Raw genomic sequence first — 140,397 nt, forward strand, 5'->3', positions numbered from 1 at the left:
ATTCATGACCACATTATACAAACATAAGCAAAACTTTCCTCAGATTTACTCTTCCTGTCCACAATTATAAGGAAGGGGTGTATCAGTGGACAAACTGTTCTAATATAACAAAACATGGTTTTAATAGCATTAACTCATGGGTAAGTATTTCAGGTCACAGTGATCATTTTAGACTGCTTCACGCATTTCAAGCAAAGACACCCATTTCCACCTGGATCATGTTTTTCCTGTGATGTTTGAAGGGGAGACATGCAAAATATATATGGAGCCTTGGATAATCCTGGTATCTCAATGTGTTTCTTAGTGCAGAGATGTGTGAAGATGTGACAGATTTTGGGCATTATTATACAGGAAAGGAGCAAAAAAGCTCAGAACATCTGTTGGCTTCTGTTCCTCCATATTGGTATAATGTTCAAGGCTGCTTTGAAGTGCAATACTGTCCTCAGAGGCTGCTCACACATTCAGATTGTGCAAGTCAATCACTAATTGGTAGGTGTCATATACATATATGTGAATATATGTGACCTTTGTGTCTGCAAAACAATAAATGACCTATCCTAGGAAATATGTTGTCATACTGGACCCTACCTGGCTTATTAGCCTTCCGTAGGGCCTGTAAAACGGAGCTGTTCCACCAGGCTTTTAGCTGAGGCTGTGGGCGTCTATTCTTGATCTGGTTGGCCTCCCCGGCCAGCACTGTCATCTGTGCTAGGAAATGGAATAAAAACTGCCATCCCTATGAGATATCATGATGTGAGATGGCTAGGCTGGGCAATATGTGATGTCATAGTAATCTTAGTGCTGTTGAGTTGTCTGTTTTAAAATGTTTTTATTGTATTTTATTGTTTTATTATATGTTGTACTCTGCCCTGAGCCCTATGGGGAATGGGCGGAATAGAAATTTACTTAAATAAATAAATAAAATACTTATTGAATTATATATTACTAATCTGAAACATTATGGATACGAGAAATATAAATAAATGCTACAAGGCAAGGGAAGAGGGATCTCAAAAGGCACCAGACTTATTACAAAGAGATTGAGTACTGCTGAGTACTCAAGATAACCACATACAGTGCTCACCTCTAACACTGGGGTAGTAACAGGAAGTACCTTGTCAACTTTTTCAATGCATATTTACGGCTATATTGATCTTACTTTTGGTTTGTCGTTAGGGAATAACATACATGTAAGAACAAAAGAAAAGCTGGCTGCATCAGACAAGCAGCCCAGCTAGTTCAGCAACTTGTTTCACACCAGTTTTCCGGAGGACCAAACAGGACACAAAGCAGAGACCACTAATGCCTTCCTCAGACTTGCCTCTTAGCACTGGGATTCAGAATATGAAGGTTCCCTTTAGTCACCAAGCCACTGATGAACCTATTGTCCATCTTGTCCACTTTTATAGCCAGCTATGCTCATAGCACTTCACTGGCAATGAATCACATAATTACTATTTGAATAAAGAAGTATTTCCTTTTGGCTGCCCTGTGCCTATTGTCCCTTGACTTCATTGGGTGTCCTGAGGTGTGTTATGTGCCATCAACTAACGACTTGGGACTCACTAATTTCCTTCTCTCCACTTCCCGTCGTTTTAAAAGCCTCCACCATGCCCCTGACCTTCTTTCCCCCCTAAACTAGACTCTGCAGCTTTTCGTAATAGGAAACTTGCTCCAGCCCTTGATCATCGTGGTTGCCCTCCTCTGTCTCCTCTCCCCACCCCCACATTCATTGCGTAGTGATTTGGAACAATCACTGCACACAGTACAGGTCTGAAGTCTTGCATATCACTTATTTTGCCGTATGCTGCCAGAGTTCTCAGCCTGAGGAGAGAAGTGGTCTGTCTGTCCTTCCAACAGTTGCCTGGAATCGCTAGTGCCGCTGCCGGATAAAAAAGTTTAAAAGTTTTTGGAGCCACGTGAGTTCCGAGAGCGCTACCTGGCGGGCAAGACCCTGGCTATAGAGCCTGTAGCTCCACACCAAGCCTCAGGACTAGAACGCCCCAGCAGTTACCAAGTCCGACACTATTCCCGTCCGCTCTGCGACACTCCTGCCCCACCGCGGTTGAGGAAGCCTGAGCACCGGCGACCTATCCTGGCTTGGGGAAGTCCTCTAGGGCGGCCCATCTCCCCAAAGCGAGGAGCGCTCTCTTTTCAGAGGACGAAGTAAGTCAACTCTAAGTGGGTTCCCGTAGTTGCCTCCCCTCCCCCGGCGGCACCCGAGGCGTCCGCTTGCACTGTTTACAGTTGCTGTAGCTACGACCAGAGTAGCTCAGCGTCTGATTCTTCGGGCTGCTGGAGGGATTTCGCTGTTTCTTTCAATTCAAGGCAGGTTTAAAGATCCCCAGCCCTCCCGAGTCAAGCTCATAGTTTTGGAAACGGCGTAAGTGGGGATCGCTCTACTGCTTCCAAGCTCAATGCACGCATCTCCAGAAGAACTGCACGACTTTTTAATGGAGTGCTCGCATCGCACATTGCATTTAGGCACGAAGGCTAATAATGTTGTGGTTCAACCCTTTTACGGTCTAACTTGTTTGCTGGTGAAAGTGAATCACAGGCTTTTAAGAACATATGAGCCTTGCAATATCTAGTATCTAATCACAAACTGAAATGCTACGTGTGAAAGCCAGTGGTTCTTCGCCCAAACAGGCTCTTGGGGCACCAAAGGGGTCGGAACGCCAGGACCGGATCCAATGTAGTGAACTCCAGAGATACCCCTCCGGGGTTCACGACTTTGCCCCCTGCTGGCGGTGGCTCGGTCCATGTGGGGAGGCGTGCACCTGGAAGACAGGTGCAGACCGAGGTGTTAGCCTCCCAGACTCATCATAGTCCTGATTGGGGGGGAGGCGGAGGCGGGGAATTCCAAGGGCTCCGGACCTTGCCTGCATCTCCGGGGACTGAGGTGTGCCTTCCGTATCCACGGAACTCAGTTACCTGCGGACACAGCAACACTGTTGGAGGTCGAGAAGGTGCCAGAGCCACGCCCACACACACCATCCTCTTTGCTGTGCCCATGCTACGCTCTCTTCTGCAGCCAGTGCTGCGGTACAGGCAGTTGCGGGGCGGGGAGCGGGCAATCTTGTTTTTAAGACTCATCCATCCCATTTGGCGTCGAGGAGGCAAGCTCTAGAGCCTCTCCAGTTTGACTCCTGCTGGGTGTTGTATTGTGGTGGTGGGGAAATACATGCACACCTCTCAGACAAGTGCCACCTGGTTTCAAGACCCCAAAATGGGAGATGAAAAGGACATGAGCATTGCAAATCTGTGCTTGTAATTGCCTGGTGCTTCCTCTAGAGCTCACTGACTTGCTCCCTGTTAACCGGTGGTGCTGTAAAGAGGGTGACACAAAATCACCAGCATTGAGCTACCCAGGTCCACAATGGAGGCATGGCCCCTAAATCAAGGCTGGCAAGCTTGAGAGACTTTAAAGCACTTAAGACAAACAAAAATGGTGTTATGTATGTATATGTGGGTTATGTAACATCTGCTGTGCTGTTCTCTGACTATAATATTTTTCTGGTTCTTCTGACAGATAGAACTTCACCCTTTGACACAACAAAAGCTTATCCCATTAACCCAAAATGGAGGACCTTAAGATCATTTTTAAAGTTCCTTCCTTGTAGTCAGCTGCTCTCATTGTATAGTCTTAATAACGATTGTGAGAGGGGAGAAATGGAAGCCGATCCTTTAAAAAACAAAGACTGTGTATCTCAGTGGGTTGCTGAGGCTCCACCAGGATGCACTTTGGCTTCTGCTAGCAAAACTGACAACAAAGTGGACTCCTCTTTAGATCTGAACTGGGCAAACAGCAAAAATAGAGCCTTCTGTGAACAGTTTACATCCCTGCACACCTCTGCAAACAGCAATATTCTGGGAGGAGACATTGCCTTATCAGGTAACATGGTTCACTCACAAACCTTTCAGGAAACAAAGCCACTCAATGACTTGGCTACCTCTGATCGTCTTCCTCATGTACTGCCAACAAATCACACTGGAGTATTTCCTGCCTCTCCAAATAATGAATTTTTGGGAATTTCATGTCCTTCTACTGCTGCTTCTCCTCCTTTGGTATCTCAGGAAGCCATGTTCGTTCAAAACAGGGAACGGGTGAGTTTGTACTCCTCTTTAGATAACTTGCACTTACTGTGATTTAACACTTCCAATGAGCATAACATCAAGCATTGTTATAGCTGACAAAATACCTTCTATGTATAACAGATGGGTTGTAAAGGTAAATACTACAGAGCAAAGTATAATTCATTTATGTCTGATGTCGAAGCAGCGTCCAATGGCTTGGTTAATATGGCCATGCTTTGAAAATCTGGCCTCATGGTCTGATCACATACATGTCAGATTACAGTAATTTTCTGTGTGTGGCTGATGTCTTGGAAAACTGTACGGAAACTTTAGCTGGTCTAAAGTACAGTAGCCAAGTTACTATTAACTATGAAAAAGGAGCTGGATGTGAATGGTCAAGATATTGGACCATTTATAGTAGCATGAAACTTGCTTAGTATTACTGCAGATTCAAGGAAGGGAGGAAATTTCTGCTGATTTTCTTTAACAGCCTCACACTAGCCCAAGGTCACCCCACAAGTTTCATGGCAGAGTGGAGATTTAAACTTGTGTTTCTCAGACACTAACTGTTACACCTCAACTACACTATATCACACAGGCCCCTGTGAATTTCAGCAGGAATTAGTCTTGTTTAGATATTGCTGGACGAGACATATTACTATATTGTTGTTTCTGTTTTCAGAATCCAGTGCAGCAGGAACAGCTATTGATACGCCAGATGGAGCACCTGCAGAGGATGGTAACTGAGCAGCAGAAAATAATTTCATTCTATAGCCCAGGTATTATGATAATTTCCTCTGTAGAGCTTAATGCTTATATTTGTGCCAACTGCTTGCATTATTTCAGCTGCATTTACAGGGAAAGCTCTGAAGGCTCTAAAATGGCCACAGATGCTTGGGCCATCTTGACTCAGAGTGACAAATTCTGAAAAAAACAGAAAGTATCAGGAAAATTCCAGAACTTAGGACTGATTTAATGAGACAGTGTGGTTAGGTGGCTGTTTTTGTTAATAGTATTTTAATTTTCTATGCAAAACAATTCTAGTGTCATGATGAGACATCTCATTAATCCTGTTTCCTAGCTGCTTCTAAATTTAAAAGGTAATTTGAAGATTCTGTAGAGCTGCTATCAAGTGGGAATATCTCAGAAATATATAGGTGTGCCCACAGATGCCATGCGATTGTTGCACTGGATTATGGCCAGCATAGATGAGAGTAGTGTTTAGTTTACTATTGGTATATTAGCTATTTTCGGGCTAAGTGTGGAATTTCTGCACATTGCCACACTCATGTTACCAATTTGTATGTTCTTGCAGGCTTTTCAGTCTCCCATGCTATTTCTCCCCATCTGCTTGCTACAATGCCATCTCTTCCAAGAGTCCCACTCCCTGGTGCCTTATTTCCTGCCCAGCACCCTTTGAAGAATGCTTTACCAGTTCAGAATCATGGCTGTTCACCAGTCACCCCATTAGTCATGAAACATACTTCAGAGCAATGTCCCAGAGGAACCTCAGTGACTGGCAGCTATTCAGAAGCTTCAAGGGAACACCTTGAATCTCAGGCTATAGGTAAGAACCTTGGTATCAGTCATTTTGTGAAGTGGATTGGTTAAGGACAAAACACATCTGATGATGATTATAATTTTTGTTTCAATCTTTTCAAAGTTTTAAATGAAGTACTTTGCTTTTCTAATTGAGGCTATGGCAGACCTTGTTTTGACTAATGCAATAGGAAAAGGTTAGGGTGAAGTGTGGAACAGGAAGTACAAGTGTATTGTACCACTCTTCCCCTGGCTTCTATATATCATCCAAAACAGAATTCTTTATATAGAATTTACATTGACACCATTCATGTAATAAAAATAGTAACTTCTATGGTACATTTTAAGTTAAAGGGTGAAGTACAGAATATGTGGATTTTCAGGAAACGTAGGTTAGATTCTCTTGTGAGCTCATTTCCAAACCAGCTGGGAAAATACCTTTGGAACTATGGGGAAAATATATAAAGGTTATCCATATTTTTCAAATGAGTTAATTTTTTTCTTACTGGAAATGAACTGCACATTCTATCTTTGTTTGATAGTTTGTTCTCATGGGATAAAGACAAAATCTTTAAAATGGGGAGGGATGGTGGCTCAGTGGTAGAGCATCTGCTTGGTAAGCAGAAGGTCCCACGTTCAATCCCCGGCGTATCCAACTAAAAAGGGTCCAGGCAAATAGGTGTGAAAAACCTCAGCTTGAGACCCTGGAGAGCTGCTGCCAGTGTGAGTAGACAATACTGACTTTGATGGACCGAGGGTCTGATTCAGTATAAGGCAGTTTCGTATGTTCAATCTGAATAGCCATTTTTGCAAACAAACACTGACATGAGTGGGAAAAGAAAACCAGTCTGGCTTGAAAATGCAAATCAGAGTGAAGTCTTAGGCACACTTAGTTGGAAGTGAGGGCCAACAGCCAATAAAACATGCTTATGGTGCTTAAGTAAAGTCTCTGATTATGAACATATGGTGCAGGAAGGTGAAATTAGATTTTAGGAGAACTGAAACTGTCACTGCTGTGTTTTCTTCTTGCATCTCCCGTAAAGCAAGTAGTATAACCAAAGATGTGATGTAACAAAACCACATTTTATTTTCCCCATTGTACTTTGTTTTCTTCTAGATTCCAGGAGAGGGTTGTAAATGAATGCCAGTGGTCATTTACAACATGGTAATGGAACCTCCATAATATTAAATTTAATTTAACCGGCTAAAATATATTTGAGATACCATCATAAGTTTTATTTGTGTGTGTTCTTTTTTTTAAAAAAACACCCTGACACTAATCATTATGCAAATTGGAACAAACATGGAACCATTATCTCAAAGACTTGAGTCCTTCACAAAAAAATCTTACCAGACAAAAAGCTGAGGAAGAAAAAAATTGTGGCAAAAGTAATGATGAGCTAAGTTATAGGTAGTGTGTTTCTGTTGCTATTAAATGGTCATGTTTTTAAATCCAAGAAAGGAAGATGAAGTTGTATGGAAAAGAGATTCTATTTTTAAGATAACATTAACAGGATTGTTCGCAGAAACATTTGTGTGGTTCTTTTCTAATACATGAAAATGTTCCTGGGATTGTAATGTCAGCTGCACCCTCTCTGAGGTAGAAAACTCCTTTGTTGTTTCCTTCTCTGCTGATGTTTAGAGGCATCTGTATGTTTGTTGCTGCAGTTATTAATTTTATGCATCCCTTTAAGCGTCTTGCCTTGAAACCTTGCCAGCTATTGAAGAAGAGCAGGAGGAACAACAAATTGATGGAGACATAGCCTTTGGAATAAACACAAAGACTAGAAAAGTGGATGACAGGTGAGGAAAAAAAGAAAACATCAAAGTTTAGCTGAAGAATAAATATAATTATACTTATTTTGTTTGATTTATTTACATTATTTATAGTCCACCTTTCTCACAGGGACTCAAGGTGGATTACAGTCAGTACAATTGAAGAAATGGGACAGTCAGTAACAATGCAGTAAGATTTTCAAAGTCTGGAACCACCAGAAAGCACTGAAGTATATGACCCAGTACAGAAATTACATAAATAGGATCTTACTTACGATAAACTATACAAAGCAGTATAGACCACAGTCCCAAATCATCTACCCAAGCAAATTTGTAAAAGCATTTTGTGCAATGCAACTGTATTACTTGTGCAGAAAAACTGTTCAGGTTCATTGTTTGCAGAAAACCAAGAGATAGGAGCTTTCCTTATACCCTTGGGCAAACTGTTCCACAAGGCAGGAGCCACAATGGAGAAAGCACACGTATAGACAATTGTTGATTTTTTTGTCCCCTTGAGCTGTCATGGTGGAACATTGGGAGAGAGGTGCTCCTGCAAATAAGAGGGGCCAAGGCCATGGAGGCTTCGTATGTGATAGCCACTACCCTAAATTGAGCACAATAAGAGAGGGGCAGCCTATTGATTGAAAATGTGGTGGAACATTTGTATTTTTTTAAGCATATGATGCATGTATATCCTTTTTTTCTCTTTTTTTGTATTTCTGTTCTGTTGTTCTCCTTTCCATAAAGAGGCCAATGCATGCATAAAGGTGTTGCAGTTCATCTTCAGCACCTGGTAGATTTTGCTAATGGTCACTCAAGCAGGCCTTGGATTCAGCAGGAGCTCACAGGAGCACAGTTCCTGAACCTTTCTGAGGGTTCCATATCCTCCTTCCCACCTTGCCCATTTAATAGCAGGTGCAGCTGCATAACAATCTCTGGATGAGCTCCACCACCTATTTTTCTACAAAATGACCCCTGCACCCAAGTAAGGATTGTGACTGAGCCATGTTTTAAAAGCATTAATGTCTCTTGTATGTAAAAGCCCAAGTAAGTGTCATAAGAAAGAACAGCAAATTAGATATAGCAGTTGGCAAAGTGGGGAAAAGCAGGACTGGTTGATAAAAGAAATGCAAGATGCTCATTATCAATATGTTACCACTCTCTTCTTAAAACTTTTTTTAAATTCTGATCTCTGGGTTTTATTTTTATTTTTTTAAATAAAAACTTGATGGTAACTTTATAAGATTTAACTGTAATGAACTGTAAAAGTAAATGATGGTCACATATTTTATTCAAAACTGCCTTCTTTTGCTTAGACCTTTCAGCCCTGAAACTGGTGTGAGTCAGAAAATGTCTGACAAGTTTGTTGAGAAACAACTTAAAGTAAATTCACAAAGAACAGAGAAGAAACAGAAGGTACCATACTGTACACTGCGCTAATAAAACAATCCACTCTGAATAATAGTTTTTAGAGATACACAAACCACTATTCTGTGCAAAACTGACTGTTTTTGCTTGATTTACACTGTCAGTACGTGTCATTGTCCAGCCGTATCTATGGAACCAGTAGTAATTTCTCTGCTGAGAAATGGCTGAGAAGCTGAATGCATTTTTTGCCTCCGTCTTCACTGTGGAAGACGAGAAGTGTTTGCCTGCTCCAGAACCACTAATTTTGGAAGGGGTGTTGAAAGACCTGAGTCAGCTTGAGGTGACAAATGAGGAGGTCCTACAACTGATAGACGAATTAAAAACTAATAAGTCACCAGGTCTGGATGGCATACATCGAAGAGTTTTGAAAGAACTCAAAGTTGAACTTGTGGATCTTCTGTTAAAAATATGTAATCTTTCATTGATATTTGCCTCTGTTCCTGAGGACTGGAAGGTAGCAAATGTCACCCCCATCTTTAAAAAGGGTTCCAGAGGAAATTACAGGCCAGTCAGTCTGACTTCAATACCGGGAAAGTTGGTAGAAACCATTATCAAGGACAGAATGAGTAGGCACATTGATGAACACGGGTTATTGAGGAAGACTCAGCATGGGTTCTGTAAGGGAAGATCTTTTCTTTGAGGGGGTGAACAAACGTGGTCAAAGGAGACCCAATAGATGTTCTTTACCTTGACTTCCAGAAAGCTTTTGATAAAGTTCCTCATCAAAGGCTCCTTAGAAAGCTCAAGAGTCATGGAGTAAAAGGACAGGTCCTCTTGTAGATCAAAAACTGGCTAATTAATAAGAAGCAGAGAATGACTATAAGTGGGCAGTCTTCGCAGTGGAGGACGGTAAGCAGTGGCGTGCCACAGGGCTCAGTACTGGGTCCCATGCTCTTTAACTTGTTCATAAATGATTTGGAGTTGGGAGTGAGCAGTGAAGTGGCCAAGTTTTCAGATGACACTAAATTGTTCAGGGTGGTGAGAACCAGAGAGGATTGTGAGGCACTCCAAAGGGATCTGTTGAGGCTGGGTGAGTGGGCGTCAACATGGCAGATGAGGTTTAATGTGGCCAAGTGCAAAGTAATGCACATTGGGGCCAAGAAACCCAGCTACAAATACAAGTTGATGGGTTGTGAACCGGCAGAGACTGACCAAGAGAGAGATCTTGGGGTCGTGGTAGATAACTCACTGAAAATGTCAAGACAGTGTGCGATTGCAATAAAAAAGGCCAACACCATGCTGGGAATTATTAGGAAGGGAATTTAAAACAAATCAGCCAGTATCAAATTGATGGTGCGGTCTCATTTGGAATACTGTGTGCAATTCTGGTCACCGCACCTCAAAAAGGATATTATAGCATTGGAAAAAGTCCAGAAAAGGGCAACTCAAATGATTAAAAGGTTGGAACACTTTCCCTATGAAGAAAGGTTAAAACGCTTGGGGCTCTTTAGCTTGGAGAAACATCGACTGCAGGGTGCCATGATAGAGGTTTACAAGATAATGCATGGGATGGAGAAAGTAGAGAAAGAAGTACTTTTCTCCCTTTCTCACAATACAAGAACTCGTGGGCATTCGATGAAATTGCTGAGCAGTCAGGTTAAAACAGATAAAAGGAAGTACTTCTTCACCCAAAGGGTGATTAACATGTGGAATTCACTGCCAAAGGAGGTGGTGGCAGCTACAAGCATAGCTTCAAGAGGGGGTTAGATATTAGCTACAGTGTGTATATATGTGTGTGTGTGTGTATAATTTTTTTGGCCACTGTGTGACACAGAATGTTGGACTGGATGGGCCATTGGCCTGATCCAACATGGATTCTCTTATATTCTTATGCTCCTTTCATTCTGTACTAAGATTCCATTTCAAAGATCTTCCACCTCTGTTCCTAGCAAATTTTGTTCAAGCATTTAATGGATATCTCCAAATTATTTGCCTTGGGAGACAAAAAGGTAAAGAAAATTGCCCATTTGTCTTCTATAGTTGTCTCCATTGCAAATAGGAATTAAAGTAAATTAATGCTCAATCACTCAACATTAACTAACCTTTCTGGAGAAATATCACTTGGAAGAACATACTAAATTGATAGCAGAAGCTCCAGTGGTGACTGCACAATATGTGTGTTAAAATTACAGTCACTCCTTTTAATTGCATTTGTTTCTTTTCAGGAGTTTTTATCACTTTCCTTTTGCAATTGGCAAATAAAAGGAAAAGAATGAATACCCTGTAGATATTTTTGTTTGAGACAGTCATATGCTCCCCACCTAAAATCAGTTTTGTTGCTGGCTTTAACAGTTTATGAATAATTTAGGGCTGCCATTCTCTAGGTGGGGGCTGGAGACTCCCAGAATTACAACTGTTATCTAGCTGGTAGAGATCACACACCCCAGGAGAATATGGCTGGTTTGGAGGGTGGAGTTTATAGAATTATATGCCCCCTGAAGTCCCTCCTATCTCCAAATCCCACCCATCCTAGGATTCAACCCCAAATCTCCAGGAATTTCCTAACCCAGAGTTGGCAACCATACATTGCAGCCCATGACTTGCACTCAAATGAGAACTACATAGGGTCTGATCCAAAATGTGTACAGGGGTCTCTTCTCGTATTAGAGGAGAAATGCTTAATGTCTTCAATGCTGCATTCCTAAGTACATGTGAGATATTTTACTTTATCAGAAAGAATGGCAAGACGCTTGGCACATCAGGTTTTGGATAATAATCTAATGTAGATGTGATACTTAAAGGGTATAGGGGAAAATACAAGTTAAAGTCAAAGGCAGTTTGAAGTCAGGAACTGAATTAGTTTCTTTAGAAAGTTTTGGAATTCCTACCTGGCTTATGTATCATTTCATTACTTTTAGAACTCCTGTGAGACTAAAGTGGCTGCTCAGAAGCTATTCCTGAAACATAACGGAGGCATGGAAAGGCTTCGGAAAAATAAAGAGAACCCTGGCAAACAGCAAGCCAATCCTCTCAGAAGAGTCAGCTTTGATTGCCAGAATCCCTTTGCATGGCGTGCCCACTGTGACACTGAAAAAATATTGGGAAAACACCCACAACTAAAAAGGCAGGTCAGTAGTCCTACAATGCTACTCATGGATGACAAAAATACAAATTATATCACTTCCAAGGATGTAAAATGTCAATTTAATAGTCTGGAGCAAAGACCAGAAGAAAGAGAAGGAAGCAGTAACACTGGTGGTTATGAAGGTGAAGAAATGGTAAACAAAAAAGAGCCTGATGTACGATCTCTAATGAACTGCACGGAATGTCTCCAGGAATGTCATGAACAAATAAATGAAATCAAGGCAAAAGAAAATGATAAAACTGATATGTCATGTCTTTGTTCCCAAGACCATATAGATGGAGATAACAGTAGATCCGTAGACACTAAAGTTACTGTGTGGCATAAGGAGAATTTGGAGGACAGTGAATCACAGGTAGCAGGTTGGCCCACAGAAGCTTCACGGAATACCTCTGAGGTCTTGAACCTGAAAGAAAATCAAACTGATCTTGTTAATCAGAACTCCAGGCTCCAAATTGTTCAAACTGTGAATGACAGAAGTGCAGAGATCAAAATAGAAAGTGGCCCTGCATTTAAGAAGGTCAGTGACCAAATAGTAAAAGTTACATCTACAGCCATAATGGCTAATTCTCAGAGGAAGCAACATCACGGTGCAGGTGCTGCTGGCAGATGGAGAAGAAGTCCCCCTTCTAATGATTCAGTCTTCACATCTACTGATAGTGATGATGAACCCAAGTCTCATTGGTCTCAGTACCCTGTAAGGCCCAACACCCACAGAGCAACTAACACAGGTCAAAACTTGGATCTTTCTGATGGTGACTATGCTACTGATGAGCCCAGTGGACCTGAAGATAGAAAATACCCTGCCAAGAAGTCTGAAGTTCAAGAGTTAGCAGGTCAACAGGAAGCCTCCCTCATCACAGGAAGCAGTGGTGATCCTAGTGCTGGAGTTGGCAGCCTGAAAGGTAGAAAGATTCACTCTCCTCTTAGGAAGTCTCCCTTCCATTCCTCAAAAACTGCAAAGGATGGAAGAGAACCTGAGACATGGAGGAAAGGCAGTGCCAGCCACAGTACAGAATGCAGTTTGCAGCCCCTTTCTTTGACAAGGGATCTTATGGCTAGCCTCTTCCCCGCTTTCAAGACCAAAGCAAGTGTAGAAGATGAGAAAGCTGCACTAGGTGAGTTACATTACATCAATGGTAAATTTTCCTTTTATTTATATACTAGCAGTAAAACATGTCGTAGGAAGAAATAAAATGGGCCCTAGAAAAATATTGTGTGTGCATGTGTGATGAATATGTAGGTTGCAGGAAGGAAGGAAGGTAGACAAACAATTAAAGAAAATGAGAGAGACCGAGAAAGAATGGTAGGAAAAAGATGGAGAGAAAGAAAAATGAAAGGAAGGAAAGTAGGCAGAGGATGAAATAAAAAGACAGAAAGGCATACAGAGAAAGAATGAGAGAAAGAACAGAAGAGGTAAAAAGGGGTAGAAGAGTGAGAAAAAGAAAAATGAGAAGGAAGATAGACAGAATGAAAGAAAAAGACAGAAAGACAGAGAGAGACAGAATGGAAGGAAAAAATTAAGGAAGGAAGAGTTATGGAAAAATTGGGGAGAAAGGAGTGAAAGAAAGGAAAAAAGGAAGGAAGACAGAGAAACAAAAATGACAGGAAAACAAACAGGCATGCAGGAAAGTAGGCAGCCATTAGAAGCCTCCCTTTCACCCCCTCTCACTTGCTGCCAGGGGGAGAGTGAAAGAGAGCCTTCCAATGGGAAAGGGAGCTTTCCAGTGGCTCCCCACCTCTTAAAGCAAGCAGCTTGTGGCTGTAAGACGCAGGGAGCCATTGCAAACCTCCCTTTTGCTCCCTCCTGCTTGCAGATGGCAGGAAAGTGAAAGGGAGTCAATTCCATCTCATGGGCCCGTTGGACAGATTGGAATCCATTCTATACTATGAGCCCATTTGACAGAATGGACTGCATTGTATCCTATGAGCCCATAGGACAGAATGGAATCCATTCCATCCTTTGGGCACATAGGATACAATGGTGTCCATTCTGTCAAATGGGCTCATAGTATAGAATGGATTCCAATCTGTCCAGTGGGCCCATAGAACAGAATAGTTCATTCTATCATATGAGTCCACTGTAGCCTAATTTGAATAGAAAGAGTGAAGAGTATTCGCAGGTGGAAAGGGAGCTTGATACAGTCTGTTTATCTGCTGCTGTTGGCCCCTCCCTGCTGTGAATGAACATTCCTTTTGTGTCACTGAAGAGAAGTAACTTCTGTTTGTCTCATGAACATGTATCTCACAGTTTATTGTTTGTGTCACTGCTTGCTTCGCGGCAGTGCTGTTTGTGGCGGCAGGGGTGGAGGGATGGACTGTCCTGGACTTCTTACAGCAGTCCCTGAGGAGAGGCAGTAGTGATCAATAAGCTCCCAGAGAACCTATCAGCAGAGAACTGTCTCTCTCAGAGGTCAGTGGCCATTTGGTGGGGTTCTTGCCTAACGGGGCTGGTGGTGGGTGTGGGAGAGCAGAATTAGCCAATGGCATGCCAGAGATAGAGTGTGAGCCAATCCTGCATGGCCCACATACAACTAATGAAAATCCTCAGATTTGCCACCATGGTGGGGCTTTTATTATCTAATCATACATTCCACAAGCGGTAATTAATGTTCTTGTCACAGTTTGATCTTTGAAGGAAAGATGGAACTCCTGCAGACTCTCATTCCATCTCATACTGACCTCTGTTAGAAGTTAATACCTTGTCCATCCACCTCAGAGTCTCTTGATAACACTTGATAACATTATTCCTAATCTTCCTTATTCAGTAAGTCCCTAGTATCTGCTAATTTGGGCTATCATTATGACATTTTTAGTCAGTGTAAAAAATGTTTGAGATATGCTCTTGGTAGCCAATTTAAAGGGAGATATATCTAAATATCCTTTTTTTTTTTAGTTTTCTCTAGTTTATATTGCATACACAGAATCAGACCATAAGAAGTATAAAGATGTCAGGGAAAGTTGTCAGAATCTAATTAATAACAGTTTTATTCCAAACACTCCAGTTAAAATATGTCAACAAATTCCCCTAATTCATATCATGAGCCCATGGTAATGGGTTACCCACTGGTTGTTTACACAGAAACACTCTTAAAGGTTCCAAAACAATATACAGCTTCCTTACACAGGAATTCCATACAAAGCTCATTCTCAGTTCAAAGTCCTTAAAATTATCTCTAATAATAATGAGGAATGAATCCAAATGAATGAATAGAAAGCCTGTCCATGCTGTCTGGTGTACTACGTTTTGATGTCTTTGTCAAGATTTGTTAGATCAAATAGCACCTTCCATTGTTTTATGATATTGTTTTATATGTTTTTATCTACGATGTACTTTATATTTTTATGTGACGGCTTATTAATACTGGTCTTTATGACATTTCAATGTGAGCCGCCCTGAGCCTGCTTCGGCAGGGAGGGCAGGATCTAAGTCGAACTAATTAAAAAAAAATAAAAAATAAGATTGTCAGCTTTTAAATGGAACCCATAAATCCTGCCAGTTACACAAAGGGTAACAGCTCACTCTCTCCTTCCAGCTGGTACAAAATGCAGCACCTCACCTGCTGACTGTGACACCTATGCAGGCAAATATTCAGCCAGTGCTCTACCAGTTGCACTGGTTACCAATTGAGTACCAGATCCACTTCAAGGTGCTGGTATTAACCTTTAAAGCCCTGAGTAGCCTGGGATCAGCACATCTAAGGGACCGTCTCTCTCCATATACCCCCCGGAGAGCCTTGCACTCTACTGATCAACACCTACTGGTTATCCCTGGCCCAAAGGACATCCACTTAGCCTGAACCAGGGCCAGGCCTTTTCTGGTGGAACAGGCTCCCATCTGAGATCAGGGCCATGCAAAACTTATTGCAGTTCTGCAGGGCCTGTAAAACAGAGCTGTTCCACCAGGCTTTTGGCTGAGGTGTGGACACCCGCGTATTTGGCCTCCCTACATAGAAACTGCCCTGACCATCTGCCACATGTGGAGTCCTGATATGACATGAGTTGGTATGACTCCTGTACCATCTGCCCAGGTTATGGGGGGATTCTGAATTATTATATTTATTTTGTCATCTTTTAATAGTTTAATTGTCTGACCTGTTTTTAATTATTGTGTATTGGTTTTTAATGTTCATACAACTTGATGTTACCTGCCCTGAGCCCACTTTCGGAAGGATGAGATATAAATTAAATAAATAAACTGAGCACTTTGTAATTACATGTATATAGATAGAGAAATTTATTGTCATTGTTCTCAAAAAAGAAAATGAGAGCAACGAAATGAGGTGCTCTTTCACAAACATACCAACACATCAACACCCACAAAAGGACATATACATAGACCATTTAAATGCATCTAAAAACACATAACCATTCATAACCCTGCATTTAGCTTAACCACGGCACTTGGATAGAAGCTGTCCTTGAATCTATTTGTCTTTGCCTTCAACACTCTATATCGCCTACCTGACGGTAAAATCTCAAATAGCAAGTGGCCCGGATGTGAAGGGTCCCTTAAGATCATTTGTATCTTCCTTCTACATCCCATATCATACAGATCCACCAATGAGGGGAGAGAACATCCACAAATCTTCTGTGCTTTCACCATCACTCTTTGGAGCACCCTTCTCTCTGCTTCCGTGCAGCTCCCAAACCACACACAGAGGCAATAAGATAAAATGCTCTCAATGGAACTACGATAAAAGGCAACCAGCAGACTCCCTGACAGTTGTTGTGATCTTAAGAGTCTTAAATAGTATAGTCGTTGCTGGGCCTTTTTCTCTAGAGCTAAAGTATTTGCTCCCCATGTTAGATCCTGTTTCATAGTAATTCCCAAAAACTTCCATTCTGTCACCTGTTCTACCATAACCCCATCAATAGACAACGGCAGAATGTCCAGACTACTCTTCCTATAATCCACTATAATTTCCTTCGTCTTATTTACATTAAAAATAAGATTATTTGCTTTACTCCAGAGGGACAGCTGATGAACTTCCCTCCTATACGCAGATTCATCATTCTCAGAGATGAGCCCCACTAACATTGTATCATCTGCATACTTAATGATTTTATTGCTCAGACTACTAGAAACACAATCAGACGTGTAAATAGTGAAAAGAAGTGGACTCAAGACACATCCCTGGGGAGTGCCAGTGTTTAAGATCTTCACGGAAGAAATATATCCGTCCATTTTAACCCTTTGTGAACGACCTGATAAAAAGTTCAAAATCCACTCTCATATAGAGTCCGACAGCTTCAAATCCTTAAGCTTAAACAACAATCTATGGGGTGATATTGTATTAAAAGCAGAGCTAAAATCCACAAACAACATTCTAACATACGTCCCCCTTTTATCCAAATGCGATAAGGCAGTATAAAGGACAGTATTAACAGCATCCTCAGTAGATCTATTTTTCCTGTAAGCAAACTGATGTTCGTCGAAGGTAACAGGAAGGCAGGAAATAATATGGTTAGTACTGTATAAATAATATGGTTAGTACTGTACTAACATAGTACTGTACTATGTGGCAGTGAATTCCACATGATATTATTAGCTAATTTTACCACCACTTTTTCATACAGTGACTACAAAAGGACTAATCACAAGTTATTAACATGACATATATTTTTAGAGCAAGTTAAAGAAAGACCCTCTGACAAGTTGGAGGAATGGCAAGGAGATGTTCAAGTACAGCACCAAGAAACCTCTCTCCTAGCTCAGATGAAAGAAGAACAAGCAAAAGCAATGGCTTTTCTCAGGTAACGAGGAACCCCTACATTTATGAGATAAGTAACAATAACAACAATAATGTACTGAAGTTTTATTTTTAGCACTGATATTGATATTATGCAGTTGAGCCCAGTACCTACCACATGACCCTGGTTTTCAGATATTCCTGATTTTCTCCAAACACTTGATTTCCTCCACATGTTACACTCTCTCTCTTTAATCACTACTTATTTTCTGTTCCAATAGAAGACAAATAAACCAGCTTGAGGTCACTCAGCCCCAAACATTACATTATCTGGAAGAAGGCAAGAGTGAGGAAGCAGTGGAACCACAGAAAAAAAATGAAGGGTGTAAGAAACACCTAGTTAAAGAGGAGAGAGAATCAGCAGAAATAAAAGTAAGTTGTATTCTGTGCAGTAACAATGTCAAAGGTCTTGATTTAATATTTCAAATGAGTGTGTAGAGCTGGTAGCCAAACAAGAACCATTTATTTATTACTGTTCCTGTATCCTTGGAAGTGTGCTATTAAAACCAGTAGTACTTATTACCAGGAATTTGGGACTGGGGTGTAGAACACAGATTTGGTGGATGAATATACATGGATACATGGAGCTGTCATATGTGGAATCAAACCATTGGTCTATCAAGGTCAGTAATATCTACTTTGACTGACAGTGACTCTTCTGTGACATTTATGCAGGCACATATTCAGCCAGTGCTCTACCAGTTGCACTGGTTACCAATTGAGTACCAGATAGTGGTCTTTCATATAACCCCATACTTGTTGTGAATGTATATATAGAATGTTCCATTATATCACCCAGTTTGTTGTGGTACCTTGGTGTGCATATGTATACATGTGGAGTGAATGGGTGTAGCGGTAAGGATAAGTGGCCATTATGAGCAAAATGCAGTTATGGGAAAATTTTCTTTTAACACTGGGAAGAGAGGGGTAGTTCTACGTATATCTATGCTGCATTTCAAGAGGCATAAGGATGGTGGCTGATGATTAATCCAATTATTATGTCAGGGGAGATTTCCCGGACATAGTGGTTAAGTGTGTGGACTCTTATCTGGGAGAACCAGGTTTGATTCCCCACTCCTCCACTTGCGCCTGCTGGGATGACCTTGGGTCAGCTATAGCTCTGGCAGAGGTTGTCCTTGAAAGGGCAGCTGCTGTGAGAGTCCTCTCAGCCCCACCCACCTCACAGGGTGTCTGTTGTGTGGGAGGGAGATAAAGGAGATTGTGAGCTTCTCTGAGACTCTTGAGTGGAGGGTGGAATATAAATCCAATGTCATTTTCGTCTTCTTCTTGCAGTCAGATTGGCACATGTTTCTCCTCTCTTTTCTATCCTTGTCTCTTCTGCCAGTTACAGTTACAGAGAGGCAGTCCATCAATAGTCTTTAGTGCCAGGAGCAGTGCTTGCCATTGCATTCCAGTTCCCAGACCTGTCAGCTCCTCTACCCAAATATCTTTTACTTGTGTCCTGACCTTGATTCTTTTAAGAATTCCCCAAACCGAAATGCTCCTCATAGCTCAGGTAGTGTTTGGCAAAGTTATTTTTCTCCTACTCCCTTTTCCATAGGCATGCCCATTCCCTCAACTATTGTGCAGAGGGTTCAGAAGACTGTTGGTGGTACACAACAGAAGAGGTTTGTATGTTCCTTGCTTTCAAGCAGGTGCAGTTCTCTTCCCTTGGAAATGTCTGCTTCAGCCAAGTCCTTGCCACAATTCTTATAAGGCTAAGTATTAACTGATGGCTCTTAGAAGTGCAGCTGGATATATATTAGATCCCAAGGAGTTTCTAATAGGAAATTTACAAGGGGCTAACTGAGAAAGAGGAGAGGTCTTGTGATTATCTCTGTTTTTTTGCAAATTTCTTGTGGTTTTTCTTGCACACCTGTCTTTTTCATAACAGATGCTAAGGCAACAAATATCAGGGCTACAGGAGGAGATTAGGAGAAATGAGTCTCACTGGCATGCTGCCCATGGTGAGCTGAGAAGTCAAGTGGAGGCTCTGACCAAACAGAACCTGCAGCTTCAAGATGAGCTCAGAGTTTCCAAGCATCAGAGGATGGAGGCCAAAAGAAGACAAGAACCTCTGGTTTCTATTGAAAGAGAAGCTGAAGTGCTGGTACTTTAACCTGACCTGTTGCTTTTAAAAATTTTTTCCTCTGTGCTCCTCCTTCCCAATGCCTGCTTTAGATGGACTGTAGCTTGTCTTCAATGCAGCCAATTAAAAGATCTGCTGATGGGAAGGATTACTGTTTCAAACCGTTGCTTCCTAGGTCAGGGATTGTGTTTGGATGAATGGAGGGTAGCTCAACCATTTGTGAGGAAGGGCTGAAATCACCTTTAGCAGATCCACTTTCAAGGAGTCACTGAAACCTGCTTTAAGGAAAAGCAGGTTGGATCCCTTCATCATTAGTGGTGTGCTAACCTTTATTTGCTCTTCTCAGAAAAATTCACCCATCCTTTTCCCAGAAAGAATGCAAATGCACTCTTAATTTTCTTGTTTAAAATTAATGTACATAGATTAGTTGCTGGTTCTATTGCATGTGAAATATTTTGTGTTAGTTGATACATTGCATGTACAACACAAATGGAAAATTCATGTCAATGATATTGAGGAGGTCTCCTATGTTAATACTTAAGGGTCTGGTTTGACCAGAGATTAATTTGGTCAGTGCAAGCTGCTCACATTAAAAGAATTGGTTACAGTGGCATCAAATATTATTTGTAATTTCTATAATTCAACTGGGGCTCAAAATATCCTGGCCTCCATCAAACTGTTCAACACCAAGATGGCAGTGCAAAGTTTATATGAGGCTGGAATCCGGATTGATAAAACAGGGGAATCCTTCAATTCAGTTCTTAAATTCCTATGTTCCATCTGTGGAACTCCAAATTGTGTAGTGGGGATAGCCCTCTGAACTGAATTGGTACAACCGTCTCTTGAAGGTTAGGCTTGGTTGAAGGCTTTCCTCTACAAAGTTAATATTATACACTTTGACATCCAGGAGGGCTACCTCTGCTTTGACAGGGAGGATTTTTATGTTTCCCTCTGGTATAAATTTGTTGAGCAATGATTACAGTGCCTTTCATTCAGTTACCAGTAGGGTTGCCAAGTCCAACCCCAGAAATATCTGGGGACTTTGGGGGTGGAGCCAGGAGACACTGGGGTGGAGCTAGGGGGAGGGGGGAAACGGCGCCGGGAAGTGTGGCGAGCCGCCCCGCAGCTGCCACCTCTTCTCCGCTCACCGTGGCTGCTCCTCTGAGATGGGCTCAGCCTGAGCCCATCTCGGAGGAGCAGCCATGGTGAGCGGAGAAGAGGTGGCAGCGGCGCGGCTGCCTCTTCTCCGCTCGCCGTGGCTGCTCCTCCGAGATGGGCTCAGCCTGAGCCCATCTCGGAGGAGCAGCCACGGCAAGCCCTAGAAGGGCCCGGATTTGCGGCTCGCCATGCTCCTGGCCTGCCTCGCCCTCCCCTGCGCTGCTGCCACCTCTTGTCTGCTCCTCCGAGATGGGCTCAGCCTGGGCCCATCTCGGAGGAGCAACTGTGGTGGGCGGGGAGGGGGCGGCAGCGGTGCGGCGCGGCGGCCTCGCCCGCTATCCGGCGCCGTTTCCCCCCTCTCCCCCCGCTTCCATTTTTTGGGGAGCGGGGGAAGAGGGTGGAAATCCTGGGGTCCCCCGCCAGGGCGGGAGGGTTGGGAAGCCTAGTTACCAGATAGGAAGTCATAAGAATGATTAGGAAATGTCTACTGAATTATGATTATAACAGTCTGTAGAGAACAAAATATTTGTTCTACTAAGTTTGTTGTATTTTTTCACCTGGAGAGCGCCTCTATTTCTGTTCTTATTTGACTCTTCCTCATTATAGGCATGCATTTATGTTGATGTGCCTTAATTCCCTACCATCTAGAGCAGGGGTGTCAAACTCATTTGTTAGGAGGACTGGATCTGACACAAATGGGACTTTGTTGGGCCAGGCCATGAGTGTCATAAAATATAATGGCAGGTAGTGGAGATATAAACTTTATAATGGACAGAGACAAACACAATTAAAGATATTATTTTTTAAAATTTAAAATACAAATGCTTAAAATGCTTCTAATATTTTGTTTAAGTTGGAAAGGTGGAGTAATAGTGGGATTTGATAGTGCAATTTTAAAAATAAAACATCAAGAAAACAATGAAATGGCATTGCAAGCTTCTCCCTACCCCCACCCTCAGTCTGTTCAACGGCTTTCCAGTATAATATCCCCTCTTTGGCTGTGGGTTCCCATATTAGAGTACTCACTAGATTAGATCCATTCAGCAGAGGTAAGCTGGCTGAAAGCATCACCCCTTTGTTTACAAGGACACAACTCCAGAAAGCATGAGTTTCAGTTGGCTATAGGAACACTGAAAAGGTAACCACTCCATTTAAAACCATTGCAGATCACAGACAAAGCTGCAAGGAAAACATGGAATGGACTTAAAATCTACCCCACATTTTCCTTGCAGCAGCTAGCAAAGAAAGGCAGGAAGAGCCAGGGAACTGAGACTCAGTCTGGGAGCTTCAAAGGGTACTTTAAAGGTTCTTTGAAGTACCCTTTGAAGCTCCCAGGCTGAGTCTTAGTTCCCCACTGAAACTGACTCAGCCTCAGATCTTCAAAGAGCCTGGGAACTGCAAGAGACTCAGCCTTGGAGCTTCAAAGGGTAAGGACAGGAGGGGGGAGAAAAGAGCTCGCAGGCCTGATAAAAGCCCTGGGCAGGTTAGTTCTGGCCTGCGGGATGGATGTTTGATACCCTGATCTAGAGTTTTGCAAGGGCTCCGCTGTTTCTAATATAAAATTTCAATCATTTAAAATGCAAACAAGATGGTATCTTACACCAAGTCAGTTACAGAAAATAAAAATTATAACCCAAATTGTTACAAAAATTGTGGTCACCAGGCAGACTTTTCCCACTGTTGGTGGACCTATGAATTAATACAATTGTACTGGAAAGATACTGTTGAACAAATTAAGCAAATAATAAACTTTGAGTTACCTTTAATATGAGAACTGTTCCTTCTTAATTTCTAGAAGCAACCTTTAAAGGGTAAAATAAAATGAAATTAATATCAATATTGTTAACTATAGCCAGAATTACATTGGCAGCTATGAGGAAAATAAGAAAATACTCAAAATCAAGCAATGGCAAGCTTGACTTTGGGACTACTTTATTATGAGTAAAATTTCAGGTAGAGTTAATTATACTAAAGCAAATAATTCCACCATGAAATTTGCTGAAGTTTGGTTTCCTGTAATTCAGTATATAAGTGCAAAAGGTATACTTTCCAAGAACACATTGTATCAAGATACGTTATTTATTTTTTTTAACAGACATCTGGTATATTTGTAGATAACCATCAAATATGAAAACGTCATTTTGGTGACTGCCCACATTTATGTTATTTTGTATATTATTAAATTTCATAAATTAAAAAATAGGGTTTTGCAAGGGAGGTATCATAAGATGCCATAATATGACAGAGTATACAACTGTGGTGCAGATAGTGTAAACACTCTGTATCATGTGACCTTTGAATGCAATTTTTCCTGAGCCTAGAAATCTTTTAATTCTTCCATTGCTCTAAAATATAGATCACATTACCTATTTTGTGAGATATAGTAACAATTACTCTTTAGCTGCAAAATTTTATGCATTTGTGATAGAATTTTGCAGGTGTTCAAATGGTGTCTACTTTTTCTACATTTCAGTAATTTGCTTAAAACAAATAAGTTAAGAAGCAGTATTTATTTATTTATTTATTTTATTTGTATCCCGCTCTCCCCACCGATGCAGGCTGAGGGTGGCTCACAGCATAAAAACACCACAATAGTTAAAACAATACATATTATAAATCATACATTCTATAAAATTGTTCATTCAATAATTAAAACAATCAACATTTAGTTGGGTGCTAAAATCTAGATGTTATATATTATTCAATTTTTCAGTGGCAACGGTATTCCTTCTACGATGTAGGCTCATGTTAATTAAAAGCCAGCTGGAAGAGAATGGTTTTGCAGGCCTTGCGGAATTGGACAAGGTTCCGCAAGGCCCACACTTCCTCTGGCAGTTGATTCCATCAGTGGGGGACTGTGATCAAGAAGGCCCTTTCCCTGGTGGCTTTTAGTTTGGCCTCTTTTGACCCGGGGATTACCAATAGATTTTGAGAACCAGATCGCAGTATCCTCTGGGGAGAGACGGTCCCTAAGGTAGGCAGACCCTCGGCCATATAGAGCTTTAAAGGTAATAACCAGCACCTTGTAACGAATCCAGTATACTATTGGCAGCCAGTGCAGTTCCTGCAGTCCCGGCTGTATGTGCTCCCACTTGGGAGCCCCAATAACAGCCTGGCTACTGTGTTCTGCACTAGCTGCAGTTTCCGGGTTTGGCACAGGGGCAGCCCCATGTAGAGGGCATTACAGTAGCCCAACCTCAAGGTGACCGTTGCATGGATCACTATTGCCAGGTCGTCGCACCAGTATGTGGTGGAGAGAGAAAATTGCAATTTTCTCATCAGGTTTTGGCAGCTGTTTAAGAAGAGACATCACCCACAATATGCTTAAAGAGAGACCATCTTGAGGTAACCATAAGAGCTGGATCAATGTGCATGTAGGTAGGAAAATACCACTGGATGTACTGGTCACTAGGAATGAGAATATACAAGCAGCACACGAGAGCACAAGTGCTTCTGGTGCTGGACTTGGGAATGCTTCTAGTGATGGACATGGGAAACCTAGGTTCAAATTCACAATGTGAAAATACAACAGCATTTTATTTTCTGGCAGTAATCTCCTGATGCCAACACAAGTTTTCATGATTTTCTAGGCAACAAGAAGTTCACTTAAAAGGTCTGAATCATTGAAATCTACATCAGGAACACACAGAGAGAAGAGCCCACCTAAAACTCTTCATACCCAAAATGTGACACCTACAGGTTGGAGGAGACTTAATCAGCCACCCTTTGAAGTAATTTAGAGTCTCTGAATAGTCTTGCTTATGCTTATTTAATGTTTATTAATCTTCCCAAGATACCCATGCCATATGTGTCCTGCAGCCTGGATTCAAGAAGTTTATGGCATAGGCAGGGCTTTTTTTTGAGCAGGAACGCACAGGAATGCAGTTCTGGCTGGCTACGTGTCAGTGTGTGTGTGGCTTAATATGCAAATGAGCTCTTGCTAGGCTTTTCCAGCTAAAAGCTCTATGCAAAACAATGGTGATCTCAGGGGGTGTGGCCAAATATGCAAATAAGTTCCTGCTGGGTTTTTGCTACAAAAAAAGCCCTGGGGAAAGTTCAAAAGGAAGAAGCTTACTAGCATGCCTGAACAGAACACAAGGGGGTCCTGAGAGCTGACTGAGATATTAAAACAAGAGCCAACAAAACTCAAGTGACTAATTTTTACACTTTCATTGCTAAGGAGCTAAACACACAATATGCTGTTTCTGGATCTTTCTTCAGGCAAAAACATATATGTGCTTGGAGTTCCCAGTTGAAATTTAGGTTTTCTGACACATGGGGGCAGACTAGGATTATATCTGCAGTGCATTGGAAGAAGAGTCTTAAACCTTTGCCACTGTTTGCCCAGCTGGGGGCACTTTGCAGCTAGTCATCAGTATATGTAAGTTTCCCCAATGTAGAAAATAATGGTTCCCCAGGGCCATTTTTATTACTCAGCTAATAAAATCTTTTGTCCCTGAAGTTCCATAGTCTGAGGTGTAGCCAGCTAAAGAGCACACATTTAGTCAAATAAATACCATTTTAGCTAAATGGTTGACAGGAAGTAAGTTTGAGAGTTGCATTCTGGGGACAAACAAATGCCATTTAGTACATTAAACAGTGGTTCCCATGTCCTTATTTGATTTCCCATTTGCTGCCCCTGCAGATGATTATTCTTTTATATGCTTGCCATTGTTTATTTCAAAAATTTTATGTCAGGAAAATAGTATTGCGAGGTGGAAGGCTTAACCCCCTCTCCTTTCATGCCATAGCCCTGATCTTGAATTTACCCCCTTGTGCCTGTGAATATGTTTCAACAGAACACATCTGCTTGGCAGGACCCAGGGCCAACTGGGAGATGGACCTTGGTAAAGTATATTGTGAACCTAGAACCAAAGAGGATAGTGAAGGGATAGGAAGGTAAAGAAAGAAGTACTCTTCTCAGACCCATAGCTACGGGGGGCCCGGAGGGGCTCGGCCTCTCTATTGAAACCTCCCTTCCCTCTGTAGGGCCCCTCCACTGGGAGGGAGAGAAAGCGCACGAGAGAGAAAGAGCGCAGCCTCACGTTTGAAGCCCACCTCCATTTGTCTCAGTAATACCCTGCAGGCTCAGCAGCAGGTGGTGAGCCTCCCTCATTCCAGTGCCCTGCTGTGCTCTGGGGCTCGCTGCCACTTCCCCAGTGCTGCCACCACACCCCAGCCCAGCCTTGTCCTCCTCCTCCCCCTGATACTCAGCACTGGAGTGGCAACGGCTGAGTGGCCAAGGAGTTTGGGTGCTCTGCTACCTTGTCCCCTCCAATAGAGCTGCCAGCTGCTGCTGCCACCACCACTCTTTTCCTGGCCAGCAGTGTAGCAGTTCTAAGCTGAGCTCTTGTCACTTTGGTGCTGCGGCAGCAGCCAAACTGAACCTGAGGCTGGAACGGGAACAACCCCAGCCACTGAGGTGAGCAAAGTGACAGAGCTCTTCAGGGCACTGCAGCTGCCTCTGGACTCCAACATCTCCCCCCACCCACTGAGCAAGTGAGCGTGACTTTCTCGGGGACCACAGGCAGGAGGAAAGGTCAGCTGCAGAGAGAGAGCATAAAAGAGAGAGCTGGAGCCGGGCGGTTGGCTGCTGGAAGAAGCAGCCAAGCCCCATGCCCCCCCCCCCCAAATTTCATCCCCTGGGCCCCCCCCCCCAAATTTCTGGCTACAGGCCCGACTCTTCTCTCTTTCTCGCAATACAAGAACTTGCGGGCACTCAGTGAAATTGCTGAGCAGTTGGGTTAGAATGGATAAAGGAAGTACTTCTTCAGCCAAAGAGTGATTAACACATGGAATTCACTGCCACAGGAGGTGGTGGCAGCTACAAGTATAGATGGCTTCAAGAGGGGATTGGAGAAACATATGGAGCAGAGGTCCATCAGTGGCTATTAGCTACAAGGTATAGATGGAACTCTGTCTTGGACAGTGATGTTCTGTATTCTTGGTGCTTGTGGGGGGCAACAGTGGAGGGCTTCTAGTGTCCTGGCCCCACTGGTGGACCTTCTTATGGCACCTGGGTTTTTTTGGTCACTGTGTGACAGAGTGTTGGACTGGGTGGGCCATTGGCTTGATCGAACATGGCTTCTCATATGTTTTTAGGATGATTGCTCTGGGGATTGGTGCAAGATGTAGCCAGAACTTATATATCTTCCCCACATAAATTGTTCTGTAGATGGAGAGGGGGAAGAGGGAGAGAGAGATGATGCAAGATGTAGAACTTATCTTTCCCACATAAATTGTCCTGAAGATAGAGATAGAGATGGAGAGGGAAAGGGAAAGGGGGGTGGGGAGAGAGAGAGAGGTCTGAATCAGGACTGATAAATGTGTTACAAAGTCTCCCCCTTTCTCTTCATTGTTGCTTAGTGGAGATTGGGTACCCAGTAGTACATGTTCACATCCACCATTTCCTTTGTTGATTATTTTGTGCCTTAAACACTGCATAAACTTTTTGAGAGTCAAGGCAATCTTAGTGAAACCGCCAGACGTCTTGGGGCTTTGGTGTTAGAGGTCTGCCTTTTATTTCCTAAACTGTTAATGTTGTCTGTATAATGGAATACACTTGAGACAGGGTATCAAGAGCAATACATTTATTTGGATGAAGGATACAAATCCCTTTCTGTCTAACTGTTCAGACACTCTAATGGAGTAAGAGAACTACATCTTCTTTTTAATTTTCCCCTTTTGTTGCAGGCAATACCTCATTTGTCTCAAAATCAGCAAAGGAGTCATGGAAGAAAACCAGTAACTGAATTTTCCCTGAGTGGAATTAAAGACATTAATTCATCTTCATATATAAAAGGTAAAATATGTTGGAATAGCTAACTAGAGAGCAAAGTTCATCTTTTCCTTTTGCTTAGGCACATCACTTTGGCTGATTAATGACAGAAACAATATATTGGGTATCAAAAACAGGCCTTGAATAATCTGTGCTATAATATGCAGAGTTACAGACACTAATTGTTTATTATATATATGTTAAATCTCCATAGGTACATACTCTTCAGGTAGTTCAGAAGAAGCAGCTCTTTTAAATACCCAGAATGATGACATGTTAAGCTCTGAATCTTGGAGTATTGAGGAAATACAGGTAGGTTTATACATAAATATGAAGCAGCAACTCTTAAGTGGGGTGGGTGGGGGAGCATGATAGAAAGCTGAGACCAAGAAAGCCTCTTGGACCAAAAGGGGAAACATGGTCTAACATTTAAAATTTCCAGTAAAAACAGTAGTGTGATTTTTTTATAGTTGGTTCCTCTGTTTGTTTTGTTGGTATAGTTAAAATATTTGTATCCTGCTTCCCCCTACCCTCAAAGGTTCATACTGATACACAAAAGTGTGTCTAATAGTATCCAGACCATAATAGTAAAAATGTGAATTAAAAATCCTGGTAAGATTAACAACAACACCTAACTCACCCTAAAAGAGCCCATCCTATACTACACTCCATTTTTTAAAGCATATGGCTTACGAAATTTCTCTTTGCTTTCTAATATTTTCACAGGTGAAAGAGAATGTTAACCTTAACAATGTTCATAGGACTACGAAGTCCATTGAACAAGTGAGCTCTGCAGCTAACTCTAGGAGAAATAGCACAACTCCCAGTGGTAGGAAAACACCTGCAGAAAGTCCTTCTGTGTTTGAGAATGATGAAACAAAGGTTTGGTTTCCTAATGTTATGTCTGTCCTTCTACCTCTCTGTTTCAGTAGTGTTTTCAGTCATTCAACCATGTGCTGAAATAAGTTGCATTTCTATTAGTTTGGTGATGTTCTTACCTCTAGATCTGGTATGGCACTGTGACAGGAAACCTTTCCTTCTTCTGCCATCTTAGATATCATTTATTTTGTTTTCATTTATTTTGTATATTTCATTTGTTATGGCAAAACAACTGGAAAGAGAGTGCAGATATTTTTAAAGATGTTAAAGAAATAACAAATATACCCTATCTTGTTCTAAAATAAACCATTTCATTCTTTGTCATTCATTTAGATTTTGTAAGAGATGCCACTTGTAACCAAAAAGTATATGTAAACAAATATATTTAATATATGTTTGTAGAATTCCTCTCCAAAATCAATATTGTCTAGAAGGGCACCACTATATATGGAAAGTAAGAAGGATGAGAATGTGAAAGAAAAAATAGAATATCCAGATGGAAAGGTAACATAATTTTAGATAAATATAAAACTGGAAAAGCAGTAACCTGGATTATGTAACATGTGGACATAAGTAAAAGGATCCACTGAGAGCCAAAACAGAGTCTGACTTCTTGTTACATTAAAGCAACTGGGGTGGTGTGGGTATAGGCAGGGCTTTTTTTGTAGCAGGAACTCCCTAGCATATTGGGCCACACACCCCTGATGTAGCCAGTCCTCCAAGAGCTTACAGGGCTTTACAGTAAGCTCCAGGAAAACTGGCTACATCAGGGGTGTGTGGCCTAATATGCAAAGGAGCTCCTGCTACAAAAAAAGCCCTGGGTATAGGCGCTCTTGTTTAGCTCTTTTCCCCATACTTTCCCCCTGAATTTAACCCTGGCTTTTGATCTTTTACCACAAACTAGCCAGTTTTCCTGCTATTATCATACAACCTTTAGAACTTGGTACATTAAAAAAAAAACCCCTAACAGTTGAACCTCAGAATGCCAAATTCTGTGCTTGTTGTTACCCAGTTACATAGCTACATAACAACAAAACATCTGCAATGACCCAAGATCTGACAGACTTTTTGGCATTAGACACAGAAGTATATATTATTCTGGGAGTCATGAAGTGCTTATTTAACAATCATATCACTTGACACTTAGTGATAGTAAGGCAAGCTATTGTTGGTGAGGCAAGCTACAGTGTACCGAATCCACTTCAAAGTGTTGGTATTGACCTTTAAAGCCCTATATGGCCAAGAACCTGTCTATCTAAGGGACCATCTTTCCCTATATATACCCCAGAGAGCACTGCGTTCAGGAAGTCAACATCGGTTATCCATCCCCGGACCAAGGGAGGCCAGATTATGCTCTACACAGGCAAGAACCTTCTCTGTGGCAGCCCCTAATCTATGGAATGCACTCCCAGAGGCCACGAGAGCCCTGCGGGATCTCGCAAAATTCCACAGGGCCTGTAAAACTGACCTTTTCCGGCAGGCCTACGGTAATTAATGCGTGAGGAGCTTCCACCATTATGTTGCTGAATACAACCATCTATCTATAAGATGCCTAATAGAGAAATAAAGATAATTAAGAGCCAAAACGAAGCTGGACTGCCTATGTAAGAAATTTTATAGCACCATTTTTAAGTTTTAAATTATAAATTGTTTATATGTGTTTGATTTTATGATCATAAGGTATTGTTACTGTTGTATTATGACTGTGAGCCGCCCAGAGTCCATATGTGGAGTGGGCAGCATATAAATTTAACGTAAATAAATAAAAAAATAAATTTTCATGAAAAGGATTTAAAACCACTGAATGAATTCATATCAGTATGGTGTTATTTAGAAACCTGGGATTTTTCTGCATGTTCCCAATTGGTTTTGCCCCATACTATTATGATTTACTCCCTAATTTCTGGTTGTATATTTCTGCACTGAGTTTTTACTTCTTTTTTTGTCTCCCCCCACACCCCTGGTAACCTTGCCAATTCCCAGGGTTCTGCTTTTCCAGGCTCCTTCCCGCTCCCAGTCAGCTGGCCGGCGGGAGGAAGCCCCATCTCCACAGCCCCCCATGTGCCTTTCCACCTCCAGAGGCTTCAGACTCCACTTGGAAAGGCTTCCTCTTGGGATGGTGTGTGTGTCTTTTAGGTTGAGTGGGGACAGGGGGAGGAGGCAGAACAACATGGCTGCTCCCAGTGGCTGTGACCCTTCGTTGGTTTCACAATCTTTTCAGAGGTCGTTTGCATAGGAAAGGTAAACTTGAACCTTTGGTTGCTCTGTGTTACTTTGAAGAAGTTGGAAGTTCAGCAACTTGTGAGTAGAGATGCCAATCCCACTTCGGAGTTGTCAGAAACTGGGAGGTGGGGAGTGAAATGTCTGCTGGGCACTTCATTATTCCCTATGGAGATCGATTCTCATAGGGTATAATAGAGAATTGATCTGAGGGTATCTGGGGCTCTGGAGGGGCTGTTTTTGAGGTAGAGGCACCAAATTTTCAGCATAGCATCTGATGACTCTCCTCAAAATGTTCTTCAAGTTTCAACATAATTGTATCAGGGGGTCCAATTCCATGAGCCCCAAAAGAAGGTGCCCCTATCCTTCATTATTTCTAATGCATTCTAATGCATTTAAAAGGTGTGCAGTTCCTTTAAATGTGATGGCCAGAACTCCCTTTGGAGTTCAGTTGTGCTTGTCATGACTTTGCTTGTCTCCACCCCCAAAGACCCCAGATATTTCTTGAATTGGACTTGGCAACCCTAACCCCAGGTCTTTTAAAACTTATTTCACCCTGTTATGGAAGCTGATTTAGAGTTGCTTTTTTCCTCATGTGTAATGTTTCTGTCTGTTTTCTTTGTCCTGCTCACTCCCACCCTCTTCCAACCCGTTTTTTGATGCTTGGATTGTTACAATTGTCAAACCATTCCATCTACTTCCCCCAAAGACAAATGATATATCGACATACCATTGTAATGATAATGATAGGTTAAGGCAGATTTTCTGAATTCCCAGCTTCCATTTAAAAAAAAAAATTGTCTTTTTCCATACATCTCTTATGCCTTTTCTTATATTTCTGCAAGGGGGGGAGATGAAGATTTCATTTTAAAATGAAAAATGGGAATTCAAAGAACCGGCTAAACCTATACGTACAATGGTCTATCAGTATTTTAGTGCTTTTTAAAAAATGTAACCATGATGTCAATATAAGCATGCACAAAAGGATAAAGGGAGGGGTGACAGCACCCTCCTTTGAAAATCCTGATTATTTAAGGCACATGTAGAAGAAAATAAACTGACTCACAGCTGTGAAAATCCAAACGACAATCACATGCAGAGGAATCCTGCCCTAACTAATTGCAGATCTACTCCCAAGAAAATCAGGAGTAAGTCAAGCATGTGGAAAAGCCCACAAGCTAGACAGTCAATATTGACAGTACTTATTTTCATGGGTTTTCATACGAATGGTTGTTCTGTTGTGAGCTCTGATGTCTAAGCTTTTAGTTATTCAATCAAAAGAGAACCTCTGTGGCATCACGGCAACTAATCCAATGGTAACCAACCAGAATGATTATAACACCACCACTTTCCAAAACCCATTCTAATATTATAAAATATCTGGCTAATCAGTCACTTGCATCAGGACTGGCAGAATTTACTGAGCCTAGTTTTCAGACTTCCAAAGTAAGATAGTCTAGATATTAGTTATATGGAAGAAACTACATAATAAAATTTATTTATAATAAAATATACTGACCGGCATCTGGTTCTATCCATAACCACTTTCAGGACCAAAGTTCACATTATGTGGGAGATCCAGCTATGAAAGCTCTTTTTAAAAAAGGTATTGGCACTCTATTATATGGTAATGCTAATTCAGCATGCCTGATAACTGCAGTCCAAACAGGAGAGCTACCACTTGGATACTGTCTTAACTAGATGCTGTTCTGGAGTGCTAGACAGCTGGTTTCATGTGCTACACTCATCAGCTGCAGAAAATGTTCACCCGGATGTGTTCCCCATCTGCTCGTTGAGAGGTCTTGGATGATTTCCCAGGAGCTCTCCTTGTGAAATGAAGCTAACTTCTTTTTGGAGCTGGCATGCATGCAAGGGGGTCACGTGATGTGAAAATAAAACTGCTGCAAACATATGTTCCTGCCATATGGCAATTCATCAAAGCGCAATTTGGGGTCTTCCACAGAGACTTGGAAGCCTCCAGGGGAGGTGCAGATTATGCTGACTTGTGGGATAGAATTTTTAATGTAATTTGTGCCAGTCACAGATCTTAAATCAGCATAAGTGAGTGGCAGCAGGATGTCCCTTTTCTTGGAAGCGTTTAAAATACATCGTATGGCTGCTATTTGCGCATTATTTGAAAAGTTGTGATTTCCCCGTCCCCCTTAGGGCACTAACTCCCCCTTTCTTGCCTATTTGATCTTTGTCCTGAAAAATATGTATAGAAATGGGCCAGGTATAATTGTACACAAACATAATGACTTTAGTTTTGAACAGTGGCCTTGGCTTACACTGAGTCTAGAATTCCATTATCCCTTGAAGGGTCTGGAGTGCCTATCTTGCAAGTGAGTCTGCTTGCAAGTCAGCACTCTTTAAAAATGGCAGTCTGGAATACCTACCTGCAATTAAATTCAGTACTTCTGTCCTGACCATTGTACACTTGCATTGCAGATGTGCACACAGCAGCACAAGAATGAAGAAGGATAGCACAAGCATAATAAGTTTAAAAAAAAAATACTGATCTACTGTGGGGCTTCCCTGCCATAGCAGGGCTTCAGAAGGCAAATCCTGTGTCTTTTATCCTGTGGGGTGCCCTAAATCCACAGGATTAACACCCATCCCCCCAGAGTCTACCTCAGCACTCGCCTTTGGAACAAGTACCATGTAAGGAGCAGCCATCCACTTACCCTGGCATATTGCTTCAACCAGGGTTCAGAGTCTTATCCATTGTTCCCTCATATCAGAATCTAGGTAGCATGCCCACTCTTGCAACAATTGCCTTTTGAAAAGCATTGGCCATTGCCACTTTCAAGGCCCAAGAAAGTGTTACCAGGAAACCTCAGGCTGTGATCACCCCCCCCCCCCCAATAATGCACTTTCAATGCACTTTCCAACCAGATTTTACTGTGTGGACTGGCAAAATCCAGTTGGAAAGTGCATTGAAAGTGGATTGGAAGTGCATTATTTATTGTGTGAGATCGCAGTCTTAGTAGCCTCTGCAAAAAGCTGTCCTTTCGCTAAATCTTCGGCACTCTCCATGGACTCTGCCCACTCCCAAGCACTATTTATGTGCTGTAACTGCAACAGTGTCATCTTAAATCAGAGGTGGGGAACCTTTTTTCTGCCAAGGGTCATATGGATATTTATAACATCATTCGCGGGCCACAAAATTTATCAACTTAAAAAACAGTGCTCCGTTGAGGGAGAATGATTCAGGCCGGCAAAATTAATGCAAATAATTGTTTTTCTATTTGAAGTCATGTGGGGGGAGCCTAATATGGCGCGCACACACATACACACCTGGCCCACTGTCCTAGGCAAATGCATAGGTCCAGAGCTTTTTTGTAGAAAAAGCCCAACAGGAACTCAGTAGCATATTAGACCACATCCCCTAATATTAGCATATTAGGCCACACCATCTGGGATAATCAAGTGCAAACTGAACTATGACAGTAACTTTTCCAGGCCCTGCAGCAATTCTGGCTGGCCAGCCAAGCCCCAGGGAGACTGCCGCACAGTACATCTGGGCCCTGTGATCCCTGCCTGGCCCTGGGGAGGCTGCTGCACATCGCGGCTGGGCCCCACGATCCTCGCTGGCCAGCCAGGCTCCAGAAAGGTTTGGTCCAGCAATCCCCGAGGGCCACACCAAGTGACCTCAAGGGCTGTATATGGCCCTTGGGACGGAGGTTCCCCACCCCGTCTTAAATCCAAGTACACTGGTTTTAGGTTACCCCTAGAAGGGCATGTCTGCACTTCATTTAAACAGGTTTGACAGTTGTTCTTTCTCCATAAGGAAGACTGGAAACAATTGTTGTATGAGGAGAACTAGGGATCTCTAAAAAAGAATTCTCAGCATCCTCACCAAATCCTAATTCCCATAGTTCTTTTGAGGACAATTATATTACCATGGCAGTTAAAACAGTTGACATAATAGATTCAAATAACTATATTCATAAGTTATCTTAGGATAAATGGAATTAGAATCAATTTGAATTGAAACACTCCAGTTTAAATGTTTTGTAACTGCAGGCTGTGTATATGTGTGTGTGTGTACTCTCGCATACACATTTTGCCTTTGTTTTAAAGGTGGAGCAGCTGTTCTCTGATGGACGCAGAATTATGACTTTTCGCAATGGCACGAAAAAGGAGATCAGTGCTGATAAAATGACCACTGTTCTTACTTTTTTCAATGGAGACATTAAGAAGATCCTGCCAGATCAGAGAGTGGTTTGTGCATCTGTTTCGTTTTTGCTTTGTAGAGGACTTTAAACAGCATTGGACCTGGAAACATCTGTCATTTGTGTAGTGTAGACAAGGAGACAATTGGGCTTATGCTTCAGGGGGAAACACTGTATCAGCTCTTGTTCTGAGGCAGACTTATACATGCCTTGAGATTTTATTAGGAGTAGCTTTTTAGCTCATTCTTCCCAAGTCATTCATTAATTTTCTCTTGGTTTTCATCCCCTTCCTTACATTAGGTATAAAAGTTCATCATCGTAGCTAAAAATTTGCTTTTTGGGGCAAAAAGTGAAATCCTTAGGAGAGAAAGTGTGTGTTAGTGGGCAAGGAGGAAGAGAAATAGCATGATATGGCTTCACTGGATAGCATTTGGGCCCCTGTGGGACATAGGCTTTGGTAGGTGCCCAGTGATCCCAACCCCTGACACTGACCCTGCTTACGCATTTCCCCGTTTCCATATTAGTGGTGCAAACATTGGCATTTTCACACATGGCACTAAAAAAAACATTTGATCCACAATCGTATTATTTGTACCATATGTGAATGTTAAGTTGGGGTAGGAAGAAAAAAAGAATAAAACGAAGGAATGAACTATGAATATCTTGAGGGCAGGGTAGGACACAGTTATATACTACCTGAGAAATTAAGTTACATTATTGCCAAATGCAGGTTTTACCTTGACAATGCAGATTGATAAACGCATGACTATTTACCTGATGAGTGAGAAGTCAGCAGCATGAAACACTGCTAGGCAACTGTATTCTCCTTGTTCAGTATTTTGCTATTTCAGAGGTTCTTATTTCCATGTGACAAGCAACAAGAAAAGGAACTGTGTCACAAATGTAATTGAAAAGACATAGACCGATTTCCTACTGACCTTATGCCGCTCTCACATTCCTCTTCTCAGCGGGACTTCCTTCCAATTTCACACTATCTGCCCCGGGGCTGCAGCTAGCATTGGCTTTTCACGAAAAAGCCAATGTTAGCTGCAGCCCTGGAGCAGATAGTGTAAAATTGGAGTGTGAAATTGGAAGGAAGCCCCGCTGAGAAGAGGAACGCGAGAGCGGCGTAAGGTGAGTGGGAAATTGGTCGTACTCTTATGACAGAATTTTATATCCAAGGTGCCTTTTAACACTCAAGAAATCTTCATATTCTCCCCTGCAGATTTACTATTATGCAAATGCCCAGACGACTCACATCACTTATCCAAATGGCATGGAGGTGCTACAGTTTCCTAATCACCAGATTGGTATGTGATGAACTTTTAAAAACTTTACAATTAACTTTAAAAAAAACATTTTCCCCCAAATATATCTCATGGATTTATATAGCCTAACAGTTGTTGAATCTTAAAAACTGCTCCCCCCCCCCCCCAAAAAAAAATTGCATATATTTTCATCAGAATAGAAGCAACAAATAAAGGAACTGGCATATTTCCATCCTTGTATAGGAAGGGAAAGCAGTATGATATAGTCCAGTCACATCAGATCTCAGAAGCTAAGAAGGATGGTCACTTGGCAGGGAGACCACTAAGGAAGGTTGTGCAGAGGCAGGCAATGGCAAACCACCTCTGACTCTCCCTTGCCTTGAAAGCCAATTGCTGGAATTGTCATAAATTAGCTATGACTAGAAGGCACTTTAATCACATACATCCTTGTTTAAGACATTTTACACACTGCATACTGAAGCAGTGTCACATAGTGGATAATTTGGGTTCTTTGTTCAAAATCTCTATTTATAAGATGATTTTTATTTCTGCTGAAGTATACAATTTTTAAAAAAAATGTTTAGATCTTTAACAACACTGTATTCAGGAAAGCTTGTGACTAGAATATCAGATCTAAATCAAGGAGTTTATGTCTGCAGTCCAGAGTACATTTAGGACTATTTCAGATGTCAAAATTCCAACATGGGAGGTACTTGTAGGTTGGAAATAGTATGTAATCTGAGTGTAGACTGTTGGAAGGAATGGGCTGTGCAGTTTCACTTAAATACTAACACAGACTTTGAAGTCTCATGGGAGGGCAACAGAGAATTAGTACAGGAATAGATAGGTTGTGTGACTTTTCCTTTGTCTGTTCTTGTTGTTGTCTCTCCATTATGCAGAATGCCATTTTCAGGGGTTCCTTCCTTCCTTCCTTCCTTCCTTCCTTCCTTCCTTCCTTCCTTCCTTCCTTCCTTCCTTCCTTCCTTCCTTCCTTCCTTCCTTCCTTCCTTCCTTCCTTCCTTCCTTCCTTCCTTCCTTCCTTCCTTCCTTCCTTCCTTCCTCCCTCCCTCCCTCCCTCCCTCCCTTCCTCCCTCCCTTCCTCTCAATTCTCTTCTCATTCTCTCTTCCTTTGTCCACTTTGAGGACTAGACATGCTTTCTACAGTCTCCGACCCTTTCTTCATTTGTGTTTACCATGGCTCTTTCCTTGCACCTCCATTGCTTTAAAAATTGCTTCTATATTCATTTGCACACTCACCTCACTCTGCCATCAGATTTTTTAATTCCTTCCACATTCTTTTACAAGCATTCTGCTGTCACTCCACTATATTTACATAGTTTCAGAGTGATTTTTTAAAGGAGTATTTCCCTCTCCTCCTTTTAATTCGCTTTCAAGCCTTTAAAAGCAGACACATTTCCTCAGACTTTTCCTCTCCCCTCCACTCCGGCCAGTTGGTCTCTCCTTATTGGTCAGTTTTGCACTAGGCATATCTTTTGAAATAGGAGATTAGGAAATTAATTGCCTTTGTCTGACTAGTTTGCATTAATAGCAAGGTTCTTGGTTTGATTCCCCACTTGGGTGATTTTGTTTTTGAGGGAAAAAAAGGTTTCCTTTTAAATTGACTGAGTTACCTCTAAGCTGCAGAGTCTTGTGAGCAAAAATTCTACTTTGTGAGCTACTGGCATTAAAGTTTTGGGCTACTGGTATTAAAGTTTTGTGCTACTGCATAAATTATTGTGCTCTGGGGTCATCTTTCTTGAGCTAAGGCAAAAATATGTGAGCTGGAGGCTAAAAATCTGTGAGCTAGCTCATGTTAACTCAGCTTCGAGGGAACACTGACTCTGACTACAAATATTTTAAACATGTGGACAATGCTGTGGAACCTGCTCTGGGGCAGCAGCCTCCTGTTTGTTTTTAAGTCTGGTCCATCTCAACAACTGGTCTTCTCCTTTTTGTCATCTCCTTTCCAAATAACAATGAGAGGGGACTCAGGCTGCAATAGAAATCTGAGAGAGAGAGAAAAGGATGCAGAATGCAGGCACAACATGTGAGATAAACTCCAACCTACTCAATTTCAGTGAAAATCAGAAGTAAGCCATGTATGCAGAAAGGGCCTCTCTCCATCAGAAGCCTTTACTCTTCCTTTCATGGTATTCTCTCACAATAAAGAACTTCTGTTTCTTTTCTAAGTAACAAGCCTAAGTGTGAACTTATTCCTCAAGCAATTAGACTATACAGAGTCGGAAGGCATGACCACCCATACTTCTAAGGACTGTGTTCTTTTTCTCAGAAAAGCACCATCCAAATGGTACCAAGGAAATTATGTTTCCTGACCAGACTATTAAACGACTGTATGATGGAGGTCTTGAAGAAACTGTTTTCCCTGATGGGACAGTTGTCAAAGTAGAAAAGTGAGTAATGTAAAAATATGAATCAAGCATCAGGTAAGGAGCACTATTTGACAATCACTGACCTTGACATGAATGATTCAGGTTAGCTTAGTCCCACCAGATCTTGGAAGCTAAACATAATCAGCCCTGGTTAGTACTTGGGTAGGAGAACACCAAGGTAAATCTGGCGATGTTACACAGAGATAGGCAATGACAAACAACCTCTGTTCATCCCTTGCCTCAAAAACCCTAGAGGGTTGCCATGTCAGCTGCAATTTGACAGCATGGGTCACTAGCCATGGTTAGTGCCAGACTAGCTGTCTAATCTGGAAGTGCCAAAAGTCTTTTTTATGGACCAGGACGTTTTTTTAAGCAGGAACACACAGGAATGCAGTTCCGGTTGGCTTGGTGTCAGGGGTGTGGCCTAATATGAAAATGAGTTCCTGCTGGGCTTTTTCTACAAAAAGCCCTGTGTGAAATAGTGGTGATGTTAGGGGGTATGGCCTAATATGCAATTGAGTTCCTGCTGGGATATTTCTACCCCCAAAAAAGTTGTGTTATGGACTATCTGTTGTGGTCAATCCACTCTATTTCATTATTTTATGTGTTTTTCCAAGTATTTCAGACCTGATTTGACTCTTAAAATTACCATATTATGCAATATACGTCCCATATGACACTGACATGCCTATCTTGCCTGGATGAAGAAGTAGAGTGCCACTTTCTTTTGTTTCTATCAGTGCAATACAGGACTTTGTGTTTTATGTTAAGGAGTTTGTGTTTTATGTTAAGTGATTGTTGGTAATGCGCAACAACAGATGTTAAACAGTCACCAAACTCAATGTTTGTGGTGACAGATCAAGATGGGTAGCCATGTTAGTCTGTCTGTAGCAGTAGAAAAGAGCAAGGAGAGAGTAAAAGAAAAGGCAGTAGAAAAGACAAAGAGTTCAGTAGTACCATAAAGACTAGCAACATTTGTGGCAGGGTCAGTGCTGGCCTGTGGGTGCGTAGCTCCCCATGCAGGTTCCTTGCCCCCCCCCCCCGTGGCTGCCCTCCCCCTGCCACAGCCGCCCTCCTGTTGTTTGTGGCGCTGCAAGGCAGTGCCACACTCCATCATCCCCCCCCGCTAAGGCTGATCCTTACCACCCTCCCTCCTTCCCTTCGCAGCGCTGCTTTGCAGTGCCATGCTCCATCGCCTCCCCCCCAGGCTGATCCTTACCACCCCCTTACCACCGCCTCCCTCCCTCCCTTTGCGGCACTGCAAGCCAGCACTGCGCTCCATCCACCCCCCCGCCACCGAACCAAGGTTGGTCCTTACCAGCTTAGATGCGGCTGGCGCGGCTTCTAATCCTTCAAAGGGCCCGCGGGAGGAGAGTTCGCTTCCCCTTCTTCCTGGAACCGGAAGTGAGGGGGAGCAAACACTCTGCTCACGGGCCCTTCAAAGGATTAGAAGCCGTGCCAGCTGCATTGAAGCTGGTAAGGACCAGCCTCGGCTGGGGGAGGGGGTGCGGAGCACGGTGCTGGCTTCCAGAACCACAAAGGGAGGGAGGGAGGAGGGTGGTGGGGCAGCTGTGGCAGCAGCAGTGGGGGGGAGAAGGAGGCAGGCAAACTAGGCATTTGCCATGGGCACGGGGGGGGGGGAGCCCAATTCGGTACCCCCACCTCCTGGCACCCTAGGCAACAACCTAGTTTGCTTAGTGGGCGAGCCAGCCCTGGGCAGGGTATAAACTTTTGTGGGTCACTGCTCACTTCTTCAAACGCATGAAAACTTATACCTTGCCACAGATTTTTGTCTATAAGGTGCTACTGAACTCTTGTTCTTTTTTGTGCAAACAAGTTATGTAATCTTAAGCAGCAAATTCCCTTTTCTTTGTCGAATGGCTCACAGGTGACCTGTTTGATGCAGTAGAGAAAAGCAGCTGCTAAAGCCAGGCAATAGTCTGTATATTTGTCTTTATTATGACAACATTTGCTAATACCTGCTTCAAATTATAAATTGTTCTTAGACCTTATAGTTTCAAAGTGCCTTTTTCAAGCATTCAAATCTAGGCAGTCCCAAAAACAGAATAGAGTGCTGTCTTAATGCAATGGCTTATGTGTAAAAAGCCTGCTTGTGGGGAGGACGAGATAGAAATCAAAAATTATTTATTTATTTATTTACTTATTTATTTCTCAGATTTATATCCTGCCCTCCCTGCCGAAGCAGGCTCAGGGCGGCTCACAACAGTCAATAATAAATAATAAAGTACTTATTTATGGGAACTTTGTCAGCACGAATGAAGATCCTGTGGGTTTCACTACTTTGAGGCTTCATGGTTCATATATTGCTCTACAGGAACGGAGCTAAAACCATCTTGTTCAGTAATGGACAAAAGGAGATTCAAACGGCACAGTTCAAGAGAAGGGAGTACCCTGATGGCACTGTAAAGACTGTGTATGCTAATGGCAATCAGGAAATGAAGTATTCTTCTGGACAGGTTTGAATCAAAGATGAGAAGGGGAATCTCATCCTTGATTAAAAGTGACCAATGTAATCTTCTTCATTTATGCATGTATTTACATCATTCAAAATAGTTCCTGTCTGAGATGTGCTGTTGTCATTACACTGTGGGTGACTGTGTTTTAAATGCAAGTTTTCTTTCTCTGATGTTCTGTTCCCCCTGCAAAAAAAATGGTGAATCAGATGTTTGGCAATGAAGAGAAATTGTTGTTGTTCAGTCGCACAGTCGAGTCTGACTTTTTGTGACCCCATGGACAAAGTCACATCAGGCCCTCCTGTCTTTCACCATCCTCCGAAGTCTGCTCAGATTCGTGTTTGTTACGTCAGTAATGCTGTCCAGCCATCTCATCTTTTGCCGTCCCCTTCTTCTTTTGCCTTCTGTCTTTCCCAGCATAAGGATCTTCTCCAGTGAGTGCTCCCTTCTCATTTGGTGGCCAAAGTATTTGAGCTTCAGCTTCAGCATCTTACCTTCCAGGAAACAGTCAGTCCCTTAAGACTGATACTGGAAGATAAATACACTTTTTTATGTTTAATTGAGTGGAAGAGAAATGGGCTGAACAAGTTGATGTACAAAGTTAAGGAGGCCCATTCACACTGTAATAGTTTTCTTAAGACTTGGCATTCTCTGCTTTTGTGAGTGGGTATCTAAACCCCATCTGCAAGGGATATATGATCTCAGTGCACATATACTGTCTTCTAATACCCTGTTTCCCCGAAAATAAGACCTATCCAAAAAATAAGCCCTAGCACGATTTCTATGCATTTGTTAAATATAAGCCCTACCCCGATAATAAGACCTAGTGATGGGCATGGCTATGCAGCGTATCTGCATAGCTAAGCCATGCATTTCAGCGCGGAGAGGTAAGGAAAACTGAAATACCTTTTATCTGCTACAACTCCTTTCTCCGAGCCGTTCGCACTTCCGTGAGCAGCAACCACATAACTCCTTTCTCCTAGCCGTTTGCGCATGCGTGGGTGTGCGTGTGGTAACTGCGGTCGCAGGCATCCTATTGCGCACGCACGAATGGCTAGGGGAAAGGAGTTCACACACCACTAGCACCAGCCCCACTGTATTTGAATAAATGTAGGTTGTTGTATTATACTTAATAAAAATAAGACATCCCCTGAAAATAAGCCCTAGTGTGTCTTTTTGAGAAAAAATAAATATAAGACAGTGTCTTATTTTCGGGGAAACACGGCAGAGGGCAATTTTATTTCTTAAGAGATATTAAAAGAATTAACAAAAGACTGAATAAACCTATATCTAGACTATAACAATTTATTTACTTATGTAACACTCAAACAATACCTTCTTTTCAAAATCTGAACTCTTACACACATGCAGAGAGGAACTGATCCATCTTAATGCGCCTTCACTTTAAATTGGTTCTTCTGACACTTTAAATTTTTCTATACCGGTATATCTTCAAAAGTTCATATGCTATTGATTAGCCTTGTCCAGTCAGCTTCCTTCTGACTTAGTCTCTCAGTTTCAGCTCTTCCTGTGTGTTAGTTCACTGGGTTTTAGTTCTTGGCTGCATAGTCCCCTGTCTAGGGTGTTCCTTCTTCCCAACCAACCCTCCAACTGACCCTACCTCTCAGACCATTTCTGCAGTACGGTCTTTCTTCTTTTTACCGGCAAGTTGAATTTCCATCTGATGCTTCTTCAACTTTGTGGCACTCCTTCGCAATAGGCTTTAACCTCCGTAGTGACCAGAGCCTCTTAGCAGCTCATATTATCCTCCTTTGCCATTCCTTATCTAAAATTCACCACATCTTATTCTTTATTTTGTTTCTTGGATGCTTGATCTAAAGCTGCTACTAGGTCTGCCTTTGCTTGACATTATAAAATCTCTTCCACTTTTACAAGAGTTGAGTGTAATCCCCCATGGCAAAAATCCATACTTTCTTTTGTTCAAATGGTCTTACAATTAGGAAGTATGCCCTAATGTTGAAACCATCTTCATGGGTTACAATTAGAACCAATAGTTTCTTCTCTCAGGGCCTAATTATCTGTTGAATAGAAATTTGTACAAGAGACTCCCAACACAGTCCCCCCCCCCCCCCAAAGAGAAAGGCAAGAACCTGGAGTGTAGAGGCATTGTATGCATGCTGTTTTTCTGCCTGCTGTTTCTCCACTCTCTAATTCACAACCCCCCAATGTGGCTTTTCTCCCTGCAGGGTTCCAATGCATATTTATGAAAGCAAACATGAGGAGAACTCTGAGGAGACAGCAGCTGCTGGGAGGCAGGGTAAAAAATATGATTTGACACAGAAATGGGTAGGGTGGAATTAGGGATGCCAGCCTCCAGGTAGGACCTGGGTATCCCTTGGAATTACAGCTCATCTCCAGTCTACAGAGAGCAGTTCTGTTGTATAAAATGGATACTTTGGAGGGTGGATTCTGTGTCATTGTACTCCACTGAGGTCCCTCGGTCTCCTCCATCCCTAAATTTTCAGGAGAATCTGGCAACCCTACCTACCATTTCCCACAGTGGCCAGAGGGAATTAGGCAACTCTAGATAGGATAAGGATTATTTTACAGTTGTAGTACTTTGATACTTGGGCTCCTATTGTGGGAATGTGTCGTGGAGAATAGGTCTGCCAAAAAGAAAGGCAAGAGGAGGGAATTTGGAGTGCAGAGGCAGTGTGTGTGTGTGCTGTTTTTCTGCTGTTAGTCATATAGCATATCCCGATTAAGAAGCAATATATTTCTGAAAGGTAGATAGTACAGTGGGGTGCATATGTGTGTGTGGCAATGCTTTAGCATTCATATCCATCCTTGTGAGTTCCTTGAAGCCATTTGACCAGCCATTGTTGATATTGGAATGCTGGATTAGATGGGCCTGTGCTCTAATCCAGCAGGGTTTCTGATTTTGGTTGTACGGGTTTGGGCAGGAGCATGTCTAACAAATTTAAAAATAGTATCCCCCATTCTATCTTCAGTGCCTGACAGTTGGAAGCAAGGAGAAAAAAATGTAACCCCCCCCCCCCAACCCATCCCACTGGATGTGCCCAAAAATTTGGGCATATCTATAATAGCATTTTGGCTCCTTTTATTTATTTATTTATTATTTAGACTTTATGGCCACCCTTCCTTGCGAACAGGGAATATGAAGGTCCCAGGAAAAAAAATACCAAGTATATGGTCTTTCCAGCTGCTAAGAAGTTTGATAATAGTGCTTAAGAATTGGAAAACTTTGCAGTTGCTTGCTTAATGATACCTAAAAATCTTCTACTGGTTTTTAAAGATTTGAGTAGGGTGCCTGAGTAATTGAAATATTTTTATTTGACCAAGGAGTGTTGCTATAAAAATCAAAATTATTATTTTTTCTCAATCCAGTAAACTTCCCCTAGAAGCCCAAGTGCCTTCTTCCCAGGTAGCTTCATGACTAAAAGAAAAGTGTTTGAGACATTCAGATCCATGCAGAGGTTGTGCTACAAGCTTAGGCAGATCTGAGCATCCTTGGGCCTCACTAGCATAAGGTGGGGGAGGAGAGATACAAGAAGCCAATATTTCATTGTTGTAATTTAGACTCTAAAATGGAATACATATGTTGTAAATGAAAAAAATAGATATATAATACCATTTTGTCTGTTTGGTATTGATAACAGACTCAATTTTGTATTCAAACTTGTATGTGCATTCATTAATTTAAGTGTATTAAGGTAAATAGACTGATTTATGTCTGGCCATGCAGTAATTTTAGTGTGGTCAATGTAGAAGACTTTGTCATCTCAGGAAAATGTCCTGAATGATATTACAGAATGGTACAGTGTTGTGAACGTGTGGGCATTGGTTATTTGATAAAGCCTATGGAGAAACATGGCTTTTCTTCAAGCTAGTCAGGCTGTTAGAAGAGGTTTTTGTACTGATATTGTGAGCCCATAGACATTTCTCAAGCCTGCCTACATCCCAGAAGCATCAGAGTGCTGTGCTGAGAATTTTGTCTGACAAGGACTTAAGAACATAAGAACATAAGAGAAGCCATGTTAGATCAGGCCAATGGCCCATCCAGTCCAACATTCTGTGTCACACAGCGGCCAAATATATATATATATATATATATATATATATATATATATATATATATATATATATACACACACACACTGTGGCTAATAGCCACTGATGGACCTCTGCTCCATATTTTTATCTAACCCCTTCTTGAAGGTGGCTATGCTTGTGGACGCCACCACCTCCTGTGGCAGTGAATTCCACATGTTAATCATCCTTTGGGTGAAGAAGTACTTCCTTTTATCCGTTTTAACCTGTCTGCTCAGCAATTTCATCGAATGCCCACGAGTTCTTGTATTGTGAGAAAGGGAGAAAAGTACTTCTTTCTCTACTTTCTCCATCCCATGCATTATCTTGTAAACTTCTATCATGTCACCCCTCAGTCGACGTTTCTCCAAGCTAAAGAGCCCTAAGCGTTTCAACCTTTCTTCATAGGGAAGGTGTTCCAGCCCTTTAATCATTTTAGTTGCCCTTTTCTGAACTTTCTCCAATGCTATAATATCCTTTTTGAGGTGCGGCGACCAGAACTGCACACAGTACTCCAAATGAGACCGCACCATCGATTTATACAGAGGCATTATGATACTGGCTGATTTGTTTTCAATTCCCTTCCTAATAATTCCCAGCATGGCGTTGGCCTTTTTTATTGCAAACGCACACTGTCTTGACATTTTCAGTGAATTATCTACCATGACCCCAAGATCTCTCTCTTGGTCTGTCTCTGCCAGTTCACACCCCATCAACTTGTATTTGTAGCTGGGATTCTTGGCCCCAATGTGCATTACTTTGCACTTGGCCACATTGAACCGCATCTGCCACGTTGACGCCCACTCACCCAGCCTCAACAGATCCCTTTGGAGTTCCTCACAATCCTCTCTGGTTCTCACCACCCTGAACAATTTAGTGTCATCCGCAAATTTGGCCACTTCACTGCTCACTCACTCCACTGCTCACTCCTTGTTTTTCATTACATTCTGTTCATCCATAATCTCATCCATAATGAGATTCCCATTCTCAGACAAAGGGTATGAAGAGTTACTCCTCAGTCCCACTCTTTGCAGTCAATTTGGAACACATACTGTTGTTCCAGCTTCTTGGTTGGCCTCTCTCCTCTCTGCTTCATGGACCTGTCTTTCCCCAACTGGACAGTTTCATTCACCATGCAGCTTCATTGCTGCTGGAACACCCCAAACCCTCTCCAGGAGCAAGCTCGTATGTTTTGATTTCCCCCTTTTTACTTTTATTCCCCAAGAAAGTAGGCGGTTTTTCTAGGAAAAGGTTTTGTGTTGCATCTATCACTGCATTTTTTTCCCTTTCTGTTAAGTCCTTTTGCTCTGCAGATTGCTTAATTTAATTTGATCTCTTTCCAGTTTATTATACTAAAAATTCTATTTAGGATGCTTATTACCCCCTGCTCTTCTGAATGTTGATCTGAATTTGGATCTTGGTAAACACAGACTGGATCCCAAGTATTTAAATACCCAAAACACATGTGTGCTCCATGCTAGTAAAGACACCTTTGCAAATTATGGCCCTGCTGGGTAGACCTATTTGAGTAACAGATTTTCATTCCATACATTTTCTATGACAAATTTCCCATTTTTGTTTTGTTTCTTTTATGGTTTTCAACATAATTTTATATGCCAGTTTAAACCATTTATATGTCAATTGTGCATTATAATCCATTTATGCAATATATATATTTTACATTGTTTATATACAATTGACACAAAACCAGGCATTGATTTTAATTGCAATATTTCTATTTAATTTTCTTAAAATATGATCTTGGGGGGGGGGTGGAGTTGTACTGCAGTTTTGGCCTGAGTGTGAAGAAGCCATGTAAGAAACTTCAGCTTTCAAATCAAATCAGAGCTGTCACTAAATTATGTAATGCTCAGTGATTTGCCTGTACAGAAAAACTCCAAGTTACCACATGGAAGAGAATTTAGACATATGCTGCTGCACATGTGGTGCTTCCCTTAAAAAACTGGCTAGTACTACTGATTCTCTTTCTCTTGTCATAATTCAACTATTGGGAAACAGATTTTACTTCTAAATGTCATATGTATATAGATGTGGAATTTGTAAATGCATATTATTGTCAATAATATGAATAAGATATGTTTTAGGTGTTCCATTAAAACTGTCTAAATGAATTTTAAAGTATTTTTTGCATTATTGTTGGAGGGGCTTATTTTCCCACTGCATTTGAGCTTCTCCAGAGCATGAGGAATAAAAAACGGTAAAGGTAGTCCCCTGTGCAAGCACCAGTTGTTTCCAACTCTGGGGTGACATCGCATCACGATGTTTTCACGGCAGACTTTTTATGGGATGGTTAGCCATTGCCTTCCCCAGTCATCTACACTTTACCCCCAGCAACTCATTTTACCGACCTCAGAAGGATGGAAGGCTGAGTCATAGTTGAGGAACAGGCCTATTCAAAAGTCAGTCCATTGTATGGGGCTGGATTCTAAATCAGCTTGCAGCAGCCCAGCAGTGATTTCACTTCTCCCAAACTGTATTTATTAGACATAAACATTTATTTGAAAAAAAAAAAAGAGGTAGGACTCCTAATATCCTTTGGGTAACAAAATGAACTTAACACATCTGTGCTATGCTTATATTGCTTTCTTAAATGACCATTCTTAACAGACTTATAAATAGGGATGGTCATGAACTGGGAAGATCCAGTTTGGTTTGCTTTGTGGTTTGCGGCATGCCCAGTTTGCAAACCACAAACTATCACAAACATAATAGCCAAACAAACTGGTTCAGTTCATGAGGTTTGCAGTATGGAGACCCCTCCCCCCAGCATGGTAGAGACACCAAATTTGCAGAGATCACTGGCTGATTCTCTTCTACCTGCCCTACAAGTTTGGTGTGTGTTGAATTTATAAGCTTCAAGTTAAGCCACCCCAAAGAAAGTGCCCCCAGGAAAGTACTTTTTGGGGAAATGACAGATGAGATGTAGGTTCAGGAGGTCCAGAGAATACATCCTGTGCAAGCTAGAGACACCAAACATGCAGAGAATCTCTGGCTGACTTTCGTCTACCTGTCCTCCAAGTCTGGTGAGGATTGGATTCATGGGGTCCAAGTTATGATCCCTCAAAGAAGGTGCCCCCATCCTCCTGTTTCCAAATGAGAAAAAAACAGCAAAAATGCAAGGGCAATAGAAGCCCAGCAGAACAGAATCAAAGTCCTAGGTAATCTCTACAGTAGAAACTGAAGGTGGGGGACATTTTTGCAAGCCCAGCAAAACCAGTGCCACTGTAGCTGTGCAAGCTCAACAGGACTAAGGTCAGACCAGAGAATATCTGCAGCAGAAACTGAAAGAGGGCATTTCTGCAAGCCCAGCAGAAATAATGCAGAAGAACCCAGTGACAATATGGAGATTCAAGCCCAATCACAATCCAAGGAAGGGGGGCATTTTTGCAAGCCCAGCAGAACCCAGTGCCACTGACATTGCAAGCATAAAAGTACTGACCTCAAAGCACAGAGTCACAAATCCAAGCAAGGAGGTGGGATGTTGCAATCTCTTTTGCATACCACAAACCCCAAGAAAATGAGAAGTGGACAGAAAGGAATGCTGCAAAGCCACAGGGGAAAACCTCTTGAAACTGACGTGACTAGTTTGAAACTGACAACAGAGTTTCAAAGGCTGGAAAATACCACCCCCTGTTGCTTTGAAGTTTGGTAAACATTCTGTTTGAGTGGAGACAGTGTGTCTGAAAATGTATCCATTCAATAACCAACATGAACTGCTAGAAAATTCATGGAAAGTTTGTGCTGGTTGACCAGCCATGATCTTCACTTCATAAACTGCGAACCAGCCAAAATTCATCATAAACTTTAGTTCATGAGCTGGTTTATGCCCATCCCTATTTAAAAAATTCTATTAGCTGGATAGCCACCTGAAGGGTTGGGTTTGTAAAACATCCAGGTTTCTGGAGATGCCTTTTGTAAGACACAAAAATAAATAAATGGTTAGTGCTTTGCACTAGACCCATGTTCAGATCTCTGCCTAGTCAAAAAGCTTACCAGATGACTTTGGGCCAGTCCGTGTCTCTCTCCTCCCTTGCAGGATTTTATTCAAGGAAATATAGCTATGGCATGGAGTTGCATGTGATGAAGAGACACTTAAAAAAAATGTAACTTTTAATACACTAAGCTAATATTTTATTTAATTTCCTGTGCTCTGGTTGCAATTCTTTGTGCATTAATTTGTGTATTTCTTGAATTATGCTTTTGACATTTATTCCATCCTTAGATGCTTCAAGTGCAGCCTCATTGAAAGGAAATATAAGGACAAAGTCTCCCACCCGAGGGAATGGTCTCCTGTCTTTATCTGAGAGAAAATATGGAGGGACAGACGGTTTATGGTTATATAGCTCAGGTGAACTGAACCAGTAGGCCGACTGAACAGGTTCACACAGTGAATTGCTAGTTCTTAATGTTTGTTTGCTTTTGTATTGTGACTTTGATTGCAGTAGTGTTTTTGGTGTGTTCATCCTTTCACGCAACTGAGAGGTTAACGTTTTCTTGGGATAAGCACAGCCTGTTCTACCAAATATTGAGGCTCCTTTATTAATCTGCAAGAGAGATGAGCATGGGGATGTAGCTGCAGACTTGCTTCCTTTTCCACAAGGCAGGAAATCCAAGGAGTCCTCTGCTCGAGTAGTCAGCAAAGGGTGGGATCGACTAAAACATGAAACTCTCCTGCCAACTCCTTTGTGTTTTCTTAAATGATCACTCTCCTTGTAGTTCAGCAAGTCAATAATGTCATGGAGCAACTTTCTCTTCACAGTTGCATCAGTGGCACAGTCCAAACGTAAGCCTGGGCTGTGATTGACTTCCAGAAGCCAGGGCTTTATTTTGTCATCAACCAAGATGTCGAATCCAAAGAGTTCAAAACAGTTAAATGTAAGTGGTACTGATGGAGTGATGGCAAGGAGGGTTAGTATGACAATGTGGTTGATCCTCTGCCACAGTTGTACATCATCCACATTGCGACTACGTAGGTAGGCTCGGAATCGGCTGAAAGTCCATTTGCATCCAGAGCCAATGACATCTTTATCTTTTCTGTATGAAGGCCCAAATTTATTAATGCTAGTGTTGGTCAAGTGAGCATAAATGTTGTCCAGGGACCCAAGGTCAAATTTCTCTGTTGCAAACCTCACCAGTCCTTCTTCATAAGTATAAATAGTGAGGGGACAAAAACTTGTGACACAGACATAGAGACGGAGATCCCATTTATATCCAGAAATAAGCAAAGGATTACTGATGTATTTCTGCACAATGACCATGCAATCATAGACAAAATCTTTAATGTCCTGAAAAATGAGTATTCCCCTTCCACGAGATTTATCTACGGGTTTGCAGATCCAGTAGCTCAGCTTTTTGCCTGGTATCTGCCTGTCCTTGGTGTACTCTGTTATAAATTTAATGTAATCATTTGGCATGATGAATGCCATTGGGCTGAATTCATAGAGGTTTGTTCCATAAATTCCTTTCATGCGTTTCAAGTGTCTTGCCAAATAATCCTTCCTGGTGATCCTGATGGTTTCTGGATGGTGGTTGAGTCGCTGCCATGGCTTAATGCTCCTGTGGTCTGTCATTCGGAAAGGGTAATTGCACCAATACAGATTCCAGTCTTCATTGTCTTGCTCATGCTCATCATACTCAGTCCAGCCACGTTCCAGTAGAACTTCCCGTACTACTTCAGGAACACCATTATGGAGCCGGAATACCAGTGGGCTAGCAGTCCCTGCTGAATTGCCATGTTTTGCTGTCGTAGAGCTTTTACTTCCTGGAAAATCAGAAAGGGTGGGAAATGCAGGGCTGCAGCATTTAGTTGATTAAATGCACTGAATAATTGATTTAAACTTTTTAAAAACTTGTAACCTGAACTATCTCCTGCACAGTGTTTAAAATACCCACTTATGGTATTATATCATGTGCTGTGAACACATTTATTGATTCAGGGCAATGAAATTCAAAGGAATTTTTACCACTAGATGGAAATGTTGGCCAGAATTCATCTGAAATCAAATGACTCCCATTGCAGTTAATGAATCTGGACTGTACCTTGTAATTGTATTGCCAGGACTCTTGTGCATCTGTGCAGGGCTGGCCCCTTCCACTAGGCAAGTTAGGCATTTGCCTATGGTGCTGGCCCTGGGAGGCGCTGAATTGGGTGTCCCACCTTGACTTGCAGAGGCCTTACCCACTCTTGCGCCTCCTTCCCCACTCTTGCTCCGGCTTCCCTGCTTTCCTGCTGCCTTTCTCACTCTTGCACCGCCTTTCTCGCTCTTGCACTGCCTTTCTCACTCTCCTGCAACCTTCCTGCTCTTGTGCCAGCTTTCTCACTTTCACGCTGGATTCCCCGCTCTCACATCAGCTTTCTTGCATTCCTGCCACCTTCTCTGCTCTTGCACTGCCTTTCTCGCTCCAGTGCCACCTTCCCCATTCTTGCACCAGCTTTCTTGTTCTCATGCTGCCTTCCCTGCTCTTGTGCTGGCTTCCCCAAGGTCGTGCCAGCTTTCTTGCTCTTTTGCTTCCTTCCCCACCTCCATCTCTCCTCCCTCACTGTGCAGCACCACAGAGGGGAGCAGCACCATGGAGGAGGGTGGCAGGCCTGCCTAGGGGACCACACGCAGTAGGGCCAGCCCTGCATCTGTGAATACACTCAGATCCTTTTGATAAGAAGCCAGAACTGGGGGTGTTGAGCTGCAATTGGGCCAGACTTCAAGTGGGACCTGAGGATCCCCTGGAATTACAACTCATCTTGACTACAAAGATCGGCTCCCCTGAAGAAAACTAATGCTTTGGAGTGTGGGCTCTGTGGCATTGTACCCCACTGAGATCCCTGTCTCCTCCAGGCTCAATCCCCACATCTCTAGGCATTTCATAAGCTGTATCTGGCAACCCTAGGTCCTTGCCTCAGTTCATGAGGTTTGTAGTTAAGGTTTGTAGTTAAGTTAACTCTCATTTAGTATGGGTTGCTGAGACCCACCATGGACTTTACACAGACATTCCTGCTGAGTCTCTCTCATATCAGACAGACACAACCAAAATATCATATGAAAGCAAATCATGTGAGAAAACAAAAATTTGACCAGTGTAATCAGGGCCCCTGGAATTTTGTCACATTCTCCCCTCTCAGTGGCCCTGCACTTATTTGATACTATTTAAAATAAATATCCCACCCAAATATAATCTGTATCAAGGTAATGAAACATAAACATCATTGGTTAGAAGCAAGATATTCTGTCCACTACTTTATCCTGTTCTGCTGTTTTACAAGGTTATAATTTGAGTTCATTGTTAAGATTTTGTTGATGTTTATTCTAATTTAGCTTATTTTAGCAATTTAATTTTGTAAGCTGCCCTGAGGGTCTATGCTGCCTTTCTCAATCTTGCACCGCCTTTCTCACTCTTGCACTGACATAGGATAGTATGACAGGATGTATTTATTTAGTTACAAAATGTATTCCCTGCCTTTCTGCCCTTCTCAGGACCACCAAGGCTGCTAATAGATTTAAAACATACTTTATTAAAAACTTGCATTAAAATCTATTAAAACAATATACAAATATATCAAATTCCTTAAGCTACTCTTGTGCCACACTAGTGATCACTAGCTGCCCGGTAGTTTACATACATTCATGTTGGGTGTTCAGAGATGTGCTGTGCTTTTGATGTTATATCCAAAAGCCCATGTTACCTGAGTTTGTGGATATTTTATCAGGAGAAAGTACCACTGACTTCAATGCCAGTTAACTCCTCAGTAAATATGGTTAGAACTGCAGTCTTAGGCTGATTTTATGGATGAGTTGTCTCTGCTTCTCATACCTGTCAGTAGTATGTAAGGTGACCACATTTCACATATTTACCTGACCAAGCTATCCAAATTCCCCTTCTGCCACACACTTCTGGGAATTGGATGACGCAGAAGTTCCATGCAGAGGCTCAATTTGCATGGACGGAAACTGCATGAGTTGGGCTTTCTAGCATATTAGCCTCTTCATGAAAAAGGACCACACATTACCTTAGATTCACAGTGGAAAATTTCTCATGTTTCAAGTCCAAAAATGAATTCAGTTCTTTTGCAGCAGGATACCAAACTAGGCTGATGTGAATGTACTAGTCCACCAGCTCATGAAAACAGAGGCCATTGGTTTGTGGAAGACTAAATTAAAAACAACAACAAATACCTTTCCTTGAGCTTCTCAGACCTGCCATATCTGCAGTACTGTAAATACACAGAAATTAACAAAATGTGTCAAACATTACTGTAATATTCAGCAACTTTTAAAATGTGCAACATGTCACACAAGTTTGAATTAATTTGTTATCACAGTGGGAAGTGATTATTAAGGGGAATACGGATGCGAGAGGGTGACTTGTCTTATTACCATAACTCACTTGAAATTTCACGCTGAAGTATTTCATGTACCACAACTAGCAAAAGTTAGTTGCAGTTAAGTTTTGCTAAAATCAAGAGGCAGGGAAGGAACTGGGGAAGCTCCTGCTAATTAGAAGCAGCTGAATAACACCTTTCATGTTTGCTACTTTTTCCTCTGTTGGTATCATTAGCCACTTTGGGTTCCCATTGGAGAGAAAAGCAGAATACAGATATACTAAATAAATACTTTCAATGTAACCTAGAGTCAAATAAGATAAGACCCTGGGAGATCCATAATAGAATCCTTCCAGCCAGGGATGGCGTTAGGGGTTCTGTCGCTCAAGGCAGACCCCTGTGCAGTGCCACCCCCCGACGCGGCACGATGATGTCACCAAAAGTGGCCTGACCCTGCTCAGGCTTCTTGCAGTGCAGGAAGCCTGATCGGGGGCCGGGAGAGACCTTTGCGTGCTGCACTCCATGCAAGGAGTGTGGTACACAAGCCCCGGCCCCACTTGGGTTTCTTGCATTGCAGGAAGCCTGATCGGGGGCAGGGAGAGCTGACACTTGTGTGCCGCACTCCTCATAAGGAGCGCAGTATGCAAGTCCCAGACCCGGCTCATCAAGGGAGAGAGGGGGCGCCCAGTGGCGCTCCCAGGTGGGGTGGCACCCTAGGCAGCTGCCTACCCAGCCTACTCCCACGTGCCAGCTCTGCTTCCAGCCTGTTTAAGGGTTTGTCATTTTTGATTGCTGAATCAGCACCAGGAAAGAGTTGAGATACATCTTATTTATTTATTTATTTTTATTTTATTTTATTTATATCCCGCCCTACCCCTCCAAGGTGGACTCAGGGCGGCACAAAAGTTCTAACAATAAAATTCAGAATTAAAATACAATAATTTACATAATTAAAACAACTAATATATCAATAAATCAGTCAATGTCAGTGTGCTATCTTATGGACTTCCTTCAGAGTATTTCAATGCCGTGTGGTCCTGATTTGAATTGAGCCCCCTTTATAGTTTCTGTAAGCATTTCAAAAACATTGGTAGGGTCCAATAACAGATCTTCCAATGTCTTGTCTGTTAGGACACTTGTGGTTTACTTTTTTGTACTGAGCTCTTTGAGTTAAAGTGAAGGAAGTCTCAAGAATCTGTTAAGGATTAAATTTTGCATTTGAGTTTAATATTTGAAATCTGAATGCTGTCATGGAGAATGAGAATGCCAGAGAGGAAGTCCAGAAGGGACTGTGCTTCAGATAATGAACTCAAATCATATCACAACAAGAATGTCCCTCAGTGTTGAGGGCTGGGTTCTTGGAGACTCAGTAATTAGGAGCACAGAGGGATGATGGGTATTTTGAGTGCATGCTGACCAGCCTATCTGCTACAAAGGGTGGTGATGGCATACATGTCTAAATAGACCAAGAGGAAGAATTAGTTGTTGTGATTCATGTTGGCACCAGCAACAACAGGAAATGGAGTTCTTACAATTTAAACATTTTAAATGGTGGATATTTTAATAATACCTAAGTGGATTGGTTTTACTACTTCGACCCCCCTTCCTGATTACTAATAAGATATTGAATTCCCAAACACCTATAATATAGTCAGTTCTTAGGCACTGAAGAGGCGAGGTGGTAGTAATAACAAGCTCTTTATTGAGCACAGCATGGTAGGTGATTGCACTAACTCAAATGAGGAACGGGGCCTGCTGGGCCAACTATATACAACTCTGGGTTCCCATGCTAGCATGTTATTGGGTCATTCAGACAAGCAGGGGGCCTGTGATTGGAGCAGGGCAGTTTGGATTTGGATCCTGCTGCCCATTGTTCCTAAGTCCCCAAGCTCAGTCCTTCAGGCTCCAATGAGCCAGGCAGGAACACCATTGGTAACAACATGGATTCACATACATAACAACACCACAGCTTACATTTGGAGACAAAGGTAGAGAATTAAGTAAAAATTCCAAACCTTATTTTCTCAGTGCAAAGCAGGTCGTTTTGAGGATTGTGATCAACTTTTTGCCAGAGTGACATCTTCTTCAGTGTCATGCGTTAGTTTGGAGAAGCCTTCGTCCTTCCATTGTGAACTCCTGCCATTGGAAACAAAACCAAGAATGTGTATTTCACAAGTTCTACATCACCATAGGAACCTGGGACGTGCTGCCTGTCGCAGACTCCAGTATTCCATTCCCTGCTTTCTTCCATCTTTTTCAGTGGTCCTACCATGTTAACTAAGATTTTTGTGATTGCAAAGAAGTATATTTGGTCATTGTAAAAACATTTTAAAAAGAAGATCCCATCTTAGCAGCGTGCTTCCCCAGGTGGCTCACCTGGCCTAGAGTAGCAAAAACACCCCCCTGCATTATGTCAGACTTGTTACATAGGTGGATAAGGTTGATTATATGGAGTTGCAAGGTGGAGGAGAAAAGGAATAGATATAGAAAATGGGTGTCTATCACAAGTCTTCGCAGGTTCCAATAATTACATTTATGAAAGTGCCATTTTGAAGATTAGAAGAAGGTCTCTTGGCCACCTGTACTATGCACTGCTCTTTTTCATAGAATTGGCCAGATTTGATCTTGTACCTTCTGCATTTTAATCCCTAGTTTAAAATGTCCCTGCTACATTTCTACCTTACCCCAGTTTCAAATGGTATTCCTGCAATGCCACATTGCTGGCACTCAGGCTGGTGCTGAGACTGTGTCTTGCCTATAGCCACCTCATTCAGGAGAGAGCTGAAATTTGACCAAAAGCCTTCACTCAAACCCCAAGCCTCTTCAGTATGTGTGTTCTCTATTTAGTTTTTCCAGTCCTTCCTCTTCTTCAAGGAAACTAGGATCTGCAGTATTCAATGCAGAAATATTCACATACCTTTCCCTCGGGAGATTCTCTGCTGTGGTTCGGCTGCTCTTTCAGCATAGCAATTATCCTCCTCTTCTTCAAGGCAATGCATTCAGCAGCACTCAGGGTGAAGGTATCAGCTTGTGCTTTTGCTTGTGCTGCCTTCTGAAGGTTCAAAAAGCCACAATCAGCCTAGATGTTGCAAAGTGCAAGCAGACCACAAGGACTGAAGCAGGGTTGCCTAGCAATGCAAAACAGAATCTTGAGAACAAAGGCAAATACTTTTATTGTCACAACAGCTTTCAGCTTCCCTGTTCTTTTCCCTCTTTCTCTGAGTCTACTGACAATGGTTTTTTTATTTCCTTCTCAGAGATGATCTAATGCATTACGCAATCAATTTCCACAATAAGGGAAACACAACTAATCCCTGTGGCCATGTTGTTGCTTGAAGAGAGAAGCTTGGGGGTCATGTGTGTGAAAGCTCTCATATTCTGTTGGGGCCTCTATAGAAAACAATGGCAAAGAGACATCCACCACACCTGGAATAACACCACTGTAACAGTGTTATACATTTCTGGCTCAGGGAGTCAGGTTCTACCCTTAAGCCTCTGCTTCTTGTTCACAATCTCTTTTCATTTCAGCAATTCAATTTGCATCCACACAATGAGGATTCTCCATTCTGCATTCATTGCCATGGTGAAGGCAGAGGTACGTGAAACAGCTGCCGCATGGGAATTTTATGCACACTTTCCTGTCATTTCCCCTGTCACACTACTCTTGGGCTTTTGGGAGGCTTTCTTAAAAAGTGGTTAATTGCTGTCATGCTATAGCAACTACTAACGTTAAAAAGTGACCCTCCCACAAGCCTGCCAGTGGGGTGGCAGTTGTGAGGATCTGATGGATGGAAGGATTATTTATATATATATATGAAGCTGATACCTTCAACCTCGCTTGAGGTTGACTCAGCCTTCCATCCTTTGAAGGTCGATAAAATGAGTACCCAGCTTGCTGGGGGAAAAGCGTAGGTGACTGGGGAAGGCAATGGCAAACCACCCCGTAAAAAGTTTACCGTGAAAACGTTGTGAAAGCAACATCACCCCAGAGTTGAAAACTACTGTTGCTTGCACAGGGGAGTACTATATATTTATATAAGTTTTCCGATTTGGTAAGAGAAAAACCTTTACATGAAAGCAGTCTAAAGGTGTTGTTGTTTGGCCTGTGGTTCTTGTGGATAAATAGTGATTCTTATGTATAGAAACAGCTTGGGATCTAGTCATGTGCTGATCTAGGAACACTTGTAATGCAGCCCCAAGTGGGGTAGACAAATCCTGTGGGAAGAAGTGACATCAGTGTTGCATGATTCCAGGCTGGACAATAGCAGAATAGTAAAGAACCAAAGTGAGCCTTCAGCAAAGCCATCTGGTTATGGTTTTAAATCTGTTCATATCACCTTGCTTATACTTGCAGACAGGTGGCTCTTAAACTGGCTGTCATTTATGCTCACGAAGAACTTTTACAAAACCATCCAGAGCAAATTGCGCAATAGGTCCCCAGTAGTCCCCTTCCAGCTTACCTTGTTGCCACTACCTTCTTTTGCTACTGATTCATATTTCCACTCTCTTTGCTTTTTGCGGTGACCCTTTGATTTCTGTTTTCTAACCATGGTTCCCATGTACGGTTCTTCTGGGCTTGTTCCAATGCAATGATTGTTCAACATATTTTTCCCTACAAGGACTCAAAAGATCCTATATTCTGACTTTCTCAAATCCATGTACATATGTAATGCTAATGAAAGGTTTTCCATGCATCTGGCTTTCTGGAGGAAAAAAAATCTTACATTTGAGTACATAGTATGAGAAACAGTGTTGTGTGATGATCCTCAGGGCAGGAATCTCTCAGTCAGGGCTCATTTCCAGGGGGAACACACTGGAACGATGTTCTGGGAGAGAAGATACAATTTTTTTATTTATTTGTTACCTTATAAAACCATACACATGGTGAAGTTCTCTCTCCAATTCTGCTGTTGCAGACTGCTGAAGCTTCACAGGCTACAGCATCAGCTAGCTCATTTGAAATCCCACCTCCTCTGGCTGGGGGAAGGGGAGGAGGGGGCCCCTGATCCAATCACAGCCATGCATTTTGCAAAATGCATGACTTAGGGCTTTTGTGTGCTCCAGCAAGGAAAGGGGGAAGGGCAAACCTCCATTGCTGCTGCTGCTGTGTTGCTAGCTTGCCATAGAGAGACTTGGAGTGAGTGCACTGTGTACTGTGCCCTTTGGCTGTGCTCTGCTCTGCTCTCTGTGGCCTGGCCTTGGCTGCTGGCATTCCTGGTTGTTCTTCTTGACTAGAGGACTTCATCTCATGAAATGACTCCTTTTTGTGTTTAGGGGGGGATTTCTGTTCAGATTAGAAACAGGTTTTTATTTTTAACTTTTTGAAAACCTTGAGTTTTCCTCCTATTGGTGGTGGGTTTTCTGTTGGGGGCTGGGTTGCTGGGGGAAGGTGGTGGCTCTGGTTTGGCCTGGTTTAAAGTGTTTATTTTAATCTGTGTTATTTTAATAATCTTTTCTGTTTTTTTAAATTGGAATTGCCTGTTAATTTTTTTTAATTGCCTGTTAAATTTCTGCCAGGCTTTGGTTGACCTGGTTGTGTGGGGTCTGATTTCTTCCTCTGTTTTCCCTTGGGCAGGCTGTGGTGGTTTACTGACCTGTAAAACTGCTGGTGGTGTTCTACTGTTTTTCCTGGTTGTGTTGGGGTGTATGTGTGTGGTTTGGATGGCTTTTGGTTTCTGAGAAGTTGTCCTTTGCTTGGCTGTTCCTCTTTGGAGCCTGAGACAAGTTTGGCCAGGCCTGTTGGTGACCTGACCTGTTGAACTGTTGGTGGTGTTTTATTGTTTTTTCCTGGCTGTGTTGGGGTGTGTGTGTGCCTTTGTAAAGACTTTTGGGGTGCCCACAGATAAGTCCAGCCTTTTTTGGCCTTGGGGGTTCCTTAGGGGAGAATCCCCTGCAGCTGTCCTGCAGTTTTGGGGGCTCTCCCTCAAACCCCCTATCTGCCATTTGCCTTTCATTATACTCTGTTTTGCCATTGACTTCAGTGGCCCATAGAGTATAATGGTGGGATGGGGGCACCCTCTTTGGGTGTCCCTGGAATTGGACCCCCTGGTCCAATCTTTTGGGGACCTTGGGGTTCCTTGGGAGAGAGTCATCTGCAGCTGCTCGGCAGTTTTGGGGGTTCTCTTCCAAAACCCCTCCTCTTCAGGCAGCTTCTATTGTACCCTATGTTGCCTTTGACTTTAATGGCCCATAGGGTATAATGGGGCTGAATATCTGGAAATATCCAGATATCTCCTATATAGTCTGATATACTGGATACTGGTATTCGAAAATAACTGAAATTCCAGATAGTTTGGCCCTGAATATTTCCGGATCTGGATATTACTGAATTTTTTTGTGTGTGTGTGTACAGCTCTACTGGCAAAATAAAGTTACAGAAACAAGAACAAAATCAATGTAAGGCCTTTTACTGGACCAATCAAATTAGTGCAAAATAAAATTAACCATGAAAGAAAAATGGTGTAAGCCAGAAAGAAGTGGCAAGTCCCAGTCAGAGAAACCAGCCTTGACTTTCTAGACTCCTAAAAGACTCTCCAGAAAAAGATTGTTGTCAAGAGCTGTTGCAAACTTAACAGTCAGATAATCTCCCTGGGATGTGGGTCGCAAAAGTTTGGCATGCAGAGTGAGAAGCCTCTCTCACCCCCACTCCTTCCTTTCTCTATCTCTTCCTGCCTTCTGTCCCCCATCTTTCCCCCCCTCAAAAATAACTTGACAGGCCATGCATGCCCTCTGGCTGGCATACATCCTTTGTCTTCTCATGGGGATTCCCCCCCCCCCTTCCAGAGGAGGCAAAGAGCCAGTCAGTGATGGCCAAGACCTCCCTCCCTACAAGCTTCCTGAAATCTCTCCTCCCTCCCTCCATCTATTCTCTCTCTCTATTCCCATCTCTTTCATTCTTTCCTCCCATCTGTCTCTCCCTCCCCTCCTCTATTTGTCTCAAAATGAGGGAGTTATTGCTTGTCAGATGCATCTCTTTGTGAAAGAATGTCTAGTGGTGGCTGTTGAACGAATACAAGGGAGCCAGGCTTTGTGTGACAGGTGAGCTGCTTTAGCTTTTCCAGTGACTGCTTCTGGATCTCGTATGTCAGAATAGGATCTCGGGAGCAGACATGGTTCAGAAACTTCAGAAAAGTAAGGAAAAGTTGGATTTTTGCTGTGGGATGTAGTTTTGATGGAAGTCTTTTCTTGCTGTTTTCTGTGTGATGCACACTGCTGTATCATGGTGCTGAGATATGGAGGACTTTGAAGAGTGAGATGCTTTCTGTAGCTCAGGCAATTTATCTTGATTGCCAGCTGAGTTAGGAAATACCTGGATATTTTGGGGTGGAGCTTGAGCGGTGGGTGTTGCCCTCTGACACACTTCTGATGATGTCAGGGGGTGTGGCATATGCAAATAAGTTATGCTAATGAGTCCCTGGAAAGCTTTTTCTATGAAATGACCCCTGCTCTCAGTAGTTTAAAATCTCAAGGGACAAGATTCTGTAGCCCTGTGGATTTTTTCATCCCCTACATTACCCTCACTGTTTCACAGTGACTAAATTTCTGTTGCTACATGGAATGTTACTCCTCTGCATTGTTTGTCCCGCACAATTTCTGTTTTCTACATCTTTCCATAGATTTTTTGGGGGGACATATATTACCTACAAATTGTTCTGTAATATCTGTAGTATTACTACAAAGATATTGGGATATAGATCATGGACCATCAAACACACCAGCATGTTTTGGGCGGGCCCTGCAAGTAATGAGTATTTTATTTACTGAGTGCATTGTTATTGTGCCCTTCCTTCAAAAGAGTGGTATGAATGGTTCCACCGTCTGCCATTTTATCTTCATAGTAATCATGTGAGGTGAGAAAGAATGACTGGTCCAAAGACACCCAGTATGTTTCATGACAAGCAAGGACCTGAACTTGGCTCTCCCCAGTCCTACTGTAACACTACAACTACTACACTACTGTTGTAGTAGACATAAAAAGAAAACCAAAATCTGCATTTTTATGTTCTTATGGAACATTAATGGAAACACAACATTAGTTTCACTTTATGTTTTCCATGACCTTGGGTATCTGAACTACTTCCCCAGTAGTGGATTCTTCATTAAGCTTAGATTTCTGAGGCAGAATGTTCAGCTTGTAGAAGATGTTTATTCCATTTTTTTGGTTTTAAATCATTTGTCTTTGCTGCCTTTGAGAGGCACTCCACATTTGGGTACTTTGATTCTTTATCTCCTTTCAAATCCTTTAACACTGTCATCTAACTGACAGGCAGGAGAAGATATACTTTTTATGTATATAGCCATTGTGCAGTGCAAAGAGATGCAAGGGCATGCATTGCTGCGAAGTTCTCATAATCTGCCCTTCTGTGTGCATATACAAAGAAATGCACTCCTTCACAGGAATGCATGGGGTATGAGCAAAAGAAAAAATAATAGCCAATGGAATTGAAAGTACTTGATGTATAATTCCCTATGAGGAATTCCCTATCCTTTTGCTTCTGTATGTGATTGGAAAACCCCCTTGGGACATCTTTACGCAGTCTTAGAAACACCAGGACACAAATGCTGTAAATCCTTGGAGACATGCATGCATCTCTAGATCAGACTGTATGACTGTGTGAAATGCAAATTGCATTTCTATGGATACATGGTGTTGGATTCTGAGCAGTGGGAGTGAAGTCAAGGAACACACTAGTGGAACTTCCCCATCTCCCCTTCTCACTGCAGTCTTCTGTGCCTCCTGAAACTGTGGTCCTGTGGGTTAGTGTGTTTGTGTGGACAAACTGGGAAACTGAAGCAGGAAGAGAGGATCAGCAAAAACCTCCCTCCCTTTCTCCACAGATGGAATAGCCATTCCATCAGAGGCTCTGGTGACTAAAGAGAACCTCCACATCCAGAGGCATTACACTCCTGATTGCCAGCACTATGGAAAAATATCAGCAGAAGGCCTTGGCTTTGGTAGCCTGTTATCTGGCCTTCCAGGATAAAGGGTTGTCTACTTTGTGAAACAGGAAGCTGGACTAGATTGGCCACTGGTCTGAGCCAGCAGGGCACTTCTTACGTTCTTAAAACTGTTCCTAGGATCCAAGCCATAGCATGTGTTTTGAGAACGCTAGTTTTATTGCAACAGACTCCCTGAACTGCAGTCTTTGAATCTAAACTGTATGATAACACTTGAACACGTTGAAGCAGATGATAACTGACCCGTAGCTATTGAATTATTAAGCACATAAAAAAACAAGGCCAGCTGAGAGAAAATCAGCATTGCTTCTGCCAAGGGAAGCTCTGCATCACTAACTTTCTAGAGTTATTTGAAGAAAGTGAATAAATATGTATATAATCGTGATCTGGTATACATTATAAATGTCAAAAAAGCTTTTAACAAGGTATCTCATGAAGGACTCCTCAATAAGCTTAATAGTTATGAGATAAGAGGACAAGTCCCTTTATAGGGAAAAAAGGACAGTTCTCTCAGTGGAGGGAAGTGAGCAGTAGGCTCCCCCAAGGGTCACCATTGGGGTCAGTTCTGTTATATTTATTCATAAATGATCTGGAATTGGTGGAAAAGCAGTGTAGTGGTCAAGTCTGTACCATGTTTTTGGCCCTCCAAAATAACTGATTGGCCACTGTGTGGGACAGGATGGTTGACCAGATGGGCCAGCAAGAATTTTCTGATGTTGTTATGTCCTGTTGTTCACATTAAATGTTGCATAATATCACACAAACCCATCTTCTTTAAAATGTGGCATGACACACAGGAACCTTGTGAGGGGGGAAATAGTATTTGGTTTTATTGATTCTAGTAAAAGAAGTGGTATGCTTGCAAACTATTTGCTACATAGATATAAGTATTAGTATAGAACAAGTTTATTGATTTCCCCCTAAAGATAAAAACTATACACAAATTAAATACAGTTTTGTCATGAACAGTAAAAAGATTAACTCTGCATGAATAGTCTGTTATGTTTTAAAATCTTAAGGAAAATGTAGTTTGTATTATTGCATCAGTTGTGAGATTGGTTCCTTTCTGTTCTTCCTCAATACCGAGCCTTTAGAAAAGTCTTCCTGGGGCCCCAGTCCTGTAGTGCACTGCTGCTATTGACATTGTAGCATCGATCCAAAAACAATACCAATACCTAATCAATATAGCAATGTTAGAAATATGTAAGAGTGCTTTTGAGAAATAATCTTCTATAGCAGCTTGAAGCAAAGGAGTGTTAGCTTGCAGAGAGAAAAGGGAACTGTGACAGGTCATTGACCTTGTCAAAACCACAAGCTGAAAACATAGAACAGAGCCTAGAGAGAAGCAAAACAGGTGCCGGAGATGGAGCCAGAAATCGTGGGGGTAGGGGTGGAATGTTTCTAGAGAAAGAGGAACCAGGGTTTGCAGAGGCCTTAAGAAAGGCCCTAAGAAGAACCCAGAGGGTTGGAAAACAACTCGAATTGTGGTGAGAACATGAGTGTTTTAAGGTAGTGCGTGGGTGGAGGCCCCCTATAAGGGATGGCAGGTAACTGTGATCATTGCTCAGACCCTCGGGTCTGGAGCCCGTGTGTAGAGCGCTTATGCACGTTAAATAAAGAAGCTGTTTTCCTGACCTTGCCTCAGACCTCGTTTGTGAGTATGATTTACTATTAATTGGACAACACAGGACTTTTCCTGCTACAACATCAGCCCTATCACTGGTAGCTGAAGAAAATCCATGCACAAAATTGAGGTTAGTAGTGGGACAACATTGAGCCTTACATATTTGTTTCCTGAAGATCTTGTGGGGATTTGATCGGTTCCTTATTGGTAGTGTTGGAAGTCTTGGATTCCATGTATTCCACTGTTCCATATAAGGCAGTGGCCACCACCAGCACAACCAAGACAACGGACAGTTTGATGTAGACCTGTAAGAAAGTACTGTAGCCAAATGCGATGACAAAACCCAGTGATTCCCACAGGCGATAATTAGCAAATGCAGCTTCCTTGTGCTTTTCAAATAAAACTCCATAAAGAGCTGAAAAGAAAAAATATATATATACTTATTGATGCAATTAAACTCTTTCCTGGTAAATTTATGCTAACTAGGTGGTGGTGGTTTGGAATGTCCATGCTTAAATCCAATCTCTCTCCAATCTCTCTCTCTCTCTTATAATTTGGCTGTCTTAATTACTTGCATGGATTTATCACCAGGTAACTAGTAAGTACTTGGAGCAAAATAATCTTACTTGCTGAAAATCTCTTTTTGTTGCCTTTCAAAGCCTTTAGCTGATGGGAGGGGTAGAGAAAAAACATTTGTACTGTTTTGAATCTCAGCTCAGTGGCAAAGGGTTGATTGTTTTGAGCCAAGAGTTTAGCAATTTTGAAAGCAATCTGGAAGTCCATGTCCTTGTTTTGTGGTACTTCAAGGGGAATGAGTGGTTGCATTCTCTACTATAGAGGTGTATTTGTTTCTGCTATGCTTGATTTGCATGTTTGTAAAAAAAAAATTACAGAGTTTCCATAAGTCTCAAGTATTCTCTGCAGCGTTGCCTAAGGACTTCTCTTACCTCAGGTGACTCAGGAGCACCTAACAACAGATACACATACTGTATTCTAGAGAAACATGTAAGAAATGGAGTCACTAGATCTTCAGTTTGAAAACATTAATGAATATATTAAGTGTTACTAATTTCCAATTTCAGGCATTATCCTTGCTGTGTGATTCAGCTGCCTGCATTGTTTCTCACAAGCTAGGAAGGGAAGTTCAGACATATTCAGGCTCAAGCAGTATTGAAGAAAAGGGAATTCTCCATCAAGAAGAGACAGGTTTTTATTACAGTTTGTAGAATCTTTCGAGCTCAAGTGCCGTGTTCTACTGGAGAAAATTTTCCTTCCAGACGTTTCGTTCTCAGCTGCGGAGAACATCCTCAGTGGTGTTGCAGCCGAAGCAGGTGCTCTGACCTTCTTGGCTGCTGTGCACTCTGCACAGCAGCCAAGAAGGTCTGAGCGCCTGCTCCGGCTGCAACGCCACTGAGGATGTTCTCCGCAGCTGAGAATGAAACGTCTGGAAGGAAAACTTTCTCCAGTAGAACACGGCACTTGAGCCTGAAAGATTCTACAAACCCTAATGATGTTACCAGCCGTAAAAACCTGAAATCTTTGATAGACAGGTTTTTGTCTAGGGGGAGGGGTAATTGAAAGGGTTAAGATTTTCTGAATATTTAACTGCACTTGTTGTATATTTCTGGGTTTTTTTTAAGTTTAATTAAAAAAAGAGAATGAAGGGGTGGGGGGAGAGATGAACCTTCCAGGCTCTGCCCCAGTTGCCAGGAATGGGAACAGCAGCACAAATCATTAACCACTTCTTTACAGTTTAAGCTATTCCATAAAGTGCCAGAACAAGGCAGCCTGACTGGAGAATTGCAGCATCATATGGTGATCTGTTGGTATGAATGGATTATTAGGACTGGCCCTAGGGTGCATAGCACCCTAGGCAGACTCGTGGCCCACTGCCCCCCGTGTTGCCATGCCCCGATGCCCCCTCCATGGCACTGCCCCCGCCACCCCCTTCCACTGTGCTTCCTCCTCCCTCCCTTCCCTACCAGGTCTATTTCAATGCCTAGGAACAGGTAGTCAAGTGCCGTGCTCCCAGGCTATTTAAAGGCACCACCCCACTGATCAGCGGGTAAAACCATACCGGAGGCTCCCTCCGGACGTTCACTGTCAGTGCTGGCTTGAGGGAACAGGCCAGCTGCAACAGGAAGGACCAGCGAGCTGCTGAAAAAGTGGCAGCCGCTGCTGCCTTCTCCCCACTTCCTTCCCAATCCAGGAAGGAAGTGGGGGGGGGGGAGGTAGCAACGGTGGCCACTTTTTCAGTGGCTCACTGTTCCTTCCCACTGCTGCTGGCCTGCTCCCTCAACCTGGCACTGATAGTGAGCCCATGGAGGGCCGGCATAGGAGCCGGGAACCTCCAGTGCAGTTTTAGCCACTGATCAACCTTTAAATAGCCTGGGAGCGTGGTGCTCGATTGCCTGTTCCCGGACATTGAAATAGACCTGGTGGGGAAGGGAGGGAGGAGGCTGGGGAGCAGACAAACTAGGCATTTGCCTAGGGAGAAGGGGGGGGGAGGCCAAATTTGGCACCTCCGCCCTGCTGGCGCCCTAGGCAAATGTCTAGTTTGCCTAGTGGGTGAGCCAGCCCTGTGGATTAAAACAAATCATATCACCTCAGATATTTTTTAAATTCTCTTTTTCACCTCAGATATTTTGATGAAATTTGTTCACATGCTCTGCTGCCATATAGTTCCACTTGCCAGTGCAAGCAGAACACTTAGGTATGGTGGAAAATGATTATATGCCCTTATTAGGGTTGCCAATTCCCAGTTAGGGGCAGGTTTGGCACCCTCCCCCTCAGTCCTGTAGCCAGAAATTTTTGGGTGGGGGGCCCAGGGGATAAAATTGGGAGGGGGGCTGTGGGGCTTGGCTGCTTCTTCCAGCAGCCAGCCGCCTGGCCCCAGCTCTCTCTCTTGCACTCTCTCTCTCTCGTGCATGCTCTCTCTGTCGCTCTCTTTCCCCTGCTCTCTCTCTTGCTTTCACTGTCGCTGCCTCCTCTCCCACTCTCTCTCTCTGTTGCTTTCGCTGTTGCTGCCTCCTCTCGCTCTCCCACTCTATAGCTACAGTTCTGCTACCCCTGCTTCAGGGTCATCAGAAAGCGGCAGCAGGAGGGAGAGGGAAATGTCTGCTAGGCACTCTATTATTCCCTATGGAGACCAATTCCCATGGGGTATAATGGAGAATTGATCTGTTGGTATCTGGGGCTCTGGGGGAGCTGTTTCCTGAGGTAGAGATATTAAATTTTTGGCACAGCATCTGATGTCTCTCCCCAAAACACCCTCCAAGTTTCAAAAGTATTGGACCAGGGAGTCAAATTCTCTGAGCCCCCAAAGAAGGTGCCCCTTTGCTTCATTTCCAATGGAGGGAAGGCATTTAAAAAGTGTGCAGTACCTTTAAATGTGATGGCCAGAACTCTCTTTGGAGTTGAAGAAGATGTTGGATTTATATCTTGCCCTCCACTCTGAAGAGTCTCCTTTACCTTCCTCCCCCACAACAGACACCCTGTGAGGTGGGCGGGGCTCGAGAGGGCTCTCACAGCAGCTGCCCTTTCAAGGACAACCTCTGCCAGAGCTATGGCTGAACCAAGGCCATTCCAGCAGGTGCAAATGGAGGAGTGGGGAATCAAACCCGGTTCTCCCAGATAAGAGTCCGCACACTTAACCACTACACCAAACTGGCTCTCAGTTATGCTTGTCACAACCTTGCTTTTGGCTCCACCTCCAAAATCTCCTGGCTCCACCACCAAAGTCCCCAGATATTTCTTGAATTGGACCTGGCAACCCTAGCACCTATGTATGCTATGCAGGTTACTAGCCTGTCAAAATCTATGCTATTGACATAAAATATGCTTTGAGCTTCAGTAGTCAATATACAAAGGCTGCTTAGTTTCTCTGGATGGCCCACAGTCCACACACCTTTTTTAGTTTGTGCTATTAGTAGTTCGAAATGGCACATTGGTGAGACTGCTGAAAGGACGTCTTGTCTAATTCTCAATCAATTTCTCACAAAGTTTAAATCAGAAGAGGAATGTATTAAATTTTTATTGGCTGATGCCATTCCAGATGTTACTCTTAAGGTGGCTACTTTCATCTTTTTAGCAACAAAAATAAGGAAGAAGACAACCACAGCCACCCATACAAAAATTTTGCCCAAGTTATAGTCTCATTCTGTCACATTATTTTATTATTTATGTTTTAAATCTTGTTCATAGTTCTGTATTTTACTATGGTTTTTTTAATGTTTTAATTTTTATGGCTAGAAGTAAACTGTATACTCTGGGGGGTTTGCTGGGTTATGGCCTATGGCTATAACAATAAAATACTTTAATTCTCAAGTTGTTCAGGATGCATTAATATCCTTCTAAGAGAGAATTGCTAGAAGATTGAATTATATTCTTGCCTTCTGATTAATTTGATTCCGTGTTGTTGAATAATTCTGTTTATACAACTGTGAGGATTATAACATTTGTACATGGCCTTTATAGGAGCAACATTTTGATAGAACCCAAAGATATTAGACAGTTTCAATGCAACGTATTTTGGAATACCGACATACATTGATACTATGGTTGGCAGCTTCCAGGTGGGGCCTGGAGATCTTCTGCTTTTACAACTGATCTCCAGCTGGCAGAGATCAGCTCCTCTGGAGAAAATGGCTGCTTTGAAGGGTGGACTATGGCATTGTACCATGCTGAAGCCTCAACTCTCCCCAAACCCTGCTCTTTCACACCTCCACACTCAGAGTCTCCAGATTTTCCAACACAGACCTGGCAACCCTAAAGTACGTACAAAAGGACAAATTAATCTTTTTTAAAAAAATCAGACTGATTGATGCATTCCTCCTTATATACTCTAGGAGGAGCTCTTGAACAATATTAGATTGCATTTCCCTTAAAGAATTATTTGAATAGTGATGCTTAATATTCAGTGCCCTAAATTCTGTTTAGAGTTACTTAAATTAAGAGCTCAGTCAAATGGTTTTAGGAAGAAAAGTAGTTCTCAGCCTGAACTGCTCACACAGTATGATTCAGTTCAGTTTTCTAAACTGCACTGGTCACATAATCCAAAAGTATAGAAATTTATGCATAAGATCCCATATGAGCAATAGCCATTCATAAAAGAATGAAAATGCTCCAAATACAAGTAAAATTATTTTTGAAAGCATCCCATACAGCTGTTATTCTGGGACCTTCCTGTCTAATTTCAGTTCTGTAGATTGCAAGAGGGATTCAGTGGGGCAGCAAGGAGTAAGGGGCAGCAAGGGGTAAATACAAATATGGCATAGCAAAGACATTGGAATCAGGGTCTCCCAAAGAGGCATTCTTGTGCTCAGCATTTCTACTTTCAGCTCTTCATAACACCCCATCACACACTTTGGAAGGGCTTTCTGATAGGATAGGAGCAAGTCTTATTCTCAAGGGAAGAGCTGTTATGCATTCTTTTTTTACAACAAGAAAAGACCCAGGATATTTGGGGATATGATATTTTGGACTAGAGAAGAAATATGAAGGGAATGTAAATGCTGTCATGCTAGGGTTGCCAAGTCCAACCCCAGAAATATCTGGGGACTTTGGGGTGGAGCCAGAAGACTTTGGGGGTGGAGCCAGGAGACACTGGGTGGAGCTGGGGGAGGGGGGAAACGGTGCCGGGGAGCGTGGCGAGCTGCCGCGCCGCTGCCGCCTCTTCTCTGCTCGCCGTGGCTGCTCCTCTGAGATGGGCTCAACCTGAGCCCATCTCGGAGGAGCAGCCACGGTGAGCGGAGAAGAGGCAGCAGCGGCGCGGTGGCCTCTTCTCCGCTCGCCGTGGCTGCTCCTCCGAGATGGGCTCAGCCTCTGGGGTGGAAGCGGAGGGGCGGTGGAGGCGGGCTGGGGGCGTGGCGAGCCGCAAGTCCGGGTCCTAGAAGGGCCCGGATTCGTGGCTCGCCATGCTTCTGGCCTGCCTCGCCCTCCCCTTCTCTGGTTTTGGCTGCGCTGCTCTTGGCTGCTCCTCTGAGATGGGCTCAGCCTGGGCCCATCTCGGAGGAGCAGCTGCGGTGGGCGGGGAGGGGGCGGCAGTGGCGCGGCAGCCTTGCCCGCTCCAGGATCGGGCGGCTCACCATGCTCCCCGGCGCCATTTTCCCCCTCCCCCCGCTTCCGTTTTTTTGGGGAGCGGGGGAAGAGGGTGGAAATCCTGGGGCCCCCCGCCAGGGCGGGAGGGTTGGGAAGCCTATGTCATGCATATCCCAGGCTACAGAAATGTTTACTAGAACAAATGTTGATCTTTGACAGATTATAATCTGCTAGATAGAATGTTGATCTTTGACAGATATAATCTGCTAGATAGAATTTATGATTTCTTTAAAACTCACAATATTTCTGTGTGAATAAAAGTTTTATAAATAACAAATGATAATGCTGAAGAGTTGAATTCTGCAGTTCATATGTATGCATCAAACAATACAAATTGAGCACACATACTGATTTATCTGCATGTATTGTTCTGTGTAATTCAGCCTGTTTTTGAATGGCAGTGTTTAGGACCACTATTCTCCCCCCACCCCTTCTTCTTCCAAACAAATATTGGAATATTTATTCACCACTTCTTCTGGTTTCAGAATTGTTCACGTTCTTCCAAGATGGATGGAAACTGTGATTCTCAGACTGATAGATTTTGAATTCTGTATTTTCCTGCCACATGGCCCTAGCAGGTAGTGCATTTTAGTCTGTAGTGCATTTTAGCCCATGGAATATTTCTTAGCATGTCTTTAGTTATGTAATACTTGGTTCAATTTTGTTGTTGTGTGAGACTTGATGACTGTTCCTATGATGTTCCCAGGGAGAGAGAAGGTATGTAAGGTGATTCTTATTAATCGGGCAACCTCTGTTGGCAGTTGTGGTTTTTCACACTGCTAAAAAGAGCAATGACACATTGATTCTGCAAATTAGCTTAGCATTGTTCTATCTCAGACAACGTACCTAGTTTTTAAAAATAATTTTATCTCTTACATTTTTCTCATGCAATATCACCACCATGTGCTTATCAGTTTATTATTTTTCTCTTGTTACAGCTTGGATAGTAAACATTTTAATTAGTTCCTAATGATCAAAACACAACCTGGGTTGGAGTATTTCCTTGAGATCTACATAATACACACACAAATCAAAACTGAATACTACCAGTCAGTATTAAGGGAATAACCCTGGTAGTATTTTCCATTGTCAATCATGAACACAACTCAGAATAAATCAGGGACTTAAAAGGTCTTCAGACTTTATGTATAAGATCTTATTTGGTTCTGTACAGTTTACATTACTTGAAGACCAAGATTGTAAGTTCATCTCAGTATTATTACCATGATCACTATTTTTATTTTATTGTCCCTATTTTGCTATGTTTTTAGTGCAACCTTCTCTAATTTTGTTGGTTGTATCTATGATACTGCTCTTACAGCATTTGCAATATGCCTTGAGTCTCAGAGAGGAAGGTGGACTATAAATGCAGTAAAGTAGATAAACAAACAAACAAATATTACTTTTGACAGATCTATTGTTGGGATGCAAAGATGCTTTGTACAACATTAGTTATAAGGGGATCCTTCTAATAAAAGAGGTCAGAATGCCTCTGACTATTGCTAAAGAAACATCTCTGGCACTGGTGATAATCTTAATAATATACAGTATGTTAAAGTTCCTCATTAATTCCTCTGGATCTGTATTAATTATAGGGTTGCCAATCCCCAGGTGGGGGCAGGGGATCCCCTGGTTTGGAGGCCCTCCCCCTGCTTCAGGGTCGTCAGAAAGCGGGGGGAGGGGAGGGGAGGGAAATGTCTGCTGGGAACTCTGTTATTCCCTATGGAGATTTATTCCCATGGAGAATTGATCCGCGGGTATCTGGGGCTCTGGAGGGGCTGTTTTTGGGGGTAGATGCACCAAATTTTCAGTATAGCATCTAGTGCCTTCCCCCAAAATACCCACCAAGTTTCAAAAAGATTGGACCAGGGGGTCCAATTCTATGAGCCCCAAAAGAAGGTGCCCCTATCCTTCATTATTTCCTATGGAAGGAAGGAATTGAAAAGGTGGGCCGTCCCTTTAAATGTGATGGCCAGAACTCTCTTTGGAGTCTCATTATGCTTGTCACAGCCTTGATCTTGGCTCCACCCCCCTAATGTCTCCTGGCTCCACCCCCAAAGTCCCCAGATATTTCTTGAATTGGACTTGGCAACCCTAATTAATTAGGAATAAAGGAAAGAATCACTAGTATTAGTCCCTTACAGGTTAGTCAGTTATTTAAAGATTTGATTTGAAAATAGAAACAAAACTGAAACAAAATAGACCACATGGCATTATAAAGCTTAACTTATAAATCTTTGGAAGCATTTTTTTCTCTAGTTTGTACTACCATGGACTTAGAAGTGTGCAGCTCTGCTTAAGATTGTACCGCAAGGCTTGATTCAATGTTGTGAACAAATTATTTGCAAAGTGAGTGAGCCTCAGATCGTTGGGTTTGTTGTGCTGTCTCTCTTCTCTCCCCTTGTGTGGTGAACTTTTCTTATTTTGGGAAATATTTGAAAGGACTCCAATCTGTTCCATTGTGCATATTCAGGCAATTTAACAAACTGGAGTTTCTTTCTTTCACAACAACTGGGATTCTTAGCGAGGCTGAACCATGGTTTAGCGATCAAACTTATTACAGGTTACTTTCTCCCCCTAAATCCAGACATTTATTTATTACATAACTGGAAAAACCAAGCTCTTAGTAAAGGTTCTTCAGAGTTAATATCTTGATTGCAGCAGCTAACTATAGCTTCAAACTGGGAAGATTCCTCACCACCCTTATTGGCGCAATGGTTTCATAGGCTGTGGGATTTGTTTGTCCTTAATAAAATAGCATGCAATTCTTTTTATTTCTCAATTGAACAATATGAACATCATGTGGTAGCTGTTTGGTTTCCTCTTTTAATATATTTAACTGAACATGACATTGTACCTAATAATCTTTTCTACAAAAAATTAATCTACTTTTGACCTATTTTCAATTTCTGAGTAATCATGGTTTAATGTTGTTTTCATGTCTTATGTGATGTATGCTAATTTTAATTTGTGTTTATTATTGTATGGGCAAATGATAAATAAATCTTTTATTATTAAAAAAAGAAAATAAACATACAGTTTATTAAGATAACCACTTTTAGACATCACAAAACAGGAAGCCTTTGATTGTGGCTCTGTTCAGAAGTGGGAGGTGAAGGTGGGAGGGAGCACAGCAGCCCAGGTACCCGAGGTTCATGAAAGTGTCATGATATATAAATACAGCCCTTGCCCCAAGATTCAGCAGAGTGAAAGATGCAAACTGCCAAATCATAATATAAGTCAAAAAGGCATTTTAGGCTTGGTAAAAAAAAGAGATTATATATTATACAATTCATACACAAAAGCATAATATTTTCCAAAGAACTGAGGTGTTAAAATTCATAGTACTACTGTGTTCTGCCTCAAGCAGTTTAAAAGTTATGATTCCCTCCCTGCCCCTGGCAAGGACTTTGTATCATGCCTATCTGAGGTTCCAAGTTTTAGTGCCTGGGTATATTCTAGACAGACTTACACAATTGGGTTGTCCCCTCCCAGTGAGGCTGATTCTCTTGATAAGGGCTTACCGTTGGTTTGTGTTTGCCAGACAGCATCAGAAACACCCCAGAGTGCAGGTATTACGAAGAATACAGCAAGATGCTCTGGGTAAGGTTTCCAGAGCAGTAGTGTTATTATACAGGCAAGATGAATAATTGCCGCTGTTGGAATAGGAAAAATTGAGAGAAAACAATCAAGATCATTTGTAAGGTAGCCCAGGGGCATAAACTTTTCAATTTTCCGGGGGGGAGGGGGCTGGGACCCAGCCAGAGGCATTTGATCCAGTGATATCTTAGGGAGGAGCCAGTGACTTCACAAGGAGGGGCCTCCATTATCACTACCTATGAATTTATGGAGAAGCTCCCTCCCCATAAATTTAGGGAGCACCCCTCAACAATGCCCAAACCCAGGAAAAGGTGGGAGTTGGCCAGTGGTTATAGTGGTATCTCAGAGGTCTCTTGCTGTGTCCTGTTTTTGAAATTCACTTTTAGAATAGTCACTTTAAGATTTGCAAATATAATAAATAATAATAATAATACTTTTTATTTATATCCCGCCCTTCCCGCTGAAGCAGGCTCAGGGCGGCTCACAACATATTAGTTCAATACAATACAATAAAATCATATAATTCAACAAATACTACACTATAAAACCATCATTTAAATCGACATTCCAATTAAAATTAACAGTTATGGTGCTAAATTACAGTTTTTTAATAAATTGATGGCGGAATACAACAGTAGCAAATCTATCATTTGCTCAGCTTTCAGCGAAGGCCATCTTAAAAAGAGTAGTCTTACAGGCCCTGCGGAATTGGTCAAGACTCTGCAGGGCCCGCACTTCATCCGGAAGTTGATTCCACAGGTGTGGAGCTGCGATAGAGAAGGCCCATTCCCTTGTGTTCTTCAATTTGGCCTCCCTCGGCCCAAGGATATTCAGCTGGTTCTTTCCCGCTGACCTCAGTGCTCTCTGGGGTTCGTATGGGGAGAGACGGTCCCTCAGGTAGGCAGGCCCTCGACCATATAGGGCTTTAAAGGTAATAACCAGCACTTTGTACTGAACCCGGTAAGCAACCGGCAGCCAGTGCAGCCCACACAGCCCCGGCTGTATGTGCTCCCACTTTAGGAGTCCTAACAATAGCCTAGCCGCTGCGTTTTGCACCAGCTGCAGCATTCAGGTTTGGCACAAAGGCAGCTCCATGTAGAGGGCGTTACAGTAATCCAGTCTTGAGGTGACGGTTGCATGGATCACTGTTGCTAGGTCCTGGCAACAGTACATATCATGTGCTCATAGAATTGCATCCCCTGGTCCAATGTTTTTGAAACTTGGATGGTGTTTTGAAGAGAGGCACCGGATGCTATACTGAAAATTTGGTGCCTTTACCTCAAAAACCAGCCCCTCCAGAGCTCCAGATACCCACAGATCAATTCACCATTATACCCTATGGGAATCAATCTCCATAGGGAATAATGGAATGTCCAGCAGACATTTCCCTTCCCCGCAATGTTTTCTGAGGACCCTGAAGCAGGGGGAAGGCCTCCAAACTGAGGGATCACCTGCCCCCAACTGGGGATTGGCAACCTATGCCTAGGTAGTGAACAATTGTCAATACACACCTACTTGACCAAGTCTTTAAGAGTGTAGTCATTTTGAGAAGGAAAAAAAAAGGCTTGCTGGGGCCATTAATTTTCTAAAGGATCTGGTTCAGCATCCACTTAAATGAATGTAAACAATCACAGACTTGAAGAAGACACAAAATATCTATCTGCCAAAAGAACCCCCAAATACTATAGCAATATGTATGCAACAATACAGTTCTTCTCCAATCTTCTTCTCCAATCATTAACTAGTTGAACAGAGTTTGAGTCCAGTAACACCTTTAAGACAAACAAGGTTTTATTCTGTTTTAGCTCAATTAGCATTTCTAAGAAGCTGAGGTTGTAAAGTCATTAACACCACTAACTTCTTTGCAGCCCAGAGTGACAATCACACATAGACTCTACCACCCCATTTGTGTCTTTGAAGATAATGATCTCTCCTCCTTGAAAATTTAAATTGGAAGCCCCCAAGTCCTGTGTTGGTTGCCCGGAGGGGGCTCAGCCCCTGCAGGGAAAATCCGTCGAGGGGGCTCAAGTCCCCAAGCCCCCGTGTAGTTTACGCCTATGAGGTAGCCATATTATAGCAGAAGAATTGTGGGATCAGACCAAGGTCCATAATAGGCTATTGTTCTGTTTCCAATTGCGGCCCATAGACCACTGGAAGCAGAGTATGAATCTTTTCTTTATCCTGCCAGTTAGCCTATACATACCCAGTACAAATAGAGCTTTTCTGCCTGTGAACTGGGAAATCTTCCCAAAGAGCATTGAGCAGAGTGAATTTGTAGCTGAGAAGCAGATCATCACATAACCGACATAATTTATCCCAAGGGCACAGGTCACGTAAGACTAGAGAGAAGAGAAAGAGATGGGTAAAGTATTATTATTCATGATAGTGACTTTGATTCTGTCCATTGAGATTAAAGATGTATTGATGAGTGAATATTCAGATAAAGCAGATTGTTATCAATAAAACACAGCTATGTTGCCAGAGAGCCTCAATTTAATGTGTGCCTGCTGTGCAGTGGTAGAACTGAGACAAGGGTCTGGAACATTCCCCACAAAAGCTACTGAAGACATGGGGAAGTCTGCTATTGAACAGGAGCAGAAATCATTTACTTGATTTTAGCAGTGTCAAGAGTGTGGTTAAGTATCATGTGGTTCTTCTACTGAGTTCATTGGCACCAAAGCTGAAACACAGACCGATTTCTCACTAACATTGCTCCACCTCCGGGCTTCTGTGTTCCCCCAGCACAAGTGATCGATTTCCCACCAGTTGCATTTTGATGCAGGGCTCCTTCCAATTTCCCATGCGATGTTAGCCCTGCACCCCCTCTCCCACTGTTCTGAACTATTGTGGACTATAGTCATTTGACTGTTTTGTCAACCTTGCTATGGATATTTGTTTCTTATGGACTAAACAGCAATGAACCAGGCCAGATCCCAGCTTGTTTCCTGTCTGTGGCTGCCAGTGTGTGGACTGTCTAGGCCTGCAACACTGAGAGAACACCAGATTGTGCTTCACCAGCAAGTTGCTCAGCTCTGCAGAACACCAACTGCATCCCTATCTTCAAGAAGACGATACCAGAAGCAGTCCTGAGAGAAGCCATGTTCCTAAGATGAGCCTAGAAGACAAACTGCCATGCAGAGAAAGTCTCTTCTGCATGCACCACATTCCAGAGTCCTGTCAGCGCTTTGGAAATGCAGATGCGAAGGCATAGCCATCAACAATGGACTACTGTAACATCATCTTCTCTGAATAAAAGAATCTCCCTGTCACGCATCAAGACTAATCGCCAGCTCAATAGAACATCGTTGAAGAAGATTTCCGGTCATCAGCCATATCCTGCAACCCATCTACTGTCTTTTGTTTTTCATTGTCCCCCTCCTGAGGTGTTACAATAATGGACATTTGGCCCCAGATTGACCACTCCAATTTCTTTGTGTAAAAGACCTTGATCGCTCACCAAATTATTTTGTTCTAGTTCCTGGGAGCCATCTCCGGGTAGGTGTAGCTCATCATGAGACCCTGCCTTAGGATATGAAATTGGTTTTGGGTCACTCAGATTTGTCTCTAATGGTACCCCTATCTTGCTGTCAGAGTTACCCCCAATTCCTGATCAGTTTTGGGCCCATTATTGCCAGTGACACTAGTCATCTCTTGCTCCCCCTTCCCCTCCTGTCTTCACTGGAGAATCATCCTTCTTTTATCGTCGAAAGTATCACCACTCATCATTTTCCTGCTCATGCAAACGTCCCTATCAATTTTCTACCTAGACCTGTATGTGTGTTGAATACTTGTGTTTCCTTGTGTGTTTGAGTGTGTTCTAATAAAAATCTATTTTAGTTTTTTAAATCTCATTATTTAAGGAGACTCCTTTGGAGGACTGACTCCTGTAAAAACAGGTTATCAATCCTGTACTAATTGGCCATCTTTGCCCACAAAATTAAATTCTCCCATACTTCTCTTGAGGGCAATTTGGCCAACAGTGGTATCATAATCCTTAAATGACAGCATCACAAAACCGTATGAGGAACTGGAGGGAGCAACTGGTGGGAAATGATCACTTGTGCTGGGAGAAACAGAAGCCTCGGGCAGAGCAACACTAGTGAGAAATCAGTCAGAGTGCAACTTGAGAGTGAAACATTAGTGCCAAACTAAAACTGAGAAAAGAACTGCATCATGAAGACAGAAAAGCATTTTACGTCTGTTTGCATGCTCAGTTATCCCATGCTAACGGCCCCAGAACGTATATCAAATCTGAATTTGTTGACCCAGCTAACCCATGCTACCCTTCCTTGGCATGCTTCTTCAGACATACAGAATGCCCTTACTTTACACCACTTGTACCTAATGCCTTTGTTGTCTGAAGGGGTCGTTTTGTAGAAAAATAGGTGGTGGAGCACATTAGCATAAATAATTAGCATATGCCATTCCCCCACAAGCCAAAAGCAATCTGACGCAAGAAAAGAGAACCCCTTGCTCACCTGGGGCTCTCTTTGGCCGCCCCCCCAGTCAAAAGGCCAGCAAGCCCGCCACCCAAAATCACATAAGAAGTGGAGAAAGGGTGGCATGGGCTTCTCCAGGAGTTAATGAGGGCTGCTGGGGTGTGTGGCAAAGCTCCTGGTGGCTGGCTGGCTGCCCGCTTTCCTAACCCAGGGATTGTTATGCAGTTGCACCTACTATTCAGTGGACAAGGTAGGTAGGTGGGGAGGAGGAGGGGGGCATCAGAAAGGTTCAGGAGCTCTGCTCCTATAAGCTCCTGCTGAATTCAAGGCCAGGTTGTCTTTTTTCTGGTGCCAGGCCCCATTTTTTTAAAACAAAATCCTCAGCTAATTTATAATTGATTGGAATATTTTTTAAAATTTTTGGTATATTTTTTTAATTTTAACAATTTGTTGTTTTTCTTTTGGCTGCCTTATGATTTTAATGGGTTGCTGTTTGTTTTTAATGGCTACTCTTTTAATGCAGCTGCTGTTTTAAATATAGTTTTGATTTTTAGCTGCTGTTGATGAGTTCTGCGTTTGACTATCCTGATTTACACTATCTTAACTGAAATATATTGTTGTGAGCCACCTAGGGCACATCTGGTGGTTATGCAACATAATTCAATAATGCATTTAATTAGTTCTCTAAAAATTAAAAAGGGAGTTCAGAAGTTACCATTAAAAAAGTTATAGTTTTAAATTTACTTTAATACTTACATATTATATTATTACATGTATGTTCAGAGTGGCTCTTTAGGTTGGTGGTAATTGCAAATTATGAGCTGTGGAGTATACAGTAAAACTACACAACACTTTATAGCAATGGTTTCAAACCACTGGAGAGTTTCTATGGAAAGAAGGATTTCTTTCTGAAGAGTGCAACTTTTGCCATTTTGATCTGCAGCTGGAGAAGGAAACTGAGAAAGTCATACTCCACAGGCAGAAATTCTTCTATCTGTAGAAATGCTCTACTGGTTCAGATTCCAAGCCAGTATGATGTATTCATGTGTTAGGTCCTAAAAATGCCTTGTGTCTTGTGGATGTATTTCTTGAAAGTAGACTTTAGGAAGCAGGGACTCCATGAGTAACTCATGAGAGAGGGGAAATTTCCTCTCTCCAGTAGCCCCCAGCCTTCCATCATATCGTCTCTCTCCATCTTCCCCATTTATCCCCATGTTGTTGCCTGTATTGAACGTATCCTTCCTTTTATCTGATGTTCTTCTGTCATCTCATTCCTTCCACCTTCCCACTATTGCTTTCCCACCTCCATCCTGCCTAGGGTTGCCAAGTCCAATTCAAGAAATATCTGGGGACTTTGGGGGTGGAGCCAGGAGACATTGGGGGCGGAGCCAGAAGCAAGGGTGTGACAAGCATAATTGAACTCCAAAGGGAATTCTGGCCATCACATTTAAAGGGACAGCACACCTTTTAGAATGCCTTCCTTCCATAGAAAATAATGAAGGATAGGGGCACCTTCTTTTGGGGCTCATAGAATTGGACCCCCTAGTCCAATCCTTTTGAAACTTGGGAGGTATTTTGGGGAGAGGCACTAGATGCTATACTGAAAATTTGGCACCTCTACCTCAAAAAACAGCCCCTCCAGAGCCCCTGACACCCGCGGATCAATTCCCCATCATTCCCTATGGGAATTGTTCCTGGAGGTGCATAATAGCTGTGGGGGTGGAGCTTCCCCCGCTGGCCAGCTGGCTGGGGGAGGGGGGAAGCCTGTAAAACCAGGGAATCCCCCGCTGGGACCTGGGGATTGGGAAGCCTAATCCTGCCTCCTGCTATCACCTCTATCCCCCGCAGTGTTCTGCCCAATTTCCTAAAATGTGGTATTAGCATTTTAAAACAGTGGCTAAGATCTCATGAGATAGTGGGCTTTTCCACATTTTTAAAATCAGTTCTGGTCCCATACTGCTTTAGCTTATCCCCTTATTTCATGTACATTTTTGTGCCTTGGTTTCCACTTTGGATTTGGTCCCCCCCTCCCAGCCAGATTTCTCCAGATTTTTTTAGACTACTTTTACCTTAATGTTTTTCTGGAAGCTGATTTTGAGTTGCTGTTTTTCTCATGCCTAATGTTTCCTTTGTCCTACCACCTTCAGCCCACTTTTCAATGACTGGACTTTTGCACTGGTAAACCACTTCCTCTCCCCCCACCCTCACCCTGAAGATGACTGATTTCATGTTTTTAAAAAATGTATTGTTGTAATGACAATTTAAGCAGGTTTTCTGGATTCCCAGGATTCATTTTTAAAATAAGTCTCTATACTCTTTCCTTGAGATGTGCTTTCCCCCCTATATCTCCACAATGGTAGGAACTAGAGACTTTTTAAAAAATGAAATGGATTTCAGAGAACCTGGTTAAACTATTATTACAACACTACAGTGATAGAGTGATACTTGATGGCTGTTTTTAAAAAAACAGTGACACCACTAATAATGATAATAGCAGACTCCTTTGAAAATCCTCATTATTTAACTGATATGCAGAAGAAAATAAACTAACAACAAATGAAAAACTCATGGGGAAGGAAGGCATGAGGAAGAACCCTGCCCAAACCAATTCTAGTGCTTCTCCATTTACACCCAAAAAAATCAGGAGTAACTCGAATATGTGGAAAAGGTCTTGTGTTTGATGTCTGTGCAAGCATGGTTGTTCCAGCAGTTGGGGAGTGAACGTCTTTCACTTATTTCTTTTCTGATTTTTCTGTAAATGTGAGCGTTTCCTTCAGGTGGTTGGGTGGCCCTGGCTTGTGGATTCTGTCACTCTCAGAATGTGGAAGAGTCCTAGGCCCTGTTCACACAGCGTGTTGGGTCCGTGTTAAACTGACCCAGTTCTGTTCCGAATATCTTTGTTCTGGATATTATTGATCAGACTGCCATACTGCAATTCGAATCACTCAGCGGTGAAACTGTCTTCTGCCGTCCACACGATGGCACCATGCAGTTCTTTTTTCCTCCACTATTATGCGCATGTGCACATGTTAAAACATTATGTGGTTATGCGCATATTGCTAAGTAGTAAAAAAAAATGGTGACCGTAAACTGGCTGTCTGAGGCTCCTTTTGCTCTGGGACAGCCTTCAGACATCCGGAAGCTGGTTAATATCGCAGAACTATCCAGATGAAGAAAACTACAAGGTGAAACCGGAGAACTAAAAAAACACCGCAAAGGAGCAGGTAACAAAATAAACTGGTTCCGAGAAGGATTGGGGGGGGGGGCGCTACCATGAGTTAATACTGGGAGGCAGAAGTTGCTGTCTGATAAATCACTTTAAATCCGGAAGGAAACAGCAGCGACATCTGATTATACTGTGCATCTGAATAGGGCCCTACAGTCAATTTAAGAATTAAAAATAGAATGGCAGATTTAACAGAGAATATCCTGAATTCCTAATGAGCATATGTTTAAGGTACTGAATAACTCTGGTAACTGAGATAACAGTGAAAAGGATGGAAAGAGCAACAGGAGTTTCATTCAGACTGATTTCCCACTAGCACTAGCTCCACCCTTGGGCTTCTGCTTTCCCTGGCTCAAACAACCAATTCCCCACTAATTGCTGTGTGGATGCATTTTGATCTGTGGTTCCCTCCAGTTTTTTTCACAGCTTCCTGCTCTTGTTTTTTGGAGATCTGGAAGCTGCAAGGGAAATTGGAGGGAGCCACAGATCAACATGTGCCTGTGCAGCAACTGGTGGGGAACTGATGGCTTGAGCAGTGGAAAGCAAAAGCCCGAGGGCAGAGGAATTGCTAGTTAGGAATCGGTCCCACATTCCTACCTTGGTGTAATCACCAGCAAGGAATCCCTGTTCAAATCCACTGTACATGGTCAACGGAATCAGGAGACATTGGCGCACATCTTTAAGATGCCGGAATGTTGCCAAGAAAGTGGAACAGAATGATGGTTTTTTCTCTTCTTTGCTCTCTTCTTTGTTGGCTGTAATCTGATCCAGAAACAAAGCGACCAGGAACACAGCTAGCACCCCACTACCTGCAGATTCAAATGATAATTGCAATAATAATATTAGAATCAGAATGTAAGAGAAAATTATTATAATCAGATTTCAGTAGCAAGTAAGATCATGAGATAAATTTGTATTCCTAACAAATCAAGACTTGGAGGAAAAGGAACTTATATTTAAATCTCTGCTTTAAACCTAAATCTTCATGGTACTTGCCATAGCTGGAAAAACCTGTGGTGAAAAACTTCTTACCCTTTTGGGGCAGGTCAGAGGTTGCACAAATGCCATTATGAAAGCCCTGCCTTTAAAACTATTAACACTAACAACATGAAATTATGCAGTCTGAGTATCTGTCTTCAGATTTAGTGACAGTCTTCTACAAAATTTATGTGATGAGGAAAATTACGTTTTAGAACAAGCTTCATTACAATAACGGAGAGCAGCTTCACATTCAGGCAAGTATCTTTGTATAATCTACAGCAGAAATTAACATTCACAAATATTCAAAGAGTTATTGAATTCAATTCTCACTGCTCAAGTTTTCAGCAAGAAAGTCTACATTCAAAACTTACATTAATGTTTTGAATGTGATTTTCACTGCAAGATCTAACATTGAAAGGCTTTAGATCAGGGTTTCAATCAGGTCTGCAGCAATTTTCTCCCCCTCCTGTCCTCTCGCTTTGAAGCTCTGAGGCTGCTGAAGACATTCCCAGCTCCTTCTGCCTTGTCTTTATCTGATTCAGCTGATCTTGCAAAGCTGCAAAGAAAATGCAGAATGGATTTTCCATTAAGGTCTCTGCACCCAGGTAGACCAATCTATCTTTGCCCAGAGACCTTAATGGAAAATTCATTCAATAAATGCATTGAAAAATGTAATTAATTGGATTATATGTTATAGTTAGTACAAGGGTTATATTGATTTAGAGAAGTGGTTGATTTAGTGCCTAAACAGTTTTGTAATTGAATTGGGACCTTTTATTAGCTACTAATTAAACGGATTGGAATTAATTGATGGGATTGAGTGATTTTAATTTATTAGTAGTAGGAACCAAATTAAGTTTATTAAGATTAGGCTATAGGGTAGATAAATTAGGAGCAATTATAGTTAATTATTAGCATAGGAAATAGAAATGTTGGTGTAGGTTTTTACTGTCTGATTTTCAAAAAGTTTTATTTTCAAAAAGAGTAAGGGTAAGGGATAGGAGAGATAGAAAGCACAATACATTTGGACTTTATTCTGCACAAAAATACTTTCAAAAAATACAAGCTCACTTTTACAATGTTTTCTTTACCTAAATTGTTCCATATTATTATGTCTATACTAAAGCTCATCCACATTTTAAAATTTTATAGTTTGAATCCTTTGTTAAAGTTATCAATTGATTTGACAATTCCAGTAAAGGCAATTTTATAATATAAAATACAGGAAAGAAAGAAGGGAGAAATAAGTTCACACCAGAGAATTTAAGAGTCTTGAATATCTAACCAGGCATATCTAACCATCCAGTATTTTCTTGCTTCTTCGTTAGAAAGAAAGTCCAGCTCTGCTATTTCCAGAATGTTTCCCACCAAGTCCATTTTTGTGGGAATTTGCTGAGATTTCCATCTCTGCACCAAAAGAATTCTAGCTGCTGTGTTAAAGTGTGCCAGCAAATGTGTCATTTCTTTGGCATAATCCTCAGGAAATATATTCAATAAAAATAGTTCTGGTTTGAAATGAATTTGTGTCTTCGTAATCTTCTGTAATATTTCATGCACCATTTTCCAATAACCCTTCACCGTCTCACATGTCCACCACATATGGTAAAAAGAACCCACCTGTTTAGTACATTTTCAACATTTGTTAGACATATTAGTATAAATCTTACACATTTTCTGTTGGGTCAAGTACCATCTGTAAAACATCTTATACAAATTTTCTTTAAAAGTTGCTGACCTAGTTAATTTGACATTAAGCTTCCACAGTCTCTCCCATTCTTCTAATGTAATATTACGACCAAAAATTTTTGCCCATTGGACCATGCAATCTTTACCACTTCGTCTTGTGTCTTCATTTGAAGTAAATATGCATATAATTTAGAGATTAATTTTTCCTGTGGACCTAAAAGAATTTTATCAAATAGATATTGTTCTGTATTGAAACCTATCACCTTGTCTTTGGCATATCTGGATTCAAGTTGCATTCTCAACCACCAGTTTATTTTGATATCCATATTTTCCAGCTATCCTCTGGTTTTCAATTGATTATCTTTTCCCAACAAGTCATCATACCTATAATTCTGATTTGATTTTAGGAGATTTGGATGCGTAAATGCTTCTACTGGGGAGACACATCTTGGAATTTTTTTGATAAATTCTGGTCTTTAGCCATGACCACGTATGATACAAGGATTTTCTAAACCAATGGTTCTTAAAATAGGAGTGGCCTTCAAGTCTTTGATACCATAAATATGCATGCCACCCCATAGTAAGGTCATGTCCTTCTAACAACAATTGTCTCTTGTCATTCAGTAGTATCCAATCTCTTACCCATAGAAATGCAGAGGCTTTATAATACAATTGCCAGTCTGGGAGGCCCATACCTGCTCTTAATTTAGAATCTTGCAGTGTCTTTAATTTAATTCTAGGTTTTTTACCTTGCCAAACATATTTGGCGACCATCTTGTTCAGTTCTTGAAAAAATCCACTATTTAAAAATATTGGAATAGTTTGAAACAAAAAAAGTCACCTTGGAAGGATATTCATCTTTATTAAGGCTATTCTTCCCATTAAAGATAAATTCAAATTGTGCCATTTTTCCAAATCCTTTTTAATTTTTTTAAGTAGTTTGTCATAATTATCTGTTTTTGCTACCTAAATATTTGATTCGTTTTTCATGCAAAACCCCTGATTTTTGCTGAAAGGATTGAGCTTGTTCCATCATCATATTCTTTGTCAAAAAATTTGTTTTATGGTAATTAATCTTTAGTCCTGTCCAGTAACCAAATTGTTTAATCTTATTTATAAGACAGTCTATTGAGTCCATTGGTTGTTCCAGTATAAAAACTAGATCATCTGCATAGGCTCTGAGTTTGTATTGTTCATCTTTTATCACAGCTCCCTTTATATTTGAATCTTGCCTTATTTGATTATTCAGTACTTCTAATGATAAGATAAAAAGTAAGGGTGACAATGGACAGCCTTGTCTTGTAACTTTTTGAATGTTGATTAGATCTGTTAATTCACTGTTCACTTGCAGTTTGTGAAGAATAAATTGCTTCTACAGCTCTCAAAAAGTTTTCACCACATTCCATGCCTTTCAGTTGCTGTAGCATGAAGTGCCAATGAATGCATATCAAAGGCCTTCTCAGCATCTAAACAAATTAAAGCCAGCTGTTTCTCTGGATGAGTTTCATAATATTCCAAAATATTACACACTGTTCTGACATTATCTTTCAAATATCTTCTAGGAAGGAATCCTGCTTGATCATAATGTATTATAGACTGTAGAACTTTCTTCAAACGTTGTGCCAATATTGCAGCAAAAATTTTATAATCCACATTTAAAAGAGAAATTGGACGGTAGTTTTTAATATTTTTCAAATCATTATTTTCTTTTGGTATGAAAGATATTGCAGCTTCTTGCCATGAAACTGGTATTTGGCCTTTCTCTTGAATTTTTTCAATAAGATGCTTAAATGGTAAGAGTAAAGACTCTTCGTAAGCTTTGTAAAATTCTGCAGGTAGTCCATCTGGACCCGGAGTTTTACCATTCTTTTGAGATGTCATTACATCTCCAAGTTCCCTTATTGTTATTGGCTCATTTAAAGTTTTTTGTTGCTCTTCTGTAAATTTATTGAGATTATTTTGATTGACATATTCTTCTAAGTTTATTTTATGAACTTGCTTGCCTTCATATAATTTTTTGTAAAACTGTTCCACAATTTGATGTATTTCTTGCTTTTGATTTTTCTCTTTGTTGTTCTCATCTTTCAATGTCGAAATTATTCTTTTGGCCTTTTCTTTTCTCATCCTATAAGCCAACCACCTTCCAGACTTATTAGCGTGTTCAAAAAATTTTTGTCTAGCATACCTCAACTTAATCTCCATCTCCTCCATAAGAATCAAATTCAATTTGTGTTGCATTTCTTTAACCTTTTTTTGAAACTCATGTTTTGTTGGCTGTTTTTAAAGATTCTTTTCAGCTTCTTTAGTTTGTGACATTAGGTTTTGGAAATTTTCAGTTTTTGCTTTCTTTTTCTTAATACTATATCTAATTGCAAGGCCCCTATAGTAAGCTTTAGCAGTGTCCCAAACCACTTGCACCTTTACCTCTTGTGTTATGTTCTGTTTGAAAAAAGATTCCATTTCCACCTTAGATTCTTTGAGAAAGTCTTTATCTTTCAAAATTGAAGTATTTAACCTCCATGGTCTTCTTATCCGTGGACCTTTGAGTTTCATCATTACAGAGGTATTGTCAGAAATAACTCTTGGTTGAATTTGTATGTCCACTAAATCTTTAATCATACTTGCAGAGTGCCAGCACATATTGATTCTTGATCAAGTTTGGCGGCTAGAGGAATAGTAAGTAAAGTCTTTGGAGTTAGGATATCTTCTCCATATGTCAACTAGATCCATTTCTTCTGCTAATTTCCAAAAACTTGTTGGCAACTGAAGACCTTTACTTTTCATCTGTTAGTGCATTTTTTTGTTCCGTTGTCTATCAGAAACTGCATTGAAATCTCCTATTAGGCAATATTCTACATAGTCCAAATTTGATAATTTAAGACACAAATCTCGAAAAAATTTCTCTTTGTGATCATTTGGGGCATAGATATTTGCCAGTAGAATTTTTTATTCTCCACTGTAATTTCCACTAATAGAATTCTTCCATCTTCAGAAGCATACTGCAATTGTGGGTTAAATTTATCTTTAATGTATGTTGCAACTCCCCCTTTCTTCTTGTTCATGTCTGTTGCTGTACATAAGTTACCAAGTTTTTTATTTTCAAAAGATGTTGATCTTTAGTTAAAGTATGTGTTTTTGGTAAACAGATTATATCCATTTCGATTTTTGTCAAATATCTAAAAGTCTTCCTCCTTTTGGCAGGAGAGTTGAGTCTATTAACATTAAACTATTAACTATTAAAGCCATTATGGGTTTTGCTTATCATTATCTTTCTTATCTTTTTTGGAATGCTGTCTTGTATGATATCCCCATGGTTCATTTGGATTCTCTTCACCAGATTCTCTTCCTCCTCCTCGGCCTTCTTTTCTTTGCCTTCTTTTTCCTTCACTCTATCCAGAAAGTTCTGAGCTTTGAAAATGGAGTTAATCCTGTATCTGTTCTTCTGGTAAGTAAAAAAAAGGCCTTTTGGCATTAGCCACATGTAGGATATTTCTCCTCCGCTTGAAAAATCTGTTAACGCTTGATATTCTCTCCTCTTTTGTCTCACAGGTCAAGGTACCTCTCTTTAAACTTTCACCATGTTTCCAGCTATCATCATAGGTCTGTCTCTTACTTGCTTCAAAATGTCATCTTTAGTTCTCTTTCTTGTGAGTCTCAAATGGACTTCACTAGGTAATTTGTTTCATCTTGTATAACTTGATGGCACCCGTCTAACTTGATCAAACTCTTCTTCCATCCTCTGCGAAGTCACCTGTAAAATTTCAATCAAAGCTTCACTTAAAATTTTCTGTAAATCTTCAGATTTCTCTTCTGGTATATTTTGAAACCTCAGCATATAAGCGGCTCTGTCTACTTCCAGTTGCAAGAGTCTAGAGTCATGTATATTCTGTTCTTTTTCCAGATGTTCCACCTTTTGAATATTCTCTGTCACCTGACCATCTAGTACTTTTAAGGCTTTATTGGTCTCAGCTGTCTCTCTGCTATTCTCCAAAAGCTCTTGTTTGATCTCTGCCATCTGTTCACCAATATTATCTACTTTGGTAGTCAACTGTGTTATAGCAGTCATTAGGGTATTTTATATTTCTTTCATATCTCCCTGCATGGTTGTAAATTTTCCTGGCCCGGGGGGAGCATTAAGGGAAGAAAATGGTGGCTTTCCTTCCCTGTTTCCTTTTTTTTACTGTTTCTTTGAAGCCAATCCCAGCTTTATTTTCAATTCTTATTAGAGTAAGCACACTCACAGCCACAACATTCAGTAATGCCTCTTCAACGTTTGTTTTGAAACTCTATGTTCCTGTTTATAACAGATAAGCTAATCTTCACCAAGCAATGTCCTTATTGTAAAAGGAAACAACCTTCTAGCTTCTGTCAACAATTTGTGAGAGCCAAAACAATGCTGTATAGATGGTACATGACACCCAAGAAACTGGCAAAAATGAACAGTCAGGTGTCAGACAGATGTTGGAAATGTAAAAAACATGAAAGATCTTTCTACCATATGTAGTGGACTTGTGAAAAAGCAAAACAATTTTGGCAAATGATTCAGAAAGAAATGTCAAAAAATTTAGGTTATGACATTAAGAAGTCTCCAGACTCTTTTCTGTTGGGATTACAAATGGAAAGCTTTCCGAAACAAGATAGAACGATGGCGTGGTATCTGCTTTCAGCTGCAAGGACATTATATGCGCAGTTATGGAAGCAAGATAAAATACCAGAAAAATGGGATTGGATTTTAAAAGTTATGGAGTGAAATGGACAAACTTACAAGCATCTTAAAAGACTATGATTTGGAGATGTTCAGAAAGGAATGGGAGAAATTTCAAAATTATGTTGAAAACAATGGAAAGTAAAGGGGCATTTAGTGATTTTTGATAATAGCTGAAGTGTGGTGGAATAATGTACCAAAGTCTATAAAGGGAATTTTCTTTTTCTTTGTGTTTAAGGTGAAAGGAGAAAAATGAAGATGAACTTATAGAGTTAATTTTTCTTATTTTCTTGTTTGTATTTCTTCTTTATTGTTATAAAGTTTTAAAATGGAGATTCTTGATTTGTTAAGTTATCTTGGTTTTTTTTTACAATTTTAAGTAAACACTGGCAGGGGTCAAGAAAAGGGGAGGTGAGGAGAAGGGGAAAAGTGTGATGTATTGTTTTCAATTTGTATTATTTTTTTACATTTTTCTTAAAAGAATACTATAACAATATATTGCAAATTAATAAAATTGTTTTAAAACAAAAACTGGCTAATTAATAGTAAACAGAGAGTGAGTATAAATGGGCAATTTTCTCCGTGAAGAGTGGTAAGCAGTGGGGTTCCGTAGGGCTCAGTACTGGGTCTGATACTTTTTAACTTGTTCATTAATGATTTGGAGTTGGGAGTAAGCAGTGAAGTGGCTAAGTTTGCAGATGACACTAAATTCTTCATGGTGGTGAGAACCAGAGAGGATTGTGAGGCACTCCAAAGAGATCTGTCAAGACTGGGCGAGTGGGTGTCAATGTGGCAAATGAGGTTCAACGTGGCCAACTGCAAAGTAATGCACACTGGGGCCAAAAATCCTAACTATAAATACAAATTGATGGGATGTGAACTGGTCGAGACTGACCAAGAGAGAGATCTTGGGGTTGTGGTAGATAGCTCGCTGAAAATGTCGAAACAGTGTGTGACTGCAATAAAAAAGGTCAACGCTATGCTGGAAATTATTAGGAAGGGAATTGAAAACAAATCAGCCAGTATCATAATACCTCTGTATGAATTGATGGTGCGGTCTCATTTGGAGTACGGTGTACAATCCTGGTCACCACACCACAAAAAAGATATTATAGTATTGGAAAAGGTCCAGAAAAGGGCAACTAGAATGATTAAAGGATTGAAACACTTTCCCTCTAAAGAAAGGTTAAAACGCTTGGGGCTCTTTAGCTTGGAGAAACGTCGACTGTGGGGTGACGTGATAGAGGTTTACAAGATTATGCATGGGATATAGAAGGTAGAGAAAAAAGTACTTTTCTCCTTTTTTTCACAATGCAAGAACTCGTGGACACTCAATGAAATTGCTGAGCAGTCAGGTTAGAATATATAAAAGCAAGTACTTCTTCACCCAAAGGGTGTATAAGCACAATTTGGCTGAATCCTCGGCTTGTTGGCGGTGTCTATGCTCAGAGGCGGGTCTGGCTCATATGCTGTGGAAATGCCTGATGTTAAAGAATTTCTGGGATGGCATTGCTCGATGGATGCAAAAGGTACTTAACATTGACCAGTCTATTTCTGCCATGCAGATATTACTGAATTATTTCCCGACGACCTGGTCACTGACTCGTTGGCAGCGAAGATGGGCGGCACTTGCGATAATGATTGCGAAGCGGCTTATCCTGCTGCAGTGGCATGAAGACTTCACCGGCACGATTACTACTTGGCTTGAGGGAATGTATGCTTTGGCTGTGCAAGAAAGGATAGCATATCGCCGGCAATGTCAACAACAACAATTTGAAGAGATTTGGTCGGCTTTTCTAGAAGCATCTAATGTTCAAAGCTCTGCATTTTGAAGTCTGGGACTTGTTTATCCGGGGGCTCTTGGGCTGGGGAACTGGCATGCCGGCATCTAATTAACTCGATTAAGTTCAGGCAGTTCAGATTAGGAGAATATATGGTGGCGGTGCACAAGGTGTTGGATAAGTGCCTCTGTTCGTTCGATGGAATGAATGTCTGTGATATGCTTTATGAAAAACTTAATAAAGTATAAATAACAAAAAAAACTTCTTCACCCAAAGGGTGATTAACACATGGAATTCACTGCCACAGGAAGTGGCGGCGGCTGCAAGCATAGACAGCTTCAAGAGGGGATTGGATAAACATATGGAGCAGAGGTCCATCAGTAGTTATTATCCACAACGTATTGTTGGAACTCTCTGTCTGCGGCAGTGATGCTCTGTATTCTTGGTGCTGGGGGTGCACAGTGGGAGGGCTTCTAATGTCTTGGCCCCACTGATGGACCTCCTGATGACACCTGATTTTTTTGGCCACTGTGTGACACAGAATGTTGAACTGGATGGGCCATTGGTCTTATCCAAGAAGGCTTCCTTAATGTTCTTAATAATATTGTATGCCAGTTATCAAACACCGGCAAATATGATCTACCCATGGTTTTCAAACTGTCAGGGAATCCTAGAAGGTTTCTCAGTAAGATCCACTGGATCCATTCCAGTCTGGCTTTCGACCAGGTCACGGGACGGAGATGGTTCTGGTCGCCCTCATAGATGACCTCATGCGACATCTGGATCGGGGTGGCTCAGCAGTGCTGTTATTACTAGATCTGTCGGCTGCATTTGATACAGTTGACCATCAGCTACTGACTGGCCGCCATGCCGACGTGGGGATTCAGGGGTCTGCCTTACAGTGGTTGGCCAATATGCAGACGACACCCAGCTCTATCTATTGATGGGTGGTCAGTCTGACTGTACCCCGGAAAATCTAGACCTGGCTCTTCAAGCCGTAGCATCTTGGCTCAGGCTGAGTCGGTTGGAGCTGAATTCGATGAAGACGGAGGTTCTCTATCTGAGCCGGGGGGGGGGGGAGATTCCTCTGCCGGCTCTTGACGGGGTGTCACTAATACCGGCCCCTAAGGTCAAGAGCTTAGGTGTGCTCCTGGAGTCCTCTCTTACAATGGAGGCCCAAGTAGCAGCCACTACTAGATCCGCCTTTTTTCATCTTCGGCGGGTGTGGCAGTTGACCCCTTTCCTGGAGCGCAACAACTTAGCAATGGTGATCCATGCTATGGTCACCTCAAGAATAGATCACTGTAATGCTCTCTACATGGGGCTACCCTTGGCGCTGACCCGGAAACTACAGCTAGTGCAGAATGCTGCAGCTCAGCTGTTAATGGGGCTCCCCCGGTGGAAGCACATTCGTCCAGTGCTGAGAGAGCTGCACTGGCTACCTATTGTGTTCCGAGTCCGTTTCAAGGTGTTGGTATTGACCTTTAAAGTCCTCTATGGTCAGGGGCCTGTCTATCTGCGGGACTGCATTTCCCCACATGTTCCCCAGAGAGCACTGCATTCAGGGACAAAAAAATCTGTTGTCCATCCCTGGACCAAAGGATGCTAGGTTGCAGCTGATGTGAGCTAGGGCCTTCTCAGTGGCAGCGCCAGAATTGTGGAGTGCTCTCCTGGAGAACATAAGGGCCCTGCGGGATCTCTCTACTTTCTGCAGGGCCTGTAAGACCGAACTGTTTCGACAGGCCTTTGAGATCTAACCGGGAGAGAGCTGCCACCCTACATCATTATAGAGTACCATGATCACCACTTATACTATATTATATTGTAGTGATACAGCACCATGAAATGGAATGTTTTTAAATAATTTTAAACTGTGGTTTTTATTGGTTAAATTGTAAAAATGAATGTTGTTAGCCACCCTGAGTCCGCTTGCGGAGAGGGCGGGATAGAAATTTAAAGTAATAAAATAAATAAATAATAAGTAATAATAAGATCAGAAATGGAGGGCAAGCTTCCACACAGTGTAGTTTTCCCATCACTTCCCCCCCTCTACAATGAACAGCCACTGGGAAATAGTGGGTATAATCTATAGCAGATGATTGTAAAGCCCATCAGTAGGCCCATATGCACTGAGTATGCACTAGGCTTGCCAATCCTCAGGTCCCAGCGGGGATTCTTCCGCTTTCCCAGGCTCCTTCCCTCCCCCAGTCAGCTTGCCAGCAGGGGGAAGCCCCACCCCCAAAGCCATCATGGACTTTCCCCCTCTGGAGGCTCCAGTCTCTGATTGGAAAGGCTTCCTCTTGGGATGGGGTGTCTGTGTTACTTGGAAGAAGTTGGCTGCAACTCGTGAGTAGATAGGCCAATCCCTCGCTTCAGAGTTGTCAGAAATGGGGGGGGGGGGAGAGAAACATCTGCTGAGCACTTCATTATTCCCTATGTGGAGATAGATTCTCATAGGGTATAATGGGGAATTGATCTGGAGGTTTCGGGGGCTCTGGGGGAGCTGTTTTTTGAGGTTGAGGCACCAGATTTTCAGTATAATATCTAGTGCCTCTCCCCAAAGTACCCCCCAAGTTTCAAAACGATTGGACCAGGGGATCCAATTCTATGAGCCCCAAAAGCCCCATATTTCCTATGGAAGGAAGACATTTAAAATGTCCCTTTAAATATGATGGCCAGAACTCCCTTGGAGGTCAATTATGCTTGTCACACCCTTGTTCCTGGCTCTGCCCCCAATGTCTCCTGGCTCCACCCCCAAAGTCCCCAGATATTTCTTGAATTGGACTTGGCAACCCTAGTATGCACTCTAGCAGACATCTGAATCATTTGCAATGTAATTAGGTTCTGTGAAAGACACACTAATACAGGAAGTGTTCCTTGAAAGCTGCTGTAATATATCAATATGCATAGTGATCAGTACTGTCAAATGCAAAACACTATTGCATGTTACCTTTCAGATGCTTTCAAAATGAATTTTCAGATACCAAATACTGAAACCAAACATCATTCAGTACCAAATACAGATGTTTGAACAATATTCAGCATCTTACTTCACAATGGAGAACTCTGATGAGGGTTTTTTTTTTTTTGGCGGGGGGGGGGGAGGAATTATTTCATCTCAGTCTTCTTAAATGTTTTCTGCAGTTATCCCTGCACCATATCAATGAATGTTCCTCAAATATTATTCTCCTGTGATTTCTATGCTATAAATTATGTGGCAGGAGAAATGGCACTATTTGGAATCCAGTGTTTTATAGATAGTTATAGTATTTTATTGATTTTAATGTATTTTAATTTAATTTTAATTCTATTTTACTGGCTTTTTATTTTTTATTGGTTTGTAATTGCTTTGAGCTGAAAGGTATATAAACTGTAAGTTATATAAGGTATATAAATTATAAGTTAAATTTTTTTCCAGGAAACTGGGTCTGAGCTTGGAAAGAAATCAACTACAACATAACTGGTCACACTACATAGCTAACCGACACAGCCAGGAGCAGACATTTCTTGTCATCTCTCTGGCAGATATTTTATATATGTCTCCTTCTGATATCCTTTGTCAATACTCATACATCATGCCATGCCAAAAAAAAAAGTTTTGAATTTGTAAAATGGGAAAGTAGGTTAGGTAAATCAATCCTGTTATTTTAAGGACAAAAATACATTTATGTCTTGGGGATTTTGACAATTACCGTTTTACAGACTGTGACAGTGTGGCTATACCTACTAAACTTGTGAGAACAGAATAGAATATCAAAGCTTATTAAGTGAAACAATTGTAAATTTCATTTATATACACTGTCTCAGACATCACATAAGAGAATCTTAGACCATCTACCAGTATAAATTCCAAGCAGTGTGTAGACTAAGGTATGACTTGTTTCGTTTGAAGCTCCAGTGCCATTTTCAGCTGGATTTTCCATGCAGTTATATGCGCCACAGCATGCCAGATCTGCTTCTGAGATTTCTGCAAGTCCATTAAGAAACCAAAGCAAAAGAAGAACTTGTTAGCAGTCACAATGCAGGTAAAAATTGAGATAGTAAGAGACAACCAACTGAGATTATATGGTAATGGTTTTCAAATGAATTCCTAACAATTCTGAATGCAATTTCTTTCAAAATAGATATATCCAAGTAGGCAGCCGTGTTGGTCTGAAGTAGTAGAACAAAATAGGAGTCGATTGCACCTTTAAGACCAACTTAGTTTTATTCAGAACGTAAGCTTTCGTGTGCTCTCTAAGCACACTTCATCAGGTGAGGAATCTGGCACAGTGAGCAGAGCCATACATAGCTGGTAGACAGTGGCCCAAAATGCAAAATGGTACAGATTTAAGAACCAATGACAGTGAAGTAAAATTATCTGGTAAAATGGTACAAATATAAGATTCAATGACAGAATAGTAAAATTAACAAATTGAGCAAACCTTTGATCTGAGTAGCATGAGCATGCGAAAGCAACAAAACACTAGTATGTCAAATTGTGAGAGTGTCTGTCAATGACTCTATTGCTATGATCCTGGGTCAAAAGGAAGGAATAATTATGTTTTCCCATCCAGCTAACCCACATGCAACATACATATAGTTTGTCATTAGGAGAAAAATACAGTAAAATTTAGTGGGAGATGGGTTCAATATATGTAATGGGGTAAGCAACCAATATCCCTGTTTGAGTGTGTCAACACAGCTAAAAGAGAAATACATTGAATAGTGGTGTTCTAGTCCAGCTCACTTACTTTTTAACATGTGAACATCATTCTAGTTTGCCATAGAAAAAAAGAATACAATGAAATATAATGAAAATGGGTAAAGTATATGTAATGAGATAAACAGCCAACATCCCTATTTTGTGTATGTAATTACAAAAACGTTATTCTGATACACAATTCTAAAAGAGAAACACATTAGAATACTGTGGATGTATAACTATACTCAGTGATAGGTCAGAGAATAATACTATCTATGCCATGGTATGCATACTGGTACTAAATAAATACTGCATCATTAAAGAATACTAGTTTAATTTCCCAAAGCGTGCCCTGTTGCATTGTGTAAATCTCCCTTTGAAACATAAACAAACATGGTGTTCCCTTGATGCTATCACTTTAGGATTACTACCAATTTTTGAAGTAGTTTCTAGATTTAATTTTTAATCTGGTCAGTCACTTGAATTTTATTCATGACCAGCATGACATTGGCTATTAATTGGCTCCTGTGGCATTTAATCCTAATCTGCCTCTGAGTAGAGACTACTTTTACTGTTACCTGTGGTTTTACTTTTAAACAGCCTACTCTTTCTAATCTGAGTTAATCATTTTTAACTGAACATGACACAACTAAAAATAAAAATACAGAATTGTATACAGCTTTCCCTTTCTCTAGCTTTGTTTCAAATGGCAGCTGATTTATGGTGACCCCACAGGGTTTTCAAGAAAAGATACTTTTAGAGGTTGTTTGCCATTGCCTGACTCTGCATAGTCATCCTGGACTTCTCTAGTGGTACTGGTCCCCCATCCTAATATTGACCAGGGCCAGCACTGCTTTGCTTCTGAGATCTAACAATACTGGGCTTGCCTGGGCTATCCAAGTCAAAGCAAAATATGGTGGTGATAGAAAGTAATGCCAAGTCACAGCCAATTTATGGTAAGAGACATTCAGAGGTGATTTGCCATTGCCTGCCTGTTTGTAGCAATCCTACCTGGACTTCCTTGGTAGTCTCCCATCCAATTACTGACCAAGGGTGATTCTGCGTAGTTTCCAAGATATGATGAGATTGGGCTAGCCTGAGCCACCCAAGTCATCTCTACATCTCTAGATTAAATAATTTCAGAACTATTTTTTCCTAAAGTTGTTGTATAATTTTGTCATCAAAAATCATAATGTAGGACACCCCCAGTGTTACTGTGAGTTCAGTGTCTTGGGTTGCAAAATCTCCAGGTCAAGGCTATTGAGCAGCAATGACGTTTACTGAGGTTGAATGGTTCCTTCAGAAAGGCACTAGCAAAATCATTTTGCAGACTTCTTATATTTATACTGCATCTCTCTTCCATTATGGAGTGCACAAGGTAGCTTACGTAAGATTCCTAGGAGGCCTCCCTTTCAGGCACTGATCAGACCCCAGCTAACTTAGACTTTTACAAGGTTGCTGCAGCAGATGTTTTCAGACCATACCTGGGATCACATTTAAATACACATTTGGCTGGTTGGTTGCAATGGAGCCAACTAAAACTGAATCCAACGAAGACAAAGGTCCTGTATCTGAGTTGTGGAGGATAGGATCGGAAAGGCAATTCCCAGCCCTGGATGGGCTCCATTAATGCCGACCCTAATGGTGAGGAGTTTATGGGTGATTCTGGACACCTCCTTTTCCATGGAGGCCCAGGTCACCAATGTTGCCAGATCAGCCTTTTACTATCTTTCCATGCAATGTTCACTTTCAGGTTAGATTAGCGCAACTCATTCTATGTGGCCTCACCCTTGAGTCTTACCTGGAATCTCCAGCTGGTACAGAATGTAGCAGTGTACCTGCTGATGGGGACATCTATGTGGATGCACATTTAGCCAGTGCTGCACCAATTGCATTGGTTGCCAGTTGAGTACTGGATCAGAGTCAAGGTTATGGTCAGCCCCATAGCCAGAAATTTTTGGGTGGGGTGGCTCAGGACATAAAATTTTGGCTGGGGGGGGGCGTGGAGGCTTAGCTGCTTTTTTCAGTGGCCAGCTGCCCAGCCCAAAAAATGGAGCTGTGGGGAGAGTGAGAGAGGCAGAGAAGAGCCTGGGGAGAGCAGCAGCAGTGAAAACGGGGCCATGGAGAAAGTGGGGGAGGCAGGGAAGAGCCTGGGGAGAGTGGCAGCAGTGAAAATGGGGCCTTGGGGAGAATGGGAGAGGCAGGAAAGAACCCAGGGAGAGCGGCAGGGGCGAAATGGGGCTGCGGGGAGACCGGGGGAGGCAAGAACGGGGTGGGAAGAGCCCAGGGAAAGGAAGGGCTATACAGGAGGAAGGGGGTTGGGTGGAGGGGCCGTTCCCCCTGGGCCCCCCATGGCTACAGGCCTGGTTATGGTATTAACTTTTAAGGCCCTATGTGGCCAGGGACTAGCATACTTACAGGACTGTTTCTCCCCATATGTGTCCCAAAGATCCTTGTGCTCTTCAGAGCAGCACTGCTTAGCAGTCCCCAGCCCAAACAACATCCTCTTTGTCTCAAACAAGGGCAGGTTTTTTTCAGCCTGGTGGAACATGCTCCTAGTTGACTCCTGTGGGATCTATTACCATTCAGCAAGGCCATAGAGTTTTCCCTCCCAAATTGCTAGTGTGTCCAGGAAAACCACAGAGTTTTCCCAAAAGCTCCTAAAACGGTCAGCATGTGACTTCATCGGCATGATGATGTCACTACGAGTGATGTCATCACTACGAGTGATGTCATCACTACGAGTGATGTCATCATGCTGGTGATGTTGGGGGAGGATCCCCCCTGCTGGCCCAATGTGGGCTGGTGGGTTGGGAACCTTCGGGGCAGCGGAACCCCTGCCCGGCCCGGTAACTTGGCAGCCCTACTTTCAGCTGAGGTGACAGACATCCAAAGGAAATCGGCCTTCCCTACTCAGTGTGATCAGTCTGTCAGTCTGCCCTAAGTCTCTGTCTATACCAATTTGGCACTAGAGCCAGCTGACTCTGTTTTCTTTTAAGATAAATGTGCCCTCCCTGATGTTGTTGCAGCAGGCACTGTAGTTAGAATGGTTAATCTGCCATTAGATATTTTAACTGATCTATGTAGACAAATTGGTTGTTGTTTTTATGAATTATTATTTATTGTTTTACTTTATGTTGTGAGCTGCCCTGAGCCCACTTGTAGGATAGGGCAGGATGCAAATTGAATTAAATAAATAAGTAAAACAGCTAGAATGTTATCTTGTCCTTAAAGGGAACAGTGCTTTTCCTTGCCTGATGGATTGGGAAAGGACAACGGATTCTTGTTGGATGCATTACAATTTGATGATAAACTTTAGACCCTTTGTGCACCTCTGTTTCCTTCACTTTTACTGTGCATCACAATTGTGAAGCCCCCCCCCTTCTACATTCCCCTGTGCATTCCAATCACAGTTTGTTTTTCTTTCTGCATTGATCCCCCCCTTCAGTTCTGAGACTGCTTTCAGTTTCCCCCAGGGCTTCTCAGAGACCTTTTGTGTTGATTTATCCTTTTAGTTTCACTTCCAAGCTTTTAAAAGCATACACATTTCCTCAGACTTTTCCTACCCCTGCAGGCCAGTTGGTCTCTTCTTATTGGTCAGTTTTGCACTAGAGTTATCTTTTGAAATATGAGATTAGGAAAATAATTGCCTTTGTCTGACTTCTTTGCAGGAATAGCCAGTTAGCTTGGTTGATTAAGATACAGTGCTATTAACAGCAAGGCTGTTGGTTTGATTCCCCTTTTGGGAAATTTTGTTGGTTTTTTTGGGAAAAGTGTTTTTTTTTTTAAATTAGCTCTGACCACAAACATTTCAAATGTGAGGATAATGCTGTGGAACCTACTCTGGGCAGCAGCAGCCTATTTTTTAAAAAGGTCTGGTCCATCTCAACATCTGGCCTTCCGCTTTTGTCATTTCATTTCCAAATAACGTGTGGGGAAGGGGACTCAGGCTGCAAAGCACTGATATGAACCCCCTCATGAACCTTCTCCACCAAGTGGCCACACAGCACTCTTCCCGTTGCCTCTCTGGCAAAGTGGTTGGCATTTCCTCTCACTAAACTTTTAAAGCAGTTCCTGACAATGATTTTTTTCTCCAGCCATCCCAGATTAGCATTTAACTACTTGGCTACTGTTGGGGGGTGGGTGGGTAGAGAACACTAATGCCAACCCCACAGTAAATTCAGCTGGAATAATCTCCTATTTCAAAGATATGCCCAGTGTGAAACTAATCAATCAGGAGAGACCAACCCACTACCCAGGTTTTCTCATTGGTATGCAGAATATATACTCCGTAATTCCTAATAGAAATTGGAGAGAGAGAAAAAGGTACAGAGTGCAGGCAGAGTATTTGATGTTATCCCCAAACAACTCGACTTCAATGAAAAGAAGAAATAAGCTACGTATGCAGAATGGGCCATATTATTTAAGAAACTGTGGTTTTCATCTGAAATGAACTAAGGAGTGAGCAAAGAATACAGTCATCATATCATACTGCTGTATTTTTTTTTAAAAAAATAAACCTCATTTTCTCTTGGTACTGCCTGTTATCTCTGTAATTAATACTGCAATGTGCTACTTGACACTGTCTCCTGGTTTTTAAAGGCAGTAACTGGAAGAGGGGGGAGGGATCTACTTTGCTGTAGCTTGCAGCATACCTAAGTCTTAAAGGAAACAGACAAGGAAGAAAGATATATTTACCTCTGTTAGGAGACTGGCTAAACACTAAAGAAGATATAAGATTTCCCCAGACTCCAGAAGATTGGAATATCAGAAAGAAGATTCCAAAATACTGGTTGATAACATCTTTTCCTATTTTTCCTGCTTTCTGGGCGTATGAGTTACCAGCAATGGTGAGATATGTGCATTTCGCAGACCAGAGAGGTGCTCCTCCTAGACCCAAGATCAAAGATGTTGGAATCAGTGTATACCTGCCAAAAACACATTATTTAGTTATTGTAAGCACTAGCCAAAGACAGTTAATTCTAGTACTACATAGTAAATATTGAATCATACAAACAACATGAAAGCCAACATAGTAATAGTGGTTAGAGTAAATCTAGGAGATTCAGGCTCACCAGCCTGCCATGGAAGTTCACTGAGTCATTGTGGGCCAGTTTCCCCCTCTTTCTCTCAACCTAACCTACCTGCTGTTCTGATGATAAAATGGAAGAGGGAAGAACAATGGTGTGAGCTACCTTTGGTCCCTGCTGGGGAAAAAAGCAAGATATAAAATAAAATCCTTACACTTTTTCGTTATGTATTTTTCAGACCCATAAGGAATTAGATAGAATCATAGAGTTGGAAAGGACCTCCAGGGTCATCTAGTCCAACCCCCTGCACAATGCAGGAAACTCACAAATACCTCCCCCTAAATTCCCAGGATCTGCATTGCTGTCAGATGGCCATCTAGACTCTGTATAAAAACCTCCAAGGAAGGAGAGCCCACCAGCTCCTGAGGAAGCCTGTTCCAGTGAGGAACCACTCTAAAGGTCAGGAAGTTCTTCCTAATGTTGAGCTCTTGATTTAACTTCAACCCATTGGTTCTGGTCCTACCTTCTGGGGCCACAGAAAACAATTCCACACCATCCTCTATATGATAGCCCTTCAAGTACTTGAAGATGGTGATCATATCACCTCTCAGCCTCCTCTTCTCCAAGCTAAACATGCCTAGCTCCTTCAACCTTTCTTCATAAGACTTGGTCTCCAGACCCCTCACCATCTTTGTTCCAGCTTGTCTTTATCGTTCTTAAAATGTGGTGCCCAAAACTGCACACAATACTACAAGTGAGGTCTTACAATCAGAGCACAGTAAAGTGCTTCACATTATCTGGACACTATACTTTTGTTCAGCAGTCATTTTGTAGAAAAATAGGTGGTGGAGCTCATCCAGGGATTGTTATGCAGCTGCACATACTATTCAATGGGCAAGGAGGTGGAACTCTTAGGTTCAGGAGCTGCGCTCCTGTGAGCTCCCACTGAATCTGAGGCCTGCTTCTGTTGATACAGCCCAAAATTGCATTTGCCTTGCATATGAAAGATCTCCTGCCATAAGAATCTTTCCCATCATAAGTGAGTATCTCAACATGTCTTGGCCCATTCATCAAGAACAGGTCAATTAGACATAATTATTTTATCACATTCCATTTGTGTTAGATGAAGCAATATTTAAAGAAGTTTCCATAAACCATACAACATTTTTACAAACTCATGCAGTTATGGGAGAAGGTTTAAACCCATTGGGAATTAAATCCATTGGGAATCCTCAGCTATTATAAATAGAGAAAATGAGCAAGAATAGGCAGAAACAATGTGGAGTTCCAGAACACCACTTCCCCAACATTCATTATTGTGTTCGGACTATGAGCAAAGCCATCTTGTGAGTTCTGCAGAAACAAGCAGTTTATTTTCTTCCCTGGTAAGGAAGAGATATGTACATCCTGTTGACCAATGAATTTGACCCACAGCAGTGAGAATAGATGATTGGTAGGAAGATAACTGAAAAGCAGTGGGTTACTGGTTAGAGCATAGAGAGACCCAGGTTCAGATTCCTGCTTGGTCATTAAGCTCATGGGGGGGGGAGCTTGGGTCAATCACTCTTAGACTAACACACTTTGTATAATTGCTGTGAGAATGAAATGCAGGATGGAAGAACTACATCTGGATAAAGGGTGGGATAAACATGTAATAAATTGATAAATATGTAATAATTGATTAGTTATTGTTCTGCATGGCTGTGATAATGTGTTTTCATTATACAGCCCCAACTCATCTTTTTGGGGTTTTTTTGTTCTTTAGTGTGCTTGTGTAGAAATGAAAGTGTCAGAATAACAGAACTCTAGGTGAAGTCCCCCCCATACCGCACTCAAGTATAAATATACTTAAACACCAGGTGTTAGATGCAGCATTAACTGGCTTTCACTTAGCATAATATGGCTCAGAGCTTTGTTTACAAAAGGAAGAGAACCTAGTGATCACCCAGACTACAAAACCAGTGGCCATACACAAGCCTAGCTTAAATAACATTCTCTGTGGTATTTGCTTATTTGGAATTCTCATTTTTGGCCAGATTGTTTATCAAATATGTGCTTAGCTGTAGTGTTCCAGTGAGGGTTCATAGAAGTTTAGAGGAGAGACAGAAACACAGAAAAGAACACAGACCACAGAAAGTGGGCCAACAGCTGATTTCAGTTACTTGTCCTAATCTAAGAGAATGGATTGAAAACTGAGACCTAGACTGATTCCCCACTAACCTTGTCCTGGTTTCACGCTCCTCTTCTCCACAGGGCTTCCTTCTAATTTTGCGCAAGCTGCCCTGAGGCTGCAACTCACTCCACCTCTTTTGTGTGGCAAGCAAGATCCTCTAAAAACCGGTTTCTGTTTGCCGCACGAAAGAGGTGGAGCGAGTTGCAGCCCTGGGACAGCTTGTGCAAAATTGGAAGGAAGCCCCGTAGAGAAGAGGAGCATGAGATCGGGACAAGGCTAGTGGGGAATCGGTCCTAAACACCTTTTAAATGTGGGGACAACTGTGAACTAGAACAAGCTGTGCTGAGCCCAGGTATCACTGATAGTGCTCTGGGGGTGACATGACTCAGACCTGAGCAGCAACAGTGGCGGCTGTAAGGTCACATGATGTATACTTCCATACCACCAGTGGCAAAACAGGAAGTGGAAGTGGGGATCTTACCCCAACACTGCAACTGAGCAGGTCCTAGCCAAACAGTTCCTGCAGCTTTGCTAGCATCATAGGGACAACTTGGCTCAGCTTTCTTTCAGAAGATTTTAACATTCCAAACTGCCCCAGAGCAAAAACATTCACTTAGGCTCTACCTATAAAAATAAGACATTAAGATATTCTGGTCTTGCAAAATCATTTAAAAAATTTGATGAGCATCAGGATTGCCAACTTTTAACCTGGTCCCTCTCACCCTTTTAGTATCAGTTTGATCAGCAGCCCGTACCAGGTGTTGACCTGCAGCAAATACCAGCTCCATGCCATGAAAAACTTCAGCAGTCCATTTTTGCTAATTAAGTTTCTATTAAAGGGAAGGGGATTTTTTTCCAAGCCACCTGGCAACCCTAATGAGCATCCATGAAGCTGCCTTATACTGACTCGGACCATTAGTCCATCAGTGTCAATATTGTCTACTCAGACTGGCAGTAGCTGTCCAGGGTCTCAGAGATCCTTCACATCACCTATCAGCTGATGTTTTTAACTTGCAATGCTGAGAACTGAACCTGAGACCTTCTTCTACCACTAAGCCATGGCCCCTCAGATTATGGTAGCCTTCTGTATTTGACATTCTGTATATTAGGTTGACAGTATTTTCCCACAACCCTCCTCCCCTCAAAGATTACAGATTTCAGAAGAAGCAGGCTATCAGTAATACCAGCTGGCATAGAAGTTGCCCAAGGAGAATGTAACATAGCAGCACATGGAGCCTACAATGGTCCACTTGCATCCAAATTTCTTAATGAGGATTGGCGGGAGAAACATGGAAGACAGGATAAGACCTCCATAGACAACGCTTAGAGAGGCAACACCCAGGCCTTGTTGAGAGTGGAGACTGCTCTGTAGAGACAAAAATGCAACAGATGCAAACATGTACAACAAATAGTGGTGACTTTGACAAGGTGGTGGAGTGAAGTACAAGAAAGCATCTTCATTTTTGTACTGATTTTTTATTTTACAAAGTTTATGCCCCACCTTTCTGCCTTCATTTACTACAAATGTTAGGGCAAGAACCTGACCCTGGTTAAAACGGGAATTAAGCAGAGCCAGTCTGTTCACAGGAATGTCTATAACCAATGGGAATGCAGTGCTCTCCCTGTTGTAGGAGGAGGCTTGTCCAATTCTGGAAACTAAACATCTTGGACAAGGGGAAAAGAAAGGCCCTCTCCTTTCTTTCCATCTCCACTGACTAGCACTGCAAGTGGAAGTATGGCATTTAGTGCCTTAGGGCCTCTTTGTTATGAGAAAGGTGTTTTCTACCACAATGATTTAAGTATTCTTTATTCCCAACAGGGAGCCCACACCATTTCTTACCGGGCATAAAAGGTGAGTTGGCTGGTCTTAATTTTTTTACCTGGCGTACCTGGACTTTATGAGTTTCCTGGGCTATATTCTGTTCATTTTTAGTTATTACTGGCTCATCTTTCTGTCTGCATTGGAACTCCACATGCCTACTTCAGAGCTATCATTCATTCAGTATATCTTTCCTGAATGGACTTCCATCATCCTAGGGGAAGAAGTACCATAATTAAGTCCTCTCACCTGTAGACTCTGGAGCCCTCCATAAGCAGTAAACAGAAGCAAGAATCCAAATGAGACAACAAGGATATTCTTCAGATTTTTTTCCATTTTGGGGTGAGAAAACATTAAAGTCTAGAAGTTCAAGGTCTTCAGGGAATCATTCCAGTTGAAGAGAGTCCAGGGAAGTTGGGGAAAACAGCAGCCAAGCTCTAGTTTCACTTCGTCTGTAAAGCAAAAATGTTGCATTAACCATTCAGACAACTGTCAATGAACTTTAGCTTTTGTAATGTTGAAAAATACATAGACTCTTGTTACTTATTCACCTGCTAAGAAGCACTGGCAGGACTTCAGAGGTGAGATTTTTATCTGCATTAATATGTGCCCCCTTACACTCAGCTACAGACTCACTTCTGATGATGAGGCAAATATTCACATTGCCCTTATATAGCATAACATATTGCTCTCAAGGTAAAAGGCATGAACGGAAGAATGCAACTCCAAGGCATGGGTGGGAAATGGTTACAGATAAGATTTAAAGGGTAAAGATCAAAAGGTCGTTCAGAAGGCTATGTACCAGGATTATTAACCAGACTGCATAGCACTTTAATAATCTAGGATATTTATGTGACAGGATAATAACAGACTGAAACCACAGCAAATATGCTTCATGCAAAAAGTAAGGATAGCTCATGTAATCCTTATCTCAGTTAGTTCTGGAGAAACTTTGCATGTTGGCTTTTTTATGGCACAGGCTAGCTGGAGTTAAGCACTTTTGATTTCCTGTTAATTTCAATGGGAGAGTTAAATGCACATGTTTAAAACGCCCACTAAAATCAAAAGGATTTTGAAATGCATAACTCTGACTGGATCATGGCCTAATATAATTCCTCTTTCTTTTGTTTACCTAAAGCCTGTTTGTTCTCATGTATCTGAGCACTGAAATAAAAGGTATTTTCAATGGGAAGGGTTCCAATCTTGAAATATGTTTGCATTCATATATTAGTATTCCTCTGCATCTATCGATCTCAGGAATACAGAGGAGAGCAAAATGACAGTTGACCGTCTATGAAAAACAATAGGCAGCAGTACTTTCCTCTACAGTTCATATTTTTGGCCACATCTTTTTATAGACTTCCCTCCCTGTAAACATGTACACACCCCTGCTAATTTACTACATGATTTTCATGCATCTAATAAAGGGCTTTTAGTTCATTCATGTTTAAGTCACAGTAAATTAGTTTTTAAGGTGCTGCAGGAATCTTTGTGGGTTTTTCCACAACAAAGTAGAATGGTTACTCCTCTAGAGAAAGTAATCACAACTGAAGAAGACTATCTCCAAGGGAAATATGGATCCGGAAACCACTGAACCAGCCACTAGAGAGCACTATGTTACTTTATTGATTTATTTGGTCCGAAGCAGAGTGCACAAGACTGATTGCTGCCTGGTAATCCATTTGTCTTTATTTTATGGGGCTGATTGTCACATTACATGTTTATCTGCCACAGTAGTTCTGCTTGTCTCAGATCCCACAGTGTAAACCATTCATCACATGGCTCACTCCTATTGCCAGAGGACTGCACTGCCAGCACTGCACATTCCTGGCAGCAGTTGTGACTCATGTGTGGACATCACCCAGTGATCCATGTGATTCAGCTTTCATATATCAACAGCTGCCTTACTGACCCAATGCCACATGAAAACGTTTCCTACTTATAGAAGAGTCAGTTGTTGTACCTTTCTCTATCTTAAGGAGTCTCAAAGCCTAAAAACAGTCACTTTGTGAGGTAGGTGGAGCTGCGAGAGTTCTGAGAGAACAGTGACTGGCCCAAGGTCACCCAGCAGGCTTCATGTGGAGAAGTCAGGTCTCCAAATTAGAGTCCACTGTTCTTTTTTTAAAAAAAATAGAAACAGCTGTTTATTGAAACAACAAGTTAAATACAGTATTGAGAAATGGAAATTAGTTATACTAAACTTGAACAAAGTGTAAAGAAAAATCCAGCTGTCAAGTTCATAACTGTCTATAGCAATAAATCAATACACTACCAGGTGCAATGTAAGAATACATAGAACACTTAGGTGCAGTTACGTTTGGTACAATTAAGTATTACTGATATTCAGAGAGACTACAAATATAAAGGATAAAGTAAATAAGAAAAATAAAACAAGTATAATAAATATAACAAATATAACAAAGATATACTGTAACAATGATACCTGTGTTGTGGCTTACATAAGGTAGTTTAGCTGAAAACTAGTGGTGCCACTGGAAGCCGCAGTCCCGATCCTGCATGTAGGCGGTTCAGGGTATTGGTCGCCTGATGCTGACCCGGAGACGAAAGCATTTTTCGGCAGCACCCTGAACGACCAAGCAGCCTTATCTAGGGACAGCACTGCTTTCTCCACACGGAGAGGGGCCTAGAAAAGGTGGCCTAAACAAAGCTCGTCTCCCCACCCCAGTTGGCTAGCCGCGGTCAACGGGCATCCTTACTTGCGGTCAAAAAATAATAACAAAGAAAAGGCATGCACCTGCCTCACAAAGTGTGCAAAAACTAAAGCTTGCATGCTGGAACATCAGAACCATGCTTGACACAGTAGACAGTGGTCGCCCTGAACGACGCTCTGCTCTAGTTGCCCACAAACTTCTCAGGTTGAATATTGACATAGCAGCTCTCAGTGAGGTCCGTTTCCCTGAGGAAGGTAGTCTTCAAGAACATGGTGCCGGCTATACCCTCTACTGGTCGGGTAAGTCAAAGGCTGAGAGCCGCCTTTCTGGCGTTGGCTTCATGGTCAGGAACTTCATTGCCTCCAAACTCGAAAACCTGCCAACAGGTCACTCAGATCGCATCATGTCCATATGCCTCCCACTTCAAAACAAGCAGCATGCAACCCTCTTCAGTGTGTATGCCCCAACCCTTCAAGCAGATCCTGAAGAAAAGAACAAGTTCTATGCTGATCTACGCAACCTCGTACGGAAGACCCCTACAGAGGACAAGGTGATCATCCTTGGCGACTTCAATGCCAGAGTAGGTAAAGACTCAGAAGCCTGGAAAGGAGTACTTGGCAAACACGGCATTGGCAACTGCAATGATAACGGGCGCCTTCTGCTAGAATTCTGCACGGAGCACCAGCTCACCATCACCAACACTATCTTTCAGCAGAAGAACAGCCTGAAGGCAACCTGGATGCACCCACGGTCCAAGCACTGGCACCTTATCGACTACATTCTGGTGCGCCAGAGAGACCTTCGAGATGTCTTACACACCCGAGTAATGCCCAGTGCGGAATGTCATACGGATCATCGTCTTGTACGCTGCAATCTCCGTCTTCACTTTAAACCCACACCCAGGAGAGGAGGTATCCCTCGGAAGAAGCTTCAGGTTGGCAGCCTTCAGTCAGCCGAAGTTAAAGCTGCCTTCCATGCAAAACTCCAGTCAAGAACTGAGGACCACAGTTGCCCCACAGACCCTTCTCCAGAAGCACTCTGGGAACACCTAAAAACTACCATCCTGTTGATCTCTGAAGAAGTTCTCGGGTTCTCCACAAGGAAGGACTGGTTTGACAAGAACAATCAAGAGATCCAAGAATTACTAGCGAAAAAGAGATCTGCCTACCAAGCACATCTTGCTCAGCCCTCCTGTCCCAGGAAAAAAGCAATCTTTTGCGCTGCATGTAGCAACCTCCAGCGCAAGCTTCGAGACATTCAGAACGAGTGGTGGACCAAGCTTGCAGAGAGAACCCAGCTGTGTGCAGACACTGGTGATTTAAGAGGGTTTTACGAAGCCCTGAAGGAAGTATATGGCCCATCATATCAGGCTCAGAGTCCCTTGCGTAGTGCAGACGGCCAAGTGCTCCTCACAGACAAGGCATCCATACTGAACCAGTGGTCGGAGTATTTTCAGGTTCTCTTCAGTGCCAACCGTGTAGTTCAAGATTCAGCAATCCACCTCACCCCACTTCAACCAGTAAAAACAGAGTTGGATGAGATCCCCACCCTAGAAGAGACTGTTAAAGCCATCAAGCAACTGAAAAGTGGCAAGGCAGCGGGAGTTGATGGAATCCCACCAGAGATCTGGAAGCTTGGGGGCACAGTACTACATTGCTCACTTCACAAAGTACTTGTCACCTGCTGGGAACAAGGCAAACTACCACAGGACTTTCGCGATGCAATCATCATCACTCTACACAAGAACAAAGGGGAAAAGTCAGACTGCTCCAACTACCGGGGGATAACCCTGCTCTCCATCGCAGGCAAAATCCTTGCCAGAATACTCCTGAACAGACTGGTGCCCACCATTGCAGAAGAACTCCTCCCAGAGAGCCAGTGCGGCTTCAGAGCTAACAGGAGCACCACTGACATGGTATTTGTTCTCAGGCAGCTCCAAGAGAAATGCAGGGAACAGAACAAGGGTCTATATGTGACTTTTCTCGACCTTACCAAAGCTTTCGATACCGTTAGCAGGAAAAGCCTGTGGCAAATCTTGGAACGTTTAGGATGTCCCCCAAGGTTCCTCAGCATGATCATCCAGCTACATGAAGACCAGCGAGGCCAAGTCAGACACTGCAACGACTTCTCAGAGCCCTTCCCAATAGGCACAGGTGTAAAGCAAGGCTGCGTTCTCGCACCAACTCTCTTTACGATCTTCTTTAGCATGATGCTTCAGAGAGCCGCAGTAGATCTAGATGATGACGATGGTGTCTACATCCGCTATCGCACTGATGGCAGCCTGTTCAACCTGAGGTGACTAAAGGCTCACTGCAAGACAATGGAAAAACTTATCCGAGAGCTACTGTTTGCTGATGATGCTGCACTCATCTCCCACTCGGTATCAGCTCTGCAGCATATGACGTCCTGCTTTGCAGAGGCTGCCAAGCTATTCGGCCTAGAAGTTAGTCTGAAGAAGACAGAAGTTCTCCACCAGCCTGCACCCCAGGAAGATTATCACCCTCCCTACATCACTGTGGGTGAATCAGTTCTGAAGACAGTCCAGCAGTTCAGCTACCTGGGGTGCATCATCTCCTCAGATGCCAAGATCGACAAGGAGATTGACAACAGGCTGGCAAAGGCAAACCGTGCATTTGGCCGACTGCACAAAAGAGTGTGGAGCAACAAGCATCTGAAAAAAGGCACAAAGATCAATGTTTACAAAGCGGTTGTGATGACAACCCTCATCTACGGCTCCGAATCACGGGTTTTATACCGTCATCACCTGCGACTCCTTGAGCGCTTTCATCAGCTCTGCCTTCGCACCATCCTCAACATCCCCTGGAGTGACTTTGTGACCAACACTGAAGTCCTCAAGAGGGCGGAGGTTACAAGCATCGAGGCACTGCTGTTGAAGACATAGCTGCGCTGGGCAGGGCATATTTCTAGGATGGAAAACCACCGCCTTCCCAAGATTGCTCTGTATGGCGAACTTTCCACCGGCCATCGAAATAGAGGGGCACCAAAGAAGAGGTACAAGGACTCCTTGAAGAAATCCCTTGGCACCTGTCGCATCAACCATCACCAGTGGTCTGACCTAGCCTCAGATCGCAAAGCATGGAGGCACACCATCCACCAAGCTGTCTCTTCCTTTGAGAACGCACGCATAGCTGGTCTTGAGGACAAAAGGAGATTGAGGAAGAATCGCACTGCTACAGCACCAACCCCAAATCAGACTTTTCCCTGCAGCCACTGTGGCCGGATTTGCCTGTCCCGCATTGGTCTTGTCAGCCACCAGCGAGCCTGCAGCAGACGTGGACTACTGCACCCTTCCTAAATCTTCGTTCGTGAAGTGAAGCCGAGAGAGAGAGTGGTGTTAGATAATGTTGTAAGGGGTCCAAATGGAATCAAGATTAAAGCATTTTTAAGTGCAACAGATCATGTATAGAGAGATCTTGGAAAGGGAGATATAAGTAATAAAAGGTAGCCATTTTTCAGATAAATAGGTTGTTTGGGGGAAATTTTTAGATTGTATCAACGTATCAGTGATTTTTGCCATAAGGAAGTGATCCCAGACATGTTTCAACCAGTTTGTTCTAGTAGGGGCATGTGATGCCTTCCAGAAGGATGCAACTGAAGATTTTGCAGCAACCAGTATTGACAATTAACTCCTGTCAGATTTTTGGGATACTCAAACCATCCCATATATTTAGAAAGGACAGCTCAGGAGAAAAAGGAATTTTATAATAGTAATGAGTTCAACTTGCTTAAGAATATCTTCCCAAAAGATCTCTATTAGTGGATGTCACCACCAGCAGTGGGTTTATGTCCCAATCTTGCCACATTTTTTTTCCAGCATAATGGGGAATTCCCTTCCAGAAAGGTAGCTCAACCTTGAGATGCACTATCTCTGAAGGAGTTTGAAGGATTGTAGCCTCATAGTGGTCACAGGCGAATTAAATAAAGACGAAGAGTATATATCTTCCCATTGGTCAGTGGAAATTGTGATGTTACAGTCTGATTCCGTTTACTTTGGGAATTCGGTGGAGTAACACTAGTAAGATGCAATATGATGTCATTGATGGAGGAAATCTGACCTTTGGAACTAACAAACAATTTCTCAAAGGCAGTCATTGGAGTTTTCAAGATTCTAGGAAGATTAAGTAGGAACATTGCATGATTTAATTGAAAGTAAAACTACCAAGGCAGGGATGAGCCAAATTTCTGATCCAAATCAGATTTTGAGAGTAGGCCAATATGAGAGGAAATATCAATTAGATGACTGACATTTGCCTGTTTCAAAGTTATTAGTTGAGCAGAGCAGTTGTCAGGATTAAACCAGGGTTGATGATGAAATGAGGAAAATTGAGAAATAGTTGGAAGTAATGCAGGCCTTAGGGCATCACAGATCTTGAAGATGGATGAAAGAAATGGGTTGTACTTGATTGATGTTGGTTCTAGAGGAGGTGGTCAACCATAAAAAGTCACCAATGGAAAGAGGTTCCACAACTGAATGAGGGTGTTTAGACTATTCAAGAAGATTCCAACAATGGGCTAGTTTAACTGAATTCATTACATGGGATGTCTGATAGTATACTGATAAGTTTGGATAGTTTAGACCTCCCAAAGAGCATTTTCTTCTGAGCATATGGAAGTTTATGTGAGGCTTTTTGTGTTGCCAATGGAATGTCGATTGCCATTGACACAGGAGTGGAGGAGGAATTTCCATGGGTATGGTGTGAAATAGAAAAAGAAGCTTGGAAACAACAAAAGATTTCAAAAGGTGCAGGCGATCAGCAAATTATAGGATCTGCTTTTTCCCATTTAGCAAAGTTAGATGTAATTTCATTAAATTCAACCAGATGATTAACCTTAAGAATGTTTTTCCAGTTCCAAGGTAGGTGGACACCAAGATAAGGCAGCATTGATTGAGACCATTGATAAGGATAGTGGGTTCATAGATATGAATCAGAGATAAGCTAAAAGGCAGAACAGAAGATTCAGAGTGATTAATACATAGGCCAGAGATGGAACTAATAGATGCCAGGATGTCTTGGAGCCTTGCAAGAGAAGTTCACTGTTCTTAACCACTATACTATGTTGGCCAAAATGTGAGACTCATTTCCTTATCTTCATTTAGAGAAGTTTGAATAATTATATATTTCATTTGGGGGAAGGACTGAGGATACAACTTGAGAACCTCTTATGTAGATACTCTGCAATTTTGGAGCACTTCAGTGGAAGTGGGGGGGGGGGAATTATTACATTGTGAAAATCCTTACCATTAAGGGCTGTCACTTTTGGTTTCTATAACCCAAGTTAAATTTATGACAGAGATAAGTCCTAAAGCAACTTTCTTCTGCTTTGTAACTCAGTCTGGTGTATTTTTTCTTCCCTGCTATATATTTCGTCCCTGAAAAATACTGATACTAGAAGAACATAGATACTTTACCCTTCCTGCTGTTCCATCAGTGGAGCTTTCTTTTCTGTCAGTGGGGTGCTGCTGATGGAAGAGGCATTCCCTACTTACTCCAGCCCACCAACCTGAATGGTGATTACTCCCTCCACAATCCTAGGGATCAGTTTCCCATGGCTGGAAGTCACAGTTGTGTGACTGGAAAATCTGGGATGACCCACAATCCCTCTGTGAGCAGACTGCTGTATCCAACCCCTTATTAATGCATATGGTAATTCCTTGAATTTGACATTCTTTAAATGAAGAACTGAATGCATTTCTACAGTGGATCAGTGTAACACTTGACCTATATGAATTGTACAGAAACAAGTTAGGTTCTCAGCATGAAACAAAGTGGAAGTTCAAAAAAAGACAAACCCAATTCAGAAAGCAATACAAAGTTGGCAAACTTGAAACTCAAAGAGAACTTTTTATCACAATGGGCCCCCCCCCCCACCTCAATTGCCAAATTTACTTGAAAATAGTTCTCCAAATTGACAGGAATTGTCTAGAGCTTTCTGCTGGAAAGTCATGATGTGATAATATTTTATGCAGGGCAGGCATAAGGGAGCTAATATGACATTACATTTTAGCTTGCTATTCAGTGAGGAATAGATTGTGAGGAACAATTTCCAGAACTGAACCCTGGAAAGTTTACACCCTCCAGCCTTTTGAGCTGATACCCCAAATATCAAGTCTCATAAAACATGTCAATAATATTCCTCAGTGTAACTTTCATTAGAGCCTCATGCTCTGCAGCATATGAAAATTCTGCATGCTTGTTATAAATAAATAAATAAATGGAGGCATTTAAAAAAAATGCTTTTGAGATCAGCCTAGCTTGTTCTTTATTCCTGTCCAGGGACTGGATTTTCTACTCTCCTCCAGTGATTCCCTTCTAAGGAATGCACAGAATCTTCACCACAGAAATCTGATAAGGCTGAAAGGTTGTTGTTTTTTTAAATTGTACCAAGCTGAGAATGTTTCCCAAAGGCCTGCTATGTATCAGTTTTGACACTCATTCTTTCTGTGAGGACATCTAAGATAAAACTGACCCATGTATGCATATTCCAAACACTTCCAATTAAAAGCTCTCATACAATGAGATCACAGAAATGAACAACAAAAAAGAGACCACAGAGATTAATGATCCCCATCTGTCACACTAAGAAAGTTCACCTTTGCTTACATTTTGCCTATATGAATGCAATTAAACTCCAGTTCCCCAGAATATCCAACTTCCTGTTTTCTGCACCAATATTTATTTATTTAATTCGATTTCTATCCCTCCCTCCCATAAGGGTCAGGGCGGGTTATAACAATTTAAAATAGTTAAAACAAATATAAAATGCACATAAAACCATTTTAGTGCATGGCATAAACAACATGCTCCCAGTTTAAAACTGCCACAGCAGCTAATCCAGTCCCCAGACTGGGGAAGCGGGAGGAGGTCAAATGAAGACAGCTGTTGCCTCCTGTTCACTTAGTATCATGGAATATATCAGGCTGGAATAATAAAAAGCGGGATATCGATTTTATCAACTTTCTCAATAATTTTGATGGTATATGTTTGCAGGAAACATGGTCAACAAGTGATTTTAAGATTAATGGTTTTGGCTCCTTCTCCTTACCAGCCTACAGAGACGGTTCTAAAGGCTGATGTAAAGCTGGCCTGACTATATTGATAAAACATAATATTTTCACTAAGATTGAGCAACTTGAAAACTGTGAACCTGACCAAATGCATAATAGAGTTATTGAGCTGGTTCTTGCTGAGCTTGTCATGACTTCAGCCTTTCTTGACCGTTTCGTTTCAGTTCTGATAAGCATGGCAGCTAATGTCAAGTATACAGACTGCTTGCTGTGAAGAGTTCTGAAATGATCTGAACATTGCTCTATAGACTACTGATGTCATGAAATCACTGATGATTTGTTTGTGACATGTTTACAGGTAATGCCTAAGAGAAAAATGGCATTTGGAGGTGTTAAAGGCTCTCCAAATGCAGTCTACCAGCCTCCCCTAACGTTCATATTTTCCCTAACTTTCATATTTTAAATAGAATCTCGCCTCCCCATATTGGCAAAGCAAGAGAGAAAGGCAGAGAGGTTGTGATGAACATTGTTACAAAAGATACAAGTATGAGCAGGAATGAAGGAATTTGTTCTTCCTGTAATGTGGTAATTCTGATTAGATTTTATTATACAATCCAACTGCTGCTGCTTTTCTCATTAACCTCAAAACTCCATTATCATCTCTGAAGCTATCTGGTGTTAAGAACTATGAGGAAAGACCATCATGCATAGTCTCCTGAACTACTGTTTTTTTTAAATTACTTTTTTTTAAAAAAATCACATTTTTATCTTGCTACTTTGAGAAGTTTTTACTTCTCAAAGTAGACAGGCTCTGCTATCTTTTTTGCACCAATTATTTCCCATATAGTCTTTTCAAACTGAATGTCTGAGAAAAGATTTCTGAGAAAAGAGTGCACTCCAATTCAGCATGAACCACTGACGACTCAAAAGTGTCTGACCTCTGAGCTGGTAATAAGGCCATCATGACAGCAGGTGAGACAAAACAGAAGGGACCACATATCTGCATGCTGAGATAATATTACTTGTAAAAAAGCTAAGATGGCCTGTGATTAATCTGACCCACAAAATTAGAGTCACCCTATGATACTCTGAAAGATACTCCCTCATCATTCCTTAGTTTATCTACTGCATATAAATACAGAGACTTGTTCCCTAAACCCTTTCTATTCCATGTGAATTTTTTTGCTCCACATTAGCAGCAGTTTTACAAAGGAGATTTAGGCCAGGATTCTCTATCCATCTGGCAACCTCTTTCCATAATCTTAGGCAAGGATCTTCCTCAGCCCTGATACCTAATATTCTAATTAGTTGGAAACACTGGAGACTGAAGCTGCAATGTTCATCATGCAAAACACGAGCCATTTAGCCATGGGTCTCCTCCATAGAGGGGAGTGCTCTGTGCTAGATCATATGCACAAGCAGCCTGGTTTCCACTTTGTTGACAAGCCTTAAGATTTGCAATCTTCTGTTAATGCATGACAGCAGGAAGAACGCACTTGTTTTTCTTGCTTCCTCCCAACCACAATGCATGCAGATCTTAGCCCACTCTAGCTTGTTCAACAAATTACCTTTGGAATTGTTTCTTGTTCATACCAATTGCAGCAGTGATGGAAGTAATGCTGAGAATAGTCTCTCAAGAGGCTACCTTTTCAGAGCAGCCCTTGTCCTTCTGAGATTCAGCAGTCCCTTCTTGTGTAATTTGAATGGAGACAGAAGGCACTCCTCCTTTGCCGCTCATGTCAAGAGACAAGTTAGTCTTGCAACATACGGAAAACCTTGGTTTGTGCCTTCCCTTACTTGGAAACTCCCTCTTTCTGATAAACACCTTTAAGTAGTTGCACAAGAGTGTGCCATTTCACTTGGAAAACTACCTCCTTTCTTTCTACAGATATATCATAGAATGGTCTTCCACATCTCAATATCATAAAATAGTCTTCCACATCTTGGAAGATCAAAGCATGATAATAATGAATGACCAATGATTGATTTGAGAGGGAGAGGAGAAAGTCAATGCATCTGAGACCCATTGGTTTGGGTCCTACCACTGCTGTCAGGATAGCATGGATCCTTCCTCCAGTACTTTCTCCAGAGGAAGAGCCTCTTCCATCAAAGAAAGGGGCCTCCTCACATTGACTCTGTGCTCATGCCACTCTGATCACCCAGCCCATTGCTTCTTCTCACCTGATCTCTTAAATGGTTTCACCAGCTCAGGAATGAAAATGTGACAAGAGGAAGTCTGATCTAATTCACAGTCTTTGTTACAAAGTGGGGCCTTGTGGAACCTTAAAGACTGATAAATTGCATAACCTTTCAGGGGTTAGTTCACTTTATGCTTCAGTAAATCTGTTAGTCTTTAAGGTGCCACAAGACTCTTTGTCCTCCACCATGGGGATGGGGCACAGTGGGAGGGCTTCTAGTGTCCTGACCCCACTGATGGACCTCCTGATGGTGACTTTTTGGCCACTTTGTGATACAGAGTGTTAGACTGGATGGGCCATTGGCCTGATCCAACATGGTTTCTCTTAGGTTCTTATGTTCACTGTCTGTCATGGTTACTCTGCTGATTTCTGTTAGAAGAAAACATTATGGGGCACTCAGCTGTATGTTAACAGAACACAAGGGCATTAGCCTCCCCTTAAAACCTCTGGTGACACTTCCCAATTTTAGAGTTGCCAAGTCCAATTTAAGAAATATCTGGGGATTTTGTGGGTGGGGCCAGGAGACTTTGTGGGGGGAACCAGGAGACTTTGGGGTGGAGTCAGGAGCAAGGTTGTGACAAGCATAATTGAACTCCAAGGGAGTTCTGGCCATCACATTTAACACCTTCCCTCCATTGGAAATAATGGATAGGGGCACCTTTTGGGGGGGCTCATAGAATTGGACCCTCTGGTCCAATCCCTTTGAAACTTGGAAGGTATCTTGGGGAGAGGCATCATATGCTGTGCTGAAAATTTGGTGCCTCTACCTCAAAAAACAGCCCCCTGAGCCCCAGATACCCATGGATCAATTCTCCATTGTACCCTATGAAAACTGGTCTTCATAGCGAATAATGGAGTGCCCAGCAGACATTTCCCTGATGACCCTGAAGCGGGGGCAGGCCTTCCAAACTGGGGGATCCCTTGCCCCCACCTGGGGATTAGGCAAAGCAAGAAAAACACCGCTCACTAAATGTTGCAATATAAGTGCAAAACACTCTTTTACTCAACCACTTTATCACTGTAATTCTTAAATGTCCTTCAAAGCAAGTAAACAGTCCTTAGTAGAAACTTAAACTTTAACTGTTGGCAGGTATGAAAATCTGTTGTCGTCTTGTCTTTCTGTTGAGAGGTGCAGATAGCCCGGCTGTTCCTCTTTGAAGAGTAATTCAACAGGTGTAGTAGCAGCAACATGAATCCTAGGTTCAAGTTCGTGTTTCCTTTACACTTCCTCTGGCCACTATTTTTACACTCTGGAACCCATGCTTAGGCGACAGCTCACAGTCATATCTTATCACTATGCACCAACGATTCTCATACCTGGCAACATTTAAAGTTTGAGTTTCTACTAAGGATTGTTTACTTGCTTTGAAGGACATTTAAGAATTACAGTGATAAAGTGGTTGAGTAAAAGAGTGTTTTGCACTTATATTGCAACATTTGGTGCATGGTGTTTTTCTTGCTTTGCCTAAACTCCACACTGCAAGTTTCCTTATTTACTGCCCACCTGGGGATTGGCAACCCTACCCTATTTGGTAATATTTATGTAGATGTTGCATGCAGACATGTGTTCTGTTTCATCATAAACAAACTATTTGTGTTTATTTCAGACAGTATAATAGCCAGAACAGAGTTTAAAAAATCTGCCAGCTTTAAAGAGGCCATTTCAAGATACTAAAATTGTCCAAAGTATTAAAAATGCTAATTATAAAGGATTAATCCCCAATAACAGCACTTCGGAAGAATGCCATTTCAATGATTCAATGATTCAGTGTTAAAGACTGAATTAATTCTACCACATCTTCAAATAAAGTAAAAGTAAAGTAATTTTTTTATTTATATATATTTTTATTTATATATATTTTATTTATTTATTTTATTTATTTAAGTGTTTTCAATTAATCAGTACTTTTAAAATCAGAGCAAGGTAGAACAAAAATTAAAGAACATGAAAACAAATCCCTCAGTGTCTATAGAGCTTCTCAGTTTCTTCTATCTTGCACTGAAGGGTGTGGTGAGAAGAACAGCTGAATGCAAACCAGAAAATCTTGTTTGTTCTACTATATATAGAAGAAACTCCAGAAATTGCAGGTCAGCCAAAGGCCTTAGAACCTAATTACCAATGTCCTAGAAAATGGAATCTCACAACAGTTCATTATCTGAAACAATGCATGCCTGGCTTTCTACCTGATTGACATTGTCTGCATTAATAGTGGACGAAATTAATATACAATGGTTTTATTCCCCTACAGAAACATGAGATGAAAACATTAGATTTTTAAAATTATAAATATAGAAAAAATACAAACATGAACATTGTGCAAAACTAACTTACAACTTTAGAATTGATTAAATTATTTTTTATACTTAATTTCAGATGAATAATAATCTCTGGAGTAATTTCTGGAGCAGGCGCTCTGACCTTCTTGGCTGCTGTGAATGCACAGCAGCCAAGAAGGTCAGAGCGCCTGCTCCAGCTGCAACGCCACTGAGGATGTTCTCCGCAGCTGAGAACGAAACGTCTGGAAGGAAAACTTTCTCCAGTAGAACACGGCACTTGATCCCGAAAGATTCTACAAACCCTAATGATGTTACCAGCCGTGAAAACCTGAAATCTTTGATAATAGTAATAATATCCAGTATTCTTTGTAATTCTCCCTTAAAACAATATCTGTCTGTCATTGTTGCATACCAAAGCATTTAGGGTTGCCCGGTCCAACTCACAAAATATCTGGGGACATTGTCGATGGAGCCAGGAGACTGGGGATGGAGCTAGGAGACTTTCCCATTCCCTAAATAAAGGAATAAAAATACAGCAGTGTGATTCCCCTGAATACAGTCTTCATTTCCTCACCCTGTTTTTTTTTTTTTTTGCCTACCCTAGCAGCTGCACTTCCACTAAATGAAAGTGAAATTTGTCATATCCCCACAAATTCCCTTGTCAGGCTTTGGAAGCATTTCCAAGCATGGCTTTTTAAAGGGACATGTACACACACAAAGCAGCCAAAATAAATAGAGTTTGCAAAGCCACACTTTTGTGATCTCACTGGGGCAATTTAGTCATGGGAGTTGCTGGCGGTAGCAATCTTTTGTATTTCAACCAACTTTAGACTAACATAGGAAAACAAAAGTACTGAGCAGAGCAGTTGAGGAGATGGAATTTTCCTCCATCTAATAATCAGTTAACTCATAATCTAGTTAACTCTTTACTATCCCTTTTACTATACAAATGACTTCTGAAAAGAATGCAAAGCAGAGGGACTGTGCTCTCTCTCTTCCTGTCTCTCACCATGAAGAACCACATGGCTCTGCCTACCTGCGCCCAGCTTAAGTCTTGCTGAGATTCAAAGGCTCACACACACCTTCCAAAACACAAGCAGTCTGCAAGTTTCTAAACCTGCTGAGATGGAACAGCACATCATGGCTGTTGGGGTAGGGCTTCTCCCCACTTACCAGCCGGCTGGCAATGGGGAGGAGCCTGCAAAACTGGGGGAACCCTTACCAGGACCTGGAGGCTGACAAGTCTACTAGCCATCATAGGTGTAAACTATGGTGGGGTGGGGCTCCGGGCCATGAGCCTCTGGAATTTTTTTTGGGGGGGGCGGCTAAGGCCCTGCCAGCAATCAGTACAGGACTTCAGGGCTCGGCAACCAAATAGTGACTATATATATATATATATATATATATATATATATATATATATATATATATATATATATATATACACACACACACACACACACACACACACACACACACACACACTGTGGCTAATAGCCACTGATGGACCTCTGCTCCATATTTTTATCTAAACCTCTCTTGAAGGTGGCTATGCTTGTGGCCTCCACCACCTCCTGTGGCAGTGAATTCCACATGTTAATCACTCTTTGGGTGAAGAAGTACTTCCTTTTATCCGTTTTAACCTGTCTGCTCAGCAATTTCATCGAATGCCTACGAGTTCTTGTATTGTGAAAAAGGGAGAAAAGTACTTCTTTCTCTACTTTCTCCATCCCATGCATTATCTTGTAAACCTCTATCATGTTCACGCAGTTGAACATCTCTGAACCCAGTACATTGCAGCATATCTATTCTATAATAGTGTGGAAATCATTTTGCATTGGTTGGAGTTTCCATGTGGTATTAATGTGCATTATTTGCTCATTCTTTTTAGTTTGGATGTCCTACTTTTAATATATTGAATAATACAATATAGCAGTCTAATGTGTGCATGTTTCCTCCTCTACTTTTTCCTTCTGTAATTTCCTCCCTCCTTTCAGTCTCTTTATTTCTTTGAAAGCATAACATTCATATGAGTTACAAATTAAAACACACACGTGCAAAACCAACCGAACACCTCCACCAAATCTACAAAAAAGCAATACTGGAGTAGAATTTCAGTGTTTATTTCTTAACCTATGGTTAAGATTTGCCACCTCTTTTCCCCTAATCCTGAAAGATCATTCTGTTATCATGGTTATTCACTTATGTGGGGATGTCAGTGTGCAAATTCCAAGGCATTTCTTCTTTCTGTTCTAGGGCCAAGCCCAGGCTTTGAAAACAGGTTTGAAGGCTGTGTGGCAAACCACCCTAATTTTTCTTGAAGGTTGAAGTGATTATTAGCAGGCCTACTCCAGCTCACAGGTGTCCATGATTAGGGTTCCTGCAGATATCATCCATATCTCTTTCAAGTCTGGATTCAAGGATATGGTAATTGGGTAATCATGAGAGAACTTGTGATCAGTTTATTTATTTATTACGTTCGACTTATATCCCGCCCTCTCCGCAAGCGGAGTGAAACCAAATGGGAGGGGGGAATAAGGAGCAGATGTTAATATCTTCTGAAAAGTTTTATCAAGGGGGATTCCTGATTGAATCCAAGGGGCCACCTCTGCTAGAGGGCAAAAGACTCTAATAAGGGTATAGGCCAGGGGTGGCAAACGGTAGCTCTCCAGATGTTTTTTGCCTACAAATCTCATCAGCCCCAGCCATTGGCCATGCTGAGGGAGGGAAGTGGACAGGGCTGTCATAGCTTTCTATTTGAAAAAAAATAGTAGTTGACATGACCAAAAGAGCCAGTTTGGTGAAGTGGTTAAGTGCGTGGACTCTTATCTGGAAGAACCGGGTTTGATTCCCCACTCCTCCACTTACACCTGCCGGAATGGCCTTGGTTAGCCATAACTAAACAGCCCCACCTGCCTCACAGGGTGCCTGTTGTGGGGGGAGAAGATAAAGGAGATTGTAAACTGCTTTGAGTCTCTGATTCAGAGAGAAGGGTGGGGTATAAATCTGCAATTCTTCAAAATCCAAATAGTAAAGTGACTGATAACATTAATGTGTACTTTCTTTTGGCTTTAAAAATATTTATTTATTGTTTATTTGGGGGGGGGGAGGGTCCCTATAGCTGTTACTATAAAAATACACTAGTTGTCAGGCCTATTCCAGTTGTCCCTGTCAATTAGTGCAGCAACTGAAAAGGGATATATAATCCCCAGGTAGGTTGCCAAACATGTTACCTGAAGTTTGGCCAGCAGGGATTCACTTTTCCCACACAGGAACAAGACTTGCTTAATCTTTTTAGGCCTTCCAAAAGAATTTTTTTTTTAATCCAGAAGGCCTTTGAAGTTTTATTGCTACTATTTTTGATTTTAGCTTACTGATTCTGTGACTGTCATTTGGCTGCTGTTTCAATTGTTTTAGTGTTTTTAAGCAGGATTTTCAATATTGTTGAAATTATTTGTTGATTATTGACTACGCTAGGTGCCCTTGCAGGCAAAAAGGGGGCCATATAAATGACTAATGTACGTAAAGTCTTATTGCCATCATGCCTGTTTTTCTCTCCCAGGGCGATGCTGGTAGGCAGGAGAATGGTGAGTGAGAAACCCCAAGGTTTCTAGTATGTGGGCACTGATAGTGTTATCAGCATCAAATTGGGGCCTGGAGATCTCCTGGAATTACAGCTGTCTCCAGAGATTAGTTCCCTTGGAGAAAATGGCTGCTTTGAAGAAGAAGAGATGGCTTTTAAAACCCACTTTTCTCTACTTGAAGGAGTCTCAAAACAGCCTACAATCACCTTTCCTTCCCCTCCCCACAACAGACACCTTGTGAGGTAGACGGGGCTGATAAAATTCTGAGAGAACTATGACTGGTCCAGGGTCATCCAACTGACTTCATGGAGGAATGGAGAATCAAACCTGGTTCTCCAGATAGAATCCCCCACTCTTAACCACTGCACCACATTGGCTCTCCTTTGGAGGGTGGACTCTTTGACATTATACCCCACTGAGGTTCCTCCCTATCCCAAACCCTGTCTTCTTCACTCCCTACATTTTCCTACCCACAAATAGCAACATTAGGTATTGAATGGGGATATAGGACAACATAAAAGTTATTTTTGGGTGAGTGTTGTCTCTCTTGCCCCTGAAATAGCCCTTTGTCTAATGAACCTTGCTGGGTAGTTTTGGTCAATCACTTTCTCTCAGCCTAACCTACCTCATAGGTGTTGTGAAGATAAAGTAGAGGAGGGGCAAGTGACATATAACACCTCAAACTCCTTGAAGGAAGTGTGGGATAAAAATTGTTCTAATGAATAAATAAAACCTCATCACTGACCAAAACTCTGTGTATGAGGTTTGACTGTTATCAGCAAATGTTATTATTTTATTGTTGTCTTTCCTGCCTGTCTGTGTCAAAGTTCTGAGCATTACATCAGCTTAGCAGAGGCCAAAGCACACATGCGTATGCAATTCAAAACACACACTTCCCTTGGTGTTAATGCTGAATTGGTTTGGCAAGCTTACAGAGTTATTTCTGTTTCCATGACATTTGTCCATGGTGACTGGGAAAACCGGGTGTTGACTCATATGACCATGCTGTGATGCATATACTTAGGAGAACAAAGCTGCTAAGAAGGGCATTTTTGTTTTAGACATACTGAAAAGCATTAGTCAATAAAACACCTACTGCCAATCAAATGCTTGAAAAGTACTTGGGTGAGTTACCAGGTTTACACTGTGGTGGGGCAAATCACGGGTTTGCCCCACGCAAGATGCCGGCACGGAGCAACTGGTGCGAAATCGCCAGTTTGCTCCGCCCAGAAACGGAAGCCTGCCCCGGAGAATGGTGAGTGTGGAATCAGCCAAAATTCCACAAGCAAATATTTCCACATCAGCAAATAGTCTGTCAGGTTGACCACCAGATGTCACTGAAACATAAAGTTAGCAAGGCAGGGGAGGCCAGCTCCTGTTCTTTGACAGCTTAATGACAATAGATTTTTTTAAAAAAGTAAAAGCGGAAGAGAAAAATCTGAGTTTTCCATTCTCAGGATCACAACAAATGGATGTTAACCATGCAAATGTGTTTACTGGGTACAGGCCAGACTTCAAATGATTTTCCCCCCTTGTCTTTTCCTCCCAGCCAAGGCAAGCTGATTGCCCAAAGCAGGCTGAGCAAGATTTGGAGCTGGCTAGCAGCACTTGTGATTCAGCCACAAAATGCAAGCTCTGGAAAATTAGATTGCAGAGCAATGCAGAAAGCTTGGGATGGGCCACACAAGGAAAATGAAGGCCTGATAGTGCTTCCCAAACTTGTTTTGCTTTGTCCCATGGGGATTCAGCTAGAGCTATAACAAAATCTAGAATTTGCATAGTACATGTTAAATGCTCAAAACTCACTGCATACATTACCTTGGGATGGAGTCCGACAATCTTTCTTTCTTTCTTTCTTTCTTTCTTTCTTTCTTTCTTTCTTTCTTTCTTTCTTTCTTTCTTTCTTTCTTTCTTTCTTTCTTTCTTTCTTTCTTTCTTTCTTTGAAACAGGCTCAGGGTGGATAACAATATAATAAAATGACAATTAAAACTTACAACTAACTCAGAACAGGACACACCATGAGCAGGTTTTCAACAAGTTATAAATGGTGGCTCAGGTGGGCACATTTTACAGAATACTGAAGGTCTAAAATACCATAACTGAGAATAGTAAGATGATATTGCGGCAGACTCTCTCATGGATTGCTGCCTTGATGTGGCGAAAGGGCTTGCACAGTTCGGTGAGGCTGTGGGCTATGCCCTGCAGGGCCATCCAAGATAGAAAGACTGCAGCTGAGAACCCAGACAAAATGTAATCCATTGGACAAGGAAATGGCAGCCCACTCCAGTATCCATGCCAAGAAAACCCCATGGACAGTAACAAAAGGCTAAAAGACATGGCACGGGAAGATGAGCCCCTCAGGTCGGAAGGTGCCCAATATGCTACTGGGAAAGAGCAGAGGGCAAGTCCAAGTAACCACAGAAAGAGTGAAGCGGCTGGGCCAAAACTGAAAGGATGCTCAGCTGTGGATGTGTCTGATGGTGAAAGAACAGTTCGATGCTGCAAAGAACAATACTGCATTGGAACGTGGAATGTAAGATCTATGAATCAAGGTAAGCTGGATGCAGTTAAGCAAGAGAAGGCAAGATTGAACATCGACGTCTTGGAAATCAGTGAACTAAAATGGACGGGAATGGGTGAATTTAACTCAGAGGATCACTACATCTATTACTGTAGGCAAGAGTCCCATAGAAGAAATGGTGTGGCCTTTATAGTTAACAAGCGAGTGAGCAAGGCAGTAATGGGATACAATCTCAAAAATGACAGAATGATCTCAGTCCGTATCCAAGGCAAACCATTCAATATCATGGTAATCCAAGTCTATGCCCCAACCAGTTCTATGGAGATCTACAACACCTTCTAGAACTAACACCAAAAAAAGATGTCCTCATCATCATAGGGGACTGGAATGCCAAAGTAGGAAGTCAAAAGGTAACCAGAGCAACTGAAAAATTTGGTCTTGGAGAACAAAATGAAGCCGGGCAAAAGCTAATAGAGTTTTGTCAAGAGAACAAGCTGGTCATAGCAAACACCCTCTTCCAGCAACCTAAAAGGTGACTCTACATATGGACATCACCTGATGGGCAACACAGAAATCAGATTGATTATATACTCTGCAGTCAAAGATGGAGAAGCTCCTTATAGTCAGCAAAAAAAAGACCTGGAGCTGATTGCGGCTCAGATCATGAGCTACTCATTGCAAAGTTCAAGCTTAAACTGAAGAAAACTGGGGAAGCCAGTTATCATGGCAAAGATGGCCATGATAAAGGACAAAAATGGTAGGGACCTAACAGAAGCAGAAGAGATCAGGAAGAGGTGGCAAGAATACACAGAAGAATTATACAAGAAGGATCTCAATGTCCTTGACAACCATGACAGTGAAATCACTGACCTTGAGCCAGACATTCTGGAGTGTGAAGCCAAATGGGCCTTAAAAAGCATTACTAACAACAAAGTGAGCAGAGATGAGGGTATCCCAGTTGAGCTATTCCAACTCCCAAAAGATGATGCTGTTAAAGTGATGCACACATTATGTCAACAAATTTGGAAAACGCAATAGTGGCCACAGGATTGGAAAAGGTCAGTTTATATTCCAATCCCAAAGAAGGGTATTGCCGAGGAATGTTCAAACTATCGCACCATTGCACTCATTTCACATGCCAGCAAGGTCATGTTAAAGATCCTACAAGCTAGGCTTCAGCAGTATGTAGATCGGGAACTACCAGAAGTTCAAGCTGGGTTTCGGAGAGGTAGAGGAACTAGAGATCAAATTGCCAACATTTGCTGGATTATGGAGAAAGCACGGGAATATCAGAAAAACATCTATTTCTGTTTCATTGACTATACTAAAGCCTTTGATTGTGTGGATCACAACAAACTGTGGCAAGTCCTTAATGAGATGGGAGTACCAGACCACCTCATATGTCTCCTGAGAAACCTGTACAAGGGTCAAGAAGCAACTGTCAGAATGGGATATGGAACAACTGATTGGTTTAGAATAGGAAAAGGAGTTTGACAAGGATGTATATTGTCACCCTGCTTATTTTATATGCAGAGTACATCATGCAGAATGCTGGCCTGGATGAAGCACAAGCCGGAATTAAGATTGCCAGGAAAAACATCAACAACCTCAGATATGCAGATGACACCACTCTAATGGCAGAAAGTGAGGAGGACCTAAAGTACCTCTTGTTGAGGGTGAAAGAGGAGAGCACAACAAACTCAACATCAATATAGCTAAGATCATGGCATCTGTCCCCATCACATCTTGGCAAATAGAAGGGGAAGACATGGAAGTAGTGACAGACTTCACATTTCTGGGATCCAAGATCACTGAAGGTGGTGACTGTAGCCATGAAATTAAATGCTCCTCGGGAGGACAGTTATGGCGAACCTGGGCAGTATAATAAAAAGCAATCACCCTGCCAAAAAAAGTCCATATAGTCAAAGCGATGGTATTCCCAGTAGTAATGTATGGCTCTGAGAGCTGGACCATAAGGAAGGCCAAGCACAGAAGAATAGATGCTTTTGAGATGTGGTGCTGGAGAAGAATCTTGGGAGTCCCTTGGACTGCAAGAAGATCCAATCAGTCAGTCCTAAGGGAAATCAACCCAGACTGTTCCCTGGAAGGTCAGCTGCTGAAGCTGAAGCTCAAATACTTTGGCCACCAAATGAAAAGGGAGCACTCACTGGAGAAGATCCTGATGCTGGGAAAGACAGAAGGCAAAAGAAGAAGGGAATGGCAAAAGATGAGATGGCTGGACAGCGTTACTGATGCAACAAACATGAATTTGAGCAGACTTCGGAGGATGGTGGAAGACAGGAGGACCTGGCTTGACTTTGTTCATGGGGTCGCAAAGAGTTGGACTCGACTGTCTGACTGAACAACAACATTGGAGCAGAGATCTTTAGAGTGTGAAAGGTGGTATGAGAGAGGCATTGCTAACCATACACTAATCTCACTGCCACCTTATGTAAACAGGTTTTGGAAATTTAGTATAGCTGAAAAAACCTGCAAAACCCATTTGACCAAAGACAGGGAATGAAATGTGTGTGTACACCAAAGGCAGTAATGCCTTACTGTAACATGCCTTATATCTCAAAGTAGCCCAGTATAATTATCTCCATAGTGCAGATAAGATTTGGACAGGAGAAATGATTGAGTGTGAGGGTGCAGTGCTTTCCATGAGACTACCATGTAAATGTGTGGCTGTGACTCTGGCTGATTCTGCACTTACTTTGCTCCATGCCAAGCTTCTGTTTCTCTCTGGAGCAAACTGGCAATTTCGCAGCAGTTGCTCCGCGCTGCCATTTTGCAGGTTTACCCTGTGATGTGGCAAATCACGGGTTTTCCCCGCGTAAAATGGCGACACGAAGCAACTGGTGCAAAATTACTTGTTTGCTCCAGAGAGAAAGGTTCAGGAGCTGTGCTCCTGTGAGCTCCCACTGAATCTGAGGCCTGAGTAGAAGTCTTTTCTCATCACTACTATCCAATTGTTTTAACTGGAGATGCTGGGACTTTCTGCATGCCAAGAAGATGCTCTATCACTAATCCCCCCTCTCACGTCCTGACCCGCAATCCCAGCTTTTGATCAAACACACACAATATATTAATTGCACATTAGCTCATCCTATGGATATAGCCCTAACATTATAGGTTGCAGTCCTGTGCACATTTACAAGGGAACAAGTCTGAGTGAAGGAGGTGGGACTTACATTTGAGTAAATATGCTTAAGATAGTGCTGTTCAGTGCCATAAAGATCATTTCCTATATTTCTTCTTGGCATATCATCTACAGGAAGTGCTCCATGCCCACTGCTGTCTCTTTAAATGCAAAAAGTAATGGTTGGAGGTGGAGCAGCTAGCCCTGAGATCTGCTGACAAGATGGAAAACTGTCAACTTTCCTGGAACAGCTGAACCTTCCATGGGAAACCATCCATCTGTTATTTCCAAGTTGTCCTTATTTTTGTTGGCACTTTTGTTGAACCTCTGGAACTCTGACATTGCAATCTTCAATACAATTATATCCTTCTAAGTCGATTGATGGTTGTGAACTTCAAAGGGTATAACTCTGCTTAGGATGGCACTAGAACATAAGAACATAAGAGGAGCCATGTTGGATCAGGCCAATGGCCCATCCAGTCCAACACTCTGTGTCACACAGTGGCCAAAAAAAAAATTTACACACACACACTGTGGCTGATAGCCACTGATGGACCTCTGCTCCATATTTTTATCCAATCCCCTCTTGAAGCTGGCTATGCTTGTAGCCGCCACCACCTCCTGTGGCAGTGAATTCCACATGTTAATCACCCTTTGGGTGAAGAAGTACTTCCTTTTATCCATTTTAATCTGACTGCTCAGCAATTTCATCGAATGCCCACAAGTTCTTGTATTGTGAGAAAGGGAGAAAAGGACTTCTTTCTCTACTTTCTCCATCCCATGTATTATCTTGTAAACCTCTATCATGTCACCCCGTGACGTTTCTCCAAGCTAAAGAGCCCCAAGCGTTTCAACCTTTCTTCATAGGGAAAGTGTTCCAACCCTTTAATCATTCTAGTTGCCCTTTTCTGGACTTTCTCCAATGCTATAATATCCTTTTAGAGGTGCAGCGACCAGAACTGTAAATATACTGAAATATACTTACTATGCCTTTATGTGCAGTGCATTAATTGTGCCAATGATTGTAACGCTGGAGAGTGTTTTGCCAGTGAGTATTAGAGCAGAAGGTTTTGTACCTGATTAACAAATTGTTAATGGACTGGCTTACTTCTGGTGTAAATGCTGTGTTGTAAATATGAGAGAGATGATTTTTGAGGATCTACTGTGAACAACTTCCAAGGAAGATCAGCTACAAAACAGGCTTACATTTAGATGCTCATCAACTCACTACAGAAGCTGTTCTACAATATCACAAGGACGGGACTTTTCTAAATTTTGTAATAGGTTTAGGTTTATTTGATTTATATCCCACACAGGTTCACATTATTGCTTGTGATATTTTTCTATGTAATGTGTAACAACCGTTTGTATTTTTATTAATTATAAAACACAGCAGCCATAAATCACAGCGATTACTTGTTATTAGGTTTTTACACTGATCCTGGTTGATTTTTCTACAACTATTCCACAGCAGAAATATGAATGTAAGAGTTGCTTCTCTATCAGTCAAGAGTGAGATTGTAAATATACAGATATATACAGACACAATTTTATTTTTATGGCACAGGTGGCTGTTGACAAAATAATTTCTCTGTGGAGTCTGACATTAGCATTTCATCCATGACTGCACAGAGAAATGCACTGCAGCAGTACAATTGAATGCTTGCTTATATTGGCTGAGTTTGCTAAGCAGCATCTGACTGCTTAGGCAGGGAAAGGCATCCAGCCTGAATTCTTGGCAAAGGGGATGCAGAACAGGCAAAGCTGCCATTTATGTCCAGGATGCAGTTGAGGCCTAGAGGCACTAATTTTTCAGTATATTGTTAACTTTTTGCAAGTGAAAAGATTTTTAAAAAATGCTTGCTGATCATATTCAAAACAACTTCGATATTTAATTACCTCTCCCCCCCGCTTCCCTTAAAACTGACATATTCATTTCTTGAGACAGAAAATTAGCTGGGAGTAGAAGTGAGTCAGAAAGAATAGGCTTCCTCTCATCTACAGTGTATTTCCAGAGGGCCAATTAAGGTTGCCTGTGGCTTGTCCTGCATTCCAGTGTTCCACTGGGAGAAGAACGCTGACACCTGCCAAAGAGATAAGACAACACAAGGAATGCAGCATTCAGTCCTTTATTCCTAAGTGGCGCCAGGGCTTAAACTTGCATGACAGCCACATTTACACTGACCTGGCAGCTCTCTACAAGAATGTAAAAAGACACCTGCTGGATCAGACCATTTAATCCAGCATCCTGTCTCACATAGTGGCCAATCAGTCCGTCTGGGGGCCAACAACAGGGCATAGAGGCTGAGGACTTCTCCTGATGTTTCCTCTTGGCTCTGGGATTCAGAGGTTTACTATCTGTGGAGGTTCTCTTTAGTTACTATGGCTAGTAGGCACTGGTAGACCTATTCTCCATGAATCTGTCTAATCCCCTTTTAAAGCCTGTGATCAACACAATATCCTCTGGTGAATTCCACATTTTGGCTGGATACAGATGACCAGTATAAGCCGCCTCAGAGACAGCCCATGTCCAGATCCAAAAGGTATACCCAAATGTGCACATCTGGGTCCCACCCCACTCCCACCCTTACCTCATTCCCCACCATCACCATGATGCTCCAAAAAGCTACTACATTGGAATCGGTAGCAAATTGCCAAAGTGCATCCTGGGCACCTTTCTGGCCATCTGAACAGACAGGGAGCACCAGAGAAGTGGCATTCAAGCAGTGTGACCACTCCTCCAGGATGCACACAGCCTGCCCCTGTTCTGGCAGCGGGCTTCACACTGTCTGACTGCCCCAGGGTGCTTTACATTATGTCATCTTACTTCCATGATGGGTGGCTGCTGCCCAAAGCTGCCCATCTGTATCCAGCCTTTAACAACATGTAAATAAGTATTTCTTTTTGTCCATCTTGAATCTGCTGCCCATCAGCTTCATTGGATGCCCCTCTAGTATTTTGAGAGAGGGAGAAAAAATATATCTTTGTCAACTCTCTCTACCCTGTGCATAATTGTATAAACCTCTATCATGTTGCTCCTTCTAAAATGAAAAGTCTCAGACTTTTCTCATTGGAAAGTGTTCCATCCCCTTCATCATCTTGGTTACCATCTTCTGTAGTGTTTTCTAGCCCTGCAATGTCCTTCTTTGAGATAAAGTGACCAGATTTGCATTACACTCCAATGGCAAGTTTATTTAGGTACCAGGGGTGAGAAAAGGGGACTTCTGTACATGCTCAGTAGCACTCTGTTTCTTATTTCTCCTCCTCCTCAGTATTTTTTTTAGTAAACAATCTTATTGATAACATATGGTAACCATATCCATTAATACCTTCTTTTTATCTATCCCATATGCTATTTTCTAGTCCCCCCTCCCCCCGTTACTTGACTCCCGCTGAAGTTATATACTTAAAATACTAACATTTAAAGGTACCCTTAAACCATAAGAACCATAAACCATAAGAACCATATTCTACTTTTTTCTAGTATTATCATTATCAAAAATTGTCCAATATCCTTTTATATTCCATTCTTCTTCTACATAACATCTAAACTTTTTCCACTCCTTTTCATACACTTCCAAATTATAGTCTCTTAAGATTCTTGTTAGTTTGTCCATCTCACTCCATGTTATAACTTTTACAATCCAATCCCATTTTTCTGGTATTTTTTTCTTGCTTCCATAACTGCGCATACAATGTCCTAGCCACTGAAAGCAAGTACCAGATCAAAGTTCTATCTTCTTTTGGAAATTTTCCCATTTGTAATCCCAATAAAAATGTCTCTGCTACTTTCTTGAATTCATATCCCAAGATCTTTGAAATTTCTTGTTGAATCATCTGCCAATACTTTTTTGCTCTTTCACAAGTCCACCACATATGGTAAAAAGAGCCTTCATGTCTTCTACATTTCCAACATCTGTCTGGCATCTTTTTATTGATCTTTGCCAATTTTTTAGGAGTCATATACCACCTATACATCATCTTAAAACAATTTTCTTTTATACTCTGACATGTTGATAATTTCATAGAGTTCTTCCAAAGCTACTCCCATGTATCCATCTGTATTTCTTTATTTACATTGATTGCCCACTTAATCATTTGAGATTTTACTACCTCATCTTCCGTACACCATTTTAACAGTAACTTATATATTTCTGAAATTAATTTTTCATTATCTCCAAGCAGAACTTTTTCCATTTCTGTTTGCTCACGTCTTATTCCTTCAGTTTTGATATCATTCTCCACCAGGCTTTTTATTTGTTGCATTTGAAACCAATCATATTTTTTATTCAACTCCTCAGCAGTTTTCAATTCTGTTTTACCACTTTGTATTTTTAGTAATTGATTATATGACAATCCTTTCTCTTCACTGGTTTCAGCTGTTATTTTTATTACTTCTGTTGGCACTATCCATAATGGCTTTCTCTCATCACCATATTTCTTGTACTTCATCCATGTATTTAACAAATTATTTCTAATATAATGGTGAGAAAAAAAACCATCCATCTTTTTCTTCTCATAGTACATATAAGCATGCCAGCCGAATGTATTTCCATGAGCTTCCAACATTAAAAGTTTTTTATTCAACAGCGTCATCCAGTCTTTTATCCATACTAAGCAAACTTCATCATGATATAGCCTTAAATCTGGTAGCTGGAATCCTCCTCTCTCTTTAGCATCAGTTAAAATTTTCATTTTAATCCTTGGTTTCTTCCCAGCCCGTACAAATTCTGAAATCTTCCTTTGCCTTTTATCTTTAAATACCAATTTTGGCTCCAATTGCTGATTAATATAAAAAAAACCATGCCCCTTTACTTTTGTTCAGCCAATGAAAAAAATTCCATTCCTAATTGTTTATTCCATAAAAATTTGTAATCCTTTTGTTGTATATGAACTTCCTGTAAACAAATTATGTTACAATTTTGTTTTTTAATCCAATGAAATGTTGCTTTTCTTTTTTTGTGGTGAATTTAGTCCATTTACATTCCAAGATAATAATTTGTAATCCATCATGGTACAAAGTAGGAACATAAGAGAAGCCATGTTGGATCAGGCCAATGGCCCATCCAGTCCAACACTCTTTGTCCCACAGTGGCCAAAAATAACCAAGTGCCATCAAGAGGTCCACCAGTGGGGTTAAAAGCCCGTCCACTGTGCCCCCCCCCACCAAGCACAAGAATACAGAGCATCACTGCTTCAGACAGAGAGTTCCAACAATAAGCTGTGGCTAATAGCCCCGTGGCACAAAGTGGTAAAGCCACAGTACTGCAGTCGGAGCCCTCTGCTCATGACCTGAGTTCAATCCCAGCGGAAGCTGGGTTTTCAGGTAGCCAGTTCCAGGTTGACTCAGCCTTCCATCCTTCTGAGGTTGGTAAAATGAGTACCCAGCTTGCTGGGGGGAAAGTGTAGATGACTGGGGAAGGAAATGGCAAACCACCCCATTAAAAGTCTGCCGTGAAAACGTTGCGAAAGCAACGTCACTCCAGAGTCGAAAACGACTGGTGCTTGCACAGGGGACTACCTTTAACTTTTAATAGCCACTGATGGACCTCTGCTTCATATGTTTATCCATTCCCCTCTTGAAGCCGTCTATGCTTGTAGCCACCGCCACCTCCCGTGGCAGTGAATTGCACATGTTAATCACCCTTTGGGTGAAGAAGTACTTCCTTTTATCCATTCTAACCCAATTGCTCAGCAATTTCATCAAATGCTCATGAGTTCTTGTATTGTGAGAAAGGGAGAAAAGTACTTCTTTCTCAGCCTTCTCTATCCCATGCATAATCTTGTAAACCATTATCATGTCACCCCGCAGTCGACGTTTCTCCAAGCTAAAGAGCCCCAAGCATTATAACCTTTCTTCATAGGGAAAATGTTCCATTCCTTTAATCATTCTAGTTGCCCTTTTCTGCACTTTTTCCAATGCTATAATATTTTTTTTAAGGTGCGGTGACCAGAATTATACACAGTACTCCAAATGAGGTCGCACCATTGATTTATACAGGGACATTATGATACTGGCTGATTTGTTTTCAATTCCCTTCCTAATAATTCCCAGCATGGCATTGGCCTTTTTTATTGCAATCACACACTGTCTTGACATTTTCAGTGAGTTATCTACCATGATCCCAAGATCTCTCTCTTGGTCAGTCTCTGCCAGTTCACACCCCATCGACTTATATTTATAGCTAGGATTTTTGGCCCCAATGTGCATTACTTTGCACTTGGCCACATTGAACCTCATCTGCCATGTTGACGCCCACTCACCCAGCCTTGACAGATCCCTTTGGAGTGCCTCACAATCCTCTCTGGTTTTCACCACTCTGAACAATTTAGTGCCATCTGCAAACTTAGCCACTTCAATGATTACTCCCAACTCCAAATCATTAATGAACAAGTTAAAGAACATGGGATCCAGTACTGAGCCCTGCGGCACCCAACTGCTTACCATCTTCCACTGCGAAAATTGCCCATTTATACTCACTCTCTGCTTCCTATTAGTTAGCCAGTTTTTGATCCACAAGAGGACTTGCCCTTTTACTCCATGACTCTCAAGCTTACTAAGGAGCCTTTGATGAGGAACTTTATCAAAAGTCTTTATTTTGTTCGTAAAAACTAGACAACTCATGTGAGTTTGTGATTGTAATCCTCCTTCCATGTAGCTCAAAACTCAAGCCTTCAGGTATTATCCATCTATATCTTATTTCATTAGCACGCAATTTCTCAGTTTCTTGTACGTTTTCCTATCATTTATCACTTGTCTTGGCAACTCTTTCATTATTCTGACTCTGCTTCCTCCTACTATCAAAGTCTTTTGGAAATTTTTATTCAAAATTTTCCTTGCCATGTCTTTTGACATAAATTTTATAACTATATCTCTTGGCAAATTTTTGCTCTTGTCATATGATGAGTTAACTCTGTACATGTTATCATACATATTTCTAGTCTCTTCAGGATCTTCCTCCAAAAAGTCAGCGTATATTTTCACCATATATACCTTTAAGTCAGTTCCCTCCCCTTCAGGTACTCCTCTCGGACGAACTTGAGTTTCCATCTTTCTGCGGTCATGTATTGTCACCTTCTCTTGCAGCTTTAGCAAGGTGGAATCATGTACTTTAACCTCCTCCTTTACATCCTGGACTTTTTTTGTGACCACCACCACGTCATTTTTAAAATCTTCCACTCCCTTTTTAAGATCCCCAATATCTTTTTTAAGTTCTTTTTTACAGGCTGTTAACATCTTGTCAACTCCTTTCATTATTCTAGCTTCCATCGCTTCTAATTGGTCTTGCATTTTTTCCAAAGAGGAGCTCTTGCACGTGTTGTTTTAGACTCTGACATCAAAAAAAGCCTACAAAAATTTTAATGTCTCAAAATCAAAATCCAAACAGCAGATTCAATAACTTAGAACTTGCCCTTTTAAATAAGCCTAATTTTGCCATTCTACAACCTTCCTGGACTTAGATATTAATTTTTAAAAGTTTTATTTTTTCAAAATGGCGATCGCAATTTCTCTAGAGTAAAAAATCCTAGAGTAGGCCTTCTTGTTCGTCTCTCTTATCTTGTTACTTCCTGCTTTGCTAGGCAGCAAATCCTGTTCTCAATGGTATCCAAATCTCACAGTCTTTGTTAGTCACTTCCCTTGTTACTTCCTGCTTTGCTAGGCACCAAGTTTCGTCCTCAATGTTATCTAAGACTCACGATCTTTGACGTACTTCCTGTGTTGATTGTAGAGAATGCAGAGCTGTGACGCTGATGCTTTCGTCGATGACCACAGGTATTTCAAACAAATACTTCTTTCCCAATTTTTAGAATTATCCTTATTTTAACAAAGTCCAAAGTTCAATCTTTCTTTTCTTTGTCTTCCCCTCTTTCTAGATCACTCCTTCCCACCTTCCAAAATTATTTCGTTTGCTTTTAAAAAGTCCCGGAGCAAAGATTGTAATCAGTTACCTCTGCACTGATATCCAGCTTAGCTTCGGTCTCTTCAAATATCAGATGTTCATCAGTCCCAAAAGAGCTTAGGATCTTGTCAAGCTTATGCCAATTGAATGGCTCTATAAGCCTCTGTAGATGATGAAAAACGCCACTCTTCTCCGGCGGTCCCTCAAAGCCTCTAAAGAGCCCCCAACGGAGCTCCCTATCAGCCAAGGTTAACCTCCTCTGAGTTTCTGTGTGTATCCTGGACAAATCTCTAACTGAGAAATGTAGGCAGAAGGCCAAAGAAAGCCTTTTCCTACCCTGAACAGAGGCTTAAGACTGTCCCCATTCAGAGGACCGGTCAGCTCAGCACGCTTCCCAAGCTGGAAGCCTCCTCCTCCTCAGTATTAAAAAATAAAATGCCTGAAAAATCAAGCATTTTCACTTGCCTGAGCGAAAGGCAGTTGAAAGAGTAGCTTATGGGACTAGCAGGGCTGGTATGTGAGAATAGGCCAAGTAGGTGGCTGCCTAGGGTGCCTTCAAGCAGGCCTTCGATGCTTGATGGAAAGATGGCTGCCACCGGACATCACACAGAATGCCGGTGATCACTGCTTGGAATTTTAATGCCGCTTATAATGTATGGATTCAGCACTATATAATGGTTTTAAAAATTGTAATATGTTTTTAAACTGGAAAATGTAAATTATGGTTTTATATATTTTATTGGTTTAACTGTGTAGATGATACTGTGAGCCGCCCTGAGTCCGCTTGTGAAGAGGGCGGGATATAAGTCAAATGTAATAAATAAATAAATAAATAAAAATAAACACTTGGTCTAGGGGCGCCGTGAGGTGCCCCCTCTCCCTGTGCCTGCCGCCATCTGCCCATCTCCCCACGACTACTGCTGCCTCCTCGCGCCACCACCCATCCCCTTGCGCCCACTGCCATTGCAAGGTGTGCTCCCCTCCCACGCCTTTAGTGTTTCTCCCCTTGCACTGCCCAGGAGCTGACTGGAAGCCCCGGTAGTGGCCACACAGGGGAAGAGCCCAGCTGGAGGGCTGCACCAATCAGCGACCACGCTGTGGGGGGAGAGGGGAGTTCAGCTTGCCATGAACCTGCCCAGGTGCCCTCATGAGGAACCTCCCGTGGCCACCTAGTCTCGGCCAGCTGCGCTCAGCCCTGTGCAGCCTTCACTGGGGGCAGCAGGACCTGCGTTGGGCTCAGTGAGGGTGTGGCAGAAATGATGATGTCATTATGATGTCATTGGTGCATGCATGTGCTTTATGCATGCAAAACTAACAATGGGGGGGGGAGATTGGGGTTAGACCTAGGGGCGCAGGAACCCCTGGCCCTGGGCCTGGGGACTAGGCTCTAGTACTCAGCTCTTCTGGTGATTTTCGGAGGCCATAAGGGCCCTGTAGGACCTTCCTACATTCTGCAGGGCCTATAAGACCGAATTGTTTCGACAGGCCTTCGATGCTTAAACTGAGAGAGAGCTGCCACCTGACCTCAGCTAGAGTTCCCGGTGACCAACCGTTTGAAAAGCAGAACCGCCAACATAGTAATGGTACAGCACCATGGAATAGTTTTTAAATTTTAATTGTATTAATGTTTTATAGATTTTATTAACTGTTTTAAATTATGTCAATGACTGTTGTAAGCCGCCCTGAGTCTGCTTGCGGAGAGGGCGGGATAAAAGTTTAATGTAAATAAATAAATAAATAAATTTCTGCAATATTTTGTTGATTTATATCTGTTAAAGATTTATACATCTTATACATTGTGTATTTATATACATGGGCTGGTTAAACATATGAGTAGCAGACAGGCACATTCTCAAGCAATATGTGCAACTTTAGTCTGCTTCCCACTAGCTTAATAAGCTATTTTTGGGAACCTCATGCCACCCCTTCATTGACTCAGGCTATTTTTCCTTTCTTTCTGTTCAAATTCTAAATCTCTGTTGTTATAATTCCATTTCATCCAAAAACAGATTCCTAAAGCAGCTTGCAGCAATATACAAAATGCAGACAGAAATGAAAGATGGCATTATAAACAGCTCAACAGGGAAGCAGTTTGTAGTGATAATCTGAGCCCAGAAAGTAGGAAAGATGCCTGGCTGCTTCCTCCTCTCTTTCTAACTTCAGGAGTGGCAACTGGAAGAAGAGAGTTCTTAGTCCAGGCATAACGGAGTAGCTATGCTGCAGCTTGTCTGTCTTGAACCTTTACTCAGGTAGCTTTGATGTGGCACCAATTCCAGTATCTTGCAGCAGGCATAGGGTTGTCAAGGGTGGCTTGGGGAATTCTTGGAGATTGAGGGCAGTAGCGGTAGTTCCCAAATCTCTAAGAATTTCCCAAGCCACCATTGACAACCCTTTGCCTGTTGCAAGCTACTGGATCTGATACCACATCAAATCTGCCTGGGTAAAGGTTTAAGACAAGCAGCAGCAAACCATAGAGTCTATCCTCCAAAGTTACCTGAAGATCAGTGGTAATTCCAGGAGAGCCCTAGCCCCTCCTAAAGACTGGCAGTCCTAAACAGGTATTTTGGTCAACATTCTATGGTTACCATAGAGGTTTTGACCAAAATGCTAGAGTGCCAATGTATGATGTGCCTAGTGTGATGACATCACTTCTGGGTGATGTCATCACACCAACAACATGGGACAGCTGTTCAGGGATGGAGCTTCCTCCACTGGCTAACTGGCTGGCAGTGGATTGTAGTCCCCAAAATCAGGGGGAACCCCTGCCCCAACTGGGAACATCTGGCTCTTACAGCTTTAAAAGCTGATAATTCAGTTGTTATCAAGCCTGTCGATAAGGGCAGGGCCATTGTGATCCAGGATAGAGCTGACTACTGGGGAGAGATTCATAGGCAGCTATCTGACACTTCAGCGTACTTATGGGCTCCTTGTGACCCGACTAGACAGATTTCCAATGTGATCAAAATTGTGCTGGATGAAGCAGATATCATGGGGCACATTGACAAGAAATTATATAGTTTCTTGCTTAAACAGTTTCCTAGCATTCCCATGTTGTACACCATACCTAAGATTCATAAAGGGGGCTCCCTCCCCATGGAGACCAAGTCTCAGGGAATGATTCTGTATTAGAACTTCTATCACAGTACATAGATTTTTTTTTATATAAGCTGTATGAAATTATATATACAGGACACCTGAGATTTCATTAGAATGATTGAAAGGATCCAGTTACCATCTGGGTCTTATTTACTCATACTTGATGTAGCATCGTTATACACAAGCATTCCATTAGAAGAACCCCGGAGGATGATTGAAAATGTGCTGTGCATGAAAACAGAACCCCAACCCCCTACCTTCTTCCTTTTAGAACTAGTTGATATTGTTTTAGAGAAAAATTACTTTCAGTTTGATGGAAAGTTCTACTGGCAGATAAAGGGCGTGGCTGTGGGGTCCACTTTTGCACTAAGTGTGGCACATTGGGGCTAAGAATCCCAGCTACAAATGCAAGTTGATGGGTGTGAACTGGCAGAGACTGACCAAGAGAGAGATCTTGGAGTCGTGGTAGATAACTCACTGAAAATGTCAAGACAGTGTGTGATTGCAATAAAAAAGGCCAACGCCATGCTGGGAATTATTAGGAAGGGAACTGAAAACAAATCAGCCAGTATCATAATGCCCCTGTATAAATCGATGGTGCGGTCTCACTTGGAGTGCTGTGTGCAGTTCTGGTCGCCGTACCTAAAAAGGATATTATAGCATTGGAGAAAGTCCAGAAAAGGGCAACTAGAATGATTAAAGGTTGGAACGCTTTCCCTATGAAGAAAGGTTAAAATGCTTGGGGCTCTTTAGTTTGGAGAAACGTCGACTGCAGGGTGACATGATAGAGATTTACAAGACTATGCATGGGATGGAGAAAGTAGAGAAAGAAGTACTTTTCTCCCTTTCTCACAATACAAGAACTTGTGGGCATTCGATTAAATTGCTGAGCATTCAGGTAAAAACAGATAAAAGGAAGTACTTCTTCACCCAAAGAGTGATTAAGAGTGGTGCAGTGATATCACTTGCAGGGGACTTTGGGAGGGAAGCAGTGGTGCGCTTCCGAAGAGTCGCCAGCAATGCAGCGTTCAAACAGAGAAATTTCACTCAGGAACCGTCAGAAGAATTTTGTTCCGGATTTAAAGCAGTATCAAATTAGTCCGTGCCCCAGTCATCTCAATGCGGGACTCGGTCAAGCTAACCACCATTCGCAGATGCTGACCGCTTAAAATCCGACATGCTTCCGGACTCCACTCATGCTCGTAGCGGGATTTTCTGAACGTCTGACCTCATCCAGTGTTTTCCAATTCGTGGGTCAAGACCCAAAAGTGGATCACAAAGCCTCTGATTTTATTTATTTTTATTTATTTACATTATATTTATATCCCGCCCTTTCCACAAGTGGAGGGCGGCTAATAGTCAAATATCCGTCAAAACAATATAATTCTAAAACTATTAAAATCATTTAAAATATAAGATATAAAATAGTGTTACATAAATTAATGGTAAATTGAAATACATTCTTTGGCAGGCTATACAATTTCATAATAAGTTCTTTTAAATTAGATCTTTACAACTTCATTATCGCCATCAGTGGTCCTTAAGATATTAGGCATTTAACAATAGATGGTATTGCTCAGTTCTTGTGGGATGTGGTAGCTCTCTCCCGTCTCAGATGTTGTAGGTCAATTGAAACAATTCTGTCTTACAGGCCGTGAAGAATGGAAAGAGGTCCCTCAGG

The 140,397-nt window shown here is 41.9% G+C and overlaps 4 protein-coding genes across 5 annotated transcripts; 2 read left to right on the plus strand and 2 right to left on the minus strand.

Annotated features, from left to right (window-relative positions):
- Positions 1–3,511: 3,511 nt before the first annotated feature.
- Positions 3,512–24,748, plus strand: LOC132573433 (centromere protein J-like). The gene is made up of 10 exons (XM_060240955.1): positions 3,512–4,107; positions 4,760–4,856; positions 7,311–7,419; positions 8,709–8,808; positions 11,679–13,020; positions 17,533–17,659; positions 17,877–18,027; positions 19,550–19,765; positions 24,493–24,601; positions 24,696–24,748. Exons 1-10 carry the CDS (start codon positions 3,673–3,675, stop codon positions 24,746–24,748), a joined length of 2,739 nt encoding a protein of 912 aa, XP_060096938.1. The 5' UTR covers positions 3,512–3,672.
- Positions 24,749–28,408: 3,660 nt separating this feature from the next.
- LOC132586930 (centromere protein J-like) lies at positions 28,409–41,310 on the plus strand. The gene is made up of 6 exons (XM_060259092.1): positions 28,409–28,562; positions 28,962–29,063; positions 34,863–35,003; positions 36,180–36,264; positions 38,513–38,633; positions 40,948–41,310. Exons 2-6 carry the CDS (start codon positions 29,007–29,009, stop codon positions 41,093–41,095), a joined length of 552 nt encoding a protein of 183 aa, XP_060115075.1. The 5' UTR covers positions 28,409–28,562; positions 28,962–29,006; the 3' UTR covers positions 41,096–41,310.
- Positions 41,311–49,296: 7,986 nt separating this feature from the next.
- Positions 49,297–53,380, minus strand: TTLL2 (tubulin tyrosine ligase like 2). Its single transcript, XM_060241075.1, has 2 exons — positions 53,347–53,380; positions 49,297–50,939 (listed from the first exon to the last, which is right to left on the minus strand). The coding sequence occupies exons 1-2, from the start codon at positions 53,372–53,374 to the stop codon at positions 49,297–49,299; spliced, it is 1,671 nt and encodes a 556-aa protein (XP_060097058.1). The 5' UTR covers positions 53,375–53,380.
- Positions 53,381–64,160: 10,780 nt separating this feature from the next.
- Positions 64,161–115,676, minus strand: UNC93A (unc-93 homolog A). Of its 2 annotated transcripts, none has more exons than XM_060242285.1 (9): positions 115,565–115,676; positions 104,547–104,749; positions 103,663–103,844; positions 99,974–100,203; positions 94,430–94,558; positions 82,036–82,247; positions 75,977–76,112; positions 73,698–73,829; positions 64,161–64,489 (listed from the first exon to the last, which is right to left on the minus strand). In XM_060242285.1, exons 2-9 carry the CDS (start codon positions 104,649–104,651, stop codon positions 64,230–64,232), a joined length of 1,386 nt encoding a protein of 461 aa, XP_060098268.1. In that variant the 5' UTR covers positions 104,652–104,749; positions 115,565–115,676; the 3' UTR covers positions 64,161–64,229. The 2 variants fall into 2 exon arrangements, with proteins under 2 accessions (XP_060098268.1, XP_060098259.1); XM_060242276.1 differs by lacking the exon at positions 115,565–115,676 and adding an exon at positions 104,849–104,963.
- Between the last annotated feature and the right edge of the window lie 24,721 nt (positions 115,677–140,397).

This window comes from Heteronotia binoei, chromosome 1 (assembly GCF_032191835.1).
Source record: "Heteronotia binoei isolate CCM8104 ecotype False Entrance Well chromosome 1, APGP_CSIRO_Hbin_v1, whole genome shotgun sequence".
Classification (NCBI taxonomy): domain Eukaryota; kingdom Metazoa; phylum Chordata; class Lepidosauria; order Squamata; family Gekkonidae; genus Heteronotia; species Heteronotia binoei.

Excerpts from the sequence above, each read along its gene's own strand:
- LOC132573433 (XM_060240955.1), top strand. The coding sequence starts at position 3,673 with ATGGAAGCCGATCCTTTAAAAAACAAAGACTGTGTATCTCAGTGGGTT. Across the intron at positions 7,420-8,708 it reads ACTAGAAAAGTGGATGACAG|ACCTTTCAGCCCTGAAACTG; the intron begins GTGAGGAAAAAA and ends TCTTTTGCTTAG. Across the intron at positions 18,028-19,549 it reads GAGAATCAGCAGAAATAAAA|ATGCTAAGGCAACAAATATC; the intron begins GTAAGTTGTATT and ends TTTTCATAACAG.
- LOC132586930 (XM_060259092.1), top strand. The coding sequence starts at position 29,007 with ATGGAAAGTAAGAAGGATGAGAATGTGAAAGAAAAAATAGAATATCCA. Across the intron at positions 36,265-38,512 it reads GTTTCCTAATCACCAGATTG|AAAAGCACCATCCAAATGGT; the intron begins GTATGTGATGAA and ends TCTTTTTCTCAG. Across the intron at positions 38,634-40,947 it reads ACAGTTGTCAAAGTAGAAAA|GAACGGAGCTAAAACCATCT; the intron begins GTGAGTAATGTA and ends ATTGCTCTACAG.
- TTLL2 (XM_060241075.1), bottom strand. The coding sequence starts at position 53,374 with ATGGCAGGTCTGAGAAGCTCAAGGAAAG. Across the intron at positions 50,940-53,346 it reads TCTGAGAAGCTCAAGGAAAG|GAAGTAAAAGCTCTACGACA; the intron begins GTATTTGTTGTT and ends CTGATTTTCCAG.
- UNC93A (XM_060242285.1), bottom strand. The coding sequence starts at position 104,651 with ATGTTTTCTCACCCCAAAATGGAAAAAAATCTGAAGAATATCCTTGTT. Across the intron at positions 76,113-82,035 it reads TTGCTGGTGATTACACCAAG|TCTTACGTGACCTGTGCCCT; the intron begins GTAGGAATGTGG and ends TCTTCTCTCTAG. Across the intron at positions 64,490-73,697 it reads CTGGCAAACACAAACCAACG|CTCTTTATGGAGTTTTATTT; the intron begins GTAAGCCCTTAT and ends TTTTCTTTTCAG.